This window comes from Natator depressus, chromosome 7, assembly GCF_965152275.1.
Source record: "Natator depressus isolate rNatDep1 chromosome 7, rNatDep2.hap1, whole genome shotgun sequence".
NCBI classification, from domain to species: domain Eukaryota; kingdom Metazoa; phylum Chordata; order Testudines; family Cheloniidae; genus Natator; species Natator depressus.
In genome coordinates this window covers 105,062,680-105,184,839 of record NC_134240.1, presented here as the reverse complement: position 1 = coordinate 105,184,839, position 122,160 = coordinate 105,062,680, and the positions used below count along the sequence as shown (strand labels likewise).

The following is a 122,160-nucleotide window of genomic DNA, read 5'->3' as shown; positions in this document are numbered from 1 at the left end:
ACCGACAACATGGCTTACAGGGTTGGCTGACAGGGAATTAAAATCAACAAAGGGGGTGGCTTTGCGAGAAACAGAATGGCCCCCTCAAGGATAGAACTCAAAACCTCAAGGATAGAACTCAAAACTGGGTTTAGCAGGCTGTTGATTTCATGGAGGGAGGGAAGAAGGGAGGAGAAAATGAATACAAAACAAATCTGGTCTATTTCTTGTTTTGATCCACTTCATCTATCTTTATACATCTTGCTGGCAGAAGACTGCAGTTCGACTGCTAGCCATCGTCATCTCCTGGGTGCTCGGCAGAAGGCAGTGCAGTATGACTGCTGGCCATCATCGTCTCCTGGCTGCTCATTAAAAGACGGTGCAGTAGGACTGCCGGCAGGACTGAATCGCCATGAGACGAAACTTAAAGGGATAACGACTTGGCTGAGTCACTCCCATGTTTGCCCAGGCGCCCCTGACCTCATCGAGGAGGGTTAAAAGAGTACCCCGGACTACATTGACGATGGCTACCGGTTTTACTGCACTGTCTGCTGCCAAAAGGCAATAAGCTGCTGCTGTGTAGCAATGCAGTACCGTGTCTGCCAGCACCCAGGAGACATACGGTGATGGTTAGCTGCCTTTGCTCAGCCCCTGCCTGAGGGCCTGAGCCACTGACTCTTTGCTGCCCCACCCTGACCCAGGGCTTGGGCCTGCCAATTATATAACTGTTTGCTCAGCCCCTTAGCCTAAGGGCCTGAGCCATTGACTCACTATGGCCCGCAAACCACGGGCCGGGCGTGAATAACTGTTTGTGTTTGCCTCTATATCTGCCACTGCGAGAGACTCCCGCTGCCCGGCTAATTCCCCACCAGCAACTGGAAGGAAGTAGCGAGGCGGTGTGGTTCCCTGCTGTACCGGAGGGGAACGAACCCCAGCCAAACCCTTCTACATCATGATTAATCGCGCAATTAAAAAAATTAATTGCAATTAATTGCACTGTTAAACAATAATAGAATACCATTTATTTAAATATTTTGGATGTGTTCTACATTTTCAAATATATTGATTTAAATTACAAACAGAATACAAAGTATACAGTGCTCACTTTATATTTATTTTTGATTACAAGTATTTGCACTGTAAAAAAAACAAAAGAATTGTCTTTTTCAGTTTACATAATACAAGTACTGAAATGCAATCTCTTTATCATGAAAATTGAACTTACAAATGTAGAATTACTGTATGTACAAAAAAATAACTGCATTCAAAAATAAAACAATGTAAAACTTTAGAGCCTACAAGTCCACTCAGTCATATTTCTTGTTCAGCCAATCATTCAGACAAACAAGTTTTTTTACATTTGCAGGAGATAATGCTATGCCCGCTTCTTGTTCAAAATGTCTCCTGAAAGTGAGAACAGGCGGTCTCATGGTACTGTTGTAGCCAGCGTCACAAGATATTTACATGCCAGATGCGCTAAAGATTCATATGTCCCTTCACGCTTCAACCACCATTCCAGAGGACATGCATCCATGCTGATGATGGGTACTCCTTGATAACAGTCCAAAGCAGAGTGGACCGACGCATGTTCATTTTCATCATCTGAGTCAGATGCCACCAGCAGATGGTTGATTTTCCTTTATGGTGGTTCGGGTTCTGTAGTTTCCTCATTGGCATGTTGCTCTTTTAAGCCTTCTGAAAGCATATGCAACACCTCATCCCTCTCAGATTTTGGAAGGCACTTCAGATTCTTAAACTTTGGGTCGAGTGCTGTCGCTATCTTTAAAAATCTCACATTGGTACCTTCTTTGCGTTTTGTCAAATCTGCAGTGAAAGTGTTCTTAAAATGAACAACAGTGTGCTGAGTCATCATCCGAGACTACTATAACATGAAATATGTGGCAGAGTGCAGGTAAAATAGAGCCGGAGACATACAGTTCTCCCCCAAGGAGTTCAGTCACAAATTTAATTAACACATTATTTTTTTAACGAGCGTCATCAGCATGGAAGCGTGTCCTCTGGAATGGTGGCCAAAGCATGAAGTGGCATACGAATGTTTAGCATATCTGGCATGTAAATAGCTTCCAATGCTGGCTACAAAAATCCTATGTGAACACCTGTTCTCACTTTCTGGTGACACTGTAAATAATAAGAGGGCAGCATTATCTCCTGTAAATGTAAACAAACTTGTTTGTCTTAGCAGATATGTCTACACTGCGAAGTTGTCAACAAAACTTTTGTCTTTCATGGGTACTTAAAAAAGCCTCCCCGTGAAAGACAAAAGTTTTGCCGATGCAAGTGGCAGTGTGAACGTGGCTTTGTCGGCAGGTGCGCTCTCCTGCTTACAAAGCTAACGCCACTCGCAGGGCTGGAAGTATTTTGTCGGCAAAAGTGCCAAGAAAGAACCAACAAAGTGTTTACGCACGCTGACTTTTAGCGACAAGGCTGTGTCGACACAGCCTTGTTGCTAAGAGCTGCATGGTGTAGACAAGCCCAGTGATGGGCTGAACAAGAAGTAGGACTGAGTGGACTTGTAGGCTCTGAAGTTTTACATTGTTTTGGTTTTGAGTGCGGTTATGTAACAAAAAAAAATCTACATTTGTAAGTTGCACTTTCACGACAAAGAGATTGCACAACAGTACTTATATGAGGTGAATTGAAAAATACTATTTCTTTAGTTTATCATTTTTACAGTGCAGGTATTTGTAATAAAAATAATATACACTTTGATTTCAATTACAACACAGAACACAATATAAATGAAAATGTAGAAAAGTATCCACAATATTTAATAAATTTCAATTGGTATTGCTTAACAGTGCGATTAAAACTGTGATTAATTTTTTTGAATTAATCACATGAGTTAACTGCAATTAATCAACAGCCCATATTATATAATATTATCCAGGAAATGCATATTTTCAAATATTACATACAATAATTCATGGGCAAATGTATAACCACATGTGCATCTGGATTTACTGCCATTGCTTGATAAGTTTAATATATTTATGCACAGAGTCTAACCAACCTTCTGCATGGCTTATCTGATTTGCTATGCTCAGTAGAAGTAATTTGCATTATAATATTGCACTGTAACATACTGTAATTGTACATTGCACTGTAACTGCACCAGAATTGCATTACATAGCATGGTAACTGCACTATAATTGTGGCACCTTAGAGACTAACCAATTTATTTGAGCATAAGCTCACTCATGAAAGCTTATGCTCAAATAAATTGGTTAGTCTCTAAGGTGCCACAAGTACTCCTTTTCTTTTTGCGAATACAGACTAACACGGCTGTTACTCTGAAACCTGCACTATAATTGTAACAGCAGTTTTTCATGGAGTCTCCAGCATGCCATGGTACCAAATTTCTATGACACAGTCCCTGGTACTAAACCAGGCGTACCATGGCTGAAGCAAGCACTGTAGGTGCTTCAGTTGCTAAAGGTCTTTGGACTCGAGTATCTGGCACACTCCTCCCACTGCCTCCGATACCATGCTCTTATCAAAGTGCCAGAAACCCTGCCTCTGTGATTAAAGCCACTCACTCCTCATCAGCTGCCTCCAAATGCCACAGAATCTCTTATGAGGCCTTCCAATTATTTGCTTATTTGCAGAATATTATTCAGCCGCTCTGCCTCTGCATGCTGCATTGAGGGTGTAGTCCTCTGTAAACAAGGGAGACAAAGCTGGAACTCCAGTGGGGTGGGAAGTCTGATTGTGTCTGAGTTTGTAGTTGTTTTATTTAATAAACACTTCCTGTTTAAGATGGCATTTAATTCCATATACTATGACAGACTCAATCTTGCAGTTCCTATGCTAGCAAAACTCTTTTGAGTCAAATGACTGTAGGACCAGTCCTTTATTTAGTAGTCTGGGATGAATCTTAAATCTCATGCTGCTTCTCTGAAGCCAGAATAATGAATTTATTAGCATAACTGTAACAGGGTGGCATGCACTTTTAAGGGCCAGAGGCCTTGTACCAGTCAGTCTTGTTCCATTAGCCACACCCTGATACACCTATGCAGGGTTGATCATTGAAGGAAGGAAGTCCAGCAGTAGGGTGCTGGCTTGAGAGGAGACCAGAAGGCAGACAGACGCCTGTGAAAGACTCCAGCTAGTAAGGTGTGTGAGTGGCTGCTCAGAAGAGAGCAGGAGTGACCTAAAGGATCCCACGATGGGTTAAGGGGAAAGACTGAACCAAACTTGGGAAGGGCTGAAAAACTGTGTCCAACTTGGAAACCGGAAGATAGACAGACCCTCAGGGAGGTGTCCAACTTGAGGCAGCGGTGGAAGACTCATTTGTGTTTGTTTCCAACTTTATGTTAATAAACGAGACCCCCAAGAAGGGCTATTGTTTTTGGACTTGTGAAAGCCTTTTGTGGGTTACTGAGGAGTCCAAAAGGGAAAACTGAGACAGGAAGCCGCAGAGCTGCCCCAGCCCACATTCCCAGTCAGAAACCTGGCCCAAGCCACTACACAATACGATTAAACTTTGCTGCAGAGTGTGATGAGCCTGCCAAATGATGAGTGAAAGCATGAGTCATTTCTATTTTCCGTCACCCACGATAAAAATAGGATTGATAGATTCACTCGTTTCTTCATTATCCCTGTCTGAACTGCACTCAATCACATTTATAAAAAAAAAAGGTAAGATATCTTTTGTAGACCAGTCAGCAACCACAGAATCACACTGGGAGTCTGTAAAGGCTCTTAGCATAGTAAAACTGTACAGTCAATTCTATTGTGATTTTTGTGACTGTTGTGACCCAGGTACCAGGGGAACAAGAGATTGATACAAAGCCCAGTGAAGGCAATGGAAAAGCTCTGTTAACTTCAATTGGTATTCTATCATAGAATCATAGACTTTAAGGTCAGAAGGGATCATTATGATCGTCTAGTCTGACCTCCTGCATAACGCAGGCCACAGAATCTCACCCACCCACTCCTGTAACAAACCCCTAACCTACGACTGAGCTATTGAAGTCCTCAAATCATGGTTTAAAGACTTCAAAGTACAGAGAATCCTCCAGCAAGTGACCCTACCCCAAGCTGCAGAGGAAGGTGAAAAACCCCCAGGGCCTCTGCCAATCTGCCCTGGAGGAAAATTCCTTCCCGACCCCAAATACGGTGATCAGCTAAACCCTGAGCATGTGGGCAAGACTCACTAGCCAGACACTGAGGAAAGAATTCTCTGTATTAACTCAGATCCCAGCCCATCTGACATCCCATCACAGGCTATTGGGCATATTTACCGCTAATAGTCGAAGATCAATTAATTGCCAAAATTAGGCTATCCCATCATATCCCTTCCATAAACTTATTAAGCATGGTCTTGAAACCAGATACGTCTTTTGCCCCCACTGTTTCCCTATCAGGCGCCAAGAAAGTCAGATTTCTGCCTTACAAAACTCTGGTACATTTTGATATTATACAACAAAGGCCTGCGATGAAAAACGTATATGTTACATTAATTCATTGGTGTAAGTAACTTTCTAAGATGCTTCCTTATCCATATTTGCCTAAAAGTTCAGTTAGAATGTAATGATAAGCAGGGAAGGCTACATCTGCAAAGTTACCTCATTATCCCCATTCAAGTCTCTTCTTAAAAAGCTCCTTTTGCTGTGATGCCTACAAAAACCAACAATGGTTAGCAGCTGGCGTGATCAGATCACTGTGTATCATGTCTTATTCTTTTTTTGTGTTCCCCCGTGTGTTGTTTTCTTGTGTTCCCCTGTGTATCTATCTGTAGCCATCTGTTGTCTCTTGTCTTATGCCTAAATTGTAAGGTCTTTGGGTGAGAAACCAACTTTTTATTCTGTGTTTGTACAGTAACTAGCACTGTGGTCCATAACTGGGGCTCCTAGGCACTATCACAACACAAATAATGAATAAGAAGCTGACAACAACTAGATCTTAGCTTTGTTTTAGAGAATAAGCCCCTCATGAGAGGCATTGATGTTCTCAGATGAGAGGCATTAAATATAAAGTATTATAATCTACAGCTGTAAATGTCATAGCCTCTGAAGAGCAGGGTTTCTCAGCCACTGAAATGTTACTATATCTTTTTATAACTATGTTTTGTATAGATTTGATAACTGGTAATTACTTCAAAGAGGTGTGTATACCTTCCTGTACTGATAAACCACAAACCATAGGCAACATCTGCATCTTGTATACATTGATTTAGTGCCATTAAAACCAATAGAGCAGCCTTGATTTACACCAGCTTGAGACCTGGCCCCGCATTTTTTGTATGGTCAGTGAGGAATGTAATGTAATGAGCTTCTGAAAGTGCAGGTATAGCCTGGAAAGTGATTTTAAAAATAACAATGTGATTACAGATTGATTATTCCCTTAATTCCAGATCAAACCTGTTCTATTTAGGAAAAATGCCATATTTTGAGTTTTTCCTGTCCTGCTTGTAAACTCAACCCGGGCTTTAAACATTAAGCTGAGTCTTTTCTGGTTCATGCCTCACCACTCAGAAGCAAAAACAGATTCTGCATTCAGAATTTAAATATCAGGAATGACACACAAGCCACAGTAGACTCCAGCTCTCTCTCCCAGGATTTTGTTGGCTCTGTAATGATAGAAGTAATAAATAATAAAAAAAAGCCAGAAAAGCATCACTAAATCAAGTGAACCAAGCTGCAATAGCTTTGACTATGCTATGGCTGTACCTATAAGGAACTACGTGTGAAATTCTCCCACTATTGCTGCAGCACCAGGAACATTAGGGTAAACTGGTCACCAGCATTCTTTTTACCACTGCATCCTATCACCTTGTAAAAGAGTGGGGTTGCCCCTGGAGCACCAACTCATGGCTGGGCATGGTGTAGCAGTTCTTGTCCCAGCTAGCACCCCCTGCTGACATCCACTTCAGGCCTCTGGTTGTTCACCCTCCCTTCATTTAGCCCTCCAGCCCAGTCACAGTTTAATCCCACCCTTTTCAGGGTAATAGGAAGTCCAACAGAAAACAATCTAATTTAACAATCCAATTCTCAGGGCTCACCAATTTTAAACCAGAAAAACTACCTGTTTCCCAAATGAAACAAAAATGCTGATTTCCCCCCTCTCCTGCAAAGCCCTTGATTACACTTGTGAAGGAAACCAAAGTAGTACTTCACTTGCAAACTTTATTTTAATGTGCCACTTCTTAAGCAGTGCTAATATAAGCCCATATAGGAAAGCTCAAGGGTCTGCCCAACTCCCATTGATGTCAGTGGAAAGACTCCCACTCAAGCCCTAATTAGGATGATGTTCCCTCAGATTTGTGCACAATGACAAGGCTAATTCTTCACTGGCATCTCAGCCCCCCTTGCCATGTTAGATGCTGACACTTGTATGAAATGCCAGGTCACACTACTGTCCATGTCCACATACATCAAGTCACCCCTTCTTGTTCAAGACCTCCTCTCCCACTCAAAAAGAGGATGGCCATATTTTGGATTATTTCTTACATAATGAGATTTTTACCCCTAATTTGGGATGAACTGATACAGTTGAACTGATACAGTTTCTCTTCATTTTTACTAAAACCATCTGCAAATATCAGCATTTAATCTAGCAGTCACCAGGATAGAAAATGTGACATTTAAGCTTTCTCCTGCTCGGAATATAGATTGTTTAAAATTATAGCACGGGAGCATACAGTGGTGCCTTATATGCAGCTTCCTTCTCTCTGCTCTGTCTGTTATTTATATTTATAGGTATAGGCCTACATGCACAGTGCGTGTTAGCCAAAGCTATTGTGGAATGGCTTGACATGCAGCTTTCTATATAGAGTACAAATCAGAGTGAAAAGACCAAAGGTAAGATTCTCATCCCTGCTGCAGCCTCTTTACTCTGCATAATAGGGCCAGAGAGATGCAAAAGAGCCTTAAAAGCCCCAGTTCTGGCTGGGAAGTTTGGATAATAGGCTACTTCCAGAAGACCCCCTACCAAGCTCGAGCATAGGTAGTGGGCTGCGGGCAGTAGAGTGTGTTGGGAATGGGGCCATAGCAGAGCTTTGTAAATTAGGTTGGGGACCTCTCCAGCCCTCAGAAAAGCCCAGGATCAGAGAGCACGCATGTGGCTAAAAGCTGCCTTACCTATCCTCCTTCTGGGCTCTGAGTTCTGTATTGTGCCTCTTAGAGGTGCCACATGGAATCTCACCCCAGGATTTTAAGCTGTCTTGGTCAATCATGATCTCCCCCCTGGCTCCCTGGTGAAAAAAGACATCAGAACAACTCCAAGTCTCAGAGTCAGTTTCACTGCAGTGTATATCAGATACTGTATATTTCATGATAATAAACATTATTTTTCTAGTAGAAAATCTCCATTCTGTAGTAGTCACTATTAATTATTCTTTGCAATAGTATAGCACTTTTTCATCTGTAAATCTCAACGCCGTTCACAAAGGTAGGTAGGTATCGTTAATCCATTTTATAGCTGGTGAAAGTGAGGCACAGATAGGTGATGTGGCCTGTCCAAGGCCACACGAGGTGTCTGTGGCAGAGCCAGGAATTTAATCCACGTGTCCGGACTGAATCTTAGCAATAAGACCATTCAAGCATTAAGTGTTGACTTTCACTTAGGCATTTTACTGCTGAATGTAATAACAATAAAAGATAAAGCAACACTCTAAGTTGAGCACTAAGTGGCTGCAACAATGATAAGAAAACTACCTGAAAGCTCTCTGGGCAACTTGCATGTATTTCAGAACAGAAAATACGCCCTTCATTCAAGCAGAGACTAAACCTTCATCTTTCAAATGTTGGAAGTAGAAGGCAGTAACCCTTGACCAAGAAAAGATTTTCAAACTTTGTATCAAAAATAGTCTTTAAAGAGAATTTTCCCAGCTGTTAGCCAGGATGACTCTTGGCTAGAACAGAAAAGAGGGTAGCTTGTTTGTTCTTTTAAAAGAATAAATATTGTATCAAGCAAACCACAGTAAGAAAGCTAGGAATGTAGTTTGGTAGTTACTAGAGAAGGACTCAGATATTTTTCAGTTTAAATTATGTGCACATAGGAATGAGGAAAATATCTTTAAGAGAAATATTTACGAGGAAAAATAAAGCATGTAAAGGGCTCTTTTTGACTATAAGCAAAAGAAAAGATTCAAATAAGACTAGACACTCAAATGGCCTCTAGGGAAAAGATTGTAAGTAGGAAAGAGGAAAGGAAAGGAGCCTTGACTGAAGGTATCAGCATCTAGTGAGAAAATGACTACATACTGATTGGTCTCAAATGCAAGCTTACATGCATACACAATTTTACTAGAAATTGCTACCGTTATTCACTTTTCCTATTAAACTAAGAATACAGCATTAGTCACAAGAAACAGACATTAAAAATACTTTGCCATAACATTGTACTGACAGTGTCTAAAAATGTGAATGCATGAGGATTTTTTTTCTGAGTGTTACAAAGGGGATCAAAATTAGCTTCATAATGTAACCTTAGTTGCAAGTGTGGAGATCCCACCTCCTCTCAAACCACATACATCTGCAGCGCACAGACTAGAACGCTAGTCCTATTACTTAAAAAACACACCCCTTCTTTTGAGCCTACGGAAGAGTGCTGTTAACTATCAGTTTTAGAATGACCCTTATGCTTTTTGTAAGAGCAAAAGCAAATATACACTTATTATAGCTCGGGCTCCTACCTACTCCCATTTGAAATCAATGACCAAAAATTTCTACTGGAATCAATGGGAACAGGACTGAATACAAAACTAAACACAATAAAAACAATTAGTAACTTGGTAACAATTTCTTTTCTATAAATACTGCTGCTGGATGCATTTTCAAGGAGACATAATTATATGGAAAGTGTGAAGGGGTCACAACAAGCCATTTTTGAGGTAGGTTTCAATATATCTGAATTGAAGATTTCAACAAATTGTTGGAAATCGATGGGGGATTTTTAAGGCAAACAAGCTTTTGTTTGTGAAAACAGTTCCGAAAAATTGTAACAGTAAGCAAAACAATCTAGGAGAAGTTCATACTTGGCCTGATCCTGATTCCACAAGCTGACTGCATGCATTGAAGGCTTTCTGGGCATAGAGGCTTTGATTTAGCACAGTATATAACTTAAGCACTTAGGTAGTCCCATTGACTTCAGTGGAAATATTCTTGTGCTTAAAGTAATGCACATATTTAAATTCTTTGTTGAACAGGGCCAAAGGCTTTGCAGGATTGGACCCAGAGTCAAAGGATTTCAGTGAATGCACTCTGTTGTACACTTAGTAATTTATTGCCCTGACTCCTTCCCTGTTTTCCACTGTAATATAATGGCTAGTTTTAACAATAATGTTTTGTCTACTGCAAAATAATTTCTTAATATCAGTGAAGGGATGTTTTGGTCATAGTTCTTTATTTCTATGTATATGCAAAGTTGTTCAGCTTCCGCTATGGGATAAAGTTACCTATCCAATCATGAACATGGCGTTAGAAAGGTATTTGGGGATTAGTTTCTACATTTCCACCTCATTCCCCAGATACTGGAGGTGCATTAAAGTGTACTTGAGAAGGAGTTTCCCAGTGATGTTAATGTTGGATCTCTTTGTCTATAGGAGATTTTTCATAACTTTTCAAATATCAGTTTTAAACTTAATTTAGAGCAAATTGTATTAAAGTGAAATATATGGCGGAAGCAGCAAATTAGTTGATATGACTATGTAGCTCAGGGGTGTAAAAATCCACACCCCTGAGTGACGCAGTTAGACTGACCTAACCCGCATTGTAAACGGTGCTATGTTGACAGGAGGGCTTCTGCTGTCGCCATAGCTACCGCCTCTCGCAGAGATGGAGTATCTATGCCAATGGGCGAAGCCCTCCTGTCAGCGTAGGTCGTGTCTTCACTGAAGCACTGTAGTGGCACAACAACGCTGGTGCAGCTGCACCCCTGCAGCATTTTAAGTGTAGACCTGCCCTATGTGTAGACCTACCCTAAGTTACTACAACCTCCTCAGGCTGCCCTATTTGTGGTAGTGCTGCTCGAGGGCACTGCATGCAGGAACCTTGTCCCTACTACTCCCTTCCCACTGTGACACCACCCTCTGACATTTTGGAGATCACCCAGACCAGTAAGGGGTTCTGTCACTGCCTGCCTTGTAACCTTGGAGCGCCATGATGTTGTGTTGCTATGGCTCAAGTCCGTTATACCAGGAGTCTGCCCACGAGCTCAAGGCCTCACCCTGGCTTCCGCCATGCCGAGTTACCACTTGCAGGGTGACGCCAACAGACCTTCCAGTCCCATGTCTCCCCAAATCCGTCTCTCCTGAGTTCTTAACCACCAGACACTCAGACTTTTTCCCTCTGGTTCATCACCCTCAAAGGTGTGAAACCAGCCCCCCAGATACCAGCTTACTTTGGCCTCCACACAGTTGGCACAATAGAGACCTGCTTGGGGTAAACAAGAGGTTTATTTACAAAAAAACCCCACAGAATCAAAGATGAAACAGTAAGGGAGAGCAAACGTGTACAAGTTACACAGAAAATAAGCATAAAGATGCAAACTCAGGCTTTACACCCTTTTCTAATACAAGTTACCTCTTGTCTTTGCACAGTTTCCCAGAGGGATCCAGAATTTCGCAGACAGCTTCCCGCCTCTAGAGGCTGTCCCTCAGTTTCTGGACATAGGCATGACTCCGTGGGTGCTCTGGGGCTGGAGCACCTACAGGGAAAAATTAGTGGGTGCTCTTCACCCACCGGCAGCCAAGCTCCCTGCTTCACGCCCCCACCCCCGTCTCTGCCTCCTCCGAGCGTGCCGCGTCTTGGCTCCTCCCTCCCTCCCAGCGCTTGCCACCACCAAACAGCTGTAGCAAGTTCTAGGAAGGAAGGGGGAGGAGCAGGAACGTGGCGTGCTCAGGGGAGGAGGGGGGAAGAGGCAGAGCCGGGGCGGGGATTTGGGGAGGGAGTCGAATAGGGGCAGGGAGGGGGCGGAGTTGGGGTGGGGACTTTGGGGAAGGGGTTGGAATGCGGGCAGGAGGGGGCGGAGTTGGAACAGGGAATTTTAGGGAAGCTTTGGAATGGGGGCAGGGCAGGGGTGGAGTCGGGGCGGGGCTGGGGGCAGAAGGGAGTTGAGCACCCACCGGCGCCAGAAGAAGTCGACGCCTATGTTTCTGGATACCTTTCACTTCAAATCCCTTCCATTTTAAAAATGTTTCTAGGGTTTTTTTTTTACCTACGGTCACTAAAGATACTCAAAGTGGGGAAATCCCCAATTCTCTCAGTGTCTTTCCATTAACTTTAATGGCCCATCATTGTCTTTTCCTGTGTTGAACAATGGCTCATTACCTGAGTTTGGTTTTGTGTAACATCTGGCTTGGAGATTGTCTCCCCCTGTCTGATCACTGATTCACTGCCCTGCTATGAGGTGGAGTCAAAGTTTTGAGCACAGTTCTCTATATATACAAATACATAACAATTGCATATATATATATATATATGTGATTATTAAGTTTAAAACATTACAAGCTTTCATAAAGGCCTTATTCAATAACACAGTATACAATCAGTTGATTCAATTGCCTATTCTTTGGGGTTCAAACTCCCTGTTCTCCCTTTGCGGTGCCTGGGCCCTAATTGTCATCCCCGCCCCCCATGTGAGGTCTTGCAATAGTGTCCCTGGAAGAGAGTCTTATGACTGTCTTTTGCAGCTCCTGTGTCAGGAGAATTCTCTCAGGAGGATTCAGGGTTTTTGGAGCCCTTTTACCACATTTTAGCCCTTTTATGCAGTGTAAAGTGGTTGGAGCAGAGGTCAAATCTTACCCATAGGATATGATTCTGATCTCACTTGTAAATCAGCAATAATTTCACTCCATTGAAGTAAATGGAATTTCACAGGTGTAAAACAGGTATGAGATCAAAATCAGCCCCTTAAACAAAATGTTCTTAAAATCTACCATTTTTCCTCTCTCATTAACAATGTCCTCGTGAAATGGTAGAAAGCACAAAGGTAAGAGTTAAGCAGACCTTCCTATTTAAAATACCAAGAAAATGACACATGCCTGGACTTGAACAGCAATTCCTCTCCCAAGTCTAGTACTTTAACCTAACTACTAACAGCCAGAATATGGTCCTTTAAGGCACTTTGCCCTCCCTTGTTAACCGGGCTGGGATTACAGAGACAACATTCCTTCTCTACAAGGAATTGTTCTGTGTAGAATGAATGCCTGTAAGCACAAATGCACTGACATAAATATGATGAAATAACTCCAGGATACGTAATTGTTTAAAAAAATAGAATGGGCAAACCTCCACCCAAGTCAAACAAACAACTATGCTAAGCTGACCATAGTTATACATGGGTATTGAACTGCTGTGCATCCATCATTGTGGCACTTTAAAGCCTAATAGAACATCCCGAACAATAGGAAAGTAGCAGTGGAAGACTATAAAAGGGTGGAAAAAACAACTCAAAAGAAGTCAGAAACATGAACTTAAAAAACCTAAATAAGAGAGAAACATGCAAGAAGGGTTGTTATAATGTTCATGCTTCAACCACATTCACCTATATTTCAGTCATGCAATTTGCTGTCATCTGCAGATGTATATTGGCTTGACGGTCACTATGCAAGCATTATTAATAAGTACAGATTTTATTTTTAGTAATAGGAACCTTGCTAAGATTATGTGTAAAGACTCCCTTTCCCATCGCAATGACAGGATTCATCAACAATTTCTGCATAAAGGATGACTACAAAAGAGGTCTGTTAGCATTTTACCATGACCTCAAGAACTACTCTGGGAATACCTATCGGCTTTTGAAAGCTATAAATAGTAACACCTGTAGAGAAAAATAAGGGCCTGTCTTATAATTCCACTGGAGAACACAGGGATCTGAGCCACATTCTGTACTGAAGTCAATGTCTTAAGCCAGTGCAGAATTTGGCCCAGAAAAGTTCTGGGAGGTAGAGAGTGGGAAAATGATAGATACTTAGCAGAAAAAAAGTTTCCATCCTTCCTAAATAAGGAGTCTTTCTTGGCATATATACTTGGTGAAGCAGAAGGATGGGCAAGCATCCATGTGTGAGATACACTTTCTGTATAAAAAAAAAAAAGATCCTACATCTTTGCCTTGACACCAATATATATTTAGGCTTGCTAATTTCTACACTTCATAGGAAAGAATGATGAAAATACTGGCCTCTTATCTAAACCAAATATTTCAGTGAGTTCAGCTGAAACTTTAATAATCTGTGAACCAGTAGCCTACAGTAAAATACTGGAAAACTGGAACAATCAACAGTCTGTTACTGAAAGGAACACTTGCATTAAATAGAGGGTTAGAGATGACTATATTTAAGTTTCTATACACAGAGGGTGGTCTTTGAGAGCAAAGATTGATACTTTAATGGTTCAGTGTGCAGAGACCCTGTTGTGCCCACCTGCACTCTGTGTAATTTGTGGGGGAAGAAAATCTTGCTTTTGTTCCTCTTGGTCTCTTCTTATCTGTCACAACCATTAGGGAAAAAAAGAGAGCAAAGTTAAAAGGACTTATTAAATACTACGAGCCTGGGCTCAATACCTCATGGCTCCTTTTAAAATCTGTGAGTTTTCTGAAGCTCAAAGGATCAGGTGTTGTGTGAATACTTCATTTTTCTGCACCGAATGAGCCAAATTTCAAACCAGAGTAATTAGCTATAACATTTCTGATCCAATCCTGTAGGGATTCTACTTCCATGGGTTTCACTCAGGCCCACATTTTCAAAAAAGGCCACTATTTTTATGTGCCCAACGTGAGATTAGTATATATTCAGACAGTGTAGACACAGCTGCCAATTAATGTATTTCAATAGTCTAGCTAACCCCTATGTGTTTCCTAAATGTAAAAGGGCTAAGAGATATGGAGAGGATTACAGCAAATTTAGAAATACTCCAGGATTTATCTGAAGAAAGGTTTGAAAAATTTAAATAAAGTATTATTACAATACAAAATGACTTCAAAGAGGAAAAGAAAGAAAAAGAAGAAATGATATAGCCCACATTATATTGGGAACCCCAGGAGATCAGAGCCAATATGAGGAGGGAAGGGAGAGCAGGGCCTGGTTCCCCCACTAACTAGCCCTGGACTCAGCACATGGCCACAGTGGCCTGTCTCCTTTTCTGAGGGCATCACTTATGGAAGGAGATCTTGCCACCTCCTGGGGAGGGTGGAGAGAGAGATGGTCTAGGCTGCCGACAGACGCAGCCTATAGCCCTAGTAGTCCATTCGCCCTTCTCCCTCTGTCCCCATCCAAGGGGTTAACAGACTTCTCCTGCTGCCAGCTAATGTGAATCCTGTAGCTCCAGTTGCTGTAGTGCTGAAGGCTCAGGTTCAGACTCTACTGGTGATTCGTAAGGTGGGGATTGTTAAAGTTTCACATATTAGAATTTGTTTTTACCCTTTTCCTTTAAAAAAAAAAACTTATATACAAAAGAGCTATGTTAAAAGAAAGTTGTTTAGACTGCAGGGTCAAGCAGCTGAAAGTTAAAAAATGCCAGAATTTAGATTGTTTGTGCAATTTTAATTCTGTCTCTTTGTGTATAAGCATAATTAAACAATTTTTTGTTATGTGGTCACAAACTGTTTTTTCCACAGAACCCCTGTCTCATTCTGCACACAGTACAGCTGTGTGCCACATCCCGTACTCTTTGCATGACCAATATTCCCCAGGCAATTTTGTGTGCACAAGTAATGCTGAATTGGGGGTCTGTTCCCCCCCCCCCCGCTACTGTACTGTTAATTGCCTTATATTAACTTCAGTAAAATACTGGTAACTAAAAATCATTTAAAAATGTATGAATAATTGTGAATGGAGTTCATTTTGAAAGGCTTCTGGCTCACACAGCTGCAAATTGTGTGACCTATCAAGGATTTGATAGGAAAAAGTTGCCATGGGAATTGTAACGCATTGTTCAGAGAGCTGACTTCAGCTTTCATTGTTGTACTCTGATTATAGCTTTTGTTTCACTGTAAAGTACAGTTATTAAATGCCAGTCTGGAACAAAGATGTATTTACATGCAAGGACTGAGTTCAAATGTATTCTATTTTTAGAGATGTCACTGCTCTAAGCTAGGAAAAGCTTTTCTTTATTACTACTTTGGACCACATTAAATATTTCAGTAGAAATGATTGTGTTTAGAGTGGAAGCAGATTATCATTAAAACTAGTTAAACATCATTATTGGAAATTGTTATTGGTCACTGGTGTCTGGAGGCTTCCAAAAGCTTAGCTGTAATGTCTGAACTTATAAGCCTTCTGTATTAGAGAGAGACACTTGCATGTGATCAGAGTGTTCATTACTTAATTACTGACTCCTCCTATTATATTCCTAAAAAATAAGAGCTCTTCAGTCACTGACACGGGAAAAAATCAATTTTATTGTTAATGAAAACAATAGCAGAGAGACTATTGAAACTAGATAGAATCATAGAATCATAGAATATCAGGGTTGGAAGGGACCCCAGAAGGTCATCTAGTCCAACCCCCTGCTCGAAGCAGGACCAATTCCCAGTTAAATCATCCCAGCCAGGGCTTTGTCAAGCCTGACCTTAAAAACCTCTAAGGAAGAAGATTCTACCACCTCCCTAGGTAACGCATTCCAGTGTTTCACCACCCTCTTAGTGAAAAAGTTTTTCCTAATATCCAATCTAAACCTCCCCCATTGCAACTTGAGACCATTACTCCTCGTTCTGTCATCTGCTACCATTGAGAACAGTCTAGAGCCATCCTCTTTGGAACCCCCTTTCAGGTAGTTGAAAGCAGCTATCAAATCCCCCCTCATTCTTCTCTTCCGCAGACTAAACAATCCCAGCTCCCTCAGCCTCTCGTCATAAGTCATGTGCTCTAGACCCCTAATCATTTTTGTTGCCCTTCGCTGGACTCTCTCCAATTTATCCACATCCTTCTTGTAGTGTGGGGCCCAAAACTGGACACACTACTCCAGATGAGGCCTCACCAGTGTCGAATAGAGGGGAACGATCACGTCCCTCGATCTGCTCGCTATGCCCCTACTTATACATCCCAAAATGCCATTGGCCTTCTTGGCAACAAGGGCACACTGTTGACTCATATCCAGCTTCTCATCCACTGTCACCCCTAGGTCCTTTTCTGCAGAACTGCTGCCTAGCCATTCGGTCCCTAGTCTGTAGCGGTGCATTGGATTCTTCCATCCTAAGTGCAGGACCCTGCACTTATCCTTATTGAACCTCATCAGATTTCTTTTGGCCCAATCCTCCAATTTGTCTAGGTCCTTCTGTATCCTATCCCTCCCCTCCAGCGTATCTACCACTCCTCCCAGTTTAGTATCATCCGCAAATTTGCTGAGAGTGCAATCCACACCATCCTCCAGATCATTTATGAAGATATTGAACAAAACCGGCCCCAGGACCGACCCCTGGGGCACACCACTTGACACCGGCTGCCAACTAGACATGGAGCCATTGATCACTACCCGTTGAGCCCGACAATCTAGCCAGCTTTCTACCCACCTTATAGTGCATTCATCCAGCCCATACTTCCTTAACTTGCTGACAAGAATACTGTGGGAGACCGTGTCAAAAGCTTTGCTAAAGTCAAGAAACAATACATCCACTGCTTTCCCTTCATCCACAGAACCAGTAATCTCATCATAAAAGGCGATTAGATTAGTCAGGCATGACCTTCCCTTGGTGAACCCATGCTGACTGTTCCTGATCACTTTCCTCTCATGTAAGTGCTTCAGGATTGATTCTTTGAGGACCTGCTCCATGATTTTTCCAGGGACTGAGGTGAGGCTGACTGGCCTGTAGTTCCCAGGATCCTCCTTCTTCCCTTTTTTAAAGATTGGCACTACATTAGCCTTTTTCCAGTCATCCGGGACTTCCCCCGTTCGCCACGAGTTTTCAAAGATAATGGCCAAGGGCTCTGCAATCACAGCCGCCAATTCCTTCAGCACTCTCGGATGCAACTCGTCCGGCCCCATGGACTTGTGCACGTCCAGCTTTTCTAAATAGTCCCTAACCACCTCTATCTCCACAGAGGGCTGGCCATCTCTTCCCCATTCTGTGATGCCCAGCGCAGCAGTCTGGGAGCTGACCTTGTTAGTGAAAACAGAGGCAAAAAAAGCATTGAGTACATTAGCTTTTTCCACATCCTCTGTCACTAGGTTGCCTCCCTCATTCAGTAAGGGGCCCACACTTTCCTTGGCTTTCTTCTTGTTGCCAACATACCTGAAGAAACCCTTCTTGTTACTCTTGACATCTCTTGCTAGCTGCAGCTCCAGGTGCGATTTGGCCCTCCTGATATCTTTCCTACATGCCCGAGCAATATTTTTATACTCTTCCCTGGTCATATGTCCAACCTTCCACTTCTTGTAAGCTTCTTTTTTATGTTTAAGATCCGCTAGGATTTCACCATTAAGCCAAGCTGGTCGCCTGCCATATTTACTATTCTTTCGACTCATCGGGATGGTTTGTCCCTGTAACCTCAACAGGGATTCCTTGAAATACAGCCAGCTCTCCTGGACTCCCTTCCCCTTCATGTTAGTCCCCCAGGGGATCCTGGCCATCTGTTCCCTGAGGGAGTCGAAGTCTGCTTTCCTGAAGTCCAGGGTCCGTATCCTGCTGCTTACCTTTCTTCCCTGCGTCAGGATCCTGAACTCAACCAACTCATGGTCACTGCCTCCCAGATTCCCATCCACTTTTGCTTCCCCCACTAATTCTACCCGGTTTGTGAGCAGCAGGTCAAGAAAAGCGCCCCCCCTAGTTGGCTCCCCTAGCACTTGCACCAGGAAATTGTCCCCTACGCTTTCCAAAAACTTCCTGGATTGTCTATGCACCGCTGTATTGCTCTCCCAGCAGATATCAGGAAAATTAAAGTCACCCATGAGAATCAGGGCATGCGATCTAGTAGCTTCCGTGAGTTGCCGGAAGAAAGCCTCATCCACCTCATCCCCCTGGTCCGGTGGTCTATAGCAGACTCCCACCACTACATCACTCTTGTTGCACACACTTCTAAACTTAATCCAGAGACACTCAGGTTTTTCCACAGTTTCGTACCGGAGCTCTGAGCAGTCATACTGCTCCCTTACATACAGTGCTACTCCCCCACCTTTTCTGCCCTGCCTGTCCTTCCTGAACAGTTTATAACCATCCATGACTGTACTCCAGTCATGTGAGTTATCCCACCAAGATGTATTTGTTTGGATTCCTGTACTATCTGATGCTTTAAAGTGTGTATAGTGTGTAGCCAGTATATTAATATGATATAAAATTAGAGTAGATTTCACAAAAGCGCATAATATGGGCACCCATCCTGCAATTGACTGCAATAGATTTTTTAGTACTAGGGGAGAGTAATTTTACAGTAAATGGTAAATTACTTTGTAAAATGGGATTATTAAATATTACTGGACTATGAAGTCAAAATAACTTGAATTTGACTATGTCAGTCCAGGATGAAAATGGAACAAATCACAGGGCTGCCAAAAATGGGGAAAGACGTATGGTGGTCTGAGCATAGTCCTGAGAGCCAAGAGCTCCTGCATTCTAACAGTGACTCTCATAAGGTCTGACTCAAAGCTCATTGAAGTCAATGGGAGTCTTTCCATTGACTGCAGTGGGCTTTGGATCAGACCTGAATTGACTCTGTGATCTTGTCTCACACCCTGGCTCCTGAAAATTCTCTGACTCAGTTCCCCATCTAGAAAATGAGGTTAATAATATTTACTGTAACTGTAACCATTGGTGACTTTATCATGTGTCTGTGGCCTGGAAATAAGAAGCATATTTTTACCACCACTCATGTGTCACACCATTACTGCACATAGATGCTTCACCTGGTTGTCTTGAGGATGAATGGATGTTTATATCATGCAATGCTTTAAAGATAAAAAGTGTTATATTAATGCTAAGTATTACAATTGGAATTTCCTGTCAAATACACTGTGAAAGAACCTGTGGTAACATCTCAAACCATGTAATTATTTCCTAAACCTCTCCATCCATATGAATTAATATGGTGAGGCAGGGAGATCTCCAGGAAACTAGCACTTTTTCAGTTTTTTAGATTGTAAAACTTTTGTACGGAGCATTGTCATTTACTATATATTTGAACAGTGTCATCATAATGGAGCCTCAACCTTGTTGAGGCCTTTAAGTGATCTGGCAACATAAATGTTAATTATAATATTGAGTGATGCCAACTCTCATGATTTTATCATGAGTCTTGTGATAGTATATGTTTTTCTTAAAGCCCTGGCTCCTGAAATCATGTAATTATATGACCATCTCAGGTTTTATTTTAAAGAAGGAAAGTTTACAGTCATCATGGTTGCAGAGAAACACCCAAAAAAGTTACCAAATGCCCATAAACCAGAAGACAAATAAAAAGAACCTTAAATATCTGTAAAATCTCATGATTTTAAGCCAATCTGATGATTTTGGGATATGACTCATGATTTTTGAACTCCTAAGGTTGGTAAAACTGACCACCTGAGCATTGTGATACCATCAGCCAGTACTAGTAATATGGCTGATGTGTCTTCACATGAATGGTCACCATGATTCCAGTGTTAGTATCCAGTGATTTGTGTGTGTGTGTGTGTGTGTGCTGCAGCAGTAGACAAGTGGAGATTTTATTAATGAGAAGAAGTCTGTCCCCGGGATTCTCACTGTATTATGTATGCAGTGACTATTTATACTATAGCTGTTCATAGGAAAAATGACGAGAGCAAATTTACAATTTTTCTCAGAGCAGCCCATCATGGATCTATGGGACTGTCAAGGGGTTAGGGTAATGAACCACCATTTGACCACTTAAGATGCTGCACTTTGTAGAAATACCCAGTTATAGTCTTTCATTTGGGAGTTTTACTGTTAATGGTAAAAATAAGTTTTCCTCTGTAGGTACTAGATAAATAAGAACATAAGAACGGCCTACTGGGTCAGACCAAAGGTCCATTAAGCCCAGTATCCTGTCTTCCGACAGTGGTCAATGCCAAGTGCCCCAGAGGGAATGAACAGAACAGGTAATCATCAAGTGATCCATCCCCTGTCACTCATTCCCAGCTTCTGGCAAACAGAGGCTTGGGACACCATTCCTGCCCATCCTGGCCAATAGCCATTGATGGACCTATCCTCCATGAATTTATCTAGTTCTTTTTTGAACCCTGTTATGGTCTTGGCCTTCACAACATCCTCTGGCAAGGAGTTCCACAGGTTGACTGTGCGTTGTGTGAAGAAATACTTCCTTTTATTTGTTTTAAACCTGTTGCCTATTAATTTCATTTGGCGACCCCTAGTTCTTGTGTTATGAGAAGTAGTAAACAACACTTCCTTATCTACTTTCTCTACACCAGTCATGATCTTATAGACCTCAATCATATCTCCCCTTAGCCGTCTCTTTTCCAAGCTGAAAAGTCCCAGTGTTATTAATCTATCCTCATACGGAAGCCGTTCCATACCCCTAATCATTGTTGTTGCCCTTTTCTGAACCTTTTCCAATTTCAATATATCTTTTTTGAGATGGGGCGACCACATCTGCACACAGTATTCAAGATGTGGGTGTACCATGGATTTATATAGAGGCAACATATTTTCTGTCCTATTATCTATTCCTTTCTTAATTATTCCCAGCATTCTGTTCGCCTTTTTTGACTGCAGCTGCACATTGAGTGGATGTTTTCAGAGAACTATCCACAATGACTCCATGATCTCTTTCTTGAGTTGTAATAGCTAATTTAGACCCAATCATTTTATATGTATAGTTGGGATTATGCTTTCCAGTGTGCATTACTTTGCATTTATCAACATTACATTTCATCTGCCATTTTGCTGCCCAGTCACCCAGTTTTGAGAGATCCTTTTATAGCTCTTCGCAGTCTGTCTGGGTCTTAACTATCTTTAGTAATTTTGTATCATCTGCAAATTTTGCCACCTCACTGTTTACCCTTTTTTCCAGATTATTTATGAATATGTTGAACAGGACTGGTCCCAGAACAGACCCCTGAGGGACACCACTATTTACCTCTCTCCATTCTGAAAACTGATCATTTATACCTACCCTTTGTTTCCTATCTTTTAACCAGGTACCAATCCTTGAGAGCACCTTCCCTCTTATCCCGTGGCAGCTTACTTTGCATAAGAGCCTTTGGTGAGGGACCTCGTCAAAGGCTTTCTGAAAATCTAAATACACTATATCCACTGGATCCCCCTTGTCCGCATGCTTGTTGACCCCCTCAATAGCCTCTAAATGACAGAAAACATCAACTATCAAATTATTGTGCATTAATATCTGTTATACAATACTTTACAATTTGAAAGCATTTTCTGATTTGTAATATAACACAACAGTGTGAGCCCACAGAGAGGAGGGGCTAGGGAGACCAGATAGCAACTGTGAAAAATCAGGACAAAGGGAGGGGGGTAACAGGCACCTATATAAGACAAAGCCCCGAATATCGGGACTGTCCCTATAAAACCGGGACATACGATTACCCTAGGAGGGGCTGTAGTATGCTGTGATTCATAATGATCCAACTGACAGCAGTGGCCAGTCAGAGATGGCAGGCCTCATTAGACTGTGTAGCATCCAAATCTGAGCTATGGCTTTACAAAGAATTTGCTTCCCAGCATGCAAAGCCCTTCCATCACACATCCTCGAGGTAAGGCCCTGTGCAGCTTCTTTCTCTAAACATCTACACATCCATTAAAAAGGAGTGTCTGTCACTTGTTCTCATGCAGAACTCCTTCCAGTTCCAGTACAGAGGTGAAGCCCTGTGAAGACCATGGGCCTCAAAACAGGCAAAGCGTTGCCCTCATCCAATACGGAAATGTGGCCCTGCCCAGCAAGTAGGTCCAGACTGTTGCCAACTGTCATGATTTTGCTTATGTGAGAATGTCAACTTTCATTTAACATAATCGATGCCCTGCCCGCGTGCCTGTAAAGAAAAGCTTGGAAATGGGAACCTTAATCAGCTCGAAAACCTCCAGGCAAATAAAAAACAGCCCAGAATTTACTGTTTTTAGAATCTCAGGGTTTTGCGGCCAGTGCATTATTCAGGAGACTTGCCTCGTGATTTTTGGACACTAGGCATTGCCCGCCCTCGGCAAACACGCCGCGGCGTTACCACCACGCACGCGCCTTAGCCCTGTGGTTCGACGCTCTGAGACTACAAGTCCCAGAATGCAGTGCTCCCCTTTCCTCTCAGTGGCGAGAGCTCTGCCGGATTGCCCTTCTAGAGACTACACGTCCCACGATGCTTTGCGGCCAATGGCCTATCCCCTCCCGCTCTGCATTGACCAATACCTTTAGGAGAATTGCACGCCCTGTGCTTCTAGGCGGCCTGATTGGAGGTGGAGGGTATCGGCGCATGCGCAGTGGTTGAGGTCCAGTTGCTCTCCCGTTGCTGTTGTTTGTGCGGGAAACGGATAAAGTTTCTTCATTTGAAGAAAAAGAAAAAAAAAAGAAAAGTCAGTCGGCGACGCTACGCTGTCTTGGGCCGCTGCGCTGTGCGCGGAGTGGGCGAGGCGGCGGCTCTCAGAGGGGAGCCGCGCTGTGTGCTGTTCCCCCCCCCCCGCCTTCCCTCTCCTCACTGGGGCTGCCTGCGGACCTGCCCTGGACTCCAGTGAGTAGCAGCCGCCCGGGAGGGGCCGGGCTTCCCCAGCAGACGCTCCCCGAGCGCGGGAAGGGGTGGGGGTAGGGCCCGGCGGTGGGGCGGGCAGGAGGCAGTGGGAGATGGGTGGGAGGTGAGGGTTATTTGCGGGGGCCTTTGCGGGTTTGGGGTTGGGGGGGCGCGGGGTAGAGGGGTGAGGTGTATTTGAGGGGCTGGTGCTGGGGTGGGAAGCTGAGGGGTATTTGGGGGGGCATGGGACATTTCGGGGTGTAGTGGATGGGTGGGGGCATTTGGGGGTGAGGTGCGGGGGCAGGGGGGTATTTGGGGGTGAGGTGCATGGATGGGCAGAGCGGTCTGGGCTTGTAGTGTCTGGGTGGGAGCATTTGGGGATGAAGTGTAGGGAGTATTTGAGGATATGGTGTGGGGGCAGAGGGGTATTTCTAAGCATGGTAAGGAGGGGGTTGAAAGAGGAGCAGAGTATGGGGGTGGGGCGGGGGCATTTTGGGATTAGTGAATGGGTGGGGGCATTTGGGGGTGAAGTGTGGGTCAGAGGGGTATTTGGGGGTGTGGTGTGGGGGCAGCGGGTGAAAGGTATTTCTGGGTATGGTGCATGGATGGGGCTGAGGGGTGGGGCTGTAGTGTCTGGGTGGGAGCATTTGGCAATGAGGTGTTGGGGGGTATTTGAGGGTATGACGTGAGGGGCAGAGGGGTATTTCTGAGTGTGGTGAGAAGGGGGTTGAAAGAGGAGCAGAGTGTGGGTGGTGTGGAGACATCCAGGGTATGGGACACCTGTGTGTGTCTGGAGGGAGTTTATTTTCACTGCTGGGCAAAATACCTTATTTTACTATTAAGTCTTTTGAAGAAAGGCTTTGTTTTCTAGTAGCTTTATGGTATGAGACATGTTTCAGGCTCACTCTTAACAATCACTGCCTTGGTGAGGGTTTTCAAAGTGACTTTACCCTGGGGAAAACTTATGCATTTATGGTGTAATTAACCTGATAAGCATTTGAGACTCTGTAACACCCCCAGAGGTAAGAGGCTGATCTCATTTTTCTTTGCAACTTCTGTCTTCTGAGTGTGACACACACTCTGATGTTATCTACTTTGAAGCACATGTTGGCTGGTCTGTGTGAGAGAGAGGTATGCATGCTGGGATCAACTCATGTAGCTTTTCAAAAATTTGCATATATGTATTACATTGACATTGAAATCTCAAACTGCAGTTTAAAGATAAGATGAAAATTGTGATTGACTCATTGAATTTCCAGATTGGTGTAGCTTTGAAGGGGTTGGCTTTCACATGGACCTGTCTTGCATTAGGAAAAAACTTTTCTTTAGTATGAATCTGGTAGACTGGCAAGAGAATCCTGTGGTCATGACAGGATTGTGGACATGATTTTGTAACTTGATTGGAAACAGGGCTGATTATTTAGCTAAGCAAAATATCTTTGAATGGATGATGCATTTACCTGCCTGTTTGACTGTAGGTCAATTTACATCTGGCTGTAAGACTATAACTAATCTAATTTAATTTTATTTGCAATTTAAGTTAACAAGCATATAGATTTCAATTTTGTTGGAATTTTACAATATAGTTAAGTAGTCGGAATAAGAAAGCGCATATGACAGCCTAAATAAACATAGTACAAAACTTTCCTAAAAGACATGTAGTACCTGTTGACATTTCTGGAAAGAAAATGCTGTCCTAGTCAAACTGCCTTTTTTTTTTTTTCTTTCAAGGCTCCATCTACAAGAGAACTAAACTATGAAAGTCAAACTGTTTTAAAAACATTGTGTTTCATCTTCATTGTCCAGACACACCATTTTAGTGTAAGCCATTTAAACAAATGCTGTTCAGTTCCAAGTGTGGATGAGGTTTTAGTAGTTATTGCATTTATTCAAATTTGATAACGGTATTGTGAAGACGGTTCAGTTGCTTATTCAAAAGTTAAGGTAAAAGCATTAATTTTGGCAACTTCCCTTCATTTAGATTTTGTCCACGAGTAACTTTATCGCAAGAGCATAGTCACTTCCAAAGATATTAGTAAGCCATTATACTTGTATTGAAGTCAACTGCACCATATCTGTTTTGTCACTGGATTATTGAGCTCATTATATGAACTTTGTAGTCCTTTTTAGTGAAGAGATAAGTTTCTATTCTTTCCCTTGTTCTACGCACTGCTAAATATGTATTTTATGCTGGAAGACAGCGCTATATTTGAACAAACAGTTTTGACAACACAAGTGAAATCAATAGCTTTGGACAATTAAGTCACAGTGTGAATCTGTTGGATTTGTCTACTTTCTTTTTACAGACTTAAGCTACACTTTACCACAGTGCAGCACAAAACTGTCTAACTGAGATGAAGCTTTGCTCTGTAACTTCCAATTGTTGTTGTACGATTAAAGCTAAAACTGGTCTTGGTTTATTTTACTGATTTGTCATAAAAACTAAATTATTATAACACACTTAACTATGAGCTTGTCTGCAATGTCTGAGATTTGAAAGCTAGTTTTCATTTTAATTAAGGTAGGACTCATGTCTATACCTATTTTGTCCATCAGTTGATTTCTCCCCCTGCCTCTCCCCTCCCCCCCCCCGTCACCCCAACCAACGGGCTTTCAGTTAATTAGAAACAATATTCAACCGTCTGCAGAGATAGTATTAAGAGGCAAAAAGAAAAGGAGGACTTGTGGCACCTTAGAGACTAACAAATTTATTCGAGCATAAGCTTTCTTGAGCTACAGCTCACAAGTACTTCTTTTCTTTTTACGGATACAGACTAACACAGCTGCTACTCTGAAACCTGTTGTTAAGAGTTAGGTTAGGATTCTTCCTTTCAGTTATGCTGTGCATTTTGAGCCTGTCATTAACTTCCAAAAAGTGAGTTAAAAGTAGTGGCAGGTACTTCACCTGTCCCTGTTACTCCCTGCCAACTGTTACGGCTTTGAAACCAGAATCCCATTTTTGAAATGTTTATCTTTTTCTTATTGATATGAGGGGGAGGGGGAGGCATAACTGGCAGTATAGGTGAGACTGTGAACTTGACAGTACCTTATATACTGTCATTTACACTAAGTAAACAAGCAGAAAAGAAAAACTATATTGAATTGGAAAAGACTAAAAAATTTATCTTCAATATAACAATAGTAGGATAAATAAAGATTGGACAGGTGTGGTTTTAAAAAACTTGATAGTGTTTGTGTTAGCAGCAACTAGCTGGGTCAATAATTGGATGGGAGATTTCTCAGGCTATGTCTAGACTACTGCTGTAAGTCGATCTACGCAACGCAATTCCAGCTACATGAATAACGTAGCTGGAGTCAACGTACCTTAGGTCGAGTTACTGTGGGGTCTACACCACGGGGGGTCGACGGGAAAGTTTCTCCTGTCGACTTACCTTACTCTTCTCATCGGGGGTAGAGTACAGGGGTTGACTCGAGAGTGATGTGCTGTTGATTTGGGGGGTCTTCAATAGACCTGCTAAATCGACCGCCGGTGACTCGATCTCAGAGCGTCGATCCTGGCTGTAGTGTAGATGTAGCCTCAGAAACACTTATGTGCTGCAGAAAATGATTCAATAGTTGTCGCTATTCCCTTTGAATCAGTACTGAACTAATTCCTCAGCATGGTGTTGGGGGGAACTATATTGTTGGAGGCTGCTTGGGCTAAAACTTAAAACAGTTTATGGTCCTTGTGTTGCTTTTGCTGCTGTTAATGATCTCTAAGACCCTTCATTCTTGGTTTTTACCTTTTTTATTTTTTTTTAAATGAAAATTTCCCAGATTTTTGAAAAAGCCAGTCTTTGGGTTTTTCTGTTTTTTGTTTCGTTTTTTAAACGTGAATTTTGACTTTTTTGGGACCCAGGAATTTTCCACAGGGAAAGCGGACAGGGCTGAAGGGCTGGCGGAGTAAGGAGGAGGCGCTGTCCTGCAAAAGGGCCAGTACTCAAAAGGTGCAGTCTTCTGCTCCGTACCTGACCTTGGCCCTTCAGCGCAGTCCCATTCACTTCCCTGGTACAGTGGGAGCAAGATGGGCAGGGAGCTGGGTCCTGGCAGCTGAGGTGGCCTGACAGCTGCAGGGAGCAGAAGGCTTCCTCAGCTGTCTCATAATGAGTACCCCCTCACATCTGCTGTCCTTTTTCTGTTTTTACCAATTTTCTACTGTTTTTAATTTTTTTGAATAAAAGCTGATAAACTTCCAGAATTAAACCAGAAATGAAGGGCTTTAAAGATCACTGAACATTATTGTGCAACTGTAGAATTTTTACCCAAGGTAATACCTCTACTTACCCAAAGTCACTCTGGTAGTTTTAGTAGAAAAATGTATTCTTTGTTTAAGCTGGTATGTTCCTCTGTGCTATTACAGTTGGGTTGCTAACTTCATCCACCTCTAGATATCTCCAAGGAAATCTTTTATCCGTCTAAATTTGTGAAGAATCTTGGGATATTTTAGAATAGACAGTGCTATGTAAACGAAAGACTTAGTGGCATGCAGGTAGGTAGCAGTTGATTATAATATATATGGTGATACTGCATAGGATTAAATGTTTGAGATGGTGAAAAACTGCTACTTCTAATAGTAAAGGCTAATTGCGAAATTGTAGGTGGTGTTCTATTAATTTTGTAGAAAAAATAAACTACTGATGTCCTCATCAGGCCATGGGGAAAATTGAGCCACACGTATGAAAAAAGGGCTGTCTTTTTATTTCCTGGCTTAATTATTGATTGTAAAAGGGAAAAACGGGGGTGGGGCAGGAGAGGATATTCAAGTGCATTCTGTGACTTTTCTTAGTAGCTCTGACTGGATTACAAAAGGAAAGGAGGTTTAATCTCCAGAATAATAAACAAAGAGTGACTATACCACAGGATAAATATATAATAATCCAACAGAACATTTTTTGTAGATTTCTGGTAGTATAGGAAAAGTTTAGGGCACTGCCTATATGCATAAAAAGTCTCTGCTTTTAATAGAGAATGAAATGCTGGTTATAGTAGTGCCAAGCACGTCAAACATTCAAAATGTAGTGTGTTTCTGAAAACTCCATGACTGTCTCTAAATTGTTACTTCATATTTTTGGGGCCCAGTTTTGCACAACTGATGATGCACATAACAGCAAACAGTTTCTTCAGCAAGCCAGGAGCTTTGTGGAAGGAAAGTCAATAAATCTTACAGCAAGGAAACTTTTCAGCCTGTGGAAGTGTGCACTTTCTTTGATTCCAACAATCTGTCAAAATAATAGTTTGTCAGTGTTTGACTTTAACAGTAGCTTGTGATGAAAGACAGTGTCTTTTCTGTAAAACTTTGAATAATTAGCATAATATAAAAATACCTTTACAGTGGAGTTTGGAGCCCTACAAATCCTTGTTCTCATTTGTCTTATAGGTCTATGAGAACACACAGTATAATTAATTCACGATCCTTAATGCCAAAAAATATGGTAGCTCAGATATTTGCTGCCTAGAATATAACTACTATTGTGCAAAATGGAGCAAATAGTTAAAATATCGTCACTAAGGTCCAAATTATGCTGGCAGTCTGAAAATAATCCATGCTTTGAGTTTTTTATAACTGAAGTATAATTAAACAGCTCTGGAAACTGATGGGTAGCGATCTTTTTCAAAAGTGAATGAGCTTAGATTAGACCTATAACAATTAAGTATCAGAATCCTAGCGTCTATGGTCAGACAAGCAGGGTTTTAAAATACTCATATTACAGTTAATTTTTAATCTTAATTTTTGCTTTGCTTTAATGTGTTTTCATTTTATTTCATATGTAAACTGGAGAGGTCAGAACTTTACTATTCAAATTCAGTTTTCCAAGTGAAAATCGGATTTGTGTACAGACATTGAAATGAATACATACAAGAGGTATGAGCAAGGCTCTATTTCGAATAAATTTTCATACTCTTTAGGGGATCTCTGAAATTATGGCTTTGAAGAACTATTTAAAATAACTTTCATATAGGTTTAAGGAACTCTTGATATATGATGAAACCTAAGTATTTGTGTAAACGTTTACGTATGAATTGATATACTATCTTACCAAAAAGACTTTCCTGTTAGTGCTAGGTAGAGCACCAGGATTTTGTTACTATGAGGGAAGGAAACTTGGTTCATTTTCTTAACACTGAAGAGTACTTTTCCCTTCAAAGGACTTGCAGAAGCATCTAGAATGTGTAGGTGTTTCTCTAATATTGGAGGAATTGCATTAAGTTTTCTGACTGAAAGAATTACATGAGCCATTTAGCTTTGACCTGAAGTTATCTGGATAGGGAGGTGTAGGCCTTGTGCACATTTATGGCCTTCAACAATTAAAATGGTTTCCAGGTTGGAACCTAAGCCTGTCTTTGCCTAGAAAAAATCTGAATAGTTTTAGGTATTACATGAAGCAGGTTGGTTCAGTGGTTTCGGAGTAAGCCTTGGACTTCGGAGACTGGCTCAGTTCCGTGCTCTGCTGCAGACTTCCTGTGTGACTTTGGGCAAGATACTTAGTCTCTGTGCCTCAGTTCCCCATCCGTAAAAGGGGGATAGTAGTACCTCAAAGGGGTGTTGAAGATAAATACATTAAAGATTATAAGATGATCAGATAAGTACCTTAGATTGCAAGAAGCAGGGGAAGAGGGCAGGGGCCGGAGGAATCCGTGAGGTCACAAAAACTGGGGCTTTGGGGACACATGATGCTAGGGAAATGGTACCATTAAGGCTGATAGGACAGCAAAGTGGGAAAGGGCATACAAGGGGGCATGGACTGAAAATCAACAGTAGGAGAGAAGAAAATAAAGGCAAATTTGTTTAAAATATTTTGCTGGGTAGAACAGCAATTCTATTTTTAAAAAAATGATGTGCAGTTCCGTTGTGTGTATTTGTACTATCAAATATGCTCAGTTCATTAGAAAAGCATAATTTTTACTTCTGTTCAGTCCTGAAGACTTGGTCTTGTGGTTGCCTAGTTTTTATATCTTGAATTTTGACCTCAGTGGTGCTATGCACATTCATTTTCTTTGAATTGTGCCTTGAGTTGACACCTGTGCAACCCTGAGTGACCTTAATGTGGTTGCACAGGTGCAAGTGATTAGAGCTTAGTAAACAAATCTGATGCATAGAAGGAATAGACTGTAGCTCTCTCTCTGTTTGTTTGCTCTGCAGTTTTATAGGTCTTTTTCAAAAAAGAGGAAAACACTAAAAACTGTCATTACTAACATTCAGATCTCAATACATAAGCAGCAGTCTGAGTAAGGTGGTGGTGATGATAAATGTATCCTTTTTTGCATTTGGGCTGCACTTTACATTTAGGGTATTAAAGCTTAGATTTTAGCTAGCAACTTTTTTACTAGCTCGGTTGGATTGATAGCCAAAAAACTTTGAAATGAAATGTGATCTGTTGAATCCCCTGTATTTGAAAGACTGTAGGAAGAGAATCAGTGTTCTCCCCCAAGACAAAAATACATGTAAAGGCCAGTGTGTTTTAGAGGTGGGTGAAATAATTCTATACAGTACATAAAGTGCTTTGGGATCTTTCTGGATGAAGTGAGCTATATAAATGTAAGATAATATTACTAATACTATAAAGTAAATGTGTATAGCATACGCTTGCAGAGAATAGAGTTATCAAACTTTACAAACATGAGCTTCAATTGTTAAGACTCTGCCTCAGGTGTAAACACTTGACTGAGCTGAAATATGCTATACATTCACATGTTAAACGTGGTTATTTTGAAGCACATGCTTTTTCTGGTGTGGTGTTTGGGATCAATGCAGTCTAAATTTATATCTCCAAGAAAACATGATAGTAAAATACGTTAACTGTCTCAGACAAGTAACACAACGGAACCACTAACCCAGGAACCTATCCTTGCAACAAAGCCCATTGCCAACTGTGTGTCCACATATCTATTCAGGGGACACCATCATAGGCCTAATCACATCAGCCACACTATCAGAAGCTCGTTCACCTGCACATCTACCAAAGTGATATATGCCATCATGTGCCAGCAATGCCCCTCTGCCATGTACATTGGTCAAACTGGACAGTCTCTACGTAAAAGAATAAATGGACACAAATCAGATGTCAAGAATGATAACATTCAAAAACCAGTCGGAGAACACTTCAGTCTCTCTGGTCACTCGATTACAGACCTAAAGGTCGCAATATTACAATAAAAAGGCTTCAAAAACAGACTCCAACGAGAGACTGCTGAATTGGAATTAATTTGCAAACTGGATACAATTAATTTAGGCTTGAATAGAGGCTGGGAGTGGATGTGTCGTTACACAAAGTAAAACTATTTCCCATGTTTATTCCCCCCCCCCCCCCACTGTTCCTCAGACGTTCCCGTTAACTGCTGGAAATGGCCCACCTTGATTATCACTAGAAAAGGTTGCCCCCCCCCGCTGGTAATAGCTCATCTTAAGTGATCACTCTCCTTACAGGTTTCAGAGTAGCAGCCCTGTTAGTCTGTATTCTCAAAAAGAAAAGGAATACTTGTGGCACCTTAGAGACTAACCAATTTATTTGAGCATAAGCTTTAGTGTGTATGATAACACCCATTTTTTTTTTCATGTTCTGTGTGTATATAAATCTCCTCACTGTATTTTCCACTGAATGCATCCGATGAAGTGAGCTATAGCTCACAAAAGCTTATGCTCAAATAAATTGGTTAGTCTCTAAGGTGCCACTAGTACTCCTTTTCTTTTTGTACTAACACAGTTACTAGTCATCAAGTCTGTTATAAAAAATGAGCAGTCTTAAAATATTACACTTTAAAGAATCCTGTCAAGTATATTTAACTCTTGTAGGAGGATATATAATAAACTGAACTTTATTACAACAGTTGATTTGGCAGACTGTTTTTCTTACCCAGCATAAGTCAACCGTATGCCTTTGTGCACTGCTTTATGTACTAGCATCAAGAATTTCAAAAGAACTGTTTCATGGATGTTTGAACTATTGCTTCAGCAGTGCTCTTATTTCTTGGTACGTGAATTCTCATTTTGGCAGGGGCTAAAAAAGTGTTACCTTAACTGCTCTTTAAGACTTTTCAAGCTAATTCAGCTTATACACAGTTAAGTTAGTTATGCAGTCAATAGTATTTTCATACTGTGTAATGAACTCTGTACTTATGTCAATGCTTTCAGACTATAGGAGTTAATTATTTTGGGGGGATTTTTCTGTTTTCCACTATATGTCAAATGTTTCTGTTATTATGGGTGGCTCAGAGAAGGAAACTGAGTTGTGAATTTAAGGGAGGTGAAAGAACAGGAGTGAAGTAATGGTATGAAAATCTGGTCATGGTTGAAGGGATCTTGGATTCCTCATCTCCAGCATGTGCTAAAAAATGGAGTGGTATGAGCCAGTGTAACTATGGAGTGATCCAAATAGCATGAGGTAGGCCAGGCCTGATTATTACTTCTATGAACTTTATCACTGTAGTACCTGAGGTGATAGTAGCATGACTTCAAAAGCTAGTCAGAGCTAGGATGAGACCTATAATCTGTTGGAATAGATGGAGGTTCTGCTTCATGCTCTAATGCTAGGAAGCCCACTGTATTAGAACTCCCCTTTGGTTACAAGTATATATAAGTAGGGCCTTCTTAAATTCTTTTTTTAAATAATTTTATTTTTGAGTATTTCTTTTGTTTTATCCATTATCATTATATTTACATAAATAAAATACCTCAGTCTGTATACAAATAAAAACTGAATAAATTCCAGTTTATCAATACCATATTATTTTTTTCTTTAGACTTATGCATTAAGCATTCCATGTCTTGAGACGCTCACCAACCCCTACCACAGTCAGCTATCCCAAAATACCCTGGACACTGTGGACAGGTCAGTTTCCCCCTTGAAATTTATCTAGTACTGCAGCTCCCAGATAATCCCCACTTCTTTGTCCCCACTTAGTGAGATAAATCCCATGGGGCACCATGGATCTTCCCAACCCCTGCTGCTTTCTTCTCCAGTCCCCCCTCTCTGTGTTTCTAGGGACCCCACTCCAGGCACCTCCATCCTCCCTTATGTATTCCCCCCCTTTCCTTTTGAGCCTCAGCTCCCATAAACTCATGTTAACCCCAGAAACCTCTCTCATACCCCCTTAAATATTCTCCATCAAGCTCCAGGCCCCCAGTAGTCCCGGGAACCCCAGCCTCCCCCACTAACCCTCTTCCCCCAGAGAGGTGAGAGGCCTGAGGGTTGGGATGTCCGGTCCTCGTCCCAGGGTTTGGGAGACCCTGGGGGGGAGGGGGGATTAAGAGAGAGCCTGCCCTGCACTTCCCCCACAGTGGCTGCTTCTGTCCCCCCCGGTGCTGGGCCAGGCTCCCCACTTCCAGTTTTGCAATCTCGTGCACAGGGTTCTAGCACCATTCAGATCTGACCCAGCCATTCCTCAGTGTTGATGGCAGCAGGTTGGCCAGGCCAAATTAGTTAGTTGTGCTGCGACCCCATGTGCCAGGTTGCAAAGCCTGGAGTGTGTAGCTTGGCCCAGCCCCATGGGACAGGAACGGCCACTGCAGGTTGAGTTTTTTGTTTCTTATTTTTTATTCTGTTTCATTATTTTGTGTTTCACATTTGTAAAATATACAGGACTCTGTATATAAATATATCAAACACCTATTCTAAGATCAGTATAGACAGGAGTTTTAGATTGCTATATTGTCAGTGCCAAGCTCCTGTATTCAAGTATCTTGTAATAGCATAAGGTGCTCTATTGATAACAAAAATATATAAATACACTAGATAGATGAGATTTACCAGAAACTGTAAACTGTTCAGCTCCAGTTTTAGAATGTGTTAAATTGTCTTGCTTTCAGATCCTATCTGTATAGAAATTGCATTAAAGGTCAAATGTACATGAATTGAAAATGTATATATTTTATATAGGATCAAAGGTACTGTTGTATAGGACCAGTAGGCCTTATTTTTCACTTTCCCAACTCTTCTCAGTACCTTGCAGTCTGTTTTTCACCCTCCTGTTTCTGCTCAGGTTGCTTTCAACAAAAGGCAAGAGTAATTCTCTCCTGCAATTCAGTTGTCTTGAGTGTTGTCACTTTCTCCTTTTCCTTGTGTTTTCAAGCAACAGTTCTTGGTTTTGTTTTGATGGTTCTCATATCTGCCCACATTTTCATCAGCACCCTTTTGGAGCTCTACTTTCTAGAGTGGATAAAAATCATGACTAACATTTTTATTATTACTTAATTTTTTTTTTTAAATTTAAATCAAATTTCTTATTTACATATTGTTAGTTCTTCACTTCCATTTTATGGTCTTAAATTTTCAAAGTTTTAAGTTTCCTAATTGTTAATAAAATTTCCGATTTTATGTAGGGTTTTTTTTTGTTTTTGTGGGTTTTTTTTGTTTTTGTTTTGTTTTACTAAAACTTCACACTTAAAATGCTCATCTGTGCTGGAAAAGACAAGCCCAAAGGCCTCATTAATATCCCCTATTATGAGACTATGCAAACACAAAATTGAAAAGCAAGTAGCCTGTGCTCTGTGCCTTCTTTGTAAAGAGCTTTGAGATCTACTAGTGAAAAGCGATGTCTAAAAGCTAGATTATATTCTTATTTGTGGCCAACATCACCATCCACTCTACTGTACTTCCACAGATCAAAAGCTGAAATGCTTCAACCATCAGGTTTTGCAGTTTGAAGTCAATGGGACTTACGCTGTAAGCACTCTTTAAAAATCCCACCCTTAGATGCTAAAAGCAGGCTGAAGAGCCTAATTACAGGCTCCAATTTTTGAAAACTTTGGCCTGTATTAAAAAATTGTTGTTGTAAATTACCGGAAGTTTAAATAACTTTTTATTGTTAAGACAAAATTGTTTCACTGTTTGAAGTGACACAGATTTTATGCCATTACGTGACAGGTTCTTAATAAAAATACACTGAGTCCCTGATGCTGCAAACACTTATTTAACTTTATACAATGGGACTATTTCTGTGAGGAAAGTTATGTATCTGTTTAAGTGTTTGCAGGATCAGGGCCTTAATTTTCATATTTTGATTTTTGCATATAGCAGTTTTATAAAATTATGATGATCTACCGATAGTATTATGAAAAAAAGCTTTCATATTTTAATATACTATGAATTTTAATTGAAAATTGCAATATCACCAGTTTTCAGATTAGTTTTACAAAGCCTTGAGTGGATTTAAATCCATGAAGACTTTTTTTAATCAAGGTATTTCAGTCATGGTTTAAATCTCTCAATTGTGCTTTGTTTCTTTTCCTTGTCCCCCTCCGTTCTTTTCCTCTTTCTTCTTTTGTACTTCCCAGAATGATTTCATTCATTCCCTGCCACTGATTTTTATGACCTTTTCATTGATTCTCATATTTATCTATCCAACTCCAGTTCTCCACTTGCTCTAGTTCATCTTGAATGACATCACTAAACCGAATATAGTAACTTCACATGATGAAAAGTAAACTCCTGATCTTTCCTCGTAAAACTCTGTGCTCTTCCATCCACCTCTTCTGTCACTGCCAATATTAAAACATTTTGTCTCCCAGTCTAACTCATTCCTCTTTCTCTAACCACTACAGGGCTCCAAGATATCTTCAGAGTACTTCATTCCTTCTTCTACACAGTGATTTCCAAGACATTAGTCTGTACTTACATGATCTTTGCAGCCAAGATGGATTCATAACGCAGCTGCTAAGCTCTCTGCTCTAACCAATGCTTTCTCTACTTTGAAAGCTCCCATAATTCCACATCTGCATTTATCTTCACCTTCTTTTCCACCCTTTCTTATACTCCACCCAAGTGTCCCCCTTTGTGCCCTGCTTATTTTTCACTTGCTGTTGACTCAGGTCTCCCCTTAAGCCTAGAATAGCCTCTTTGCTATTATATTTAAAGCTTCTTGCCTCTCCTCCACAAAATTCCAAACCCTCCTTATTGTAAAGCATTTGAACTGAAGTCACACTCTTGTCTGTATGTGTAGTACCTAGTTTCACTTGTGCTGTTAGACTTTAAGCCTTTTATGGGTGAGAGTGGTATCTGTTTGCCACTTGTTTCCTATAGAGAGTGCTGCATCCATAAGTATCTACTGACAAACATTTCTAGAGTGTGTCTGATTGTAGCAGTAGGGCATTGGTTGTAACATGCACTTGGGTTTATGTAGTGGGGGACAATCAAGTCTTTATCTTTGTTTTAATTATTGGCTTTTGTCTTAATAGACGTTGTCTTTTGCTTTAGCTGTTTGAAGAATGTTATGACAGTGAAAAGTTTTACATCATGGGAGGGCTTTTTCTGATTTAATGTGGAAGGGTGTTCCAAAGCCTTGGACATTTCTTTTGTTTGTTTGTACGTATCAGGGCTAAATTAGCATAAGTGAACCAGATATTCATAACTGCTGTGGCTGGCTCCAGAACAAGAGGTATTGAGCTAACCTCAGCCTTTCCCACTTGTAGATGAGCTCTAGAAACTTGAAATGGATTGAGTGTAGAGGAGGAGCCAAATTAGGTCATGAAGCATCCCACTTATGAGAGAGGCCACTAATCCATGTATCAACTGTAGCCTCTTCCAGAAGTTCTTATTTAGGCCCAGATAGAATTACCATAGTCCAGCTGAAGGTAACGAATGGATATACAAGGGCCAGGTCATAAGAATGACCATACTAGGTCAGACCAATGGTCCATCTAGCCCAGTATCCTGTCTTTCGATGGTGGCCAGTGCCAGTTGCTTTAGCAAGAATGAGTAGAACAGGGCAATTATTGAGAGATCCATCCCTTGTCGCTTCTGGCAGTCAGAGGTTTAGGGATAACCGAAGGAAGGGGTTATGTCTCTGACCATCTTGGCTAATAGACATTGATGGACCTATCCTCCACAAACTTATATAATTTTTTGAATTATACTTTTGGCCTTCACAACATCCCCTGGCAAGGAGTTCCACAGGTTGACTTAGTGTTGGGTGAAGAAGTACTTCCTAGTGTTAGTTTTAAACCTGCTGTCTGTTAATTTCCTTGGGTGTCTCCTGATTCTTGTGTTATGTGATGGGGTAAATAACATTTCCCTATTCACTTTCTCCACACAATTCATGATTTTATAGATCTGTCATATCCTCCTTACTCGTCTCTTTTCTAAGATGAGCAGTCCAGCCATCCAGGCAGAGTGAATGGCATTTTCTTCCTAGTAGAGTGTATCCAGAATCAGTAATGAGTCCAGAGTGGTTTCAAGGTTGTGCATAGTCTTAACTATTAGGGCAGATGACTTCAGTTGAGTGTGCAATGGTGGTGCTTCCTAGTTCTTTGTAGTGCATGCATCCTTTAACCAGCTAATATCACTTGCATCTCACCTAGCTTCAGTTTGAGCCAACTGTTTATCTGTTCTTCAATTTCAGGTATTCAGACTGTGCTATCTGTACTGAATGAAAATATGTAAAACAATGTATGGTTGCTGTAGTGTTGGTATTATAACATGTCTCATCTTGCAAGAAACTGTAGTTGTTGCAACACAAGAGTGAGTTCTATGGGATTTGAAAAAATCAATGATGCAGGTGAAGAGTAACAGCTATTTATGACTTTATAGAGCATATTGAAAAGGCAAGAGAATATTTAGCTTAACGTTGTTCTGATAGCTTCTGCCAGGACATACATATAAGTCAGCAGTATATGGGAGGGAGTGGGGGAGAGTTAAGAATTTCAGCATAGGCTTTACCCCACAAGAAGGTCACTTAGTGCCATTTCTGGGTTATGACCTGGCTTCAAACTAGAGTGGATGCTTGGTATTGCAAAGGTGGTTCACTGCCACCTTTTCAATAATCTTGCAGAAAAACGAAAGGATTGGGATGGGATGCTAGTGAGTGAGGTCAGCTGTGGGTTTTGGGGGGGTTTTTGAGCTTGGATTTCTCATATATTTCAAGGTGTTCATAGAATTCCTCTCTCAGAAAGTCATTGGCTGTTTTTGTTCGCATTGGGCAAAGATTCTCTTTTCACTGACCATTCAGGGGACATGGACTCAGGAAATAGGGGGTGGGGGGGAGAACATATTTCTTTAATGTTACTATTTCCCTCATTTGTCAAAATGGGCTGAATTTTAACAGTGTGTGTTCTGCAAGTTTCTTTCCATCTCAAGGATGTTTAACTCCAGGCTGAAGAGCTCCTGTCTGATTTGCTTGACCATCAGCAAAATAGGGGTTGCCATAGGTAGTAAAGTGGGAGAAGGGGAGCTATCTATCCTTTGTTAGACACTCCCCATGGCTCATGAAGAGCCAGTTGAGCTCCTCCCAGAGGCTGGCAGGTAATCCGTCAATATAGTAGCCAGAAACTTTCCCCGTTCCCTGCAATGGAACAGGTGACCAACAGGGGAGCTGCTGAGCAGCTGCAGCAAGTAAGGGACAACAGCTGCTCTGAGCACTCTTGGCTTTCAAACTAGAACTGCTCCTGGGGCTGCCAGGGAAATGGGGTGAGGCAGCTTGGGAGATGGCACTGCCTAGCTCCTGCCAGCAGTGATGAAGCTGGTTCAAACAACTGAGTTTAAAAAATCACAGAGCAGGTTAAGTAAAACACTTTGAGTTTATAATGCAGTACAGTTATTTTGAACATAGTACTGTAGTTCCCCAGGGCCATAATTAAGAGCTTTGAAGACCACAGATTGGATATCACTGATGATGATGAATGATTAATTCACAAATTGTAAACTCTGCTTCTAGCCTTTTCTATTGTGAAGTTTTCCTTTTAACTTATGCTTTCTCTGTGTTAAATTGTTAGGGTACTTTTGGATTATGATTTTAATGTCTGCAAACATCTTTTGTACTAAGAACATCTTAGTCCTTGAAGCAAAGTATGTACATGAAAATTTCTGAGAATATTCACAAAATGAAAAGGAGTACTTGTGGCACCTTAGAGACTAACAAATTTATTTGAGCATAAGCTTTCGTGAGCTACAGCTCAGTAGCTCACGAAAGCTTATGCTCAAATAAATTTGTTAGTCTCTAAGGTGCCACGAGTCCTCCTTTTCTTTTTGCAGATACAGACTAACACAGCTGCTACTCTGAAACTTGAGAGTATTCAGTACTTTTAATGTACATCAGGGGTCTCAAACTCAGTTTACCTTAGGGCCAGTGTCAGTCCTCAAATCCTCTCAGCAGGCCAATAATGTCACTCATGCTGCCCAGAACCAGCCCCGTCCCAACCTGCGTAAGGCTCTGGGAGGGAGTTTCGGTGGGGGAGGAGGTCTGGGGTGTGGGATTGGGGTGCAGGCTCTGGGAGGGAGTTTGGGTGCAGAAAGGGTGAGAGGTTGGGCTCTGGGAGGGAGTTTGGGTGGGGGAGGAGGTCTGGGGTGAAAGTTTGGGTGCAGGCTCTGGGCTGGGGCAGGGGAGCAGGAGGAGGAGGTGGGGTTGCAGGCTCTGGGAGGGAGTTTGTGGGTGGGAGGGGGTATGTGGGAAAGGGGAGGCGGCAAGCTCTGGGAGGGAGTTTGGGAGCGGGAGGGGGTGTGTGGGGTGGGGGTGCAGGCTCTGGGAGGGGGTCGGAGGGTGTGGCACCCACCTGGGACTCCAAGGTGGTGTGGGCCGGGGGGGCCTCTACGTGCTGCTGCCCCCAGGCACCATCTTTGCAGCTTCCCATTGGCTACAGGGCCGCTTGGGGCGGGGGCAGCATGTAGAGGCACAGCCCCGCCCTGGGGCCGGCACACATGTGGAGCGAGCAGGCAGAAGCCACTCAGCTCCGCTGCGCTGCCAGTGATGTGTGGGGCCCCGGGCCATTGTAAATCCCCTGGAGGGTGCGGGGGGCAGGGGGAGTGCCCGGGGGCGGCAGGCAGGGCCAAGGGAGAGACCCGGTCCCAAAATTGCTGGAGCCCTACAGGCCACATTGGGGAGGTTTTCGGGCTGCAGATGGCCCGTGAACCAGGAGTTTGAGACTCCTGATTTACATCATGTTAATGTTTTAAAATAAAATCCCTTTCAAATGCCAATGCAACATTTTATAGAAAAGACTTCTGGTAGCAATGTACCTTCCGGTACTCTTATCAGCTACTTCTCAGGAAAAGGCTTTTGAGAGAGTTAAAGGTTAAACACAAAGTTCAAACACTCTGGCATACTCAAACATGGCAGGAAGCGGAGGTGATGATTATGCTAACACAAAAATCACAAGAATGGAAAATTGTATATTAATATTACACATGAGAATACAAAGATTTGAAGAAATGTAGAGAGGAAAAGAAAATTGAGAACTTGCAAGGCATGGAGGTGGAGAGAGGTAACCTTACATACTGTACTGGGTTGTTACTCCAATCTCTCTTTGTTAGCATTAGTACTATTAGCATAAGATAACAGTACTAATGCTAACAGAGTTAATAATTTAGGCTCTGATCATGTGGAGTTCGGTTGACTTCCGGGGTGCTCCATGTCGGTTCCATCATCATTGCCTCCATTGTTCTCAGTGCAGGACTGGTGCTTTAACTGGCAAATGAGGTATCAGACTAGGAAATTGTTAGAAACACCTGGTACTTCCTTACATTTTATAGGACACTTTTACTGGAATGTGTGCAAGAGTACACCCAGAAGAAGCCAGCCTAACTCTAAACAAGAAACCAAGAGAGCAGGAGCTAATTTTACTTAGGACTTATGTAAACAAATATGAAGAACATTAACTGACCAGTCTCAGTTACGTGGCTTAAGAAATGCTTCGTTTCCTAGTTTTTCACTGGGAAGCTATGGATTAGGGTTAGTAATTCTAGACTTAATACAAGCTATTTGAAGGTATGGGGAAAATCAGGAATACTTTTTACTTCCTAGAAAACTAGCATTGGATTTTAGAAGGAAGGCAAAGGAGTTCATATGCTGCTTTATAGATTTATAGCAAAACATTTAGGCATGTGAGTGCATTACTTAAGCATATGCTTAATGTTCTGCTGGATTAGGACCTTAGTCATATAGGGTTTTAAAAAGCACCTAGGTGATTTAGGAGTAAAAATCTCAGACTTTCAATGGGACTTGTATTCCATAACTCCCTATAATATTGATGGGTACAACTTGAATACATCTACTGAATATTCATGAAATTATATTTGAATTATAACTTTTTTTTTTTAGCTTAAGTGCTGGTGAAAAGTTAGATTGGTGGCCTTGGAACCAAGCTCCTTATTCAAAGAAGAGGAATAGTATAGGACTTGGACAACTCTGTCATGCCACTCTTGAAAGGATCTCTTTAGATGTAGTATGGTACTTCACTGTCTGTATTCTTGGTCTCTCTAAGAATGCCAGTAGTAATAATGGCATTGTGAGTTAGTTGCCCCTGAGCAGTGGAAATACAGCTGCTAACTCATGTCACATAGTCCACCAAACTGCCATCTGATGGTAACCACTTTTGCCTACTACCAACCTGAATTGGATTAGAACTAATGCTAATTTATTTAAGTGGAATGTTTCTATAGCATAATATAATGGTGGTAATTTTTTTACAATTGAAAGTGTTCTACTGTGATTTTAGCCTGGATTCAAGTCAAACTTGTATCTGCTACATGTTCATATTCTGTGTGTTTTTTTTTTAAGAAAACAATAGAGCGTCGTCTTAATACAATTACTAATTTTGAACAAGTGGTCTGCAGAAAAAATAAATTATGAAACTCAATATTGTAAACTATCCTGTAGTTTATGTTGGATTTTCAACAAAGGATATACAGGAATCAGAAGTGGAATAGTTTTGTAAGCCAAAAATTAGGGGATGAAGTTTTGAAGCACACATTTTTCTCTTGTTAAATCCACTATACTGACAAGTGCAACAACCCCTCTGCACTTTGGCCCCAGTTCTTCCAAGCCTTAAGGCCTAGGCTTAGTCGCACTGTCTTCAGTGGAACTAATCACATACTTCAAGTTCAGTATGTGAATAAATCTTAGCATGATTGGGGTCTTTGAGAACTGTTCATACTTATGTGCAGTTTCAGAAATATTTGTTTTAACATCCCATTACTGTTTAAAACCTTAACCTTTCTTCAGCTGTGGGTATTATAAAGTCAGTTCTAGATTCTGGATCATCTCATCAACCATTCATCTGCTGTTCTTCTGTATTCTCTTAAAAATGTAATAGGAAACAATTTTCTGTGAAGACTCTCTAATAGTTTTATTTAGCAGGTCTCAAATATGGGCTTTTGAAACTTCATTCTCTACCTTGTTGGAAAAAATGGGTATATTTTTTCTTGTTTCAGTTTCTGTGGACTCTCTGTAGAGAATAGCTTTTTTTTAGACCTCCCATTTTTCTGGTCTGCCTATACTTTTTATCAAACAGTTAAGTTGTAATTGTGCCCATAGTGTGACACAATTTTCTAGGGGGTATAAATGGTGAAATTTAGGAGGATAGGATACCCCTATATCATAAAGCTGCTGCTTTATTTAAATGAAAATATAGCTGGTGCTAAGTGTGGCCAAATTATGGACACAATTTATGTAACAGCCACTCTTGATCTTGCCATTATTTAGTTATCTTTGCAGAAGGGAAACATCTCCCCACTCTAAAATGATCCCAGGAACTTGTGTGTGAACTCTTAATAGTATGGTTACTAGATGAGGCTGTCTTAAGAACTACCATACATCTATTTCCACAGTTAGTCATATCGGCAGCATATACTATGTCTCTGACCTGAGATGTTGATCTGTAAATTATACACTGCTTGAGCAAATACTAGTCTCACAGTAAAGTCTAATATTTCCCTGAATATCTAATTTAAGCCTTTGAAATTCTACAATATTGTCAATTGCCTTTGGGTTAGTGGTTCTCAACACATTTATCAATGTGGGCTGCATATGTGGCCCACAGAGTGTTACCTGGGCTGCAGGTTGAGAGCCACAGTGCCCCCCCCATCCCCTCCCCCACAGACCCCTATGCTCAGTGCCCTCCGCCCAGAGACCCTCCATAGAGTGGGGCCAGGAGCGGAGAGCTGGGTGGGGGGCAGGGACCCCGACCCTGGACCCTGCCGTGCAGGGCTGGGGGGCAGCCAGGACCCTGACCTCTGTGGGGATCCTGGACTCCACCACGTGGGACTGGGTGGCAGCTGGTTGCCCGGACCCTGGACCCTGCTGCACAGGGACCCTAACCCCCATCGTGCAGGGCTGGGGTGCAGCCAGGACCCTGGTCTCCCACTTGGCTGGAACCCCAGTTGCCCAGGGCCGAGGCGGGCAGCCGGCCACCCGGGGCCTGCGGCCTTTAGCACACAGCCGAGTTGGGACACAGTTGTGTGCTAACTGGGTTGCATGTAGCCCGTGGGTTAAGAACCTCTGCCTTATATATACACGGTAGTTTTCCTTTTGGGAGAATGAGGCAGCTTACTTCTAGATGAAGGGTTTAAACTCTTTACGATGTCCTCAGAAAAACTGTGGAAGAAACATCTCCTCAGATATCACCAAGTAAGATCTGACATTTCACAATTTTGCAGTCTTTAACTCCTTAGCTAGCAGACTTTTATCTAGTTTTTTTATAAGGTGACCCATCACCATGGTATTTCATTTCCTTCCAAGTTTCTGCTTGCTAAAAGCTTAAGTTTCATTGACCATCTTTAAATTCATTGCCATATTTCTCAGTTCTTAAGTATTCCTAGTATGTTCACTTTTTTAATGGTGGGATGGCAGTGATAAAAATTAGATTTATTTTTCTCTGACTTAAAGTGAATAAAACTGTGTTCTAGCGTACATGGTGACAAGGGTTTAGTGGCATACAGAAATTGGAAGCTGTAGATAATCACACCCAGGCAGGTGATCCCAAATATAAATATGTAATTAAAAATGTGACTACAAGTACCTCACATCTTGCCATGATGTGTGTGCCTGTGTGTGTAGATATAGATAATGTCAGTAGATCTCTCCTCCCCTTTCCCCCAACCCCAGTATAAATAGGGGAGAGAGACTACCTGATGACTTTTAGACAAGGATATAAACAGTGGAAAAAAATGGATGACAACATTCTAATAAACTTTTAAAGTAAACGTCACCATGTTGCTCAGTAGAGTAGTCTGAAAGCTTCCATTGGTGAAAAAATTTATATACCTAAACTTAATTGTACAGAGTTGAGATGCTAATTAAAATTGGTATTTTTAATCTGTACTGTCCCTTACAAAGTATAGAAGCATAATGCAAGACTATAAATGCTTCCCATCCTGCTTTAAAATGTATTTACATCAGGTAAGCTTTCGTATGTGAATTTTTAATGTTGGTTTTACTTGGATTTTTAGACCACTATTCCAAAAGGATGGAAACTTGCTTGCTTACTGTGTCATATTTAAGAGCCAGTGACTTTCCTGGCTCCTGAGCATAAAAGCAGAAGAGGATGATGGAATGGTCTGTAAGTGAGATGGAACAGCAAAAGATGAAGCAGACAAAATGGGAACAGTGGTCAGCGTATAAATGAAGACTCAGAGCTGATTTTCCAAAAAACACATGATGGTATCACAAATCAATGCCAAAGATTTTAGTTTTGAGTTTACATATTGTGTGCATAACTACTTATAGCTGTACATGAATACTTAATCTTCCTCACCTTTTAGTAGTAATCAAGAGTGAAAGATTTCTGATTTTTGGCTGAAATTGGTGTGCTTTGTACAAGATTTTCACATATAAAGATGGCTGCCCAGAAGCCCCTCATCTGAATTTCCTTTCCCTAAACAGGTTTCAGAGGGGTAGTTGTTAGTCTGTATCAGTAAAAGCAATGTGGCATCCTTGTGGCACCTTAGAGACTAACAAATTTATTTGGGCATAAGCTTTTGTGGGCTATAACCCACGTTGTTTTCCCTAAACAGAGTATGATAAGCTATCTCAGACAGTAGGGCTGCTGACAAATAACCTTTTTTAACTGCAAAAGACCTATTTGTTAAAAGTGAGAAGAAATGTAAATCTGTTATCTAACCCTTTGTGCAAATTAGTGAAAGAATCTTTGATTATCCTATGCTGATCTTGTGTAAACTAATAGGCATACTGTTCTACCAGTATTTAACACACACATACCAAGGTTCTGAACTCAGGGTATATAAAAACTTAAGTACTTAATAGTTATATTTCAAAGAAATGTATAAAAGTTACTCCTGTGGTGGGGGAAAAACACTTGATCTTAATTTGACTTGTTCCTATGTGGAAGCTCCTTTCCTGAAAATTCTTCTAGTAGTTGAAGCTGTGCTCAAAATGTACAGAGCAGTTTTATAACCAGTGAAAGTAAACTTTTTGTTTTAATCATTGTTTTTGTTTTGCAGTGTAATGTTCAGGCTCAGAAATGCCTTATGTGGATCGTCAGAATCGCATTTGTGGTTTCCTAGACATTGAAGAAAATGAGAATAGTGGGAAGTTTCTGCGGAGGTACTTTATCCTGGACACTAGGGAAGACAATTTGGTATGGTACATGGATAATCCACAGGTATGACAACATCTGGAATAAAATTGTGGAAGTTAACAGAAGTCAAATATTTTTTTGACCTAAAGCAAATCTATTGTATACATGAAAGAGGGTTTCGGAATGAATTTAATCAAATTTGCAGTTCTAAATAAAAGCTTTTACATAAAATATTAATATGTAGCTAAATCATTTGTATCCCACTTCCTCGATTAGACTACTCTGTGAAACTCTTTATTTGTAGGGGGAAAACTGTAATTAATGTTTCACAGTTTAAATAATTTTGTTAGCATTTGGAGTTCACAGTCACACCTGGAAAATTCAAACAGATCTTGAATTCAGTGTAACATGCATTGTAGTGGCATAGATAAGGGATTTGAAATACAGGTATAAGTTCAGAAAACTCCTGAAATCAAATCCAACTTGTATTGGATAATACAGTATACAGCATGCACATCTATCATTATCAGTAAGTACTTAAGCATGGTGCCTTTTCTCTATGTTGAACAAGTTTCGGTTTTTTTTGTTTGTTTGTTTGTTTTCTTCGTTTGGTCTGTGATCCAGGACCAAGGCTTGGGGAAACTTTAAAGCTCAGTTATAAAAACTGTTAAAACTTCAGTTTCACAGCACTTCTCAGTTTTTACAGAACTAACATCCACTAACTAAAATACTTTTCAGTATTTTTAATTATACCATTGCTTTTTAAATTACACTCTTGATTACTGTCTTGCTTTTCTCAACTGAAATTCTACTATATTTTAAAATAAAATATCTCATGTTAGAATTATAGGTTAGTGCTTTATGCAGTTACACCAGTTTTCTGCTTCCTATCTCTAATGGTCTGAAACCACAGCCCCTAAAATCAAGTTAAAAGTGGTGTGAGAGAGGAAGGGCAAGTTGTTAACAAAAACTAATTGAATTACATTTTTAAGGCTTGTTTTGCAAATTAATAGGGCTAGAAATAAAAGACATACCACCACAAAAATAAGGAAATAGGATGTAACTTTCAGAACTAGTCCTCGTAGTTAGAAATATTTTATTTGAGATCTGAATTATTGCGTAAGAGCAACCATTCCAAACTCTGGGCATGCTTGGCAAACTATTAGAAATACAATTAGTACGTTACACTCTTGCCAAAACTCAGTGTGTGTGCTACCCTGGGAATAATGTGAGTATAGCCAAAAAACAGTGAAATGGGTCCCTTCCGTTATACCAGTGAAATTCTAACTCATGTACTTCTGCTGACTGAAACTGTGGCAGTGTCTCCTGAAGAAAAAGGTAGTCTCTTTAAATAGGTAGGTTCCAAAACCATGTATATCTTCATTGGTCAAAACCAATACCTCAGAATCAATCCAGGAACCAGTAGGCAGCTACTACAGATGAGATATGTTCAATTTGCTCACTAAATGACTCACTGTTTCACAAGCAGTCTACCAGATTCTGCATCAGCTACATTTTCTGGATTGATCCAAGATGTGTTCCCATGGAGAGTATATTGCAGTTGTCCTTGTCATTTTGATATCAGACATGGATTAGAGTTGCAAGAGGAGCATCTGAAATAAATGAGGACGTAACCTTCTGGGTGTGCGGAGATGAGAGAAGCTGATCTGCCCCGGCTTCTTACTTTTCTAATTGTTTGAAGTTTTTAACCAGATCCCCAGATTGCAAACCCAATACATAGAATCATAGAAGACTAGAGTTGGAAGAGACCTCAGGAGGTCATCTAGTCCAACCCCCTGCTCAAAGCAGGACCAATCCCAACTAAATCATCCCAGCCAGGGCTTTGTCAAGCCTGGCCTTAAAAATCTCTAAGGATGGAGATTCCACCACCTCCCTAGGTAACCCATTCTAGTGCTTCACCACCCCGCTAGTGAAATAGTTTTTCCTAATATCCAACCTAGACCTCGCCCACTGCTCCTTGTTCTGTCATCTGCCACCACTGAGAACAGCCTACCTCCATCCTCTTTGGAGCCCCCCTTCAGGTAGTTGAAGGCTGCTATCAAATCCATCTCCTGGCAATGGATGATGCTGAACTAATGCCACTGGAGTTGTCCCTGGACCTTAAAACTGTTGGTCCCTTAAAGTAGCGTTGGCGCAGGTTTAGGACTTCTTATAATTGAAGTACTGCGTCTTTAGGCTATCGCATTATTAAGTTTTAATACTTGCCTTTTTTAATGAGGTGTTGATGTTTATTTGGAAACTACTTGCAATCCTTAGATGAAAGGTGTTATGTAAGTGCAAAATACTAAATTCTTAACTCTGCTTCCATATTTTCAAGATGCACACATCTTGATGCATTGTGTATCCATATACACCTCTACCCCGATAAAACACGGTCCTTAGGAGACAAAAAAATCTTGCCGCGTTATAGGTGAGACCACGTTCTATAGAACTTGCTTTGCGCCCCCCGCCCCCGTTCCTTGTTTCCTGACCACCCCACCCCCTACCCAACCTCCCTGTCCCCTGTTCCAACCCCTATCCACATCCCCCACTCCCTGACAGGCAGTCACCGGCAGCAGCGGGAAGTGGAGCAATGCGGCCCCAGCCTGCGCCACTTCCCAGATGCGGCGCTCTGCTTCCCGCTGAAAGTGAGGGTGGGGAAAGTATGCCCCCTGTATTCACCTGATGCGGGAATATGTTGAAATTTTCAGCAGTCTTAGTACCAAATGTTTTTACCAACCTCATCTGTAGAAGATTAGTTACAAACATCGTAGTTTAACCTTCGCTCATGCCCACCTCCAAAAAAAAGTCTTCATTTGTCTCTTTAAAAAAAATCTAAATCAATAATGGGATTTCTGTAGGTTTAAAAAAAAAAGACGAATACATACTTTAAAATTTTGCTTCATTTTTGTCCCAAGACCAATAATCCTGGGATTTGTGATACTTGGTAGGAAATAATTGCATCATATGTTAAAATGTTGTGTGAAATGTTTTGGTGACAGTTGTGTTAAGTCTTATTGAGAAGCATGAGATCTTAAACTTGGCCTTTAGAAGGTTAATACAGAAGCAAGATTTTTTAGGCATGTTTTAAAATGAAATTTTTACTTCTGCTTGACACTCACAAAAAACTTCATTGAAGTCACTGGAACTACTTGCATACATGAGCATCTGGGCTTAAGTCTGGGAGCTCAACTTAAATTCCAGCTGATTTAATTCTCTTTAGTTTTAGTTATTACTTGTGGATGTTAATTGCAAAACTTAGTCTATTCTATTAAAATAACCAGTGTGGATGTGCAAGGGTAAGAGAGTGACTGACAGCATAAATTAGAAAAGACTATCTTGAGTGAGAATTTGTGGTGGGAGGAGAATAAATATAGGGAAATGTGTACATGACAAACATGGCTTCATTCCCCCTTTTTTCCCAAAATAGGTCATGACATAGCTTTTCTTGTTAGTTACTTTCTTTTTGTCCGTACCTATGTATTTTTAACATAAACTGTCCTATTATGGAACAGAAGTGAAGTGAAACTGAAGATAAGAAGGAATGATAAAATAAAGAGATGCGCAGCAAGTTTCACTGGAAACAAATTAAATAGAAAGTTGACCATATTTTACCATTGAATGCAGTAAAACGTACATAATTGTTTTGCTCCTTTAAATTGCAATTCCCAACTATAGACTTGCTATGAAAAATAACACAAATACGTGTTAATATGCTAATAGGCCAGTGTGTGGTACTTGTTGCTGTTTCTAGTTTCAAGAGACTGTCACAATCCAAACTGCAATCAGGCTTGTAGGCTTAACATTGCTGGTAAGGAACTTGTACACCTTCCATTTTCCTCCAGTTGACTTAATATCCCAGTCTCTTGCAACAATACTAATGTATTTTAGAAAGTACTGTTACATAAGGAAAGCATTCTTGGAGGTAGCTGAGGAGTGGATGAATGTCTCTCTTCTATCAAAATACATAAGGTGCCATCATCTTGACTCAACATCTGTTAAGGAACAAGTGTGCTTTTAGGAGCATTTCCTGGTTACAAATCTGCAAGAATTCTTTTTCTTATAGTAAAATGCATAAACCTCTGAAACAATTAACACCAGCATTATTTCCAACAACCATTCAGTTTTAGTTGATTACCAGATGTTTGTTGAATAAATGAAACCAAATAGTTTAAATCCTGTTAAAGCATACATTGTGTTGGATGTTGTATTGTGAATGCAAGTGTATAGAATTTTTTTGTTCATGAAGCTTTGATTAGCTTCCTTGTATTTGATGCATATATATATATATAGAACGTGTTATGTGGTAGGAGGATAATTTAGTTTCATACCATATTATTGTGCTTTTTTTTTAATAGAACCTTCCCTCTGGCTCTCCACCTGTTGGAGCTATTAAGCTTACCTACATTTCAAAGGTATGTCAGTTGACCTATAAGTGATATACTTCTTGTCTATGTGTAAGATTGTAGTTCTATCCGTAGATTTTGGTGATATTAGCAGCTATGATTTTATGAAATTGCCAGAACTCCTTACTGAATAATTTTAATTGACGAGAGTTTAGACACAAGCTGGAAGAAGGATGAAAAGATTAGAAAACATATCTTATAGACTCAAGGAACTCAAACAATTTAGATTAACAAGGAGAAGGTTATGTTGGGGAGGGGGTGACTCGATTAGTCTGTAAGTATGTACATGGAGAACAAATATTTGATGGGCTCTTCAGTATAGCAGATAAAGGTATAACCAGAACCAGTGTCTGGACATTGAAGCAAGACAAATTCAGACTGGAAATAAGGCATGAATTTTTAATGGGGGTAATTAACCACTGGAACAATTTATCAAGAATTGTGGTTGATTCTGTGTCACAGGCAACTTTTAAATCAAGATTGGATTTTTTCTGAAAGTTATGCTCTAGTTCAAGAAGGAATTAATTCAGGGACATCCTGTGCCCTGTGTTGTTCAGAAGGTCAGACTAGATGATCACAGTGGTCCCATCTGGCCTTACCTGTGAAATTACAGGTAGTAGATTTGTGGGGTATATCTGATGATATACTTGGGGGGGGGGGGGGGGGGATTAATGTGGTTACTGCTCCTGAAGTTTCAGGAAACATTAAAAGCACTAGAGCTAGTCAAAGCAGTAGGGAATGCAGAAACCCATCTAGGTGTTCTTTTTACCAGCTTCTTGGTGATACTTGTCTAGATTTGCTTCCAAAAAATTAAATTCCAACTATTCGTCCTTGTATGTAATAGAATTAGCATTCTAAACTGTGGATTCAGGTTGAACTCTAATTTGAACTTGTACCTATTAATCTGTGTTCCAATTTGCCTCTGAGAAACTGAAGCTATTTACAAAGGAAAGAATACTCATTTAATATGATAGTTTGCAGATCATATAATGTCTTAAAGAGCAACGCAGGAAACTTCTAGAAACAACTTAATCAGAAACTAAATACATGTAGGGGTGCAAAAATTCATAGAAAATGGAGCAGAAGGAAGCAAATTTTGAGGTTAGGTTGATAGAAAATATTACAATGTCCTGTAAGAAATAAAAAGAATGGGAAAATGAAATTGCCTTCTCTTGTCCATACATCTCATTCCTGTTCTTCCTTTCTCCAATTATTTTGATACCTTTACTTTCCTTTTTTACTATCCTCTACGATCCATTCTGCAATCTTCTTGTATTCTGGTTAACTTTGGGTGACATTGGGTCATAAGGGTAGGTAGATGTCCAGGGACACTACCACCGATGTGCTTACAACTATCATCATTCATCTCATATTTGCTTAACTTGCCCTAAATTACACAGCTCTTCTTGAAATTTCAAGTCCTAAATCTGAAAAGGTGCACAAATCAGGTTTGGGGTGAAGGAATGTTACGGTGATGAGACACTAGAAATGCATTAGCGGAGGAAGAGGGTTAATAAAATCAAAACTCAAAAACAAAATCCTTATTCCAGACTTTTTTTATCTCAAAAAACTTTTTGGAGTTCATGAAGTCCAGTAGGGACTTTGCTGTTGCTATTGATTTCACATTCATTATGCTGAAATACTACTAATGGGTAGCAATTTAAAATCCTAAAATAGAAATGAGAATAGCTTCCTTCACTTGTTGTGCTTTAGATGCTTGGCAGAATTTAACAAGTGTCAAGGAATGGCTTTCACTTTCCAGGAATGAGATGGGTCCCTAAATGTAAGGAATAGAAGCATATATTTTATGTTTCCATGTAATGTTGAACTGTTAATCTTTAAACTGAATGTGTATGTTGTTATATAATGTACACACTAGATATTATACATGTAATGTCACTTAAAGTATTTATTATACATGTTAATTTTCTTATTAGGTTAGCGATGCAACTAAGCTAAGGCCAAAGGCAGAATTCTGTTTTGGTAAGTTCTAGTGTATTCCACATCTGTCAAATTGCTCTTTTTAAAATAAAAAAAATAAAAAATTGAAACCAGGGTATGTTCTGCAGTTCTAATATTAGGTACTACCGGTAGTGCTTGTTTGTTCTAAATTTATTTATATTCCTGATTTCCTTCCTAATATAAAGGGAGAACGTTGGTTTCTTTTATGAGTTTTTAATGGATTTTTAAAAACTGCAACTTACTGAGCTACAAGTGACTAGCTGGCAGCTGTTGCTGGGATGTTTTGGGGCTTTTTTGAATCAGTAGGTAAACTAATTAATTAATTAAAGAAGATGGGTTGTTCTCAGGGTATCTGACACAGATAATTCAGCTCTGAAGGCAAGTAAGTGAACTATTTTAATCTGTATTATAGAGGGAAAAGTTATGTTGATATTGTAGATACACCAATATTAATGATGCCTGCCAAATTGTTTGTTGTGTTAAACTTTTGTCTAATGGTTAATGCTATGCTTAAGAAAAACGTTTTGTTTACTCTGTTTACTGGCAATTTAATCCTTTAGCATAAAGTGAATTTATAGCTCTGATTCTTTTTCTAAAAGCACACATTTATTCTCCTTTTCTTCCACTGTTTAATGTATGAAATGGCATTTGTCCAGGATTTATCATAATCTAGAATCCTGTGACAGAAGCAATTTGGATCTTGAAAGTTCTCTGCAAAAACAGAGCAGTTATTCATCCCAATCTGAAAATCTAGCCTTATATCTACATTCAAAGAAATATTTTGACACAGCTGTTCAATAAATGTTGCTGGAGATATATCTAGGTTATACTTTCTCGAACACACTAGGTAAAAGTATGTTAAGCTTGTTTCTCCTTTCTGTTAACTATTCCTTGTATTATGGGAGCACAGCTGTAGATCCAAAAGGCAAATTAGTAGTCCTCTATGCTGCTTCCTTTCAATATGTAGCATACTGTGTGCAGTTGTAAAATGCAGATTGCACAGCCAGATGCTTAGACAGTTCCTGTTACCATACATAGGCACGACTCCTGTTGATCTTGGGGCCTGTCACTGGAAACACCTGTATGCATTTTTTTCGCACTAGTTCTTTGAAGCTAAAAGCTGGTATTTTTGATGTGTTTAATGTGTCAAGACTTGACTGTAGATCCCATACAATTATGTAACAAGAACAACATAATATGAAAATAGACTTGTACAATTTGTGCATTTCTTTTCTGAAGAGTGTGTTACGCACTTTGGTCTCAATCCTCACATCTGAGTTACCCGTGTTCAGTACAGAAACTGAAGGGATGGACAGCAGCGAGGTGGCTCCCCCAATTCTTGAGGCTGCTGAAGACTCTTTTGAATCCACTCTGTAAGTTAGAGAAGCTTCAGGACTGCTGTACAATTAATACCTGCCTACAATAGCCCCAAGAGATGGCTGGAGACTTCCAGAACATAGCAGTGTTATGACTGCGTACTTCACACTGCAGTCTGAAGGTTATGGGGCCACCTGGGGATTTCCCAGCACCATGGGTATCTCCAGCTGACCAAGTAGCCCAGTTCTACGGTGGGTTTGTGTTACTCGGTCAGCTCAAAGTAGCCTTATAAGGACTCCTTTGGTGCGTGCTGCAATTCACATCTCCATTGTCTGTACTGTGGTGCAGCCTAGACACAGCCTCAGTTGAAAAGATATGTGTAATTTGTCCTTCTTTGGTGTAATTAGTCTTTGGCAGTATTGTTGGTCCTGCCAGGTAAAATAGGAAAGAAAGGGAGTGGGGGAAGCTTATGCACATTTTGGTTCTGCTCTGTTAAATTATCAAAATATTTTGAGAATTATATATTAAATAAAAGTTTGGACTTTTTTTTTTTTCTGCAAGTGTTACATACTGTATCAAATTTTTAACAATCTCATTCCACAGTCTTGGATGTTGTGGATTGATAGTTGACACTACTGTCGTCAGTTTTAGCCCAGCTTGTGAAAATGTAATGGATCATTAAGAATGTCACTGACTGAACAAAAAGAAAAGGAGTACTTGTGGCACCTTAGAGACTAACAAACTGACTGAACAACGTGGGCAGCAATGGACTATGACACAATACGCTGATTTTGCTGTTCTGCCTAAGTTTTCAATCTTGAGTGAAGATTTAACGTGACTAATGTTTAATGTAAACCAGATCTATTCCTACTTCAGGATAAATACTTTTCTACTCATTATTAGCTTATGTTAATGTATTGGCCTTGACCTTTACTCTGGGAGCCCTGCAGTTTGGACTATTGGTATGTGTACTGCAGCACACATGCTGAAGTGCTGAATTGTAACTACCTTGTGTAGATGCTGCTGGTGTGAACTAAAAGTTACCTAGTTTGCTTTTACGTAGTCCTGTTTGAAGAGGGATACATTAACAAGAGCTGGGTATCTTTGGGTTTGCGCTAGCAGCATTCACACAGAACAAATTTAGCATAGCACTTTAATGCGTGCTGCAATTCACATCTCCATAGTTTGTGCTGTGGCGCAGCCTAGACACAGCCTCTGTTGAAAAGATAGGTGTAATTTATTCTCCTTTGGTGTAATTAGTCTTGGGCAGTATTGGTACTGCCAAGTAAAATAAGAATTGGCTTGAGTCAATACTAAATTCTGATAGTAAAATAAGAATCTTTGTATACATTTTGAATATTTTCTTTAAAAACGAATTTTAGCTTCAATAAAACCAGTTATTAAATAGAGCCCCAAAGTTCATGCAATTCATGATCATGCTTCTTACCCAGGACAAAAAGTAGAAATATTAGTCTGATCTTAAGTTAAGTTGTCCCTTAAATGCTACGTTTTCAAATTAGAACAGACTTACTTATATTAGTCTGTCTACATTTAATAGTAGTACTCTGAATGTCTGTTTTATAACTTAAATGTAAATTGTGCAACTTTTATTATTTTCCTTAATCTTTCACTTTCCTCTGGTTCTTTTCCCCTGAAAATACAATTATATTTTAGTTTCTCCCATCTTAAAAATACCCATTCACGACCCCACTTGCCTCTCTGTCTACTTCCCCATCTTCTTCTCCCGTTCCATCTCTAAGATAATTGAACACGGTGTTTACGATCGCTGTCTAGAATTCCTAGACCCTCTTCAATCTTTCACCCTTTCTGCTCAACTGAAAACACAATTACCAAAGTGTCTAGTGATCTCTCTGTAGCCAAAACTCAGAACCAGCACTCCATCCTTGTCCTTTTTTAGCTGTCAGCCACCTCCGACACAGTTGACTATGCTGTTCTTGAAATCTTATCCTTCCTTGGCTTCTGTAATTCTGTCCTCCCCGGTTCTTCTACTTTTCTAACTGCTCCTTGAGCATATCCTTCAGAGAATCCTCCTCCAACTTTCTGAAGGGATTCCTTGGTTTTGTTCTCTTTCCTTCTGCTTTCCTTATCTCTGGGAAATCTCTCACACACACGCGCATTCAATTTAACAGTTCAGATACATGTCTCTTGTTGAAATTAAACTCTGAGCCTGTCTCGCATCACCTTCCCATGAATGTCTAGCAGTCAGCTCAAGCTCAACATGGCTGCAACCAAGCTCCCCCAAGCCCTCTCCGCTACTTCCTTTCTCAATCACTGTGGGCAACATCACCATCCTGCACGTCACTCAGCCCATAACCTGAATGTCATCTTAGACTCGGACCTTTCTCTAGGTTTTCACATCTAGGCTATGTCTAAATCTTCCAGATTCTTTCTGCATAACTTCACTAAGATACAGCCTTTCCGATTGATCCTCATAGCTAAAACTCTCATTGAGTTATTACCTCATATCTTGATTACCACAGCATTTTTTCCTCTGGCTTCAGCAATTGTAATCTTGCCCCATTCATATCCATTCAGAATGCTGCTGCAAAGCTCCTTTTTGTCTAGCCTGTTGCTTTAACCATGTCACCCCATTCTGCATGCTCCACTGGCTTTCATTTTCAGTGCTTTTCATGACTTATCTCTCATTTAATATTGGAAAGGTTGACTCCCACCTCTGGCCTATGGTGCCAGCTTCTATTGCCCACTTGTAAAATTTTCAAAGAAGCACTATTGTGCTTCTTCCGATGCTGCCCCTCACGCTTGGGAGAAACTTCCTGTAAATATCTGCAAAACTAACTCATTCTTCTAATATTGCCTTAAAACAGAGGTGGGAAAACTATGGCCTGTGGGACCGTCCTGCCCGGCCCCTGAGCTCCTGGCCCGGGAGGCTGTTCCCTCCCCCGCTGCCACATGGCGCAATGCTCTGGGTGGCAGGGCTGCAGAGCCCGGCCTGAATCAGTGCTCTGTGCTCTGCGGCTGCCTGTCCTGGTGCAGCCACGCTGCCAGCCATGGGCGCTCCAGGCAGCACGGTAAGGGGGCAGGGAGTAGGGGCGGGGGTTTGGATAGAGGGCAGGGGAGTTCGGGGGGTGGTCAGGGGCGTGGATAGGGGTCGGGGTGGTCAGAGGGCGGGGAACTGGGTTGAATGGGGACAGTCGTCCCTGGGGGGCAATCAGGAAGGGGGGGGGTGAGGGGTCCGGGAGCGGTCAGGGAGAAGGGGGTGGTTGGATGGGGCAGGGGTTCCGGGGGGTCAGTCAGGAAGGAGGGGGGGTTGGATGGGGCGGCAGGGGGGCAGTTAGGGGTGGGCGGTCAGGGGACCGAGATCAGGGGTGGGAGGGTGGGGCAGGGGCTGTCAGGGAACGGGGGGGTTGGATGGGGCAGGAGGGGGGCCGTCAGGGGGCAGGAAGTGGAGGGGGTTGGATGGGGGCGGGGGCTGGGCCATGCCTGGCTGTTAGGGGAGGCTGTGCCCTCCATACAATTTCAGAAACCTAATGCGGCCCTCAGGCCAAAAAGTTTGCCCGCACTTGCCTTAAAACTTTCCTTTCACAATAAGCCTACAAAAAAACTTGACAATGGTTGGACTGCTGTTATGATGAGACCACAGCTTACCATGGTGACCAATATTGTCTCATTGTTTCCTTGTTCTCCGCTGTTGGTTGGTCTGTACCCATCTGTTGTCTCTTTCCTTACACTTAGATTATAATGTCTTTTTTCCCCATATTTGTACAGCACCTAGCACAATAGGATTCTGATCCATGACTGAGTGGTCCTAGGTACTCTGATGATAGAAATAAACAGTAATCTTTTATGTGCAAGCTAGAAAAGAACCCAGTACTCTGTGTAATGGATTGGAAAACATCCAGAGGAAAATCCTACTTGATAGAGAAATAAGTCATTTTCTGGGGAGCAGTAATGTTGAAGTGTGGCACTAACATGCCTAGACAGATTAACAATTCAAATTGTGCATCAGTTCTCCAATAGTACAATAGACAAATCCAAAAGAGTGATTAGAAGTAATTAAAAACCAATAGCTAGGGGGTAATAATTGATAGTCTTGATTGCACTTAGTAGGTTTGAGCTTATCCCAACCCCAAACAGGTTAGTCCAGGTGGATAGCGTGTTTAACACAAAAGGATAGTTGGGGGAGGAGAACTTGTTGCCAAAGATGAGACTTGGTCAGACTGGAAAGGGAAATACCCAAACTCTAACAAGCATGAAAGCTAGATGTAGTGTGAAATTTAGACTAAACTGAGTCAAGGAGGGACTGCATAAGATGGCGACCTCTTATTACAACAAGGTTTTTTTCATGGCTATTTTCTTACAGCAATTCCTATGTTGGGTAGTAAAGTATTAACTGGAAAGTTTTTGAAAAACACAATTCATATCTGAAATTATCTAGCTATGTGTAAAACAAGATAAACTTAAAGTAGCTGTAAGTTTCATGAGATGATTTCTGTGACAGTATTGCATAAAAGAGGAAGATGGAATAATCCAAGTTGAGTATTTAAACTGTCTGATTTCAATTATTTTTTCAGTGCAATTTAATTACTTTCTAATATCTTAACAGTTATGAATGCGGGGATGAGAAAGTATTTTCTACAAGCCAATGATCAGCAAGACCTAGTAGAATGGGTAAATGTTCTGAACAAAGCTATCAAAATCACAGTAAGTAGTTCTATTAATTTTTCCACAATTGAGAGCATTAATCATGTGTAAAGAGACATTGTCAAATAGAAATCTAGTCAATCTCAAATTTTACATCGCCCTCAAGGATCATTGCTGATTTTTGTAGATTTTTTTTGTCTTTTAAAAACTGTTCTCTTCCCCTATTGCTAAGCCCCATACAAAAGGAAGAAACTGACTCTACAAGGGAAAGAGGGAAACAGACTGAAGATATTTTATTTTTACTTAATCTATTTTTGTCAAATTTTCTATCTAGTTTTTCAGTAGTAACAATAGTTTACAAAATTACTGAAGTGTACTTTTTAGTTAATGTGTTTTTAAAGTATTTGGTCTTTCTTTTTTCTCCTTTTGTGGAAGAGGTTGATACGACCATATTGTAGTTTAACCAGGGCAGTTGTTTTCTGGTCCCTTCTGAGTTTAATTTAGCAATATTTGAAGAGAATAAAGTTTGTTACGTTATAGGGGGCTTTGATATTCAGTTGCATCTAATGCAAACTGCTTGTATATCATGGCATTCCACAGATCCTGACAGTGAAGGGTTAATTTAACAAGCTGCTCTTATAGAGGTTTTTTGTTTTGCACCAGACCAGCTTGTTACCACATGACCAAAAATGTCCACAGGTTACATCTGATCTCTTCATGAAGCAGAAGTTACTTTAGCCTATTTTCCTTCGTGCCATTTCAGAGAAAAAACTTCATAAGTGTGCTTCCAAATAAACACATAAGGACTCAGACTGAGCACAGTATTTGTATTCCAGCTCCCAGTTTTCAGTAACCTGCTCCTCTTTAGGGTGCCTAGGGAAGTGGCATTTCTAAGTGTTGACATCGTTGCTATTTGATTTAGCTCATTTTTTTGGTGGAATTACAAATATATTTGTAAAAATATTTTGTTTCTACTTTAGGTTTGTTACTATTGCTTTCCAGTTAGGAAATAAACTGTATCAAAGCAATGTATTAGATAGTATTTGATCCTTATTTTAAAAAAATACCTAAATAGAAACTCTTTGAGGATATCACACACAGAAGTACTCTACAGTGTTAGCATTTTAAAAATGGAGTAAAATATGTTCACTTAAAACTTAGTAGGATTTTTTATGTTAAAAGCTGCATAGCTTTCACTAATTGTTGAGAACTTTATTGCAGTTCAAAATCAAGGAATTTAGTTTGTCAGAGGTGATTATAACGTGTCAAATTTGCATTTCAAAAGGGCTGAATATGATGAGTAGGCTTCATTTGCCTAAAACAAGTCCGATTTGTTTAAATACTGGCTAATTGTTTTGTGCTAGTTTGTTTTAAAGTTATCTGAGAATTCTACCTAACTTAAGGAGAAGATCCCAAGTATAATATGAAGTCATAACAGTTGACTAGTTTTTCATAAGTATGTAGGTAGTGGCATTACTTATTGGAACTGCTAACATTCTAGGCAATGTTGAATTTTACTGCATTTTATTTACTAATTTTTTCAAAATGTAACCTGTGAACATATATCTGGTAGTTCAGTGTATTCTGTAGTTACTATTACAGATTAGAATATTCTTTTGGCACAGGGAGTCAGGATTCCTGAAATTAAATTTTATTGGGTTTAGACGGTTTTAGTTCTAGGTATCAAGTACCAGTACCACTTCCCAAATTTGGGCTTAAACTTTGCCAACTAGGTAGATTTCATTGAGTTTGAAATACTCTGTAACATAAGGATCTTATTGTCATAATTTATGGAGTGTCTCCATTATTGACAGGAGTCCTACATCTCCTCATTGGGCTCAGAGCCTGAGGGACAGATATTGCCTTCACACTCTTTAGATCACTGAACTGGCCACAGAGCATGGACTCAGGTTCTAAGCCCTCATATGATGTCCTTCTGTTTGAACAACCCAGATGCAAAATACCTTCCTTGGCCTTGCTGTTTGTGGCCTGTCCCAAGGGAACTTAGGGCCCCATCAGTCTCTCTCATCCTCTTGTACAAGAACCTATTGAGCAGGCTTATCAGCTTGTACACCTCACCACAGGGTTGGACCCTATTAAGGAAGAAGGAATCATGGAGGAACCCCTAGATGTACTTCCACGTATTTCCTCCTCTCTGGAGGACACTCTTTTTTTTATACTTGAGTCCACTTCTTCGCCACCAGAGGAATTCAAGGTCTTTCAGTACCTGAAAAGAGAAGTTGGCCATTATAACAAAGCGGCCTTTGGCGGGACACTGAGAGTATCAGTTCAGGACAAACTGCTTAGAGCAGGGCAGTCACAGGCCAAGGCTGGGGGTCCTTCACTACCAAGGCACACCAAACCAGCTAAACAGAGAGGACTTCGGTCTTACCCCACTGGTTAACCAGAAGTCATACAAGCAATTCCCTCAGACACTTCAGTTTCCCAGTATCACACAGGCACCACTCCTTCTGGGGATGAATGGTTATGAAAACCAATACCCCAGTAAAAGAGAGAAGATTCTCCCTATCCCAAAGGACCAAGCCCCAGACCCAGGTCAATATAAAAGTCAGATTTTGCCCACAAACCACGCTGTTGCCAATCCTTTAGAATCTAAAATCTAAAGGTTTTATTCATAAAAAGAAATATAGATGAGAGTTAAAATTGGTTAAATGGAATCAAATATATACAACAGTTGCAAAGTTCTTAGTTCAGGCTTGTTTCAGGCTTGATAGGATTACTGCTGATTTAAACCAATCAAGTCTTTGGACTACAAACATCCCAGCATGCATGGGTCATTCAGTCCTTTTGTTCAGAGCTTCAGTTTCAAGCACATTTCCTCCAGTGGTCAGAAGCAGGATTGAAGACAAAATGGAGGGGTTTCCAGGGCCCTTTATATCCTTTGCCATGTGGAAGGATCCCATTGTTCTTACTGTGGAAAATCACAGCAGCAAGATGGGGTTTGGAGTCACATGGGCAAATCACATGTCCATGCCTGACTCAGTTTGCAGGTAGAGCAGCCATTGCTCACATGTTACCTTGAACGTTCCCAGGAAGGCTCCTCAGATGTGGACTGGAGTCTCCCAAAGTCCATTGTCACTTAAGTGTTTCTTGATAGGACTATTCTGAGTAAGTGCCCATTCTCCAGAAGCTGACCAAATGCTTCACTGATGCTACTTAGAATCAAACACATTGAGATACCAATACATAGCCAATATTCATAACTTCAAATACAAAAATAATACACACATACAGACAGCATAATCATAACCAGCAAATTACAGCCTTTTCATAGACACCTCACTTGACCTCATTTGTACAAGATTTGGTGCAACTATAGGACCTTGGTTGCAACAGTGATCTATACGGTTACAGTTCATGTCAATACGTCACAGCCACTTTGCTGCGAGTGCCGATGGAAGTCTTTCAAGAGCATCTACATACCCTCTTTGATGTTTTACAGACCTCCCGGCTCTGGGAAGAGTTGCGCTTCCAATGAACAAGTCCTTGCTGGAGCCCACAAAAAACCACTAGCAGACCCTGACTTCAATACTACCAAGTGCCAAAAGAACGGACAGATGATATCAAGTCCCCCAGAAGGACACTGATTATTTTTAAATTAAAACCAATACTGGCTCTGGTGGATATGACAGCTCATGAGTGTGCTCCCACCAGTCACATCCTAAAGCCACTCCTAAAGATGATGAGAGGCTTACTCCACAGAAGTGCTCCAAATAAGGATTCCCAATAATCGGGCTCTGTTGGAGAATTATAACTTCATTTATTTTTCTGCGATCATTGAGTTTGCAGAAAAATTGCTAGAGGGGTATAGGGAGCAGTTTATGGCTCTAGTTTCTGAAGGTCATCTTATGGAAAGAACTTCACTCAAGGCAGCAGACAGTTTCTCGGTCCATGTCCACCTCCATTGCCGTGAGATGTTTCTCTCGGCACCAGGCCTCCTGAATACCAAATAAGCTGCCCAAGGATCTTCACAAAATGTATGGTGGTAGTAGTCGTGGCCTACCTACACCCCTTTTGGGGTCTGAATTTTCCCTTACCTGGATGATTGGCTAGTATGCGGAGCCTCAAGAGTCCATGTGCAGTATAACCTTCTCGTTGAGACAGCTGTTCAATCATCTTGGCCTGAAACTGAATTTGGGCAAATCAAAGCTGCCGATGACACAGCATACTCCATTCGTTGGGGCAGAGCTTGATGCTACAACTGTGATGACCAGTTTTCAACCTGCTCAGTCTCTGGTTGAAACCCTAAAGTCCAACCCACTCACATCAGAACATTCCTGCCTATAGTTTTTTCGGCATATGGCATCGTGCACTTAAGTGACTGCATGCAGACTTCACCTCATCATCATGCAGATTTACGTACCCCCACAAGTGCTTCAGTCCCTGGAGTGGTTGTTGGGACCATAGAACATTTGCAAGGGTATTCCTTTCTACCCTTTGAGCCAGCCATGACTTCAGTGAGTGGTTAGGGCACTCATCTTGACATGCTGAGTGCACAAGCCTGTGGTCATCTCAAGAAGTCTCTCTCCTCATAAACATGCTGGCACTATGAGCCAGTGTTCAAGACCTTTATGCCCATCATTAAGAATTGGGTAGTGCAAGTGGTTATACATAACTCCAGTGCCATGTGTCCTCTCAACAGACCCGAGGTGCCAGATCAGCTCAGTTGTGTCAGGAGGCAATCTGTTTATGGAACTTATGCATCAGAAATGGAGTGACACTGAAAGCTTTCTATATGCTGGAAGTGAAAAACGCCATTGTGAAGTGAAAAACACAGGATTTTTGTTGACCGTCATGAGTGGTCTGTCAGAGGGGACATCCATCCTTCTCCAGATCATCCAGCAGTGGGGAATATCTGATAGATTTATTCACCACCAACCTGAACAACAAGTGCAGGTTTTGCTTCAGGGCTGGCCTTGCTCCTGGTTCCATGACAGATGCTTTTCTTTTTCTGTGTCTGGTCAGCTGCTAATATGTATTCTATTCCCCAGGGTAGTCAGAAAACTGAAGAGAAGGCAGTGTTGATCCTAGTAGCACTTGCTTGGCCGAGACAGTGCTGGTTAACAGACCTGCATTAACTTTCTGTTAGGCTACCTATGAATTTCTTCTGCTAAAGGGCTTTCTGTCTGAGAATCAAGATCAGTCTCTGCCCCCCAACCTTCAATCTCTCCACCTCATTGCATGGATGATCTCTGGCTAAATGCTAGTGGGAAAACTGTGTCCAAAGATGTCCAAGCTTTCTGCTCTTTATCAGAACAGGATTCTAGAACTACCTGTGTAGCAAAGTAGAAGAGATTTTCTGTCACCACATTGCATGGACATTACACCTCCACTGGATTACTTGATACAACTGAAGTAATCAGGCCTTTCAGTCAGTTCCATGAGGGTTCACCTGGCTTGCATTTCTGCAGCTTACATGCCAATAAAGATGTTCTCGGAGTTCTCTCCCCCTCTGGCTTCCAGATTTTTCAAAGGTCTAATTAATGGCTACCCTAAGGATAACGTGCCTCTCGGACCGCATCCAAAGTTCATGCCAAAGATCTTTACCTGAATTGAATCAATCTGTTCTGTTTCTAGTATTTTTTTCCTAAACCTCAGGTGACACTGAGCCAGTGAGGGTTAAGCAGCCAGCAGGCTAAATGACCCAAAATCAACCTTTAAGGACATACTAGAAAAGTACTGAAATGGTTAAACAAGGCCATGTCTTGTAGATAGTTAGCAAAGCCATGCTAAAAGAGTAGCATTCTTTAAATGTAAGACTGTATTGTCAGAGAATCAGAAGTAAATACTAATTGTATTTGTCTGTTTACCTATATCTTGTTAGAAGCTTAACGGTGTGATCTAATTAACTAGTAGAAGCTTAACTTTGGTTCCTGCCTGTAATGTTTCATTACTATATCATATTCAGAGTTAAAGGAATGTTCACATTTAGATGAAACTTGTGGTGTAATATCATTCTTTATTTCTCTTTGAAGTTTGTAGTAAACTACCTATGAACGGTTACCGTTTGAATAGTTAGTTGCCTTATGCTAATGAAGGCAACTAGTTACCAGTGTGTGCCTAAGAAGTAGTTTTACTTCAAAGCAACAATGTATATTACCTATTCTTCATCCAAGAAATGCCTGCTGTGATCACTGGCTGCCAAAAGGTTTATGAGCTGAGCTTCAGCTATAAAAACTTTGGGACCTGATCCTTACTATCTCAGATCTGCTTACATTTTGTCAGGGGAAGTTCAAGTCACAAGACTGAGGTCTCCAGGTCTGTTCTGTTGTTATCCCTGCAAATTCTCATGGAAGAATCTGAACAAACTCTACACTTGGACTGCCTATATATAATCTATTGAACTGTTTCTGGAAGGACTAATACAAACCAGCAGCCTCACCATCTCTGCTATGAAACTGACCTAAGAATTTTATTCATATCTGTATGTATAATCTTTTAAATTTAGGAACTTTCTTATTTTTAAAAAAAAATCTTAGATTAGTTAATAAGAATTGGCTATAGCTGTGTATTTGAGTAAGATCTGAAATATTTATTGACCTGGTGAGTAGTGTGTCCTCTCTCTTGGGATTGGTAGAACTTTATATAAGGTTTTAAGTAACCCTCAGTTTATGGACTTGACTGTCTGGATGGGAGCCAAAGACTGGATTGCTTAAAGGGAAATGTATTTTAGCTTCTGAGTAACTAGTAAGATAGTACAGAAACTGTTTTGTTACTGGCTTGGTGAATCTAATTAGAATAATAGATCACCAGTTTTGGGGATTGTCTGCCCTATTTGCAGTTTTCCCTGGTTGAGCATTCTCAATGTAGCCCCTCCAGCCACACTTCACTCCGGTCACACTTCATTCCCTCAAAGTAGAGGAAACACTTTAAATATTTACCATTCTACCTCAACACCACTAAGGTGTTCAGAACCTCTCTAGTAAGCCTTATGTAGCCTATGCCAAGAGGGTCAAAGGTTAGCCAGTGTTAACACAGTATATATCACCCTGGATCTCTGACTGTCTCAAGCTTTGCTGTGATCTTCTGCACTAGAGTAAGAGCTGATTCCACCACGGCCAACTCCACTTCATCAGCCTTTCTGACTAGCATTCCCATAATGTACATAGGTGTAGTGGTGACATGGTTGGCTGTACATTCCTTTTCCTGACATTATGCCTTCACTCAAGCCTCTGGTGATGATGCAAGCTGCGGCAAGTCCATGTTGCAGTTGCTGTTCAGATTATCTGAAGTCCCATCACCTGTAAGAGAAGTGCAACAGTCACCTAAGGTGGAATGTATATGTGCACTGTCACTTGAAAAAAATGGTTAGTTACCTACAGTAACTGTTCTTCGAGAAGTGTTGTGCACATATGCATTCCAAGACCCTCCTTGCTACTTTGGTTAATACTGGCATAAGCTGTGAGAAGGAATGGAGAGGGAGGCAATAGATAGGTCCCTTTTATACTCTTGGCTGGGCATGAGGAGAGCAGGGATGTGTGTGCCCCCTAGTGGTACTTCTGGCAAAAGTCTGACTCAAGTGCATTGCTGGCCACGCATCAAAAGAGGAATGTATATGTGCACACCACATACTGGTTTTATCAGATAAGTATATTGGTTTATGGCTGGTATATTTGTGTGTAAATGTACTGTGGAAAAGACTAGTATGACACTTCATTGTGGCACTTTAAAAATTATTTTGCAAATATTTGATTTTTTTTCCGGTGTATGTACTCAATAAAAATATTCTGGGGATGGCATTCTTTATACAAAAAAAAAATACATTTTTAAAAGCCCGAATTTCAATAATTGTAAGTGATCCAAGTCTTGTAGTCCTGATATCTGCTAGCTTTATTAGTTACATTGTGTGTATGATTTGTATAATTGCTACTAGGTCTAATTTTCTTGTGTATACTGTAGATAAGCTGATTTTGAAAATTGAGAAAATACCTTTTTTTTTCCCCAAATGTATAATTCCTCTACTTTTGTCAGTCTGCAAATCAGTAGAATGTTTACCAAATTGGTAAACCATGGTATCACTCACTCACTTCTGGATTGGTTAGTGTTTAAAACTAGATATTTCCTTTAAAGATACTCTGCTTTGAAAGACTCCCTAGGGGAAATCAAGCTTCAGAACCACAGGGCATGGCAGAAGTTTAAGTCACTTTTATCATACAAGATATTTTGAGGATCGAAGAGCAAGCCTGCTCAGAAAATACACCTCCACATGCCTTCGCAACCTCGGGCACCCAATGATCAGGGGTACTGCATCTGTAAAAATCATTTTGCTACATGGTTCAGGATGGCCCACCTGGGTAATATGTTGCATACAGTAAGAGTGTAAAAGAAATAAAGGCAGAATGTCTGTTTCCCATCTGTCCAGGTAATTGGCTCTGTGTTTGTGCTCCTGGTATTAGTCTACTTCACGGCCCTTTACGGCTAATCCCCATGCTACCTATTTTTTGATTCACTATTGTGAGATTGACTCCCACCTCTGATTGACTCACACTGCCAGCCTCTTTCACCCACCAGTTAATTTTTCAAACAAGCGCTTTTGTGCCTTGTCCCATGTTACATCTCATGGTTGGGAAGAGCTCCCTGTAAACCTCCTCAAAGCCATTTAATTGTTCTCGTTCAAATCCCTCCTTTAAAACTGTCCTTTGTCATGGTGCCTACTAAAATCTTGGCAGTGGTTAGACTGCTAGTTTGCTGAGAGAACTGTCATGCTGACCAATACTGTCTCATTGTTTCCTTGTACTCCTCTGTTGGTCAGTCTGAATCCATCTGTTGTCTCTATACTTAAATTGTAAGCTCTTTGGGGCAGGGATCATATTTTTGTTTTGTGTTTTGTACAGCTCCATGAAGCACAGTGAAGTCCTAATCCATGACTAGGGTTCCTAAGTGTTGCAATAATACTTGGAGAATGTGGGAAGAAAGACTTGATTGAGATAAGTCCTGCTGGATCAAACTTCTCTACATGTTTAGCTAATGGCAGACCTTTCTGAATTCACAAAAATACCCTGAATTTGAGAGAACCCCTGATACCTAGGATCTCATGGTTTAGTTCCAGAGGGTCACTTTCATTGAAAATAGATTTCAGAGGCAGCTAAGAGGACATGGCAACTTTTTCTTATTGATCAAGTTGGTATGATTGGAAGACTTCTTACCAATAATTTCCTGTCTGCTAGCAGTGGCTACCACAATTCTGAACGTCTGGACTCATGGAGGTGGATCAGCATTTTGGCACTGCGTGCTATAGCCATGCCTTCTCTTTTCCCACTTGCCACCAGATGAGTTATGCTAAATCTGTAAATTTACATCACACTATTAACGAATACTCTGAATGTAATGAAATAACTCTGTACATTAGACCAAGAAAGACTGTCATGCTAATGATTTCATTTAATATCTGGCTTTTGGCTCACGAGCCACTGAGGTTGGGTAGAAGTGTGGGAGCTGCTAGTAGAAAGGAAATTATTAGGAAATTTTCCGTTCTGCAGCCCTAGGTCTCACACAATTCTGGATGTTTGGGAAGTAGTGAGCAGTGAATGGATGTAGGGAGGGTTAAGAAAAAAGTTTGGTAGGAAAGAAAGTACCACCTCCTTTTCATAAGCTCGCTCAAAAGTCTGCATTATTTCTGGGTTACTGCCTGCAAGAGGTAGGTCTCTGCAGAAAGCCGACAGTTCACCTTAAACTGCTTAATGAAGGTGCTAGCTATAGACCAAATTGCCACTTGGCAAACTTCCTACGAGGGCATACTTGCTTATTCAGCCCTTGTGATTGCTAGGGATCTTCTCGAGTGCACCTTGAAACAGGAGCCTCTGATGCTTTGTAAAATTCCTCAGTGCACAGTCTAATCCACTTACCAGTGGAGGGCTTGGAGGTTGTGTCCCTGGCGTTTTTGGTGGAAGGACACAGAGCATGATCTCATGGACTCTGTACACTTGAGAGAGACTGTCAACACTCTTCTGACATCTAAGGTGTGCCACGTCTTTTCAGTTGGATGTAGTGGTTTTGGATAGAACAAAGGAAGAACCTTTTTGAAAGCATGGAAGGAGAAATTAACTTTAGGGATAAAGGATTCTGTCATCCTGAGCGCTACCTTGTCCTTGTGGAACGCGCAATAAGGCTCCTGTATAGATAAGGCTGCCAGCTCTGACACTTGTCTGGTGGACGTGACAGCTTTTAAGAAACAAGTCTTAATCAATGAGTAAAATGCCAACAGGGAAGTCAGAGGCTCAAAGGGATGGTTGTTGAGGCCCCCAAAGCTTGCTGTAGGCCCCATTTTGGAAAAAGTGACCTGGCCCCTGGTCTGGCTAACTGGATTGCTCAGCGGAATCTGAGTACATGAGGGTTGTCTTCCAGGGAGCCCAAGAATCCTGCGAAAGAGTATGCTACTAAGAGCAGATACCTGACATGCAATGGTACTGGAGTGCCCTCTGTCTATGCCACCTTCTTGGAGAAAATCCAAAATGTCTGGGCTTCCTGGATTTCTGGGATCTGCATTGTGCTCTTGGCAGCTATTGACTTTGGATCTGATAGAGAAGTACGCTTTCAGTATTGATACTGTCCTAGAGGTGTACTAGAGAAAAGCAATGTCTTAATGACTCTGGAGGGCAGACCCAGATCTTCTAGCACTTCGCTTTCAATAGCCAGGCTGTTAGCTGATGCTGTTCCAGGTCTGGATGAAGAAGACGACCTTCTGAGAAACTGTCCGGTTTCCACAGAAGCTTGAGTAGAGGCTCCAATTTCAGGTCTATATGGTCTGAAAACCAATACTTGTGTTTTCTGGACCACCTTCAACAGTAGTGGAAAGGGTGGCAATGTGTAGGTCCTGTGTCCAGCTGTGTGATAAGGCATCTGTCCCCATGAATCTGGGATGGTCTCCCTGGTGAAGTATTTCAGCTTCTCTGTGTCCATATGATTGACTAACAGGTTGGTTGAAGGGAGGCTGAATGTCTGAAAGATGAGATTGAAAACCTTCTGATTCAGGCACCACTTAGAGTTGATCCTGCACCTGCTGAGCCTGTCTGCCTTTCAGTTGAGATTCCCTTTTATGTGGATAACTGTGAAGGAAAGGAGAAACTGATCCACCCACCTTATTTTCTTCCACATGTAGTGCCGAGCTCCTTGTTTTCCATTGGTTATTTAAATATATAGCTGTAGTTGTATTGTCTGACTGAACCAGAACATGGTTCCCTTTTAGGGCAGACTGGAACCATTGCAGAGCCAGCTTGACCACTCATCTCTAAGGTGCTTATGCTGTGAGCCCTTTTCTCCAGCTTCTAGGAGTCTTGAGCTGTTTGGGTCTCTAAGTGTGTTCCCCAGCAATGCAGGCTGGCATTAATTGTGAGAACTTGAGGATCTGGAAGACAGGTGGCATGCTTTTGTGAACACTGTTGTAGGCTGACCACCAGTGTAGGGAGTTGATCATTTGTGTCAGAACCTATACTTGATCTTTCATGTGTTCCAGGGAGTGGTCTTACGCTTTTTGGGTGAAGGCTTGAAAGGTGGCTGATGTGTATAGGGATCACCTCATGGGTAGTCATACAACACCAGGAGGCCCAGCAGTTGAAGACACGGTGCTATGGGAGGCCTTCTGTGCTCCAGAGCAAGATGATAGAATCCTGAATTTTCATGAATGTTTCTAATGGGTAGATTTTTTGCTCCCAAGGTGTCTATTTCTACCCCTTGGTGAGTTTTTTCTGGTCGACTGAATCAAGGAACTTTCCTTGACATTGATGATGAAGCCACACACCTCTAAGAGATTCAGTGTCCGAGATGTAGCTCTATGTGCTGATGACGGTGATGGAGTGCTGATCAGCATTTCGTCCAGGAAGGGGTACAGGTGGGTTCCCTGTGATCTCAGTCTGGCTATAATCACTACCAGCATCTTTGTAAAAACCCTGGGGGTTGAGGACAGGAGTGTTTGGTACTGATGTTTCTGGCCATAGACAAAGTTCAGAAGTTTGCAGTGACATGGCCTGATAGGGAGTTAGATCCTGCTAGATCCATTGAAGTTAGGAAATGCTTCGTCCAATCCACCCTTGGACAGAGAGAACACTATAGAGGCCAGAGTTCTCATCTGAAACTTTTCCCTATTCCACTTTTTGAGCTTTCTGAGGTCAAGCATGGCTCTGATACCAGCCCCTCCCCAGTGCACATCTGAACAGTGAAGAAGATGGAGTAGAACCCACAGAGCCTTTTTTCTTCTGAGGGAATTATTTTTATCACTCCCATATCCAGAGTATGAGACTTTGTTCCGGATCAAATTTCATTTTATGGGGTCTGTCATAAATATAAAGGGGAGGGTAACCACCTTTCTGTATACAGTGCTATAAAATCCCTCCTGGCCAGAGGCAAAATCCTTTCACCTGTAAAGGGTTAAGAAGCCAAGATAACCTCGCTGGCACCTGACTCAAAATGACCAGTGAGGCGACAAGATACTTTCAAAGCTGGAGGGGGGGAGGGAACAAAGGGTTTGTCTGTGTGTGTGATGCTTTTGCTGGGAAGGTATCAGGAATGCAGCCTTACAACTCCTGTTAAATTAGTAAGTAATCTAGCTAGAAATGCGTTAATTTCCTTTTGTTTAATGGCTGGTAAAATAAGTGGTGCTGGATGGAATGTATATTCCTGTTTTTGTGTCTTTCTGTAACTTAAGGTTTTGCCTAGAGGGATTCTCTGTTTTGAATCTGATTACCCTGTAAGGTATTTACCATCCTGATTTTAGAGGTGATTCTTTTACTTTTTCTTTAATTAAAATTCTTCTTTTAAGAACCTGATTGTTTTTTCATTGTTCTTAAGATCCAAGGGTTTGGGTCTGTGTTCACCTGTGCAAATTGGTGAGGATTATTATCAAGCCTTCCCCCAGGAAAGGGGGTGTAGGGCTTGGGGGGATATTTTGGGGGAAGGTGTCTCCAAGTGGGCTCTTTCCCTGTTCTTTGTTTAACACACTTGGTGGTGGCAGCATACGGTTCAAGGACAAGGCAAAGTTTGTACCTTGGAAGTTTTTAACCTAAGCTGGTAAGAATAAGCTTAGGGGGTCTTTCATGCAGATCCCCACATCTGTACCCTAGAGTTCAGAGTGGGGAAGGAACCTTGATAGGGTCTTTGGAAATGGGTGACAGGATGAAGACTGGATGAGGTGAGGGAGGGATTGGAGCCTGAGGGAGTATCCCTGGCTTGCTATCTCCCAGACCTACTTGTCTATAGCCAGTGTAAACAATTCTTCTAGAAAATGGGAAATTCTGCTCCTTCGGTCTCACCCAGGACTGAAGCTATGCAGTCTGTCACAGGAGTGGATTGAGGGGAAGGGCTGAAGTCCCTGTGGACTTCTGCTCTTCACCCTCCACCCCCCTTCCCTCCACCCCCCACCTCCTGACCTCAATTCCACTGTTTTCGTTTGGAGAGTCTGTTCCTTCTCTGATACCTCTGTGAATACATAGCCAGGAGGAGCGTTTCTGTCTTGAGGGCTTGTCGTCTGTAGTGCATGGGTTTTGCAACGTTGTCAGCCACCACCTTTCCAGCTCTTCTCCGAAAAGGAGGGAGCAATTAAAGTTGGCCAAGCATAGGACCTGCTTGGAGTGGATATCCACCTTCCAGGATTGGAACCGTAGGTGATGCCTGGCTGTTGGGCTGGAATCCTTGGCTTAAGCTGAGAACTTCATTGCATCCTTTGAGGTGTCAGCTACAAATCCTGTTGCTAGAGAGACTTTCTTTAAAATTGAACCAAGGTTAAGACGGTCTCTGTCCTTGAGGACTCTGAGATCTAGCCAGGAGAGAGATGCTATTGCAAAGCAGATAGCTACCTGGGATGCATTGAGGGTGGCAGAGGAGGCCTCAAAGTTCCTTTTTGAGAGTGGCCTCCCTCTTTCTATCTATGAAGTCCTTGGGGTAGGACATGCCTTTTGAGGGAATTACCATGTCCCTTTCAAGAGATGCTACAGCAGCTTCAACCTGCGACATTTCAGCAATAGAGTCCTTCAGTTTTGATTGACGTAGAGCCTGAGGGTTGCTCTTGTTAATGTGCTTGCCCTTTTCAGGCTTATTCCTTTAATCCTTAATCACTTCCTCAAAGGAGGGGTGAAAGGGTATTGCAGTTTTGAGAGGATTTTAAGGGGAGAATTTACTCTGAGGCTTACTCTTGGGATCCTGTTCAGGTTGAATTTGAATTGTGAAGACAACCTTACTGCACATAGTCTGGAATTGCTCATGAAGGGAAAACCTCTGATATAGTCTTTGAACTCAATTGCTTGCCCTCCTCAGTGGGAGGGAGAAGAGGAGGAAGAAGTCAGAACTTGTACCTCCTGGATTTTCTGTGGTTCTTCTCTGCCCCCCCGCCGCCCTTTTTTTACTTTAGTTTTTTTTAAGCTGTTTTTGGATGTGTTGGGTAGAAGTTCTGCTTTTGCTTTTGAGGCATTTTAAAACTTGCCTTCCTTAGGGTCTGAAGCCCTCTCAAGATCTGTGTCTGAATACTCCCCCTCTGGGAGCCATTCCCTCCCAAGAGGGTGGAGGGGACTCGCCAGAGCCCCCTGGGGTAAATTGGGAGGGAAGGGTGGAAGCCCAGTTCTTTAAGACTTATGGTGAGGAGTAGGGTGAACAGACTTGTGGCCCTACAAACCTCCCTCTTTGTTCTTCAGGAGTCACCTGGGACTTACCCCTGAATTGACTGCCTGGGGTGGTTCTTGTTTTTGACCCTCTCCCTGCTCTGCAAATCGAGCATCACTTGGCTTTCACATGGTGCTTTCTTGGCTTCTCTGCCATACCTGAATAGGGGCAGAGGAGCAGACAGGGAGATGTTGCAGCAGAGGGTCAGGCTGGGTTAAACCACCAAACTGTTAACTGACCCAGAGAGGATCAGTAAGCTGAAAAGATGAAACTGCTCACTACTGCCCAAGCTGAGAAGAAGAAAAAAAAAATTATATAATGAATGAGGGCGGGCGCAATTGAACAGCCTGCTGCTGCAGAGGCAGAAAATCTGTTGGCAAATGGGAACAGAGGTCAGAATGCATGGTGCCAAAACGCTGATCTGCCTCTGTGAGCTGCAAAATGGAGGGGAGCAGCCCAGACATCCAGAATTGTGGGAAAAGCTGGGTTGCAGAATCTATTTTTTTTTTCTGTTAGATTAAAGCAGAGGTTCTCAAACAATGGGTCACCACCCTGTTTTAATGGGGTCGCCAGGGCTGGCATTAGACTTGCTGGGGCCTAGGCTGAAGCCAAAAATCTGAGCCCCACCACCCAAGGCTGCGGCCAAACCCTGAGAGCTTCTGCCCTGGGTGGCAGGGCTCAGGTTACAGCCCCCACCCTCCCAGGGCTGAAGCTCTCAAGTGTTGGCTTCACCCCCCCTCCCCCAGGGGGGTGGGGCTCGGGCTTTGGCCCCCATGCCCAGGGTGGAGGGGCTTGGGCTTCAGTGCCCCTTCCTGGGGTCATGTAGTAATTTTTGTTGTCAGAAAGGGGTTCTGGTGCAATAAAGTTTGAGAAACCCTGGATTAAAGCATGGACTGTAGTCAAGGCCCCTCACGTTTTTGCTGCAGAATTTAGGTCCATCTTGTCACAACATACTTGGATTCTACAATGTTCTAATGTGACATACTGGTAATTCTGCAACAGCTTTTCGTTTTTTTAAAAAATAGATTTTTAATAACTTCAGACAAAATGAATACAATCTATACAGTAACCCTGTTTTTATTTAAATGTTTATGCTGTCTCTATTTTCATTTCTGATTCTAACATGCCACAGAGCTATGTTAATCCTAATAGATAACTGCATTATAGAAGCCCTGACAATGGGAGAAGAGATGGGAATTTTGGCAGTGGAATGGGAACAACTGGAGCTCTTAATATCTGAAGAAGTGTTGGAGGAATTGGGATAAAGAAGACAGGCCATCTCTCTCTCTGAGCTGTTTAAGGTTATGTGAAAGATCAGGGAAGGCAACATTCTTTTACTTCATGTTTAGTTCATGTTTTGAAAAGCTTTTTCTTCACAAGCATTAGTAGATGACACATTTTCGAAAATGAAAGTTTAGGTTTTGGAGCATTGTTCAGTGGCAAAGGATTCTGTGGAAAATTCTTCGGCTGCACATTCACAGAATGCATCCTGACCAGTTAAAGAGCGTGCAAGAGAGAGAGGGGAGCGGACATAGCATTTTATAGGAAGACCATGTGACTACAGCGCATAAAAACACACTGCTTGTACATACTTTGACTCTCTTTCCTCCACTCTTGAGTTCTGCTGGTTTGAGTAGTGCCCTACTAAATTCACAGCCACAAAAAACGCATCATAGACAGTGAAAACTGGTCTTGTGTGCTTTTACCCTATACTATACCAATTTCATGGGGGAGACCAGAGTTTCTCAAATTGGGGCTCCTGACCCAAAAGGGAGTTGGGGGGAATCACGAGATTATTTTACAGGGGATTGTGGTATTGCCACCCTTACTTCTGCACTGCTGCCTTCAGAGCTGGGTGGCTGGAGAGTGGCGGCTGCTGACTGAGGGCCCAGCCCTGCAGGCAGCAGCACAGAAGGAAGGGTGGAAATACCATACCATGCGATCCTTACTTCTGTGCTGCTGCTGGCAGCGGACTGCCTTCAGAGTAGGGCTCCTGGCCAGAAGTAGCTGCTCTCTGGCCACCCAGCTCTGAAGGCAGCGCTGCCACCTGCAGCAGCGCAGAAGTAAGGGTAGCAGTAACACAATACCCCCTACAATAACCTTGTGACAGCCCCCTTTTTGCGGCGGGACCCCTACGATTACAACAGCATGAAATTTCAGATTTAAATAGCTGAAATCATGAAATTTACTATTTTTAAAATCCTATGAAATTACCAAATTCACCGTGCATTTTGGTCAGGGCCCTATTTATGAGCAATAAAGGAGTCTAATATATGGGTACAAATTTCTGTAGTATCCAGATTTGACTGGGTGCAGTGTGTGGTGGGGTGCTATAGAGGAACTGGTTGCAACCTCTTGATTGTGAGGCCAATTCCAGGACTGCTGTAAACTACTCTGGCCAGATATAGTAGCTCTGGAGGGCTGTTATGCCAGTCATGAAACCTAGACTGCAGTAACTTTGAGGCCCTTATTCTTGACATATGTCCACTTCGTTGGGAGCTGCAGGAGTTGGTGGTATAGGAACTGGTTACTCTGAGTATTTCCAGCAAAAAGATCCATAGGCAATACAGACCCATGCACCTCCAGAGTGGAACAAAGGAACTGGATCTGACCAACAAATCTGACCCACAATTTCCCACCATATATTTAAGGATATTTCCGTAGAAATATTTTTCTTCTATGAAAAATATTTCTATCTTCTCTATGGCAACTCTAAATGAACCACACATTGCCATGTCATCCTAAAATTGCCAACTACAAAATTTAGAACCTAGTACCAAAGAGGAGTCAAAGGGAATTTTGTTCCTCATAGGAGGGGTAAGATGACACAGGCCGGATACAGGATTGAAGAAGTGTACATTCTTGTTGTTCAGACGTTGAGCCCCCCAATTACTTGAACAAAGTTGAAATTAACTTTCACCTTTATTATTATTCTTGTAAATTACATTGAGAACATCATGAAATTATTTAAAATCTGTTAAAATCTTGAAAATATGAACCTTCACTGAATTAAGTTCATATGATTTAATGGAATGGAATCCAATTAATCAAGATTTGTAGAAGGCTTGACTGATTTTTAGCAATTAGATTGATACAAAGGTTATACTTTAACCTCTGTCTATAGCATAGTCAGTTAATAAATCCTTCAAACTTCACACTTAATCCTCAGATTATTGAACTTTAATGTGCCTTGGGTTATGCTAACAAACTTCAATCGAAAATGACACAAGCTGCATCGCCTTTCTTCTTTTGTGTGTATCTTATTGTGCTTTAGGAGCACAGCTATCAAAAGAATTAAGCATATTCCTAATTAGTGCTGTTTATCCAGTGAATAATTCGGCTGTACTTTCTGCAAGCAAACTGCCCTAGGTAATATTTTTCTGTCACGGCTCTTGGAAACTTTAACATCCACTTTTCAGTAGATTATTTCCAGTACCCAAACATCAAAGCCACTCAAGTAGTAGTTGTCTTTTCCCATTGCATTTGTGTTTATAAGTAAAAGCTATTATAACTGAGACTTTGATTAGACTAGATTTAAGAATTGTAAAGCTCGTAAAGCAAAATACTTTCTCTTTTGAAGAATAATTAAGGAAGCAACTTCTTTCTTGTACTCCAGACCAAGATATACAATACTGAAACTATTAGATCAGCCGTACATCTGATATTTTTGAATTGCTCTGCCTTTCCTAAATTGGACCTTCTTGACCCTTGTTCTGGGGTTCTGATTTGTTTAAAAGCAGGCTAATCCAAGTCATAAAGATGTTACCTTTTGGAATAGAATGCGTTTGTATTTCTTCCAAGGATAGAAAACTATGCAGTTTTCAGATTTGGCACAAACTCAAGAACAGGCAGAATCAAGCTCCTGAAGAGCCGGCACCTTTTAGCTCAGCTTTAGCAGACTGACCTATTCAAAAGCATTCAAATATTTGAAAATATTTTGGAAATACTGTGTCTTGATGTGAGACTTTGCAAGAGGGCTTATTGTCAGATGCTGTGGGAGACCATTCAGTGGCAGAGGCACCATCGCAACTGCAGCTCCTACTGAGCCGCAAGTAGCACAGTCAAACAAGGTGAAGAAGAAAAGGAGTAGCTGCTTCTCCTGATTATCAAATAGATGGATGCTTATTTTGCAACCATCGATGACTTGATTTTGTGTGAAGTAACAAACCTTTGTAAAGGTTTTTCAGATGTGGAGGCTGGGGTAGATGGTTTAGAACTTTTTGATTCCGACAAACTGGGTTAAACATAGCCATTTTCGAAAATGGCTAAGGCGGAACATGAACTGCTTTTGCTTCAGGTATTTCTCAAAGGTACTACCTGAACATGTTGTTTCACCAGATAATCCTATTTACAAAGGTTGGGTGTCAGTTTTAGACACTTTCAGAGAGAGTTCTCTCAGCACTTCCTGTTTTGGAAAGTACTAGATCTCCTATTTCCTTTCTTTGGTGCTCCTGTGATACAGTGATCTACTTCATCAGTACTCGGTATGAAGAGGTAAGTGGTATTACTCAGCATAGTCCCATTTGCCTTTTGTGTAGCTCCTATAACACACCTCACCTTTTATCCCCCTCCCTTGATGAAATAGTGCCAATTTTTGCTTGAAGGTAAGCTAATGTCCAGAGATTTCTTATAGTAGTGTATCAAGTTGAGTAACTTGCATAAGCTGCATACAGTTCTTAATGTGTCTTAAATTGCTGTGGAATACTAATCTTTGGATCCTATTGTTAAACTCATCTTGCAATTTGTACACTCCTCTCCCCAAAATTCCATGTTAATGATTCTCAAAAAGAAAAGGAGGACTTGTGGCACCTTGGAGACTAACAAATTTATTTGAGCATAAGCTTTCGTGAGCTACAGCTCACTTCATCGGATGCAGTCAGTGGAGAATACAGTGGGGAGATTTATATACATAGAGAACATGAAACGATGGGCGTTACCATACACACTGTAACGAGAGTGATCACGTAAGGTGAGCTATTATCAGCAGGAGAGCAGGGGGGAAAAACCTTTTGTAGTGATAATCTACACTGTAGTGGGCCATTTCCAGCAGTTGACAGGAACATCTGAGGAATGGTGGGGGGGGGGGGAAATAAACATGGGGAAATAGTTTTACTTTGTGTAATGACCCATCTACTCCCAGTCTCTATTCAAGGTATACCTTCAAATCAGCAGCACTGCTATGGGTACCCGCATGGCCCCACAGAATGCCAACATTTTTATGGCTGACTTAGAACAACGCTTCCTCAGCTCTTGTCCCCTAATGCCTCTACTCTACTTGTGCTAAATTGATGACATCTTCATCATCTGGACCCATGGAAAAGAAGCCCTTGAGGAATTCCACCATGATTTCAACAATTTCCATCCCACCATCAACCTCAGCCTGAACCAGTCCACACAAGAGATCCACTTCCTGGACGCTACGGTGCTAATAAGCGATGGTCACATAAACACCACCCTATACCGGAAACCTACTGACCGCTATGCCTACCTACATGCCTCCAGCTTTCATCCAGACCACACCACACGATCCATTGTCTACAGCCAAGCTCTACGATACAATCGCATTTGCTCCAACCCCTCAGACAAACACCTACAAGATCTCTATCAAGCCTTCTTACAATTACAATACCCACCTGCTGAAGTGAAGAAACAGATTGACAGAGCCAGAAGAGTACCCAGAAGTCACCTACTACAGGGCAGGCCCAACAAAGAAAACAACAGAACGCCACTAGCCATCACCTTCAGCCCCCAACTAAAACCTCTCCAATGCATCATCAAGGATCTACAACCTATCCTGAAGGATGACCCATCACTCTCACAGATCTTGGGAGACAGGCCAATCATTGCTTACAGACAGCTCCCCAATCTGAAGCAAATACTCACCAGCAACCACACATCGCACAACAGAACCACTAACCCAGGAACCTATCCTTGCAACAAGCCCGTTGCCAACTGTGTCTCCATATCTATTCAGGTGACACCATCATAGGGCCTAATCACATCAGCCACACTATCAGAGGCTCGTTCACCTGCACATCTACCAACGTGATATGTGCCAGCAATGCCCCTCTGCCATGTACATTGGTCAAACTGGACAGTCTCTACGTAAAAGAATAAATGGACACAAATCGGACGTCAAGAATGATAACATTCAAAAACCAGTCGGAGAACACTTCAATCTCTCTGGTCACTCAATTAGAGACCTAAAAGTGGCAATTCTTCAACAAAAAAACTTCAAACACAGACTCCAAGGAGAGACCGCTGAATTGGAATTAATTTGCAAACTGGATACAATTAATTTAGGCTTGACTAGAGACTGGGAGCGGATGGGTCATTACACAAAGTAAAACTATTTCCTCATGTTTATTCTCTCCCCCCCCCCCCCCCACCACCACACACACACACTGTTCCTCAGACGTTCTTGTCAACTGCTGGAAATGGCCCACCTTGATTATCACTAGAAAAGGTTTTTTCCCCGCCGCTCTCCTGCTGGTAGTAGCTCACCTTAAGCGATCACTCTCGTTACAGTGTGTATGGTAACACCCATTGTTTCACTTTTTCTATGTATATAAATCTCCTCACTGTATTTTCCACTGAATGCATCCGATGAAGTGAGCTGTAGCTCACGAAAGCTTATGCTCAAATAAATGTTAGTCTCTAAGGTGCCACAAGTCCTCCTTTTCTTTTTGCGAATACAGACTAACACGGCTGCTACTCTGAAACATGTTAATGATTATTAACCATTGCATTCTTTAGCCCTGAAGATTTTGCATTGAAGTACAAACCTGTATCTTATCATTCTATAAAGCCGCTTGAACAGTATGAATAACTTTTTTCACCTTGCTCCAGATATTACAATTAAAGCAAAGTTTCAGTTTAGTTCATATTGTTTCATAGTAATTTAAATACCTTCATGCTAAGCATTAAATTGTGGGTGAAAATGCTGCATCAAGCAGCAAAGACACTTGTCAAACATCGACACGATAGCTTTGTATGAATAGTAACTCTTTGCATTACAGTAGTACCTAGACACCAAGGTTTGTGGCCCCATTGTACTAAGCACAGTTCAGACATGTAGTAAGAATCCTAGCCCCAAAGAGCTTAATGACAAGGTGGGAGAAACTATTTCTACTTTACAGATGAGAAATTGTGGCACAGAGAAACTGACTTGCTGAAGATTAGGTAGGGAGTTTGTGGCAGAGCTGGAAAGTGAACCCTGATTTCCAGAGTCAAAGTCAAGTGTCTTAACCACAGATCAGTTTTTTTTTTTTCTGATATCGAACACAAATCTGTTGCAAACAGTTACCTATTGAGATATTTCTTTAGAACTAAAAACTAGTTGTAGAAATCCTTCTGGAGACTGAATGTGAGTGCTTGAATAATAACTGAGGCTTTTTAGGTACCTAAGCATGGGGACTACTAGCTTTATTTAGTCTTAAGACAGGGGAAAACATCAAATTATTCATCATGTCTAACTTTTCAGGTACCAAAGCAGTCTGATCTGCTATGTCAACCTGATAACTCAAATCGCCAAGTTGAAAATCCGGGTGGAAAGAAACAAGTGTCTTACAGAACAGAAATTGTTGGTGGTGTTCCCATCATTACACCTACTCAGGTAATAGCTTTATAACAAGTAAGGAAATGTTATTAGTGGAAGAGTTGTGCTATGTGTCTGTCTTGTCAGGATACTCTGAGATACATTATTTTATCAATAATAAATTTGTCAACCCATCCATCCTCATCCAGAAGACTCATACTCTCATAAGCTTGCTTTTTAAATTGTTTACCTGATATGGTATCTAGGTGTCTCTTCAACTGTTTTACTTTTCTGTGACTGTATGAAAGATTACACTTTTAAGTGTTGACTTTTTTACTTCCAAGAATTAGACCCCCTATATGAGTTTGAATTTCTTGGCGTGAAATGAGTTTCTGACATGAGCAATGTCAAAGTTGTTCAAGTTAGTCGATTACTGAAGTTAACTGATATATTTGTTTTTGCATTTTGCAGTGGAGAAAGGAAAGATACTGATTGGCTCAGAAAGCCAACATTTTTATAAACGGTGTGCTAGAAACCTGATTGAAAATGAAAGTAATGGTTAGATCTAAAAGTAGATGCACAGTAATTCTACTGAGCTTGACTCTGTGTACTATCTTATACTCTTAGGTCACACTGGGGGACTGGTTGTTCTGAAGACTTGCATGACTGGCCCAAATCATAGTTTTGGAATTATCTAGACTGTTGTACTCCTAAACAAAGTCACTCCATGGATTAACTTTTTTTAAAAGGAGTAAAGATTTTGTTTCTTATGTCTTCAACCTACTATTTTTAATGGCTTCATCTGTTTTAATGTGTTCATAATCTGTTTTCAAACTGTGTAGTTTTGAGCAGTGCCTGGAGTACTCCAGTAGGCCTTATGTAGATAATTGTCACATTGATATTACTGCTGTACTGCAGTGTCAAGTATTTGCTGCTTCTAAACAAATCAGAGATGGGGTTTGTGGGTACAGGGTGGACCAAATACCAAGTTTAGGGAACCAAATACACTTTCATTTTCTGTTCTTATATCACTGGGCTTTGGAGCAAACGCTGAACATCCTGAACCTTTCTCTGATTCATTCTAGAAAGAAGAATTAAATGAATGTGGGGAAGGAGATGACAGAAATTACTTGAAACGGTCACAAAGCCACCTTCCTTACTTTACTGCTAAACCTCCCCCAGACAATGCTGTTATCAAAGCTGGCTATTGTGTTAAACAAGGCGCTGTGGTAAGTGATTTGGAGAATAATGCATTCCTCTTGTGAAGAACAGAGGCCCCAAAGTTATTACAGTTACTTTGCATATTATACTGAGATCAATTGATACTGATCTTTGGTTTTTACCAAATAACACTAATGTTGTTAAAATATTGAGGGTAGTTAGAATTAGAATTTTATCAAATGGGTGGTGATTCAGTAGTAGTAGTATGTGTTTTATCTCTGTATTGGTGGTATTTCAACTTTTGTGGGGATTTTTTGGTGCTTCCACTTGTTTTTGTATTAGTTTAAAATTTAAGACCTTTTGGAGAGGAAAACATTGCTGCACATGGGTTTTAGGCTAAGTATGTAATTAAGGGATGCTCTTTGGCATGAGAACGTGCAGCTATTTTTTGTAATGAAAAGTGTATAGAAGGTATTTGGACTGAAGCAAGAGTTTACTGCATTCAGGATTTATGAAGTGTGAAGTGGTTAGGGAAAGTTTTTAGGTGTTCTATGTGGTTTAGAGGAGCAATCGTGCAATTCCAAAGGTGTGCAGGAGATTGGTGTGTAGCCAAACAGTTCAAGATTATGGGATTTAGCACATGCTATATTCAAAGCTCTGCAAACTTGCAACATTGAAGTCTGGGAGCATGAAACTTTTTTTATCATCAGAAGCAGGAAGTCTGCCAAAGTGGCAGCGGGGCCACTAGATGGCCAAGCTGTTAAAGAACACTCAAGGAAGACACGGGCATTGCGGAAAAAGTAAATGGATTCTTTCTGTCAATCTTAACTGCAGAGGATGTGGGGGAAATACCCATATCGGAGCTATCCTTTTTGGTTGACAGATCTGAAGTACTGTCCCACATTGATGTGTCAATAGAAGATGTTTTAGAACCAATTGATAAATTAAACACTAAGTCACCAGGAGCAGATGGTATTCACCCAAGAGTTGTGATGGAACTCAAATATGAAATTTCAGCTCTACTAACTGTAGTATATAACCCATTTCATAAACAAGTCTGTACCAGATGACTGGAAAGTAGCTAATGCTGATTTTTAAGAAGGATTCTAGATGCAGTTCTAATGATTATAGGCTGGTGAGTCTAACTTGAGTACCAGGCAAATTGGTAGAAATTATAGCAAAGAACAAAATGATCAGAGACATAGATAACTCTTCCCTAACAAATTGTGTTTAACACAGCTTTTGTAAAGGTAAGCCATGCCTCACTAACCTATTAGAATTCTTTGAGAGTATGAACAGACGTGTAGACAAGGATGACCCAGCTGATGTAGTATACTTGGATTTTCAGAAAGTCTTGGACAAGGTCCCTCACCAAAGACTCTTACAGACACTAAGTAGTCATGGGATAAGAGGGAAGGTCTCTCATGGATCAGTAACTGGTTAAAAGATAGGAAACGAAGGGTAGGAATAAATGGGCAGTGGAGAGAGGTGAACAGTAGGATCCTCCAAAGATCTGTATTGGGACCTGTACTGTTCAACATATTCATGATCGGAAAAGGGAGTGAACAGTGAAGTGGCACAGTTTGCATGTGATACAACATTATTCAATATAGTTAAGTCCAAAGTTGATTGCAAAGGGTTACAAAGGGATCTCACAAGACTGGGTGATTGGGCAACAAAATGGCAGATGAAATTCTGTGTTTAAGTGCAAAGTAATGCATGTTGTGAAAAATAATCCCCGCTATATGTATATAATGATGGGTTCTAAATTAGCGGTTACCACTCAAGAAAGGGATCTTGGAGTTACCATGGGTAGTTCTCAGAAAACTTCAGCTCAGTATGCAGCAATGCTTAAAAAAGCGAACCATGTTGGGGACTATTAGGAAAGGGATAAAAAAGAAGACAAAGTATCGTACCTTGAATAAGGTTCAGAGAAGAGAGACTGAAAAGATTAGGGCTGTTCTACTTAGAAAAGAGATGTCTAAGGAGTGGGGGACATGATAGAGGTCTATAAAAACATGAATGGTGTGGAAAAAGTGAATAGAGAAGTGTTATTTTCCCACGGTACAAAAACTAGGGGTCACCCAATGAAAAGAATGGGCAACAGATCTAATACAAACAAGAGGAACCTGTGGAACTCATTGCCATGGGAGGGTATGATGTCCAAAAGTATAATTTGGTTCAAAAAGGAATTAGATAAATTCATAGAGGATAGGGCTATCAGTACCTATTAAACAAGATGGTTATGGATGTAACTCCATGCTCAGGGCAACCCTAAACCTCTGACTGCTAGAAGCTGGGAAGCTGAATCACTCCAACTACCCTGTTCTGTTCACTCCCTCTGAAACTTTGGTATTTGCCACTGTAGGAGATAGGATAGTGAACTAGATTGGACCACCCAGTACAGCTGCTGTTATGAACTTGTTCTTCCTTTTTATTTTAGAAGGACACCAAAGAAATGCCACGCACAAATAAGTTTAAAATGATGCTTAGGTTGCATGGTTAGACTCAAATCAGAATGTCCGTTACAATTGCGTGAAAACTTTGTCCGCTCTTGTGCGTGTGCATTATGTTAGTATTTACATTATCTTGTTTCTCAAACACCATGTAGAAAACTCATTTTCTAATCTGAGATGTGTACGCAGAAATACTGTGTTCATTAGACTGAAGTAATATGAAAAGTATTACGTGAACTATATGTATAACACAGTCCATATTAGGTGTGCAACTTACAATAACAGTGAAAATTTGTTCACTTATAGGCTGCATAAATTCATAGCCAAATTGCCTTTGTAGTATATGAGTACTGGCCAAATTATTCAAATATGAGGCGATACTGTTTAAGCAGTTTAAGTAAAAAAAAAAAAAATCTATTAAGCCATTATCACATTATTAGTGGGAAGGGTGTAAATATAAACCCCTATGTTATATTAAACATTTTACTTTTTGATATACCAAGTTATATGCAAACATATTCATTCTTTTTTACTCATCGTTTAAGCGCTATGTAATAGAAGTACATACTTTCTTCACCACCACTATTCAATGTACTTTCCTGCTTACTGTCTTCATAGTTGACTGGCGGCATATTCCCTAGTTTTCTTTATATTTCTCTGAACAGAATAAGGTATATTTCTGGCCTATTCATATCTGCAGTGTTGTTGTAGCCGTATTGGTCCCAGGATATTAGAGACAAGGTGGGTGAAGTAATAACTTGTAATGGACCAACTTGTCCCTTTCACCAAGAGGAGCTTTCAGTCTTACACGGAGGTCTTCATGTCTTTCTATTTTTTGTCCCTCTCGGTTTACCCTTATCCCAATTTTCCATTCAAGTAATCGTATCACTTTAATCCCATTTGTTGTTCCAGGTCATTTGATGTGTATGAAGTGAATAAAGTACACGTTTGATCCATGCTACCTGTATGTAGAATGTCAGATAGAAAGTGTATATTTCAGATTTGTCCACAGCACTTTTGGAACAGATTCCTTAAATCAAGGAATATGGACCTCACTTCATCAGTGGTAATGTGTCCTGTATAGGATTGTAGTTCCCTAAATTTTCCCCAGATACCTTTTTTCTGTTCTCACTCGTTTCCAAAGAAGCATCTAAACATTTTTTGCCACTTTCTACAGAATGATGAGTAATTGAATTACCATACTGCTGATTTCACAGACTTAGCGGCATTGTGATCCTTAAGAAAACCTTTCCAAGTGTAATTCTTGTGAAATTAAATCGTAGACTTTAGAGAACAGGATATGTGGCTTTAAAATCTAGAGTAATGAATGTAGTAAACATTATTCCTATGCATAGGAATAATTGGAAATAAAAGTGTGGCAGTTCAAGAAATATCCAATAGCTTTTTAGTAGGAATTGCTAAAAGTAATTTCAAAAATAAAAATTGGAAAATGCAGCTTCCATATAACTGCTAATGGTTCACTGATGTATTTTTCAAAAAACCTAGCTAGACTGAGTGAAAATTAAAGGGAATCATGTATTGCTTGGATTACAATATTTTCAAAGCCCGTTGCCAACTGTGCCCACATATCTATTCAGGGAACACTATCACAGGACCTAACAACATCAGCCACACTATCAGAGGCTCGTTCACCTGCACATCCACCAATGTGATATATGCCATCATGTGCCAGCAATGCCCCTCTGCCATGTACATTGGTCAAACTGGACAGTCTCTACGTAAAAGAATAAATGGACACAAATCAGATGTTAAGAATTATAACATTCATAAACCAGTCGGAGAACACTTCAGTCTCTCTGGTCACGCAATCACAGACATGAGGGTCGCTATCTTAAAGCAAAAAAACTTCAAATCCAGACTCCAGCGAGAAACTGCTGAATTGGAATTCATTTGCAAATTGGATACTATTAATTTGGGCTTGAATAGAGACTGGGAGTGGCTAAGTCATTATGCAAGGTAGCCTATCTTCCCTTGTTTTTTTCCTACAAACCCCCCCCCCCCCCCCCAAGACGTTCTGGTTAAACTTGGATTATTGCTGTGCACATTGTAAGATGAGCTATTGCCAGCAGGAGAGTGAGTTTGTGTGTGTGGTTTTTGGAGGGGGGTGTGTGTGTGTGGGGGGGGGGGTGAGAAAACCTGGATTAGTGCTGGAAATGACCCACCTTGATTATCATGCGCATTATAAAGAGAGGTTTCAAAGAGGGATGGGCTATTACCAGCAGGAGAGTGAGTTTGTATGTGTGTCTGTGGGGGGGGAGGGGGGAAAGGGTGAGAAAACCTGGATTTGTGCTGGAAATGGCCCTCCTTGATGATCACTTTAGATAAGCTGTTACCAGCAGGACAGTGGGGTGGGAGGAAGTTGTGTTTCATGGTCTCTGTGTGTATATTATGTCTTCTGCAGTTTCCACGATATGCTATGCATCCGATGAAGTGAGCTGTAGCTCATGAAAGCTCATGCTCAAATAAACTGGTTAGTCTCTAAGGTGCCACAAGTACTCCTTTTCTTTTTTCTTTTTACGAATACAGACTAACACGGCTGTTACTCTGAAACCTGTCAATATTTTCTTTTTTTCCTTTAATAGATGAAGAACTGGAAGAGAAGATACTTTCAGTTAGATGAAAACACAATAGGCTATTTCAAATCTGAACAGGTATGTTCCCAAATGTTATATGTAGCTTTCAAAAGATGTCTGGAAGTAAATTTCAAAAATACACACTGAAGGTTTCTTAATGATCTACTTGGTGTCTGAAAAAGTTCAGTGCTGCTTTTGTAACTTTCTGTAATTCTGTTCTATATTTTCAGTATTTTTTTTATGAAAATAGGTCATCTGTTAATGATTTCTTTGGAAGTTTAATTCTCTGACCTCGCAATCTGCTGCTTTTGGGACTGATATGGTATTGTGGAGGATTGATCTCCAGTAAGGAGTAATAGTAAATAGAATGAATTTCTAAATATGCACAACAGGTGTCACTCATTTTGCATCAGTATTTTGTTCCTCTCATGCTTGGTGGATGTTCACTGCATTATAAATGATTGTCTTAAGAAATGCTGATTGTGAAATAGTGTCCAAGCAAATGTTAAAAGAAGCACAATGCTGTATTTAAGCTTCCCTGCATAGCGGCACAGTTCCTCCTGGCTTCCTCTCCTGCCTTGACATGGCCTCTGTCAAAAGCAAATTCAGAGGTATGCAGCTAAGAAACAAACATCCTCTCTCACTGGGAAGGTCAGCTGGCTTTCTCGGCAGAGTGGACTTTCTGCCTTTTTTGGTTCAGTCTGAATGGGACTGCCTCAGCTCCTCACCCCCTGGTAAGAAAGGAAGCAGGCAGGATTGGAAAAGAACTGACAGGGAAGGAAGGGCTTCTTGTCAATCTCCATCAGGAGGGAGTGAAGCTAGAAGGGCTGCATGCCAGATGAAAGACGGTACCAGAATCCCTATAGGTACCAGCAGCCACACCTCAGATCAGCAGCTTAGCTGCTTTCTCTTCTTCCCAGTCCTCTTCACTAGTGATCCTGGATGGAAGGCACCAGAGACCACATGGATGCTGCCAACACCAGTGTGTGATAAGGGGCATTTGGCCTCGGCTCTCACCCCCTGTCATCTCTATAATCCTGCTCCAAAGAAACCTACTCATGTCCTATGCTGTGACATTCAGGGGAAACAGATCTGTCTGGCCCATATGGATCCCGCATACAACAATGGGGTAGAGCTGCTAGGGAGCCCGTTCTTGAGCATCTGGTCAGTATTTTCCATGAGAGATTGTCAAGGGGCCTATGCTGGGGAAGGGGAGACAAATAAGCCCAGCCTCTCTGAGGATGGGTTGATTGCTCCAAAAATGTTTCCAATAGCTAGCAATCTCTGAGCCCAGTTTTGCTCCTACTTCTGAGGCATGATTACTGGGACAAACTCCTGAAGGGGGGAAAACCATTGCATTTTCCCCTGCTCACCTTCATAGAGTGCAGCAGTGTGGATAATCCTCAGTGTCGGGCTCTCTTGCTCACCTTCATGGAGTTCAGCAGGGCCGGTCAATTCTGAAAAGACCACATCATAGACATGCTTGTTCCTCTAGGCATGCATGCGCACATACCCACAAAGCCCAGCAGTCCAGATCAGAAGCTGTGTTCCCTTTAATTTTTTACGTCCATGTGCAGAATGAATTTTATGTGCACCCATATGGAGGTGATGAGGTGTTTGGGGTTCAGGCTGTCCTGGGGCTACAGTGGGGAGAGAGGACTCCCCGCAGCCCTCTCTTGCTGCAGCAGCTCGGGGCCGGAGGAGAGGTCTCTCTCCCCAGCCACGGCAGCTCTGGCTGGGCTGGGCCAAGGGAGGGGCTCCATTGGACAGCAGCTCCGATGGGCTTTGGGCGGGGCGCCTCTCCCGGCTGTGGTAGGTCTGTGCTGGGGCCGGTGGGGAGGGGTGTCTCTCATCCAACTACTCCGGTGATCCGGGGAAGGTGCGCTTCTCCCCTGGTCACGGGCAAGGCCCATGCTGGGGCTGGCAGGGAGGGGTGCCTCTCCTCTGGCAGGCATGCAGCTTAGAGGGAACTTAGGTTAGAAGTATAGAGTCTTTCAGGCAGAGATGTACAGAATATTGTGAAACTATGCTGATGAGGTCTGCAACTGCCTCTGACAAACTTATAGTAATATATCCTTCCTTCACCCTGGGAAGGTATAATGAAGGGGGTTTGGGTCTCCCTGTCACACCTAAAAGTCTGGGACGGTATCAGACTATCATTCCCATCAGCAGACTGGGATCCCTACCAGACATAAATGTGGGTATTTTCCCTGGTGATCAGGAACTTAGCATTTCTAACTGGGGGAGATATTTACCTGTAAGAGTGGTTTTGTCACTCTGCAGACCCTTCACAGGCAGCCAAGTTCAGGCAAGTACCTAAGCCCCTTTTCTTTTTGGCATGAAAACTCTCAGGTTGCATCAGATTAATCAAAAACAAACGGTGAACTGTTATAACACTCTAAGGGCCCCCACATGCTTTCACAAACAATGTAATGTGGATGGCCCCGTGTCTCTTGAGAAGAGGCAACTTCATTCCCTCTGCATGAGATGAGCATTGGCATTTTACCTGCGGAGAATGAAACAGATCAGAGACTCACCCAGACTGTTCGTTGTTATTGCCATAGAACGAGTACATGGACAAACTGTTCTCTCAGAGCGTCTCTAAGTGGATCTGTCAGTTGGCACAGCTTCCTCCTCCACATGGGATAAGGGCTCACTGTACATAGGGAGCCTCAATAGATTCACTTCAGGAAGTGCCTCTGCTTGATATTTGCAGGGCAGCTACATGGAGTTCCATCTGTACATTCATGAGACATTATGCCTTGGTTCAAGGCTCCTCTGCTGACTCATCCTTCAGGACAGTGGTTCTACAAGCAGCTGTACAACATGGAGCTTTGCATCCTCCTCCTCTCTTGGTATTGCTTGTCAGTCACCTGTGGTGAAATAAAACATAGGGACCAGCACTCGAAGAAGAAAGGGAAGTGTTATTTATCTAGTTTTAACTGGAGTTCTTTGAGATGTGAGGTTCCTATCTGTATTCCACTGTTCCTATTCCTTTCCCTCTGCTTCGGAATATGACAAGATTCATGGTAGAGACGGAACTGGAGAGGTAGTCGATCTGCCCGACTCCTTATATCTTTGGTGCAGGGGCACAGGTGGAACACTGGAGACTGCTTGCAAGATTTCTCCGGTCTCAGGCGCATGGCGTACACTTGTACTTCACAGTGGAATACGGATATGGACCACGCATCTCAAAGAACTCCACAATAAGGTAAGTAACTTCCCTATGCCCAAAGGAGGTACTCATGTAGTTATACAAGAATTGCAGGAATATCTTTGTCTTATTCCCAGTCTGAGTAACCCATGAAAAAGCCATGACACGAATTAAATCATTCATCTACTTCAGATCGGCACATTACAATCTCTGCTCCTCATTTCTATTTCTAGCCTCAGAGGTTTGGGGACAAACAGAGCAGGGCCCTACATGAAACATCTAAGTAAGTTTCTATAGGAGGCTTGTCTTCAAAGAATTTCCATTTTACCATCCTCAAGACAACTCTTTTATGTTTTGCAGCTGTCTGGCAGCTCTCTTCCCATAGTCAGTCAGTCATCTTTTGAAATTACATGTGCTGCCAGGGTCTTTCTCCAGGATCATGGCAGCAATAATATTGGCATTACGGAAGAAGGAAATTCACTTACCAGAAAAATTATCTGGGAAGAGAGAAGGATTGTGTACACAGAGAAAGCTGAAGTAAACACATTGAAACGGTTCCTGAAGTATCTTGGATTCAGGACAGATGCATGGTGCCAGAAAAGTCAGTCATAGGCCTGGGCTGACATTGAATACGATCAAGTGCTAGGTTTCACCTCGGAAGGTTAACAGATTATGATTTCCATAAAGGAAAACAAGTGGCATCTTCAGCTCTCATAGAGATCTGCTGTTGCAAAATCAGTCCTCCATCCAGGACCAAAGATGTTTGAAATAAACACTTGGAAGAAGCGTAAGCTCATTGGGGCAGGGACTGTCTTTTTCTTCTGTTTGTATCATGCCTCGCTCAATAGGGTTCTGGTCAGTACTAGATTTGCCATGGCGCTGGGCCCACAATCCAAAGGGGCCCTGGCCCGGCCTGCTTTTCGCCCCCCCCGGCTTTCTCCTGTGAGGGCAGAAGCTTGATGCTGCTGGCTCCTGCTGCAGCAGGGCAGGCTCTGCTGCCAGCCAAGCGCCTCCCCCGCCTCTTCCCTGCAAGTTCCCTCCCCTCCCCCACTCCCTGCTACTGATCAGCTGTTTGCTGTTTGGTCATCCAGTCATAGCCAATGCCATTTTCTTTATTTTGGTAAGAATATAAGAACGGCCATACTGGGTCATACCAAAGGTCCATCTTGCCCAGTATCCTGTCTTCTGATAGTGGCCAGTGCTAGGTGCCCCAGGGGGAATGAATGGAACAGGTAATCATCAAGTGATCCATTCTCTGTTGCTCATTCCCAGCTTCTGGAAAAGAGAGGCTAGGGACATCATCCCTGCCTGTCCTGGCTAATAGCCTTGATGGACCTATCCTCTGTGAACTTACCTAGTTCTTTTTTGAACCCTGTTGTTCTCTTGGCCTTAACAACATCCTCTGGCAACAAGTTCCACAGGTTGATTGTGAAAAGGTAGAAATTTTCTCCATGCCTTAGTGCCCAGGGGAAGATAGAGGAGATATTTTATCTGTTTCAGATGCCAATATTTAACGGAAGATCTTGCTTCCCAGGCACTGTGGAGGCACATTTCTATGAAATTTCCATTGTAACGGATCTGTGGGCCTTAGCAGAAAGAATAAGAGAACTTGTCTGTGCTACCTGAAAATTTCCTTTCTTTGAGTAGTAAGGTTAACAGATCCGGCCCTCCGTGTAGACAAATGGATCATCCTGAACAGATAAGGAATGGAAATTAGCATCCCAGGATTTGGGTGTTTGTTATTAAATGGAATTTAGTATGCTCTGTAGGAGAAATCATTGTGCTTTTCCGCAAAGTATAGTTAACAATCTATAGTTTAGGGAAAGTAGATTTGAATCATCCTGGCTGTGCAATTTCTCACTGAAGGTAACTTCAGGAGGTAGGGCATTCCCCTGCTGCCAATGAGAGACAGGTCTTATTCTTCCTTGAAGGTGCAAGTTGTCAGAAATACCTATAAGTAACCTTAGTATTAAAAATAAAATTTCAGGTAAGGAGAGAGAAACTTTCCTATTCCCTCCAACAGCCACATGGTGGCACATGAAACTGGAAGTTGAAAGGCCAGTGCTGAGGTTTATTTAAATGTTCAGGAAATAGACCTACCTATAACGGAGAAATGGCCTGAAGTAAATAGGATGAAATTCAATAAGGACAAATGCAAAGTACTGCACTTAGGAAGGAACAATCAGTTGCACTCATACAAAATGAGAAATGACTGCCTAGGAAGGAGTACTGCAGAAAAGGATGTGGGAGTCATGATGGATCACAACCTAAGTATGAGTCAATTGTGTAATACTGTTTCAAAAAACATGAACCTCAATCTGGGATTTATTCGCAGGAATGTTGTAAGCAAGACATGAGAAATAATTATTTTCCGTTCTACTCCATGCTGATTAGGCCTCAACTGGAGTGTATTGTCCAGTTCTGGCTGCCACATTTCCAGAAAGATGTGGACAAATTGGGGAGAGTCCAGAGAAGAGCAGCAAAAAAAGGTCTAGGAAAGAGGTCTAGAAAACATGATCTCCGAGGGAAGATTGGGTTTGTTTAGTCTGGAGAAGAGAAGACTGAGGGGGGACATAATAGTTTTCAGGTACGTAAAATGTTATGATAAGGAGAGAGAAAAATTGTTCTCTTTAACCTATGAGGATAGGACAAGAAGCAATGGGCTTAAATTGCAGCAAGGGTGGGTTAGGTTGGACATTAGAAGAAACTTCCTAACTGTCAGGGTAGTTAAACACTTGAATAAATTGCCTGGGGAGGTTGTGGAATCTCCATCATTGGAGATTTTTTTAAGAGCAGGTTAGACAAACACCTGTCAGGGATGGTCTAGATTGTATTTAGTCCTGCCATGAGTGCAGGGGACTGGACTAGATCTCTCGAGGTCCCTTCAAGTCCTACAATTCTGATTCTATGATTACTGCGCCATGCTTTGGAAAGAAAGAGGTGGCTTAAATCATGGAGATCCTCTTGGACTTTATCCAGTTGAGTATAATGGGTAGCTACACAAAGTTCCAAATAATAATTTAAAAAATAGTTCATAATGCTTTCATGCTTTAGAATTTGCGGAGGAGTTCAATGCTTGTGAGAGTGAACAAAGTCTTAGCTGGAGAAAGCCATAATGAATCGCTGCCTTGGAAGTCTCCCTGTAGATCTCTCTGTTGTTGCAAATCAGTCCTGAGTAACAAAATCCTGTTTTTTGAATCTTGAAAGAAATTAGTCCACTGAAACCTTTTTCCTTTTTTGCAGGAAAAGGAACCTCTCCGGATCATACCTCTTAAAGAGGTCCATAAAGTTCAGGAATGTAAACAAAGGTGAGAAAAATTAACCATTGATGCAAAATTCTGAAGTATCACAGTAAACAGTGTTGTTGGGGCTAGAATGTAGGATCAGCCAAAAGATGTGTGGCTTAATTCCAATTAGTTAATTTAGATACATGTGTGATAGTTGGTGTATTTAGGGACAAAAGATAGCTTTGTGTTTAAGTACCCTGTTGTATCTAAACAGTGCAATTTATGATGCATAATATGAGATCTCGATATTGAGGCTTGCACTGCGTGATCCCTAGCAGTGAGTTAAGGTCAGGATGAACCATAAACGACAAAATCAAGGAAACAATTAAACCACTAATATCAGTATATTTTGAAGTGAGGCTGGAACCGAAATGTCTACTTCGGGGTATGTGTTGGTGAAGATTCTGCTGTAGGTGTGCTTGCACCTCACATACATGAGATTGGAGTCTTTCTGAATAGCAGTGTGTGTCAGGGTCATGCGTGTGCCTTGTGCCTCCTTGTGCTCCCTTGTGATAGCAATAATGTGACCCTGCCTCAGTTCCTTCTTACCACTCGTGGCAGACCGCAGAGTCTCTGTTCCTGACTGCATGGATGCTGGCAGGCAGAGTACCACTGAAAGAGACTGCTCCTTGCAGATTCAGGAGATTTTCTTCTACAGAATGGAAAACATCTGTGAAAGATTTGTGCCTCAAAACAGAGGAGCTTCCCAACACAGTCTAGACCCTTTGCAGTTTCTGTTGCCAAAGATCCTTTACTACTTGCTGCATTTAAAAATAGCCTCTTGTTCAGCTCCATCAGTGTCCACCTTACGACAGTCTCGACTTGTTACCCTCTAGTGCAGTCGTGCTTTATCTTCTCTGACTCACCTGTGCCCAGGTTCCTCACGAGCCCGTTGCATGCTTACTGCCAGGCATGCACTGGGATTCCCTCCAAGGCTGTTCCAACTCTGTTTATCCAGAACACCTTGCCCAGTTCTGGGAGACTACTTCATCCAATTCTCTGGGTCCAAAATGCTCGGTTCGACTCCAGATTTCGTCACTCAGGTTATTTTGTTTGGCACACAGCAAAGCTACACTTGAGTGGATCAGACTCAAACATAGGGCATGGGTATAGGGCCTACCATACATCCAAAGTTACATAGAAAACCTCTTCCTTTACATACATTTACACATTATTGCATTATATGCTTCATGATTGGCTTGGTTACTTGTCAGAAACTAATCCATGTACATCCCATTCTGTTCATGTAGAATCTGATCTTTACATCATCTCTACATTCCTAACTCCTCTTGCCAATTGTTGGTAAATGGTTTCCTGAGTGTTCTCCCTCTTATCTTAGCAGGCTCAGACATTGTCTTTTCAGATTACTGACCTGTTAACTTACTTAGCACAAATATTCTGTTTTCAGCCTCATGATGTGTTTACCTCCCTAATTCTATCCTACAAGAAACGACGCCTCACTCCAGAAGTTAATTGCTCATGTCAGACCGGTCCTCAGTGACATTAGGGACCCTGTTCTGGCATGGGATCTCGATATTGTCATCCTGAATCTCAGGGAGCCCATCTTTGAACCTCTTTCAGTATGCTCTTTGCACCAGATTACCCTCACCCTTTCTGGTTGCGGTCACCTCAACTAGAAGGATTAGAGAGCTTCAAGCACTTATGGCTGAGCCACCCTACATTGTTTCACAAGGAACAGGTAGTGCTGAGAGTAGAAGAAGCTTCAGACTCTGGATGTCTCCAGATCCTTATTTTATTACTTGACAGAACCAAACTATTCAGACTTTCTGGTTATTTGTAGACATAGCTGTGTTTGAAAGGTCAGGCTTTTTAATTAGAGGATTCTGTCACTGAGGTCATAGCTTGCGTGACTTTCTGGGACCTCCATGACATCTTCCACAGCGGCAGGGCTGGAGCAGCTATCAGCCCTGGGGCCGCCAGAGCAGTGGCCCCAGGGCTGAAACAGCAGCCGGGATTGGGTCAGCCCCCCTGGGGTTGAAGAGTAGTGGCGGTCAGCCACTGTCACAGGAACAGCAGTGGGGCTGGAGCAATGGTAATCCGCCCCTGATGCAGGAGCAGCGGCGGTGATGGAGCAGCGGGCTGGCAGTGAGCCCCAGGGATGCCGGAGCAGTGGGCCGGCCCCCCCTGGGGCTGGAGGAGTGGCGGTCAGCCTGACTTAGTCCCCCAGCCCCAGGGTATTTTAGTAAAAGTCAGGGGACAGGTCTGGGGCTTGCCAGTTCTGGGTTTAACCAGCTGGCTCCTCACCCCCATTGGCCTTGGTTTTTACAGTGTTTGGGATTTGATTACCTTGGACAACTAGGGCCTAAGCACTGTCAGATCAGGTTATTCCATACAGTTACTTTCCATATCGCCTCCCCACCCTATCTCTTTTGAGAGGGGTCCCTGAAGAGACACTGCATCTGGGGGCTGTAGAGAAGGTCTGCCTGCATCATTAGGGGCAAGGTTTCCGCTCCTCGTATCTCTGGTTCTCAAGTCCAAGGGAGGGATGAAACCTATACTTGACCTTTGCAATCTTAACAAATACATCATGTACATGAGATTCTGTATGGTCACACTAGAAACTATCCTCTCCACCTTAAATCATAATGACTGGTTTGCTACCCTGGACCTTCAGGGTGCTTATTTCCATGTAACAATCCTTCTGAGTCACAGGAGGTTCCTTAGGTTTGTTGTGACTGTCCAGCACCACCAATACACCATGCTACCTTTCAGCCTATCTTCAGCACGCTGGGTTTTTTCTGAACACAAAAGTGTCCGGTAGTGGTAACAGCATACCTCAGGAAGAGAGGAGTTCCTGTCTTGTATCTGGATGATTGGTTACTGAGGGGTAGGTCCAGAGCGGAAGTCCTCAGTCATGTGCACTTCATACTACACCTACTCAGTCGTTGATCTCATCCTAAACAGCGGGAAGTCAACAATGGTTCCACCTCAAAGAATTGAGTTCACTCAGGCCCTGATAGACTGAGTTTGAGAGAGTTTCTGCCAACTGATTGTCTCCAGGAAATTCACCACCTATGTCTGGAGGTGCAGTCTTAGGCCTGGCCCATGTATGCCTGAGATTGCTACGCCATATGGCTGTGTGCACACAGGTAATCCAGTATGCCAGACTGTGCCTATGTCCTCTTCAGATGTGTCTGAAGTTGGCCTGTCATACAAATAGTCATCCCTTGGACAGACGGTTCAGACTTCCTCTGCTGATCCTGAACTCCTTACGGTGGTAAATGGTTCAGGGCAATGTGTGCCAGGTGTTCTCTTTGCTCGCTTCCCACTGGCCAGGACTGTTGTCACTGATGATTCCTTAAAAGTTTGCAGAGTGCATCTGGAGTTGTGAAAGTTCAAGGCCTGTGGTCAGAACAAGAAGGTTCTCTGCATATCTCTGTCCAGGAGTTTTGTGCGATCCATCATGGCTGTCCGGCCCTTCAAGATTGCTTCAGTGCACTTCCTTACCAACAATACCACCTCAATGCAATCTGTGAATAGATGCGGGGGGGAGGGGAAGCACACACTCCAAGCATGCTGTGTCAAGAGCTGATCAGGCTCTGGCAGTTTTGCATCAGGAAAAACATTACCCTCGTGGCCAATCACTTGCCTGGGATCCAGAATCATGTAATGGATCACCTCAGCAGAAATTTCTCCCAAAATCATGAATGGTCCCTGAAGACCAGCCTCTTGTGGTCCAATTTTGTAGTTTGGGGCATCTTGACAATTGATCTGCTCACCACAAGGGACAACAAGAAATGGCGGCTGTTCTGCTGCTTAGGGGGTCTCAGTTGGGGCTTCTTCACCAATGCTTTTCACCTACACTGGGAATCAGCAATTCTTTTTTCTTCCAATTCTGATAATCCCACAAGCCATTCCCAAGCTGAATTTGGACCGTACCAAGCTCATTTGGTAAAGTGGGAGTATTTTTCAATACAGGAGCTAGCCTGGGGAGTTCATCTGAAGCTGGCTTGTATCCAGGATATCCTTGAGTACTTGTTATACCTTCAGTCTTCTGGTCTTGCACTTAATTCATTGTGAATTCCTCTGGAGGCGATTTCGGCTTTTCACCAGTCCATACATTGGACGTGGGTGTTTTCAAACTCTGACAATGAGGTTCTTGAAAGGAGTTACTCATCTCCATCTCCTGGTTAAAGAACCAATTTCTTTGTGGGATATTAACACTGTCTTAGTAGCTCTTGTGGGGCTTCCATTCCAGCCTCTAGCAAGTTCTTTTTCCTTTCTGTGTCAGAAAACTGCCTTTCTTGTGGCAATAACATTTGCCAGGAGGGTGGATGAGCTGTAGGCTTTAATTGGCAGTGCCCCCTTACAGACTTTTCTAAAGACAAAGTAGCCCTGTAGCAACACCCAAAGTCTTTATCCAAAGCGATTTTCTTTCTTTTCATTTGAACCAAGCTATATAGTTACCAGTGTTCTTCCCTAAGCTACATTCATTCCCATAGGAACAGTGTCTTTTCACATTGGATTTTAGGCTTTTTATCTAGATAGCACCAAAGCTTTCCGCTCCTCATCTTGTTTTTGTTTGTTTGTTTTTCATATGCAGACCAAATGAAGGGTCAAGCAGTCTCTTAGACTATCTTCAGGTGGAGAACTTCCTGTATCATAACAGTGTATGAAGTAGCTCAGGCTACACCTCCTCAAAGGGAGCACTATATTGTGCTATTCCACAAGGGCACTGGAAACATTGACCGCATTTCTAAGTGACATTCCAGTATTGGATATTTTCAGGGCTGCCACTTGATCCTCTGCTTACTTTTATAAAACACTATGTAATTACTGCTGCATCCAGATCGCATGCAAACTTTGGGAAGGCAATCCTGCAGTCCTTGTTTAAATAGACTTCCTGCCCCACTTCCTACGAGTATCACTTGTGAATCACTGTAGTAGAATACATGGCTGCATCTACTCAAAAGAAAAATGGTTACCTACCTGTATCTGTTGTTGTTCGAGATGTGATGCAGATGTGTATTCCATGACCTACCCTCCATCCCCTTTAGGAGTCTGTACATCTTTGACATTCAGTGCAAAGGAACTGTGGGGGTCAGGGCAGCGCAGCCCGTATCTGGCTGGGGTTGGGGTAGGGCTGCAGGGTGACTGTCACCCCGAGAGGTAATGCTCAGCAAATTTCTTCGGTTCCAGTGAGCTGGGAACATGTGTAAGTAGAATATATGTCTGCATCACATCTTGAAAAACAGTTGAAGAAAAAACAGTTACTTTCTCTTAAGATGTTGTAGTCAGTGTGGATCCTGTGACTCACCTTCCATCCCCACTTTTTGGAGTCCTCAGAAAAAGTAGGATTTGAATTCTGAGGGAGGGTTCTGGCCACTCCTCCCCTATGCTGTTAAGAGGCACAGTGTTCATGAACAGCCCTGATGGACATGGCTATTCAGAAAACTGATCTCATGTCAGATACACACTGACTGCAACATCTTGAGGAACCACATTTACTGTAGGGTAAGTAACTATTCTTTGTATTTGAGATTAAATTCAAAGTTAAGAATTTGCCAATAAAAGTAAAATGCATTCCATCAATGTCATGGGGGTAATGTACCCTGTTGCGGGATGTGAGTCGAGGTGAAAAAGGGGGTGGAAGAGAGAGAACTTACCACCTTTGGTGACTGTGACCCCTCGCATTCAGGGGAACGAGGCCTAGCAGCCAGAATCTGAGGCCTCCCTTTTCCTCAGGTCAGTGAGGCCTAGCGGCTCAAGTCCTTGATCTCCAGGCACTCATGCTTAACTTTCACAGTTCTGGGCTGTGGTGCCTAATACCTTGGGCAGTTGCTGCACCCAGCAGTAGGCTGGGTAGGTGGACCTGGTCCCACCCTACTTCACCAGGTCCTAACCCAGTGCCCTGTGAAATCAGTAGTCCTGGTTTCAGGTTCCAACCTCCACAAACACATTCCCTGAGCTGCTTTCTACCTGTGATTCCAGCTCTGGCAGTTCCTCCAGGGCGGCAGCTGCTGTCTGTCTTCCTCTATCTCTGCGAGTCCACTGAGGACCCCCAGTCAACTGGTGTGTTTGGCCTCCGCTGTCTGGGGCTCAAGTGGCTTTCTGGCAGGAACCTGTACCATGTGTCTGCTCTCCTTCTCAATCAGCCCAGATTGAGCTAAATTGCTTTCTTTTATACCCAGCTGGAGCATGCCCAGCAAGGGCGTAGGGGTGTGGCCTCCTGAGCCTGCAGTGAGTGATTAACCCTTGCTGGGCTAGTGCAGGGTTGATACATCCCATCACAATCAGTCATATAACTTTTCCTCTAATAACTGCTTGATTTCAGTTACTTTGATTACATTGATAGTGACTACCAACTCATCAGGAAAGATAAAAGTTTAATTTGAAGGGTGATGGATACAGAGTTCTGCATACTCTGATTTTCTAGTTATAACATTGTTTTTAAGTAGAGCAGTTTAAAAATCTAAATTCCTATTGAGTATTTGTTTTGTTTTGTCTTTGCAGTGATATAATGATGAGAGACAATCTCTTTGAAATTGTAACAACTTCTCGAACCTTTTATGTACAGGTAATCTTTCACTCTGGGTAAAACCAGATCATTCTGCAAGAAAATTAAGCATAAATACTTTACTGTTAAAATTGTTTAAATACTTGATTTTCTTGAGAAAGTAGTCTTCAGTCTTCCTCTCAGTTGCACATACATTGGTTGTGAAATACTATAGTATTTCAGACCTTTCTCCAACTGTCTTTTCATGTTAGTGTAGGGTTTCTTCTTTGCAATTTTGTTCTGAAATCCATATGAGAAATGTCAGATTTGCAAGCAAGAATGAATTACTATTGAAGTTTATGAAAGTCCTAAACAGCCTGTCCTTTATTAACTTAAATACTTTTTTGAGTTGACATTTGGCATGAAGTTATTTAAATTCTATAGTGTGAGGTCAATACACTTACAAAATTTGTATTTTTAATTAAATTATTACATTTTTATTTATAGAAAATTAGTTTTTCAACTCACTGTGGATTTAAACTACAGAGATCTAGGAGATTAATGGTCAAAGATTCAAACTAGTAACCTTAACTGATGAGTGTGAACTACTGCAATGTAGCTCCAATAGCCTTTGTTTGTAATATCTGTCTAAAAAATGAACTTTCACTTTGAATGTTCTTTGATTTGTTGGCTGTATGTGGTGCTTTCACAACCAGAAAATACTTCAGTGATTCTTGCCATATCTTACTGAACACTTAACAGTACCTCCACAAAACAATCTGCTCACATATCCTTACCAGGCTGATTTTAAAAACTATACATACTTTACTTGTTTTAAAAATCAAACAAAACCCACCAAATTTACAGTCTCTCTCCAGATGTGTGAGAGTAGACTTTAGCAAGGTAGCTTTAATGATGATATGTTAGAACATTCTTCCCATATGCCCGAATGAGGAAGTTACATTTCGGAAATAGAGTTGAAACCAAAGAGTTAGCAAAAATTTGTCCCCAGATCATTTGTTTGTGAAACCATTGGTAGGAACTTGTCACTGTTGGGGTTCTTCCTTGCAAGTTCTTGACATAAAAATCTCCAGAGTAAGGTATTATGAAGACTATTTGTTCCCTTTATGCAAGATACTGTTGTTCTTATATGAGGTATTGTCAGCTGCTGTTTTATAAGAACTTGGTCGATTTGCTAATGCAGAAGTTGGATGTCTTATCACATTAATGAATTTCTAAACAAGAAAAAGTTGTTTGGCACATTGTGTACATCTGTCCTTTTTAGTTGAGGGTTAAATAATTATTTAATAGGATAATGAACATAATGGAGCAGTTGTTTCTTTTTACCATTTTTCTGCTTACTGTGAGTTCTGCAGACCATAGACCTTTTTAGAATTCTTTAGTGAAGACATGCTAAATGTAGTGGAGAACATATTTACCATATACCACCTTCATTTAATTTTACCCAGATAGAATCTGGGCTTTCAGCTGTCAAGAGATACTAATGAATTAGTTTCAGAGTAGCACCCCTGTTAGTCTGTATCTGCAAAAAGAAAAGGAGTACTTGTGGCACCTTAGAGACTAACAAATTTATTTGAGCATAAACCAAGTGAGCTGTAGCTCACGAAAGCTTATACTCAAATTTTTTAGTCTCTAAGGTACCACAAGTACTTTTTTTTCTTTTAATGAATTAGTGTAGCTCTAAGAACAACTCCTAACTTGGTATCATGTCTCGCTGCAATGTGCAAGTTCCCAGACACTATTTTATGACTGATTTGGTTAGAAGGTTTTAATATGTTCTTGTCAGCCCACTGTATGCTTTAGCAAGGTTTTCTTTTGTTTATTGCTGAATATTTATTCTGGCATCACATTTTAAAATGGTTCAGTGAATATTGGACTGCTGTGAATTAAGTATCTTAATTGAAATACATATTTCACATTACTGGTAATAGTGAAAGCCCTAGACCAGCTATCTCAAAAATGCGATTAGTGCAGTGCTTGTTTCAGTAATATAACTTCAGTCACTACTACTGCCATATTTTGACTCCTTGTTGAATCATTGAGCACTGAATTTAGATTTGTTTTTAGGCTACAGCAGCTATTTGTATAGCATTTCAGTCTAATGTAATCAGCATATGTGCAAAGAAAGTGTACCAAACTCTGCAACTTCAGATATATTTTGAAATATTCCTATGAAAGCAAATTGATGAATGGGGATTGTGTTTATATCCCAGACACACAGCTTTAAGATGGAATTAGTGTTGAGAATTAAAATATTGTCAAGAATTTTTTAAAAAATTTCAACTGCTAAGACCCAAGAAATTAAGAGTTAAAAGTTATATTTAAAAGAACCCCATACATGTGAAAGTATGGAAATAGGTAGTTTGTTACCCTCCCCACAAAGCCCTTAATTTTAACCTATTAATACGTGCCCTGAGCGAAACAGAAATTGACAACTTCATCAATCCATACTGGTTCATTGATGATTAAAAACAAGTGACAGACAACAAAAGCAAAGAAAAAATTACAAATTCTCTCTCTCTCTCTCACACACCCACCCACCCCTTTCCAATAAGAAGAGACAGTGGAGTTTGAGAAGCAATGATTTGTCCCAGTACGGTTAACTGGAAAATATAGTACTTGTTTTAATAATTCCAGTTGTTTCCTATCCTATAATGTATGGATTGAGATAACAATCAATTGGTTGCTGTGTGCGTGCACCAATAAGGTGGTTGTAAGGAGTTAGGGGATTGATTCTTCTAAATAGTATGTTAATTTAATCAAAGTAAGAACACAATTTATTTTCTGTATCATCTGAAGTGTGTGTAATACAGACTTTTTTTGTACAGTGTGTTGGTATGTGTTCTATGTAGTGTTTTGAGAAGGTAGATGAACAATTTTCATTATCTGCAAATTTGGCTGATCCCTAACTTAAATACCAGACCTTTTCACTCGCTGTGTGTGTGTGTGTGTGTGTGTGTGTGTGTGTATATGTATGTATGTATGTATGTATGTATGTATATGTGTGTGTGTATATATATATATATATATATAATATGTATGTGTGTATGTATGTGTGTGTGTGTATATGTATATATATATATATAGCATGTCACCAGCAATAAATCATATTGGTTACTTTGTGCAGTACTTCACCAGATCCCTCACCTGACCACGTTAGTTTCTGTTTCATAGGAAACAGCAATAGTGAAGAAATATGAGGGTGTGGTATTGGACAAGTCCCCTTTATATACATCACTGAAAATCCTGTGAGAATTACAATGATCACCTTTAAAAAATAAACCAACATGTAAATCCAGTTCTGATGGAAATGTTATCAGAGTATTGACCTGGAGGAGTATTACAAATATGATGTAATAATCTTGGGTGATTTTCACAAGTGTCTGAGTGATTTAGGAGTATAAATTCCACTGAAAACCATGGACACTTGTGCTCCAATGTCATAGGTAGTTAGAAAAATCCTACCCCTACTTGCCAATGGGAAAGAAAGCTAGGCTGGTCATTGTATTCCCAGACTACCCATATAAACAAACAGCATCTTCACCCAGCTTAACTAGCCATCTAATGTTAATTTAAAATTTTTATTTTGATTTAGGCAGACAGCCCGGAGGACATGCACAGCTGGATAAAAGCGATCTCTGGGGCCATAGTGGCACAACGGGGACCGGGAAGATCAGCAGCTTCTGTATGTGTTTGATATGTAGATAATACATGGCCTCTAAGAGGTGTCAGTCTAGTACAAGAAATTCTGTTTTGTTCCTCTTTCATCTCCCTTTCCCCCAGTCCTGTAGTGACATATCTCCTTTGCATGAACTTTCATGCATATTAAATTTGCATAAAATATTTTGCATTTCTAATTGAGTGCTCATTTAGTGTTATCTGTATGGAGCTTTGTACGCATTGCATTGTCTTAAACGTAAAGACAATGCAAGTGCTGAGTATGAAGATTTTTTGAGTTCAGTATGAGCTCTTACCACTAAGCTTTTACTAGCTGAAGAACTACAGTGAAACTTCGCTAATTCTGGCGAGATTTTTTGCTAATTACAAATTTTGCAATCAAATTATATAAAAGATTGATTAAAAATTATCTTGGGTCCTCAATTTGCACATCCTCGGGGTTAACTATTGGCCATATGTCACGTTAGCAGCTGTGGTTCCAAACTGAATGCGTTTTGGGCCGGAAGGGGATTGCAAATACCTCGTATGAATTAGAAGTTTTGCTGTTGGAGACCCAGTGTGAACACCATCTAGCATTACTGAACTGTGTGTGTACAACTGTGACCTAAATCATAAGTTGTTAAGCATGTGGATGGCAGCATTCATATATATTTTTCCATTAGGACCTACATTAGAAATGCTCAGATTTTTTTTACAGATTATTGTATTTCATGCTAAAGATTGTAATAGTGTCAGTGTCATCAAGTATGTCCAAAATTATCCTGGAATACTTCACAGTTCAGATGCTGCAAGGTATGGTTTTCACTTTTTTGCTATGTGATATTTTGTAATAAACTGAGTATATCTACCCCCATAATACATTGGAAATCTACATTTTGAAATCTGGCTATTAAATGTGCAGCAATCACATAGATGGTGTGCTAGTGTGATTGCTATCAATTGATCTAAACACTAGTATTTGCAGCTAGTAATTTTATAGCTGCTTCGTGTTTTAAGTAAAAGTTGCTATCACAAAATAGACTCAGTTTAAAAGTTTTCTGGGGGAGAGGAAAAGAGGGAGATGGGTATTTTGTTAGTGTGTGTATGCTTTGTGGTGGGGCTGACTAAGCAACCTAGCTATAACTATTGGCAACACTTTCTCTCTTTTTCCTCCCTCTATTCCCTTCTTGAAGTATGGGTTACTCTAATCTTAGCTTTGCACTGTGTTCCAGATGCGGCAGGCCAGAAGGCTGTCGAATCCTTGTATACAGAGGTATACATCAAGAACTGGTGAATGCAGCACGTATGTGGGCTCTCATGTAAACTTGCCTTCTTAACAGAGGGCTAGGATTTAAAACGCTAATATACACTATGTAAAATTAACTCTTAATCCCACTGCTTTTTTCAGTTCCCGTTATTGAAAACTAACTCATAAACTACTTCACACCACTCATTAGGTTTGCAGTTAAGTGTTGATTTCTAAAATACATTTTTTTTTTAAATTAGTAATGGCAAAAACAATGATGCTAAGTCATTTTTCACATTCAAAGTACAAATGTACTACCCTAAAATACATAAAATGCAATTTAAAGAGAAAAGTATTAAAATTTTGATTAATTTGCATGAGAGTTCATATTTCCGTTTTTTACGTTACAACTTTGACACCTTGTAACAGCAAAAATACAAATAAAAGCTATCCCCAACTAATACAGATGTGTGCACATACACAAACATCTTATAACTGCAATAATTGGAAGGATAATATTGCAGCCTGATTTGCATGGCTTTTAAAACTCATATGCATGAAATTATTAGCCAGAATATAGAAGGGGTTGTTACTTGTAACTTGTACATTATGTTAAAAAATATTTTAAAAAGTAAAGCAGCTTAATGTCATAAACTAGGAATTTATCAGAGGAGGTAGCAAAATCTGAACAAAAGTAGTTTATTAGAAAACTTGGCATAATGATTCAGCTTTCCCATTTGTGTAACTGAAGTTACTGATGAAAATAGATCGGAATGCCAGATAAATCACTGAACCATATAGCACAATTGCTTTTTTATAAACATTGTTTGCTATTAGAAATAAGTGGTGTGGCAAGTGGGCTATTGACCATAAAAACATGACAAAATAATGTAAAATACTTTCCCTGGAATTGCTCCTAAAAACAATGTGAAAGGCCAACAAATTAAATTCTTAACACATATCCTATTATGATGCATGTACAAATGCATAATAGCTCTGAAAATATAAATATTACCTATTTAATATATTGGTAATGTTGATTTGGCCAAACCAACACTGCAAACTTAATTATATCTATAAATCTATCCAATACCATGCTAAATTAAACTGACAATTGATATGAAAATGTTTTCAGATCGTTGACATAGAGGATCTCTCTTTCTTTGACAGACCTATTATGGTGATTTATCAAAGTAATTATATTAAAGTCAAAAGTGGCATAAGTATACACTAGGCTATCTGAATCATAATGTAATAGATAAGGATAGTTTGATTGCCCCTTTCTGACAAGAAGGTATTTAAATAGTGGTAGATTTATTGCCTGAATTTGACTCTTCCAAAATTCTCATTCAACGGAATGGCAAGTATCCATAATAAGCACTTGAAAATGACTTCTGTACAATTAGTAGCTTGAGTTCTGAAAAATTTTTTTTTTCAGTATTGCTCTTGCAGTTTAAAAAAAGACTGTTTATCTAGATTCAAAAGCATTATTTTAAGTATATTTTCTAAGATTTCAGCAATTAGGATTCCAGAAAGGGATTTTTGAACTTCTTACAGTAGTTAATTCATCATATTTTGCTCGGTGGCTCAGTAGAATAAAATGGAACAAAAATAGGAAATAGATCAACAGTTGTCAGTGAACAAAAGTGTAACGTGCTTTAACTTGATTCAGCAGAGTATTCTAAGGGGAGGGAGCAGTGAGAGTTCCACAGTGCTTCAGATTTTGGGATGTGAATATATATAATATATGTATTTGTATACCAAATATCATTTGAAAACACTTTTCTCTTGCAATTAGTTTTTCATCTATGACATTGAAGATGTGAGCTTTAACGTGTATTGAAAATGAACACAATTTAATTGCCATTAAACATATTAGTAAAAAATCAGTTTGGGCTTGCTAAACTCTCTTGTATCAAAATGTAAAGAGCTGCCAAGTTTGACTTCAAGAACCTAACTTAGTTTCTTCCGCTGCAGTGGATGTTTGCTATCACATACAGCAGTAAGCTCACATTTAAAAATGCATTGCCTTGGGAAAGCACCCACTTCCTGCTGCCATGGCTGATGCTTTGCTTTGCTTTGTTCTGTTTTCTTAGTTTACAGAGTAAAGTCTGGAACTGAGTTACTAACATGCCATTAATAACTGACTCCATCTGACAAACACTTATCCTTTTACAGGAGCATTCCAGCTTTTCTTCAGAATCCAGCTATGCTTTCTGTTTTGCCAACACCGCAGCCACCTCACATTCCACAGCCTCTCACAACAACGCTCTGGTCTCAAACCTTAACGCCAAACGCCTTGCCTTGGAGAAGCGAGGATTTCACGAATCTTTTACCAAGGCCAAGCCAGGGAACTTCAAGGTCCAGGCTGTCCCTCCAAGAGAACCAGCTTCCAAAGTGACTGTACAGAGCCTATTGGAACCTCAAAGTAAAAATGGCACTCAGGAACAGGATCCTGGCCCAGTGGATCTGGATGATGCAAGCCTTCCAGTCAGTGACGTGTAATAATGGAAGTGTTTGGAGAATGATCCATCTGTTTGGTCCTCTGATTTCCTTGGTCAGACTTGTAGCCAAAGAAGATTTTAGGAAGAAAGAACAAAGAGAATGGAACACTGATTTTATGTATGTGTGTATAAACATAGGTATGTGTATACACAGGTACATGCATATATAATTATATATATTAAATAATTATATACTGCCTTCAAATTAGGGTCAGAAATGGACCTTCTGCTTTTTTCTCACAGCCTGATAATAAATCACTTTCTAATAGGAAGGGGCCAAACTACATAGTTAAGATATGTACTGCTGTCAGTAAATAAGGTACCAGCAACTCTTTATCCTCAATTTGGCAAACCTAAAATTACATTCAATATTTTAATGCTATACTATAGAAAATGTAATGCCTACAAATGTGATTATTTAATTTCATTATAAACCAGATTAAGACTTTATGCATATGTGAGAATTATTTCTCTCCTCTTCTGAAAATGTTATGACTTTTTCAGATACTGGGATATGCACAAAAAGTCTCTTTCGTTCCTATCAGATCAATATTGTTAACTGAAATATTACCAGACTAAGAATTCTAAGCTCTCTTAGAATTCTAAGTATATGGTGCTGTAAAATTCACATTAGAATAATAATGCTATTTTGAACTTTAAGCCTATTTTTGATGCTCTCCTAAAGATGAATTGTAATTTTTTTGCACATTTGATTTTAATGGACCACCTACAATGGTGTTTTGGATGGGGGGTGGGAAATCAGACTACTACATCTTTACACCTTTGAAGTAAACCAGTTTTATATTGCATTACATTAAGCTTTGCTGCAATTACTTTGTATTAAGTGTCTAAACATATACTGTTTAGGATTACTTTTTTGAGAGATTTTTTTCTTATCAGTACTTTGTGAACAGTTCTTGTTTCTATATTTGGATCAGTGAAAGACCTCATTTATTTAGTGTGATGTCAAAACTGGTACTGAACTGTTTATAGTCATGCAATTGTGGCCTGTAATTTGGTGCACTAATAATCTATTAAAGTGCCTGTGTTTTTTCTCATCTTGTTAAACATTTTGAGACTCTGTGTACACGGACCTTATTTACATGGTTTTGAACCTTGGGGTGAAATTATTTTGAGTAACGTAGTTCAAAACAATTATTTAAAATAGAAAATCTTATGCTAGGGATACCAGCATGCTGGTATTGCATCTACTAGCTGTGCAATATGTGATTTTTATAAAACTGAATATTTGTTACATGTGTGCATTATTATGGGTTCAGTGATGCAAACAAAAGATATAAGAACTTTTACATTTCAAATATTTGATTAGCTTGAGCATGTACTGGTTTCATAGTTAGGTTTTAAAAATGTTTGCTGTAACCAAAAAAAAAAACAAAAAACCAACCAACCCCACAAATTCCATATGCTGCTGCTTATTGTGATTCACCTTTCCCACTGTTGCAATACTGTTAGTCTTCTGGAACTTAACAAGTACATATCAGAAAAGTCCATCTTTGCTCCAGCTTCCAAACTGACTTCTGACCTGAGAGAGAGAGGGTTTTTCTACAGTAACTTGTTGATCCGAGGATAGAGTAATTGGTGTAATGTGAGAATTAAATATTATCTAGTTTCAAAACCATTACATCAGCATCTTCAACTTTTTAATCCTTAAACTAACCACTGTTTTTAGGCAATAGTATTTGGAAATTACACTTTTTCATTTTACTCTTCAACATCACGTGAAAGCTAGTGCAGGGTTGAAATTATTGTGGCAGTCTAAACAAGTAGTGTAGTTTTTAACTTGTACCAAAATAAGACAACAGTTCTTTGAAAGCTTATTTTTCACAAGTACACACTGTGTGGGAGACACTTTGAATTGAAATATTTTTACTATCGTTCTCACATTTAAAATCACTTGCTCTGGTACAGCTTTGGCACTGCATGTTCGTTTTACTATATTTTGGTATTGGCAGTTTTATGTATTAGGTGGAGGTAAAGCAGCTCCATTATGGGACTTATTAAAATTAGAACTACTCTTGTGGTTCAGTAGCATAGGAAAATATATTTGTGGTTGGTAATTGTCAGGGTCTCCTATTTATCAGTACTTTTATAAATCTATAAAAATTGTTAAATTATTTTAGAACCAGTGCTATTTCCTGTAAATATGTCACATTTAAATTGTCAATAAATCAGTTTGGATAACTTAAAAGAACTGTTGACATTTTTTATTGGACCATTTACCAGAAAAGGATACATCTTAGCATACGAGTAAAGTGATTTCTTGTCCTTCGGTATATTGCATCTTCTGTTTCATTCTTCCACGTTTAATTGATTGAGCACTCTAATGGCTTCACGTAATAGGGTATACTGGCCCCAAATCTTTAGCACCTGTCTTAACGAATTGCTGGAGCACTGACTTCAAGGTACAGTTAAATCACTGTATTAACCCATCAGTTTGTAGGTGGTAGACTGAGGCCTTGTCTACACTATAAAGTTAGGTCAACATAAGCCACATTGCGTTGACATAGTTGTGCATGTTTCTATGCTTAAATTTGTTTCCTGCTGATGTAAATGCTCCGTTACTGCAATACAGTAACACCACCTCCCTGAGTGGCGTTGAGCCATAGTCAGTGTACTCAGGTTGATACAGCGCCTGGGTAGACACTGTTACTTAAGTCAACCCGAACAATCCTCCAGCAGCTGGCCGACACTCTGGTCGCACTGTGAACTTCACTGCCCAGGGGTCAGAGACTGGAAGGCCGCACACCCCTTTAAAGCCTCACAAAGTTTTGAAATGACTTTTCCTGATTTGTCCAGTTTGGTGAGCAAACTAGCAGCTCTCCATTGTGTGCAACTGCACACTCCAGACATGCTCTAGTTTGGAGTGGACAGAATATTGGCTCTCCGGGGCTTGTGGGAAGAAGCGGTTGTGCAAGCACAGCTGCAGACCAGCTATAGAAATGTGGACATGTATGTGCACGGGGGATGCAGGAGAAGGGGAAGGACAGGGACCAGCAATAGTGCCATGTGAAAGTGACGGAACCACATCAGGTGTATCAGAAGACTAGAGAGACCAATAGTCAATCCTGTGCTGAGCCGCAGACCTGCCACTTTTACAAAGAGCTGCATGTTATACTTGTTGGGGATTCTACCATCACCCTGCGGACCACTGTGGATACATAAAGGAGTCTGGGTCACGGGCCCCTGGCTTGAACAGCAAGGAAGATGAGGAAGAGGATGGGGGGACATGTGACCAGGGGGTTTAGTGATGCCAGGACTCAGGACTGTTTTGAAATTCCACCTCAGTCCAGTCAGTCCCAGCCATTGAGCATGGGCAAGCTTGATGGAGGGAAAGGATCCTTGGGTAAGTGTGTACATTTATTTCCCATTACAGTAATGATGCCCCCAATTTAGCAGGACACAGCCATTGCCTTTTTTTCATTAATTTATTCTTATTAGAAGAGGTAGCAGTACAACAAAGAGGCAGTGTTGTTGGCTTTTTATTCCCCTGCAGAGTTAGGCAAGGGGGCCATGTGGAGCATTGTATGAACACAAGTATGTCTCTTCCCTCCTGCGAGATTTCAAGGAAACTTCCATGGAGGTTCTCTGAAATCCTCTCCCAAAGGTTTCTAGGGATGCAAGCTGTTTCCTTCTCCATGGTAGGATGTTTTCCTATGCCAGTTGGTGATAACTTTGGCTGGCACCACTGCATTACACAGGCTTCGGTGCACCAGCAACAGCTGTGCTCTCTCCCTTTGTTACCCTCTGGAATGAGATATCAGCTAACATAACCACCTGTGAAAAATGGGGCCAGTATTCAGTGCTGTCGTCTGATACTCAAGTTTGGTCCAACTGAGCAATTCCCTCATTGTTTCCCTCACCTTCGGCAGTCCATACTCACCATGGCTGGTGCTGAGAGTGGCACTGTTCACAAGCAGAAGTGTCAATAAGCATGTCTTGGTTAAAATTTCAGTGAAGCAAGGGAAGGGAGTTCTGATCTTAACTTTCACTTTCCATTGTGACTATATTGACAATGGCACCTTTGTGTATTTCATCTGCTGCTGTTGCAGCCTTGAGGAGTTCCCCCTCCACAGCCATGGACCATGTGAGCCATATAAGGAGGAGAAAGAAGAGGACTCGATGACATGTTCAATGGGATCCTGCAAGCCAGTGCTGCGTCAGACAGAGAGCAAAGAACCTGGAAGGTGAACATTGCGGACAGACTGGAGAAGGAAAGAGCGGACAGGATAAAATCCCAGCAGGAAAAGGAGAGAGAGAGATGCAGCAGGACATAATGGGGCTTCTCTGGCAGCACAGACAGTTGCTGCAGACACTGGCTTGCCTCCCTTTGCAGTCCATAGAAAACTCCCCCACCTCAACATTCCATGTGGCATCAGGGGTCACATCCTACCTCTGCCACGCCAGTCCAGGGTACATTAAGGATAACCCCAGCTTCACATACGCTGACCTCTGAAAGCCACAGTTGCTGTATTTGAAGGTAAAATTGATATGAATGTCCTTTCTCTTTGAGTTCTGTTCCATTAACTTAAGTTTTTCATGTATTTGCTTTTAAGTTGCACAATTTTTCTTGCACTGGTTTTCTTACTGAATAAAATTATTTGGAAAATATTTGACAACAGTTCTGAAAGCAACCACCCACTTGCTACTGTACAGTGTGACACAACGTATAGGATCAGTGACAAACTGTAATAATATATAGCAAGCACTGTAAAATTAATAGGTACATTGACTTTTATTCATAGATGTACACCAATCACTACACAATTCCTAACAGGCCCCAAAATACCTGGGGCTAATAGAGCATGTATTACTGTGGCTCACTGTTAAAGTGCTCTTCCAAAGCCTCCCTGAACCGTATCGCTCCAATTGAGACTGTCTAATAGCCCTTGTCCGGCTGTTCAAACTCAGCAGAGAGCTGCTCCACCTCCATCCTGGTGGCAACTTTTCCCCTTTTGCTTCACAGATATTATGCCAGATGAAGCAGGCAGTTATAAACATTGGGATATTTTTCCACTGAGATCCAATCTTGTGAATAAAAAAATCACAAGTGTCCCTTCATTCTACCAAAAGTGCATTCAACTATCTGTCTGCACCTGCTGGGCTGGTAGTTGAATCTTTCCTTGGTGCTGTTGAGTTGGCCAGTGTATGGCTTCATGAGCCAGGGGAGCAAAGGATAGGCTGGGTCCGCCAAGATCACTATTGGCATTTCAACAAAGCTAATGGTAATCTGCTGGGTGGGAAAGAAAGTCCCTGCCTGTAGCTTTGTGAACAGTCCCTCGTTCTTAAAGATACGACTTTCCCTGACCAGCCCACGTTGATGTTGGTGACACGTCCCTGGTAATCCACCAGTGCTCCCATAAACGTAGGAAAGTAGCCTTTTCTGTTGATGTACTCTGTGTCAGAGTGGTCTGGTACCAAAATAGGGATACGTGTGCTGTCTGTTGCTCCACTGCAGTTTGAAACCCCATTGCTGCAAATCCATCCACTATGTCCCGCACATTGCCAAGGGCTGCGGTCCCTTGCCCACTGCTGCAAATCCAGCCACTATGTCCCGCACATTGCCAAGGGCTGCGGTCCCTTGCCTAATTGCTGCAAATCCAGCCACTATGTCCCGCACGTTGCCAAGGGCTGCGGTCCCTTGCCTAATTGCTGCAAATCCAGCCACTATGTCCCACACATTGCCAAGGGCTGCGGTCCCTTGCCCATTGCTGCAAATCCAGCCACTATGTCCCGCACATTGCCAAGGGCTGCGGTCCCTTGCCCACTGCTGCAAATCCAGCCACTATGTCCTGCACATTGCCAAGGGCTGCGGTCCTTTTTAGCAGGAGGCAATTAATGGCCCTGCACACTTGCATGACAATGGCTCCCATGGTAGACTTTCCAACTCCAAAACAATTTCCCACTGCCTGGTAGCAATCTGGCATTACAGGTTTCCACAGTGCAGTCACCTCTTTCTTCTCCACTGTCAGTGCAGCTCTCATTCTGTTGTACCTGCACTGGAGAATTAGGATGCGCTCAACACACAGATTAGGGTTGCAACCCTCCAGGATTGGCCTTGAGTCTCCCGGAATTGGCAGCCATCGCCCGGTGACTATTGAAAGCTATCTGGGAGAAGTTAATAGATATTTTAAGAAAATGAAATTACTTCCGGTGGGGGCGGGGGGAGAGTCTCCCGGAATAAGCTTCAGTCAGAGTTGGCAACCCTAACACAGATCCAGGAATGTGTTCTTGTGCATCCAGAAGTTCTGTAGGCACTGCTCATCATCCCAAGCATTCATTACAATCTGTGTTTGTTTCTTGGGCCTAAAAGTGGTACTCCACCATTTGCGGCTGCTCCCTGGACAACAGCACCACCAACCTTGAATTGGTTCTTGCTATGTCCCACAGCAATCTGTGCATCCTGTGTTTGCAACGCTTATGACAATAGTGCAGAGCTGTACAGGCTCTGTGTTTCTGTCAGAGATGAAGTCAGCAAGTGGGACCACACAGCTTAATGGGGTTTTTAAATAAGGCATGAAAATTATGGGATACAGATGACATTATGGGGCAGAGACAGTCGAATGCTTGGAAATTGACCCCTTGCTCCCAGTCACCCCTCTACAACTAGTTTCCACTGCACCATGCATTGCAAAACTTCCCAAAAGACAGTGCATTGAATGGTGGCAGCTTGCATGCTGAGTACTTATCCGTGGTGCCCTGCACTGTGCATCAATACAAGCACTCCTGGTGAGTGCATGCAGATCCAAGGCAGAGAGTCAATATGCACGTGTAAAAGTGTGATAAATGAGGGGGGTAGTTCCCTTTTATGGACAGCCAGCCAGTTAGCTATAAAATCCCTGCTAGTAGCTGTTCTTTACTTGCTTTACCTGTAAGGAGTTAACAAGTCCACAGGTAAAAGGAAGTGAGTGGACACCTAAACAAAAGAGCCAATGGGAGGGCTAGAACTTTTTAAAATTGAAAAAAGACTCCCTTTGTCTGTGTGTTGTGGTTCTCCGGAGAAGAGGGGAACAAGACAGCAGTTATGCTGTGAGAAGCTGAAGGCCAGGTATGAAAATCATCAGAATCATACCTAGAATTGCTTATTTGGAAACCCAGATATGTAAGTAGATAAGATTCTTAAGAGGTTTGTGCACATGTTTTTTAGTTAACTGGTGGCAACAGCTAATTTGTTTTCCTTTCTCAGCTCTTCCCCGGAGGGGTGTGTGTGAAAGGGCTTGAGGATACCCCACAGAAAGGAAATCCCAAGTGCGCCTTCTTGGATTCCAAGGGGCTTTGCATTTGGGTAGTGGCAGCATCTACCCATCCAAAGTCAGAGAGAAGCTGTGACTTTGGGAGTTTAATACCAGCCTGAAGTGGCCAGTATTAATTTTTAGAATCCTTGCGAGCCCCCATGTTCTGCACTCGAAGCCCCAGAGTGGGGAATCAGCCTTGACAACAAGCAATATACTAATGGTAACTTTATGCAAACGTAACTTGCATTGACTAAAGTTCAGAATGTAGATGTGGCCAGAAGTACAAACCGGTTTCAAAACTGCCAAACTTCTTTTAGGAGGAGGGACATAACATTAGTTCCGTGGTCCACTAGACTCTTGGTAGAAAGCCTACTGTGACGCATGGCTATAAGGGGTTAAACCTCCTGCAAAATAAATAGCCCACAGAAGACATGTAGGGAGATAATGTTTGTGTTTTTGTGTTTACATATGCATGAGTAGGGTGGACAGTCTAACCAAGAGTCCCTGTCTATATTGTATTTAGTATTTATCTCTCTTTGAAATGTACTATGAATGGTGGAGGAACAAGCAAATGGCCTTATGTTAATTCATATAGTTAAGTACCAGTGATGGACCTCCTTCAAAGTCATCCTAATTACCTTTTGTTCCCTGAGGAAATGTCAACTTGTCAAAGAGGACATGAAATTGTATAAAAGATCCTTGGCCTGATTCTGTTATCTCAGATCTGCTTAGACTTCATCAGGGGAAGTTTGAGTCGCAAGACTGAGGTCCCAGTTATGCTGGTATGCCCTGAATATGAGATTTGGACATTGAACTATCACCTATGAACTGAATTCTAAAGGAACTCTTTGCAACTACAAAGCTCACCATCTCTGCTGTGAATCTGAACCTCAATGGACTGAACTCATGTCTGTATGTATACTCATCTTTCAACCATACTCTTGGTTTTTAGTATATTTTAGTTTAAGTAATAAGAATTGGCTGCAAGATCTGAAACATTTGTTAACCTGGGAGGTAATGTGTCCAATCCTTTGGGATTGGTAGAACCTTTTCTTTTATATGATGAAATAAGATTTACAAAATATTTCATCATATTTGACGTGGGTACCTGGATGGAGGCCTGAGGCTGGATCACTTTAAGGGAACTGTGTTGTCTGGACTTCTGAGTAACCAGTAATGTAACAAAAAAGCTGTTTTATGCTGGCTTGGTGAATCTAAGTATTGGAATATCCACTAGCTGTTGGGGGTTTGGCTGCCCCATTCTTTGCAGTTCACCCTAATTGTGTGACCATAGTTAGCCCCCACTAGGACTCTGGTCACACCTAGCCAAGATAACTGTACTTATTCCCTAGCAACCACCAGGGCAGTTAGGGAGTGGAGGGGAATGGTCTGTAGCTACTGCATTGCATAGTCAAAGACCAGGATACACTTTTGGCCTCTGGCAGTCTTTTCCAGTGGCCTTACAATGTCCCTGTCTACTCTTTTTCAAATAGGTATCACTAAAGGACCCCTATCATTCTCTTTAGGTGCCACTTGTTTGCACTCTGGACAAGACCTGCAGAACGTAGCCATCTCTCTTTCTAAATGCTTGGCCAAAAGAACCATACCACAACAGGTGTTCCAGGGTTTCTTCCTGTCCAAGGTACCCTGCACGTGGAGTGTGCAGGCCAGCTGCAGGAGCTCTCTCGAGACTGGCTGGGGTACTAGCAAATGGTGTCTTACATCCTTTATATTTGCATCCCGGGCAACTTGGTAAACAAGGTCTTTTTTTTTTTTTTTTTTTTTTTTTTTTACAAAATGGCCAGTTCTGTGTACTCCACCTCACTAATGTCAAAAATGTCATAGGCGACACGTGAGCTGATTTTCAGTGGCATTCACACTGCCCGGGTCCTGGCCACCGGTCCAGGGGCCTCTGCATTTTAATTGAAGCTTCTTAAACATTTTAAAAACCTTATTAACTTTACATACAAAAATAGTTAAGTTATATATAATGGACTTATAGAAAGAGACCTTGTTAAAATGTATTACTGGCATGCGAAACCTTAAATTAGAGTGAATAAATGAAGACTCGGCACACCGCTTCTGAAAGGTTGCCGACCCCTGCTCTAAAGGGTGTCATGCAGGATGAAAACAGAAAGCTAACAACATACTGATCATTGATATTACTGTATGGTGTATGGATGGAGGACAAATGCAAAATGACAAACATATCAGGAATTATGTTCTTAAAGTGTGTCTGCCAGGCAGGGCTGAAGTTACCTTATCCTCAAAAAGGAATGTGGCTTTGCCACCTGGAAGGTACTTCCAAGGTAAATTAAGAGACAAAAGGAATGCATTTACATAAAAGGTAAACAAAACCATCATGCTAACAAGGGAGGAGATTGCAGGAACAGATAAAATTTTGCATTTTAGCAAACACCAGCATGGGAAGAAACCAAGCATGGAACTTCTTTCATCACTAGACTCCACCCTTCCTCACAGTGGAATGAAATTTACTTTGAGGAGTAGCTTTCAGAAGAATTGATTTCAAAGGTTCACTGGACTATAAAAGAGAGAGGTAAAGAACCAAGTTATTTTTCACCTAAGAAGACAAAGAAACCAAGCATTTAGGACTTTGTGGGAAATCCTGACCGAGGGGATAGTCCGCCACCTTGTTGGAAGGTAGTATGGCAAGAATCTTACATAGATCCAACATTGTAGTTTTGTTAAGTCTTAGATTATAGAAAGTGTTTTTCACTTTTATTTGCTTATAACTCTATTCTTTTATACTTGAACTCACTTAAAATACTATCTCCATTTGTTAATAAGCTTGTTTTAATCTAAACCAAACCATAGCTGTTTGACTTGAAGTAGTTAACTCCAGTTAAAGTGATAGACTGTGCATTTCCTCTCTTTAGAGGAGAAAACTAACCTTCTTATTCCTCTAAATGGTCCAGGAAATGAGGTTTTCAGTAGCAGTGCCCATTCAGCCTGCGCATGCGCTCTACATAACCTTGTGCCCTGCACTGTGCAGGTGAATTGCCCCGAGGTCCTCCTTACCTGTCTGAGATGGAGCTTCAGCAATGTCTGCTTTGAGCTTGCCTCTTTGATGTTTCTTATCCTAGTTCTTAGTTTAGTTAGTGTTTGCTAGTAGCTGGTTTATCTGAGGGCTTTTTTTTGTCCCCTTTATTTTATTCTCTCTCCAGGGAGGTTTACCTCACCAGGAGGGTGTGCCTAGTTCAGTGGGGCTCAAATCCTGCCTCACATGCTGGGAGGCTGTCCTGGTGAGCAACCGGCATTCCCGGTATGTCTATTGCCTTAAGGAAATACACATCCTTCAAAAGTGCAACTTCTTCTTAGCACTTAAATCTAAGGCCAGAAAAAAACAGAAAATTAAACTGAGACTCCCCCCTCTACTCTTTAAGGGCCAATGTTATGCCCTTCTGCATAACAAACTGAACAGAATGAAATTTTTTTACCGGTTTGATTCTTCATTACCAAATTTCTCTTATGGAACCTATGAATGCGTTCTGCATGGAAACCACAAAAATCTTCCCCTTCATCCAGCTTTTCTAGTTCAACAGATGTTCAGTAATTGCCTCGTTAGCCATTTGAAAGAATAAACTTGCTGCACATTTAAGAAATTCCAAAGGTACTATCAGTTCAGCTTTCTTAAAGTGATCACTCTCCTTATATTGACAGGTTTCAGAGTAACAGCCGTGTTAGTCTGTATTCGTAAAAAGAAAAAAGAAAAAGGAGGACTTGTGGCACCTTAGAGACTAACCAGTTTATTTGAGCATGAGCTTTCGTGAGCTACAGCTCACTTCATCGGATGCATAGCATATCGTGGAAACTGCAGAAGACATTATATACTCACAGAGACCATGAAACAAAACTTCCTCCCACCCCACTGTCCTGCTGGTAACAGCTTATCTAAAGTGATCATCAAGGAGGGCCATTTCCAGCACAAATCCAGGTTCTCACCCTTCCCCCCCCCCCCCACAGACACACATACAAATCTTTTTAAAGAGACTGACTTTTAGGGGGCGGTAGAGAGAGAGTTACTCCTATGGACTACTTTGTGTGTGTGTGCGCACGCGCGGGGGGGAGGGGGAGAGGAATGGAATTCTGGTGATACTTAGCTAAATAGTTCTATATATTGTAATTTTTGGCAAATCCCATTCCCTAGAAAAATTCATAAATTTTTGTGTAGTATTTCTAAAACTGAAAATGAGATTTAATAAATTTCTGTCTTTCTTGGTGTTAGGGGGCTTATTCCTTCACCCATCTACTTCCCTGGTCCTTCTTGCATGAACAGAGAGCAACAATACCCGAAGTCCAAAGGTGCAAACAATTTGATGTTTATTGGGGAGAACTTCCAGCAAGCATGATTTCAGTTTCCTTCTTTAGTGTCCCCCCCCCTTCCCAGCTCTGAGACCACAGAGCCTTAACTGTGTCCCTGTTCCCATTTCCACCCCCCCTTAGCAAAACACTATTCCAATTTCCCCTCCCCCATTCCCTGTTCCCATTCCTCCCTTACTTCCTGATTGACTGCAGACTATATAGTAAAACTTGAGTTCTGCTTAACTATACCTTAACCAATCATTTTCCTGATATTTAACTAACCAATCCTAACATATTGTAACATGCTTATTTAACCAATTATATCCCACCACCTTAATTAGTTTATACCCAGCAAACTTATACAGCAGACAGAAACAATCACAAAACCAGACAGAGATTATACAGACAAACAGGGAAATGGGGACTACAGTGATAGAACAACACAGAAATGAAGTGAGCTGTAGCTCACGAAAGCTCATGCTCAAATAAATTGGTTAGTCTCTAAGCTGCCACAAGTACTCCTTTTCTTTACAGAAATGAGGATTTCACATCCCAGCTATTGATAAATGAGTTCTTGCCAGACAGGATGCTATCAAACTAAGTTTCCTTTTACATCTTCTAGGTACTTCCCTTTCTCTGGAGGTACTAGCCATTATCAGGACAGGACTGTATTCCTAACAGCCCAATAGCACCTTATTTCAATGTGACTAGTTTGGAATGTAAAGATGTGACTGTTCGCTTCCCAGCTTGTGGCTGCCTCTGCTGCTTAGCCAAAGGCCTTAGCCTAAGAACAGGGCCTCAGCCTGTAAGAGAAGGCCCTTACACTGGCAGACAGTGATTTTGATTCTTTTTTATATCTCTATAACTAGAGAAGTGATAAGGATACACCTACATTCTTAGAGTATAGGCCTTTACAGACAGGCCTGAATATCTGTATCCTAACACCTGGTGCTGTGGATTGCAGTCTTTTTTGTTTGTGCCTTGACTCTTTCCAGCTACATTTAATACCTTAATACGCATATGTATTATAACACTATCTATTTACAACTATCTAAGGCTCCCATCTAGCAAAACACTGGAGCATGTGTTAGTTTTGTTGTATGAGTAATCCTATTTGAAGTCAATGAGACTACTCTCATACTTAAAAGTTAAGCACAAGCTCCACTTTTTTGCTGGATTGAGGCCTAAATGTTTGGCTCAATTTCTTACTTTAGACATGTTAAGCAATCTCTTCTGAATCTGGAGACCGAAACTGTCTGTCTGGTATTGATGGGTGAAGGTATCATGTAATGGTATGGCAATAGCATAATGTATCCTTTATTATGACGGTACCAGTCATGACTCTATAGTTACAATTGCACTAGTTTTGCACTTAAAGCATCTTTAAGAATGAAAAATACAGCATACCTTTCCCCAGAATTACAACACCTTGAATACAGAATGAATTTTTTAAGAATTTGTAAGGAAATCCATTAATTAGCATGAGTTAAAATTATTTCTAAAACTGATCCTTCACAAAATTTAGCACCTTGTCTTTTCTATTCCATTCCTGATACTATGGTGATTGGGGTGGTATCTGAGCACCTTTCAATATTGCATTGACATGACTAACATCTGTCATTTATGGTTTGTTCTCTCTCATCCTGTCCCCAGAGGGAGAATTACATACAGAGTGGAGTGTTTTGTTTTAGATGGGTTGGACTCTGTGTGTGTGTGCAGTCTTTTGTTGCATATTTTGCTGTACGTTTATATTAGGGAAGGCAAGGTCAAAGAAGCCAGCCCTTTGCCCTTGGAGCAGAAGGTGGTGAGATTTGTGATGGTTAAGGCTATGATTTAGTCACTGAGATCGCGCAAGTCCCAGAATCGGTGACTTCCAGCAACCTCTTAAGCAGTTGGGTACCCTGCAGCTCCTGGCCACCACCAGTGGTGTACCCCACTGCTCCCAGCTGCTGTGGGTCGTGGGGAAACCCCAAGCTCTCAGGTGGCTACAAGGGAACCCCCGAGGTCCCCGGTGGTGCGGGAACCACAGAGCTCCTAGGCAGCAGGGGAACCCTGGAGCTCGTGGGTGGCACCTGGGGATGGCAGGGGAACTTCTGGGTGGTGGCAGTGGTGGCTGGGGAACCCCTGAGCTCGTGGGGGGGGACCCCCAAGCTCCCCTGAGCTCCCAGCCACTGTGAACCCCCGGAGCTGCAGGTGGTGGGGGTTCCCTACGGCTCCTAGCTGACAGAGGAGCCGGGGCACTGTATAACCATTTAAAACAGATGGCTAAAGCATGATTGGGAAGCATTTTATCATAGTAATAGCCTATCAAAATGCATTATTCCCCATCACTTTTAAAACAACATATTTAATGCTCTAAGCCAAAATGTTAAGATAATTTGTGTTTAATTTATATCTTGACAATTACTACTTAAGTACATGTGAATATTTTCTGCTGTTTCAAATCCTGAAATCAAATTATTTTGGAAACAGCAACTTTAAGGGATTGTCCTTGTTATCCTGGGTTTATACCTGGAACAATTAATTCTATGTAGGTTTTTGTCTTCTGCTAACCAGCCATTTAGTCAGCTGTGGGCCTGATCCAACTCCTGTTTGAAGTTGGCTTGAGCCTTTTTAGAGACTTAGTGGTCTTCGGTTAAAAACAATGAGGAGTCCGGTGGCACCTTAAAGACTAGATTTATTTGGGCATAAACTTTCGTGGGTAAAAAAGTCTCTTCAGATGCATGGAGTGAAAATGACAGATATAGGCATAAATATATATTGGCACATGAAGAAAAGGGAGTTACCTTACAAGTGGAGAACCAATGTTGAAGGCCAATTGAGTCAGGGTGGATGTTGTCCACTCCTAATAATTGATGAGGATGTATCAATACCAAGAGAGGGAAAATTGCTTTTGTAGTGAGCCAGCCACTTCCAGTCCCTATTCAAGCCCAAATTGAAGGTGTTAAGGTTGCAAATGAATTGTAGCTCAGCAGTTTGAGGGATTGGAGCAAATGCCTGTATCTGTAATTTTCACTCCATGGATCTGAAGAAGTGGGTTTTTAACCCACGAAAGCTTATGCCCAAAACCTGTTAGTCTTTGAGGTGCCACCGCACTCCTTGTTGTGTTTGTGGATACCGACCCCTCTGACGCTTGGTCTTAAGTTAGGTCACTAATATTTACATACATTACCACAGGTTCAGATTCTGGCAGCCAAAACATCCTTCATCCTTTTCAAACTGGTAAATGGTGTTCAGGGCAGCATAACTCTGTTTTATAAGAATGGGGATTTGCCCCAGAGTGCTTCTCCAGATTTCCTTTCACTGTACCCCTGCATTTTAAATTCGCAGCATATCAGTGATGGTGTCTCCAATGGTTTGTGCAGTGGTTTGGGATCCTTGGTTGTAATAAGATGCTAATAATTGCACATTTATTTAACTATCTTCTCTGCTGTGTATGCTGGTAACTTTTGTGTAAAAGAGGTACAGTGCTTTTACATTATCAACCCAAGGCCCTCCTGTCCTTTGTACAGGCTGCCCTTCTCAGTAGTCCCTGGCTGGAAGTATGGGTCCCAAGTAAAAAATGTGAGATCATTCTTAGCTAATCTAAATTTTGTTAAGAAATGTTGCTGGCTATTGCTCACTTCCTTCAATCCTACGGTCTTGCTCTGCAACTTTCTGCTAACCTTCTGCTGGGGGGGGGGGGGAATTTATTTTTACTCCTTTTTGTCTCTGACACTTTGTCATGCTTGGCACTACACCGAACTATGTCTGGGTCATAAATGAACGCGGCCAGGCTCTGCCCTCCACCC

The 122,160-nt window shown here is 41.3% G+C and overlaps 1 protein-coding gene across 8 annotated transcripts; it reads left to right on the top strand.

Annotated features, from left to right (window-relative positions):
• The first annotated feature begins 23,226 nt into the window (after positions 1 to 23,226).
• On the top strand, positions 23,227 to 108,958 carry PLEKHA1 (pleckstrin homology domain containing A1). Of its 8 annotated transcripts, none has more exons than XM_074959217.1 (13): positions 23,227 to 23,567; positions 45,728 to 45,888; positions 50,163 to 50,219; positions 52,148 to 52,193; positions 58,075 to 58,172; positions 80,203 to 80,334; positions 81,342 to 81,485; positions 86,477 to 86,545; positions 92,865 to 92,929; positions 99,383 to 99,446; positions 102,982 to 103,071; positions 104,276 to 104,316; positions 106,468 to 108,958. In XM_074959217.1, exons 2-13 carry the CDS (start codon positions 45,748 to 45,750, stop codon positions 106,688 to 106,690), a joined length of 1,170 nt encoding a protein of 389 aa, XP_074815318.1. In that variant the 5' UTR covers positions 23,227 to 23,567; positions 45,728 to 45,747; the 3' UTR covers positions 106,691 to 108,958. The 8 variants fall into 8 exon arrangements, with proteins under 8 accessions (XP_074815318.1, XP_074815317.1, XP_074815319.1 ...); XM_074959216.1 differs by having other exon boundaries at positions 104,276 to 104,346; XM_074959218.1 differs by having other exon boundaries at positions 23,231 to 23,567; positions 102,982 to 103,075; positions 104,237 to 104,316; positions 106,468 to 108,957.
• The last annotated feature ends 13,202 nt before the right edge of the window (positions 108,959 to 122,160 follow it).

What these genes read in the sequence shown, in the direction of transcription:
- PLEKHA1 (XM_074959218.1), top strand. Translation starts at nt 45,748, where the DNA reads ATGCCTTATGTGGATCGTCAGAATCGCATTTGTGGTTTCCTAGACATT. An exon ending in GGTACATGGATAATCCACAG is followed by an intron (nt 45,889 to 50,162) that starts GTATGACAACAT and finishes TTTTTTTAATAG; the next exon opens with AACCTTCCCTCTGGCTCTCC. An exon ending in CTCGAACCTTTTATGTACAG is followed by an intron (nt 99,447 to 102,981) that starts GTAATCTTTCAC and finishes ATTTTGATTTAG; the next exon opens with GCAGACAGCCCGGAGGACAT.